The sequence below is a fragment of the Tamandua tetradactyla genome, chromosome 14 (genome assembly GCF_023851605.1).
Source record: "Tamandua tetradactyla isolate mTamTet1 chromosome 14, mTamTet1.pri, whole genome shotgun sequence".
In the NCBI taxonomy this organism is placed as follows: Eukaryota; Metazoa; Chordata; class Mammalia; order Pilosa; family Myrmecophagidae; genus Tamandua; species Tamandua tetradactyla.
The window spans coordinates 52,505,902-52,650,080 of NC_135340.1; the positions used below are offsets into that span (position 1 = coordinate 52,505,902).

General features: G+C 40.5%; 1 pseudogene; it reads right to left on the minus strand.

The window, feature by feature from the left end:
- Window positions 1-32,905: 32,905 nt before the first annotated feature.
- Window positions 32,906-36,212, minus strand: LOC143655110 (uncharacterized protein NKAPD1-like; annotated as a pseudogene).
- Window positions 36,213-144,179: the final 107,967 nt, after the last annotated feature.

The following is a 144,179-nucleotide window of genomic DNA, read 5'->3' on the forward strand; positions in this document are numbered from 1 at the left end:
GGCTAGAGGTTCAAAACTAAGGTTTTGCAAAGCTAGCCTCCTTCAGAAGCCTCTAGGGTAAGATTTTTCTTCACTTCTGCCAGCTTTTGGCAGTCCCAGGCATTCCTTGACTTGTGACAGCATAACCCACAAGCATCACAACCTCTACCTCTGTTATCACATGGGGTCTTCACTCTATGTCTGGATGTCTTGTGTCTGTGCCCAAATTTCCAAGTTATAGAGGAAAGATACCAGTTATAGAGGATTAGAGCCCATCCAAATCCAATATGGCTTCATCTGAAGACTCTCTTTTTTTTCACATTCACAGATACCAAGGATCAGGAATTTAACATATCTTTTGGGGGACACAATTCAACCCACAACAGCAACCAACTCAAGATACCAATGTTGATGCACTGATATAAAAGTATCTTTTCAGATTTGTAGAAATTTCAACTCTTTGAGGATAGACCCAGTAAAAGCTTTGCAACATTATCCAACATTGTATGGCAGCCAGAATTCTCAGTAAAATAGTATTTTGCATACTAAATGAAAGTAATCTTTAATAGCTTCATTAAAATATTATTAATAAAGCAGCCCTGAGACAGATGAAAATGAAAGTCTTGGTGTCTGGCATGTGAGGACAATTTCAGAATAATGGACTCACATCTCTGTATTAACCCATCAGAGATACCAGATGAAATCTTAACACTGCTAACCAGTGAGGCAAAGGGCTCCAGCAATAACCTACCAAAGACCCCACAACAGGGCTTCTCTCCTCACAGCTCTGAACATACAAGGGTGGCGTGACCAGCTCTCCACAGTGGGTATATAGACCTTCCTGGGAAGGCGTGGATTTGACCCTTGGGGTACTCCATTTAAATCCTGTCCTGTTTACTTGGCACCTAATCACAATCTGTCTTATCTCCATGCTGCAATCTTTATGGTTTTCCTCTAGTGCCTTCCTGAAGGGATGGACTGCATACCACAAACCTTATGACCTTCAAACACCAGTCACACTGTGTGTACGTGGATGGAAGATGGAAAGTTACCAAGAATCTTTTCTTTATAAGAATTGCAATGCTAAAAACTGCCTTGGGGAAACAAACCAATGCTTTTCTTTCTATAGATGCAAGGATGAGAGGTACCTGTCTGTTTCAGGCTTCCTGTTTTATTGTTTATCATTTCTGTTGAGCAGGGAATTTATTTCATCTTATCATCAATATAAAGGACGATCTCATTTGTTCAATTTATTATTTTCAAATCAAATCCTCTTAATAAAAAAATGCATCTAGATTATCAGAAACCAACCAATGTGCAATTCACAAATGCTATAGCCATGGAACAACACAAAAATATTGCAAGGAGAGAAGGCCACACGCTCTTCCCTCTGCAGTACAGAGCTAACCATAATGGTAAAGACAGCCTGGCAGTAATGACAGTGGCAGTGCATGGGCACCCTTCTGAGCTACAGACAATTACTACACACACCTTAATGGACTCAAAGCCAAAGGATACCTGATACCCTGTGAGCACTTGTCTGAGAATTAATTCTTATAGTTTCTCATGTATGGGTGATGGTAGCTGGGGAAGGTATTCTGCATATAGGATAGTGATTAAAAGGATGGGCTCCAGATCCAAATCGCCCAGGTTTAAAGTCTCTCCTCACTACGTAATCAAGCCCAAAGTACTTGATCCATGTGTGCCTCAGTTTCTCCATCTTTACAGGAGGTTATTGTGAGAACTAAATACATGTTTAAATGATTAAAATGCTTGAAACAGGACTTGGGATATATTATGTTTTTAATAAACTGCAACAGTGAAATGATGATAATAGTGAATGTGACAGTGAAGGTGCCTGTCACCCAGTTCCTCCATGTAGTTAGTTTTCCCCAAACACAACACACAGAATCATGACAGATTGAGTAACTAGTTACCAAAGAAGCATTCTATTACACTAAGGTGTGCATTTTATTTTTCTGAAAATCTTGATCTTATATAAGCAAAGGTTACTCTCCCTGTGAACATGACTTTGATTTGCTGCCCATGAGCACTGGCTCAGGATGGTCTCCTAGGCCTATCACATGTTTATTTGAGGGGTAGGGGTGGAAAGAGAGGAGGATCAGTTCACTCTACCATACTCCTGATCCTCACAAAAGCCTTGTATCCCAGAGCAGGAGACAGAGGCTTAGAGAAGCAATTATGCCAACCCAAGATCTCACAGCCTATTTAACCCAGGTATGCCTGATGATAAACCCTCTGTTCTCTTCACCTTAACATGTTTCTTCCCTGCCTTTCATTTGACAGGACCCATAAACAGCTGGTAGAAAGTTTTAATATCTGCTGCTATAAAGCCCAATTGCCCAAAAGAGTTGGCTTCCCTTTATAGGCTCAGGTTTTACTCCCTGAATTGCTAGCAGATAAAACATGAAGAAGGGTCGAAGCTTTGGAAGCTCTCCCATAGCTTTGGTTCCTGAGCCCAAAAGATTTGCATTGATCTTTTCCAAAATCATAGCACCTTAAAAGTTAAAGTTAAGACTTGAAAGTTAAAAATACTCGTTCCCTTCTTGGTGCCTGCCCATGCAAAAAACAAAAGCAAACAAAAAACCTTGTTCCTAACTTCATTCTGAAAAGACCAATTTGTCCGCTTCAATTCAACTGCCCTTTGCCAGGATTTATCCCTATTCCAGTCTCTTGAGTCAACCCTTAGGACTGCTGCACCTTGAAAATGGTCATGTACTTCTCACTGCCTGTCAATACCAAAGGTTTAGAGAAAACCAGTGGAGCATGCAATAGCCAGTGTTAAGTTCCCTTGTGACCTCAAGTCCCTTCTCGGCTCTCAAATTAGCTTTGCTCCAGCCCGAAGCTAGTTCTTGTTTATCTTCTTTTTATTTCTTTTCCTTCTTCATTTTTAAAAAGTAAATTTTAAATATATGTACAGTAAAATTAACACTTTTTGGTGTATATTTCTGTGAGTTTTGTCAAATGCATTGAGTTGCTTAGCTACCAGCACAATCAAGATACAGAATAGACCTTCTACTCTTAGAAATCTCTTTCGTGATGCCCATTTGTAGTCAAACCCTCCCCTCACCCTTAACCCCTGGCAACCACTGATTATTCTCTGCCCCTAGAATGCCTTTTCCAGAATGCCATATTAAGAATGTCATACTGTATGATGTAGCCTGTTGAGACTGGCTTCTTTCACTTAACACAAAGTAGTACAGATTTATCTACAGATGTGTGCATAGCAATAGTTCATTGTTTTATTGAATAGTATTCCACTGTATGAATGTACCAAAGTTTATTTATCCATTCACAAGCTGAAGAACATATGGGGGGGCTTGCATTTTCAGATTATGAATAAAACTGCTATAAACATTTGTTTACAGGTTTTATATGAATCTGTTTTCATTTTTCCTTGTGTAGATATAAGAGTAGGACTGTTGGGTCATATGGTTAATGTATATTACTTTTATAAGAAACTGCCAAACTGTTTTTCAAAGTAACTGCACCATTTTGCATTTTCATCAGCACTGTATGAGAGGTCCAGCTGCTCTACATACTCACCACCACTTGGTATTGGCAGTTTTTCTCTCTCTCTTTTCTCTTCCAGCCCTTCTCAGAGACAGCCCCAATTAGAATTTACTTATCTAAAGGTAGTCCTGTGAAAAAGGGGTGGAGCCTCAATGAGCCCATAGGTTTGACAAGCTCATGGGCAGTTCACAGCATCAGGAACATCAGAACATTCTGTCTGGCATCAGCCACAAAAAAAACAGGAATAATGATACTCAACAAATGTCTAGGTTTGCAGCTCTCTCAATACATGAAGTTAGGGATATTCCTTGATGCATCCTTATGTATCCTTACACCTAATAACATGCCTTGTACTCAATATATACCTAAATGAATGCCTTCGCTTGGTCCTCTGAGGTTTTATATATTTCTCAGAGCATGTAGGCAGACACACCCAGAGAAGTTGCATACATGGACAATTTCAGACAAAGGCATAGTTGGTAGTCCTACAATACACTCTATGTCCAGCTGGAGCCAAGGTAGAAAGATCTGGGATTACAGGACAAATCCAAAAACGGTGGTTCCAAATGTTGTGAAACTCATGAGCCCTTTTGAGAATCTTGTGGAAGTTCTGGTCCCTCTTGCTAGGAAAAGGTAGATATAATACACAGAAAACCTCAAAACACATCATAGACACTAAATTAAGAAGCTACTACCCCAAAAGATGCCTGGTTCTAAAAGGTATGTCATTTCTACCAGTATTCTGCTCTGCTGGGCAGAGGAAAGGGGTCTAAAGACTGCTTACTAATCAAACAGTGGAAAGAAAACTTTCTAATCATTCTATCAATCCATGCAGTCTCTTAGATTCTAATAAACAACTATATAGCACTGAATATGTGCAGGTGTTCTTCCAGGTACTTTGCAACAATCAACCCATTAAATCCTCATTTAAAACCTGAGTTAGGTACTGCTATTTTTTTTACTGCTTTCAGATGACATAGATTCTAAGTAATGGGGCTAGGATTTAGACCCAGGCTACCTGGCCCCAGGCCTTATGCTGATATCCAGTATTCTAACTACCTGTCCCTAAGCTCTACCACCTCCCACTATTCTACACTGCCTTTCTTGACAAAGGAATCTTTGTCAAGGAGAACTGCATAAGCATCAATCTATCTGTTCAATGTGGCTTAAAAAACCATCACTAGGAGAGGTTCCAAGATAGTGACTTAGTGAGACATGGAATTTAGTTCATCCTCCAGAGCACCTAGTAAATAGCCAGGAACAGAACAGTACAACTGCTGGGGCCACATCAGTGACCGGACACACAGCGTGCACCAGTCTGGACAAGCTGGACCAGCTGTGATCCCACCAAGAACCGTGAGTCCCCCAAGCCATGGAGACCGGCACCCTTCCCCACAGGCTGGTTCCCAAAGGGTAAAGGAAAGAGACTGTACTAACGGCAAGGGGCACACAGGATCTGGAGATACATTGAGCAACATACCAACTTAAGCTCTTGATTACAAACCTGAGGAACAGGGGTCCTGCTCTGAACAGGTCCCCCCCCCCCGTCCCCCCCCCCCCCCATTTCTACTGCTTAACTGCTCTTCAGATACAACTGCAAGGCTTTTCAGGCTCCAACTGCCCCAGGCAAGGGGAATGGAATTAAGCTTGTCTGAGAGACAAAGAGGCTGGTCAGGCGAAAGGAGGTAATTTCCTGAAGGCAGTGCCTTCCACAGGAGAGGGGTGGGACCCAGCTCAGGTGGAATCCCTACCTCAAGGAATTCAGACCCCAGGGACTGGAAAATTGAAGTGATTAAAGCCAGCCTACAATTTCTCCTCTGTCTCAACCATGCGCCCAGCAGGAAGAGTGCTGAAGTTAAAGGTACTGCATCACTTTATTCTGATGGGACCCACAGGCAGAGAAGTGCCACACACTGGGCAGGATAAGAAAAATACAGAGTCTAGAGGCTTCATAGGAAAGTCTGTCAACCTGCTGGGTCTCATCCTCAGGGAAAACTGATGAAGGTGACTCTTTCCTCCTGAGAGGAGGTCAGTCTGGTCGTCTGGTCTGGGGAAATCTGACTGGGATCTATAATACCTAAGTAGACCCGCCTAAGGGAAAAAAAAAAAAAAAAAAAAAAAAAGACACCATACAGGCAGGGCAAGACACAAGCAAACAAGAACTGAAACTTCGGATCCATTAAACAAAACCTATGCTAAAGGTCTAGAATAACCTGAACTGAATATCAAAGAACAGATAGAGAACAAAACCATACAGAAAAAAAAATCCTAGGTAAAGGAGTGAAAACAATCTCCACAATAAACTAATTAAGGAAATTAATGCCTAAATGCCAGCCAAAAAATAATGAGTCATACTAGGAAAATTAAAGATATGGCCCAGCCCAGTCATAGAAACAAAACAAAAATTCAAATGAGATACAGGAGTTGAAACAATTAATTCAGGATGTTCAAACAGATATGGAAAATCTCATCAAAAATCAAATCATTGAATTGAGGGACGATATAAAGAAGGCAATAGGTGAACAAAAAGTAGAACTAGAAAGTCTTGAAAAACAAATCACAAAACTTATGGGAACAAAAGGCACAATAGAAGAGAAGAAAAAAATGACATAAACCTACAATGTTAGAGTTCAAGAGGCAGAAGACAGGATTAGTGAACTGGAGGGTGGGACATCTGAAATCTGACAAGCAAAAGCAAATATAGGGAAAAGAATGGAAAAATATGAGCAGAGACCCAAGGAATTAAATGACAACATGAAGTGCAAGAATATACATGTTGTGGGTATCCCAGAAGGAGAAGAGATGGGAAAAGAAGGATGAAGACTAATGGAGGAAATTATCACTGAAAACTTTCCAACTCTTATGAAAGACTTAAAATTACAGATCACAGAAGTGCAGCATATCCCAAACAGAATAGATCCAAATAGACATATTCCAAGATAGTTACTGATTAGAATGGCAGCTGTCAAAGAGAAAGAGAATTTTGAAGCAGCAAGAAAAAAGCAACCCATCACATAAAAGGGAAGCCCAATAAGGCTATGCTTAGATTTCTCAGCAGAAACACTGGAGGAGGCAAGAAGATAGTGATGTGATATATTTAAGATTCTAAAACAGAAAAACTGCCAACCAAGAATTCTATATCTAGCAAAATTGTCCATCTAAAATGAGGGGGAAATTAAAACATTTTTAGATGAAAAAAATCACAGAGAATTTGTGACCAAGAGACTGGCTCTGCAAGAAATACTAAAGGGAGCACTAGAGACAGACAGGAAAAGACAGGTGAGGAAATGTGGAGAAGAGTATAGAAATGAAGACTATCAGTAAAGGTAAAAAGAGGAAAAATTAGATATGACATATAAAATCCAAAACACAAAATGGTAGAAGAAAGTACTGCCTTTACAGTAATAACACTAAATGGTAATGGATTAAACTCCCCAGTCAAAAGACACAGACTGGCAGAATGGATTTAAAAACAGGACCTATCTATATGCTGCCTACAGGAGATGCATTCTAGACCTAAGGACAAAAATAGGTGAAAGTGAAAGGTTGGGAAAAGAAATTTCATACAAACAACAATCAGAAAAGTGCAGGAGTAGCTATACTAATGTCCAATAAATTAGACTTCAAACATAAAACAATTAAAAGAAACAAAGAAGGACATTACATATTAGTAAAAGGAACAATTCAACAAGAAGACATAACAATCATAAATATTTATGCACCAAGCCACAGTGCTCCAAAATACATGAGGCAAACACTGAAAAGAGAAATAGACATATCTACAATAATAGTTGGAGACTTCAATTCCCCACTCTCATCAATGGACGGAACATCTAGACATAAGATCAATAAAGAAACAGAGAATTTGAATAATACAATAAACAAACTAGACTTAACAGACATTTATAGAACATGACACCCCACAACAGCAGGATACACCTTTTTCTCAAGTGCTCATGGATCATTCTCAAGGACAGACCACATGCTGGGTCACAAAGCAAGTCTCAATAAATTTTAAAATAATGAAATCATATAAGACATTTTCTTGGATCATAAAGGAATGAAGTTGGAAATCAATAACAGGAAGAGGGGAAGAAAATTCACAAATATATGGAGGCTCAGTGACACACTTTTAAACAACCAGTGGGTCAAGGAAGAAATTACAAGAGAAATGAGTAAACATCATAAGACAAATAAAAATGAAAACACAACATATCAAAATTTATGGGATGCATCAAAGGCAGTGCTAAGAGGGAAATTTATTGCCCTCAATGCCTACATCAAAAAAGAAGAAAGAGCAAAAATCGAGAAATTAACTGTTTACTTGGAAGAATTAGAGAAAGAACAGCAAACTAACCCCAAAGCAAGCAAAAGGAAAGAAATAATGAAGATCAGAGAAGAAATAAATGAAATTGAGAACATGAAAACAAATGAGAAAATAAAAAAAACAGAAGTTGGTTCTATGAGAAAATCAATAAAATTGATGGACCCTTAGCAAGGTTGATAAAAAGAAGAGAGAGGATGCAAATAAATCAGAAATGAAAGAGAAGACATAACCACTGACCCTGCAGAAATAAATGAGGTACTGAAAGGATACTATGAAGAACTTTATGCTAATAAACTAGACAATGTAGATTAAATGGACAAATTCCTAGAAAGGCATGAACAAACAACACTGACTCAAGAAGAAATAGATGACCTTAACAAAGCAATCACAAGTAAAGAAATTGAATCAGTCACTAAGAAGCTCCCCAAAATGAAAAGTCCAAGACCAGATGGCTTCACATGTGAATTCTACCAACATTCAAGAATTAGTACTAATCCTTCTCAAACTCTCCAAAAAAAATTGAAGAGGAGGGAAGGCTACCTAATTCACTCTATGAAGCCAACATCACCCTCATAACAAACCCAGACAAAGATACTACAAGAAAAGAAAATTACAGCACAATCTCTCTAATGAATATAGATGCAAAAATCTTCCATAAAATTCTTGCAAATTGAATCCAGCACCACATTAAAAGAATTATACACCATGATCAAGTACGATTCATCCCAGCTATGCGAGAATGGTTCAACATAAGAAAATCAATTAATGTAATACACCATATCAACAAATCAAAGCAGAAAACCCACATGATCATCTTGATTGATGCAGAGAAGTCATTTGACAAAATTCAACATCCTTTCTTGTTGAAAACACTTCAAAGAACAGTAATAGATGGGAACTTCCTCTATATGATAAAGGGAATATGTGAAAAGCACACAACTAACATCATCCTCAATGGGGAACCTTGAATAGTGTATGAGATTTTGTGGATTTGTCCAGGGTGATGCCCCGATAAATCCCAAAGTGATTTGAACAGTGAATAAAGAAGTATTTGCTAAGTCCCCTTAGGGGAATGGCAAGACAGGTGAAAAATTCAACTGCCCCATTTGAAAAGAATTCCTGATATTCTCACAAGCAATAAGGACAATCAAATCAATAGGCCAAGCCCTCAATTTTGGGGTTTGTTCATATGAAACTTAACCCTATTAAGGATAAGCTAGGCCTACTTAAAATTAGGCCTAAGAGTCAGCCCCAGAGAGCCTCTTTTGTTGTTCAGATGTGACCGATCTCTCTCTCTCAGCTAACACCACAAGCAAACTCACTGCCCTCCCCCTCTCTATGTGGGACATGACTCCCAGGGACATGGGACAGAAACATGGGACAGAAATCCTAGAATGAGCTGGAACTCAGCACCAAGGGATTGAGAAAACCATCTCGACCGAAAGGGGGAAGAGAGAAATGAGAGCAAGTGTCAGTGACTGAGAGATTTCAAACAGAGTTGAGAGGTTATTCTTACGTATTATATAGGTATCCCCTTTTTAGTTTAAGATGTATGAGAGGCTAGAGGGAAGTGCCTAAAACTGTAGAGCTGTATTCCAGTAGCCATGTTTCTTTATTGTATAATGATATAACTTTTGCAAGTGACTGTGATTGTGAAAACCTTGTTCTGATGCTCCTTTTATATACAGTATGGACAGATGAGTAAAATATATGGATTAAAAATAAATAATAGGGGGGACAAGTGTTAAAATAAAATTAAAAAAAGCATCACTAGGAGATTCAAACACAGATCCTCAGTGCAATTTTCCCCTTTCTAATTATTTTGTTGTAACTTTGCTACCTGCTTAACCTTTCTGCAATGTCTTACTTAAAAATTTCAGTATCTACCTACAATATCAAATCTAAACACTGCATGTTGGCTTTCATGCCTTTTTAGGACCTAGTTTCCCTTTAGGCATCTGTGTTAGATATCTATAATTGTGTAGCAAATTACCTCCAAACTTAGCAGCTTAAAACAACAAGTATTTCATTTCTCATACAGTTTTTCTAAGGGTCAGGAATCTGGGAGCAGCTTAGCTGGGTGGTTCAGCCTCAGACTTTCTCCTGAGATTGCAGTCAGGATGCCAAGTAGAGGCTATGGTCATTTGAAGTCTTGACCGGACCTGGAGGATCTACTTCCAAGATAATTCACTCACATGGTTGTTAGCAGGAGGCCTCAGTCCTTTTCCACATGGAGCCTTCCGTAGGTTGATTGAGTGTCCTCAAAGCATGGCAGGTAGCCTCAACTTGGAGCAAGTGACCCAAAAGAGAGCAACCAAGGCTGAAGACATAATACCTTTTTACCAACTAGCCTCTGAATCATATATGAAAGCTTCTGCTCTATTCTATTCACTTGAAGCAAGTCATTATGTTCAACCTATATTCAAGGAAAGGAGAAGAAATCTCTACCTCTCAAAGGGATGAGTGTCAAATAAATTCTGAACATATATTCTAAACCACTATACCATATAACCTTATTTCTCACAGCTGTCCCAATCTATGCAAAGGCAAAAATAAGGTATCAGATAAGCAAGCACTGAAGTCAGGAAATCTGATTCTACCATATGTGGACTTTGGAACCTCAGTTTCCTTATTTGGGATTTAGTCTTCTCCCACAAGATGAAGAGTTTGGATTTGGAAGCCTCAGGGATTGTTTCCTCACCTCCCACCCCCCAGGCCCACTCCTCCCCCACCCCAGCTCCTGCAATTTGTAGCTCTGTCTGAGCACGTCTGGGGAGTGGTTTCTTTGGGCCTCCATGCACTGGGCTGCACTGATTATCTCCTGCCAGGTATGGCTTTGAGAGCCTACCACAACTGCTTCTGCCACCATACACTGCTCTCATCAAAACCCTCATCAACTCAGGTCATATGAACCTTGAGCAAACAAATGTTTAAGTGCCTTGTCCTCCTTTCCCAACTGGTAAATTTGTGTACATCCAGTCTCACCATCTACCACATAAAGACTCCAAGGGATGGAACCTTTTTATACTTGCCCATGTTTTTAGTGAGCAGGGTTCAGGAAAGTTCTTCTCTAAATAACATAAGACACATCTACTGCATGGAATCATATAATGCCCTTGGGATTCCTCTCAACTTCTTGGAAGAGCCTCAACCCTCAGACAACATTTCTCAAGGGAAGAGAGCATCTTCCATTAATTGCCAATGGTAAAAGGTTTGTTTTTCATTTTTAATCATTTCCAAATATCTTTTCTAATTAAACCATGAACTGAGGACATGGCTCCCTGGATTAGGAAACCAAATGGCAAGTATAAATGCATGAAACTATCAAAAACATTAAAGACGCATAGGCACACAGCAACCCAATGGATGGGACTACCCTATGTATATCAAGCCTGAGGGTCACCAGACCCCACACATTCCTGCCACTTTATTTTGGCAGCCCTGACCTTAGGCTGTTACACTCTGATGACTTCACAACTGGATATCCCAGTACCGCTCAGGCCTCCATCCCCAGGGATCCACTCAGGTAACAACTGGAGGTGTCAGGCCTTATCATGCTCTGACTAGGCTGTGTCTCTACAGCCTCAGCTTGCGGAGACACCTCCACGCCCCATACCATCTTGGGCCCACGGCTCCTCATTCTCTCTGCCCCAAAATCAGTCTTTAAAGCATAAAATTCTCCATTCAAACTGTGGTTTTCTTAGGGGAGCAGCAGAAATGAGCTTCAGTGAAAGAAAAAAACAGAACCTCTATTGAGAGAAAAATTGGGTTCATTCATTTTTTGGGGATGAAACTAGAAAATTACCCTAGGAATATTAAGGACAGTGGGCTTATTTAAAAGCCTTTTTTTTTTTCCATAGTTAAAGGACATATTCCTTGGGCAAAATCTAAATTCAGCTGCTTTTCCTCTTCTTTCTGAGCTTCTCTCATCTGTTTTTCTAGGACCTGTTCCTCTCGGTGTCCCAGGACCTTGTTTTCCATTTACTCTTTCCATCCTCCTAGGGAAGGGTTAATGTGCTGGTCAACTGAGACACACAAAAGTTCACATAGTGATCTTTTAAAAGCTGAAAATCCTTCAAAACCTAAAGGAATGAATGGGGAAAGGTAGCATTTCCAGCACCCTAACAGGTACCAGTACAACCATTTGAACAAGGAAGCCCTCTTTACTCCTAACTCCATCTTCCTGCCCCCACACCCAGTGCCTCTCTGCATCACCCCCTTCCAGTAGTGACACAGTATACAGCACAAGCCATGGGGTCAACTGGCCTTCCCTATCAATGAACACATAAGAGACTAAAACTAGGGCAGGGTTTTCTGACTTAGGGCTCTAGAGATCACAAGGGACAAATGGATAGAATTAAGTAGGTCTACAAACTGGATGAAAAAAAGATTGCGCATTTTTGTTCCTACTAAAGTCAACCAAAATTTAGTTTTTTTCATTATGAAAGTAAGTGGTTAACTTTAGAAGTACTAGCAATACCTGTGACTTTATCACCTTATTTTCATATTACATTAAAGTTGTTACAGAAATCTCAGGTTATCAAGCATCACTATTTTGGAATTACAATACTTATGAGATCTACTGCTAGATTTATTTAATGCATTACTGAAGAGGTGCTGTCTTGGTTTGCCAGGCTGCCATGACAACTACCACACACTGGGTTGGCTTAAATAATGTGAACTTACTGACTCACAGTCATTAGCTTGGAGAATCCTTTCTCCCCAAAGTCGGTAACATTCTGGTCCTGGCTTCTGATGATTCTCGGGGTACCTTGGCAGGTATCCCTGCTTGCATCACATGGTGATGTCCTTTCCTCTACTTCAGGGTTCTGTTGACTTCCGGTTTCTGGATCCTCCCCATGGTTTTCTCTAACCACGTATGAATTTCTTCTGTTTATGAAGGACTCCAGTAATGAGGCACTCCCTCTTTAATTTGGGTTACACCTTAACCAAAATAACATCTTCAAGAGATGCTATTTAGGATGGATTCACACCCATAGGAATGTGTATTAAGATTAAGAACATGTCTAAATTGGGGTACATAATTCAATCTACCCCAGGTACATATACTACCATGTTACAACTTTTTTTTATTTTAGCAACTGTATTTCAATAAAATTAATCTCCTTTGCACTCTTTTTCTATTTTATTAAGTATTTTCTAAGAAGGGTATATAGCCTTCTCCAACCACTGAAGAGATCCATGGCACAAAGATTAAGAACTCTTCAATGACAGCAGCACTTAGATTTCTTTATCTTCTGATCCTTGTCACTGGGTCACTTAATCACCACAATTAGGGTCAAACCTGCCCCAGACTTTCAGTTCAAACACATTTTAAAGGAAAGATGAGAAGTTCAATAGTTCATCAGTTCAGCACAAGTTGATCTTGCCGTAAATTCCATTTTTGCCTTGAATTATGGATTTCCTGTAGCTAGATTGCCCCACAGTTCCTCGGTGACTCAGACCTTGCCTGCCTCCCAGCCAGTGGAGCCCTAATCTTGACTGACAGACTGGGGAGAGTGTGAGCAGTTAACTGTGGGAGTAAGGATCCAATTTTAAAGATATTGGCATGAAGAATAGTAGAAGATCTCCTATAAACTCTTACAGCCAGTATTTCAAGCTTAATGCTGTAAGAGAGTTTTGTTTTGATCCTGTTGTCTTCTACAGAAAGTCCTAATGTTGAATGGTTGCTAGGAGACTGTTCTTGCTTGCAAACTGCCAAAATGTGATATACCAGAAATGGAATAGCTTTTAAAAGGGGGAATTTATTAAATTGTAAGCTTAAGTTCTAAGGCCGTGAAAATATCCCAATTAGAGCAAGTCTATAAAAAAGTCCAAATTAAGGCATCCACATGAGGTTACCTTCACTCAAGAAAGGCTGATGAAGTTCAGGTTTTCTCTCTCACCTGGAAAGGCACATGGTGAACATGGCAACATCTGCCAGCTTTCTCTCCAGGCTTCTTGTTTCATGAAGAAGTGTCCCCTCACACCAAGGACACTTTCCTCCTTCATCTCCAAAGGTCTCTGGTGTGAGGGTTCTCTCCAACATGGTTCCCTCTTTTAAAGATTCCAGTAAACTAATCAAGATCCACCTGGAATGGGTAGATGGGTAGATCCATCTCCCTCTAACCAAAGGTTAATATCCACAATTGCGCATGTCACATCTCCATGGAGATAATCTAATCAAGTTTCCAGCCCACAGTGCTGAATAGGGATTAAAAGAAACAGCTTCTTCCACAAGACAGATCAGGATTAAAACATGGCTTTTCTATGGCATATAATCCTTTCAAGCCAGTACAGAGACAGTCCATGATACATGATACAAGAACAGACTCTTCCTGTGTAAAATCCCAATCTTCTTTCAATCAGAAAGAGTTTTCCAGTTGACCACATTCACCAGGAGCACTGGCCCTTACCACATTCAGTCCCAAAGGAACAGAAATTGTATGAAGTAGTGGCTCTTATGAACTGCCATGTTTTCCTTCCCAAAGAGTATTTTAGGGATGAATTAATGTAATTCCTAGAGGGCAAAATTGAAATGAGCTAGTACTCATTATGAAACTAGTTCAAGTCACAAACAAGGCTCCTCATATCTTTAGTTCTGTCTGATACCATCTCCAGAAATCATACTGTCACTGCATTCAGCCTCTTTGAGTATTGAGAATTAAGTAAGAAGATGTGTTTTTGGTTTTATTTATTTTACCTAAAAAATTTATATTTGGTTCCAATGGAAATGGTTACTATGTTCTTTTCTGTAAAGGTCATACAGATTTTAATACTTGAAGCCATGATAACAAATAAAACCTGAGGTACTACAGAATTACTTGGCTCATTTCTCTGTGCATGCTGGAAGTACACAGTATAGAGTAGAACACACAGTTCTGCATATTTAAGGTTCAACTAGGTCCTGCTTTAGTTCCCAGTTCCTCAGTAATTTTGATCCTGTAAAGAAATATTTCTAAATTTCTAAATATACCTTGAAAGAATGTTAGCAAGTACTATTAAATGACATTCAGACTCATCAGAGTAGTACATGTCCTTGCTTTCCATCTTCTCCACAGGACCCACTTCTATGGAAACAAAGTCATTTCCCCTAGAGATAATGCTTTTCTTTTGTCTAAGTGACAGAAGATATAACACATAGGTGAATATGCCTGCAGCCTGGGCCACTGAATGTAGTGTGCGATTGTAATATACTAACCCTTCATTAGGAAGGGTTTCAAGAAAGTACACATGAATGCATCCTTGCAAAACACATTTATAGGAGTCTATTATATTACAATGGCTTGCCAATAATAAAATATATTTTTAAGAATTCATTGGTTATCCAGGTCCTCTAGCCCCTTGTGTGCTCCAGCCCAGCCATTTTCTCAAAATCTACAATGATCGAGAGCAGTGATTCTTAAATTCGATTACACATTAGAATCATCTAGGGAGACTTTATTTTTAATCTCAATATCCAGAACATACCTATACCAATTAAGTCAGATTTTGTAGGACCTGGTATCAGTCAGTATGTTCTTTCAACTTCCTAGGTGATACTAATGTGCAGCCAAGTTTGATAACCAGATCCAGAGGCCAGCAGATTTGGGAAGGTTACAAAGTCACCTTGAGAGTACGATCAAGCCATGGCTGCCCCCTCAGAGAAAACGACCAGAAATAATATTCTCCCCTAGTTACAAATACCCAGGGCAGCGATGTTCCCAGGTCTGGGCAATCCAGTGTACACCTCCGGGTCCCACATTTTAAGGGATGCCCAAGCTACCCGTGGTGGGGATGACGAGAAGGAGGTAGATCAGTAGCTGGTAATAGAAAGACACCTGAGGGGCTTGGCATATACCTTCCACAGCTACCCCGGGGCACAGACACCTCAGAGACCACTCCATGATGCCTTTTGCTCTATTCGGAATTGCCTTTAATAGTCATCCTGGCCAAACTTCACTCATATAAACATATTTATAGTGGGGGGTGGGAGAAATTTATTTGTCCCAGTGCCAGTCTCCCTTAGGAGAGTCTTATCCTAAGATACATGCCCACTTAGAGCCATGCCAACCCAATTAAAGGAAACAGCCTCAAGGAAGATAAGACTTGTATATGCCATCTTTCAAATTGATTGAGCAATTAAAAAGTAAGCAAAACAAACCAAGACTCCCTTCCCTTAATGAGCTGAAAATAGCTCTTGAAGCATTTTTCAGACAACTTTTTATCATGATAAAGCATTAACTTGCACAAAGTGCTGACTAGTGTCTACGGCTGGTTTTCACAGCACTAGACGAATGAGAGTCAGGCTCTAATCTCATTTTGTCCTGCTTTGAGGCTACCGGCTGTGCCCTAACCCCTGGCTATTCATTCAGCAAAGGCACTTGTGGCTTAAAAGGCACAAATCTGATTGCCTAAAGGGCAGAAAACACAAGATACTTAGGTGCAGTGCAAAGTGAACACATAGATGCCAAGCCCACAGAACTTAAATGTTGTCATTTAAGATACAGATGATGGCCTAAAATACATGGAGAAATTCTTAGATTAGAGAAATCCTTATATTTTATTTGAATATGAGGTTAAAGCTGAGGGCAAGGGGCCATGAGCATAACAGATTTGGGAGAGGAGATAGAGACAGGGAAAATTAAACTTTCAGCCACCCAAACCACCAACTTGCACACATTCTTCTTTCTCTCTTTTACAATAGAAAATGTCCCCCTTTGATGGGGCTATTCCTCCACCTGTGCTCTGGAACCCCTCTCATGCCCAGGGGACCCCATCTATCAGTCTCTCATTCATAGTTTAACCTCTCCCTAACAACTTCTCAGTAACATCAACAGACCCTCAAGACTTTCCTATCTTTAAAAAATAAATAGAAAAAATGAATGAAAAAGAAAAGGAAAAAACTCTAATTCTGCTCTCCCCACCCTCACCATGTCCCTTTTTAGCGGCTGCCCTATCTCTCCTATCTCACTCACATGCTTATCTATTTGTTTACTTCTGACTCTTCATCAGCTCACTGAAATCTGGTTTCCATCACTAATACACCACTGAAACAACTATTGCCAAGATATAAAATAATATAAAATAATACTCCCCTTGTAAAGTTCAAAGAAAACCTTCCAAACTTTATCTTACTTGACTTCCAACTTGTATGGACATATTGCCCATTACCTCTTTGGACCTCTTTCTGATGGTTTGAAGCTGTTATACACCCCAGGAAATCCTGTTCTTAAATGTAATCCATTCCTGTGGGCATGGACCCTTTGTAAGCAGGATCTTTGGGTGAGCAGAATCTTAAAATGTAGCCCATCATCTCATTCAGGGAGGGTCTTAATTCTCTTACTGAAGTCCTTTATAAAAGGGTGAAATTCAGAGAAAGAAACAGAGATAACAACCCAGAAGACACAGTAAGTCTCTGAATCAAAGAGAGAAAGATACAGAAGCCCAGAAAGCCATGGAAGCAAGAAGCTGGAAGAGAAGGGAGTGACCAGCACATGCAACCAGGTATCTTGCCATCTGACAGGTGATGCCAGGATTTGGACATTTTCATGACCTCAGAACTATAAACTTATAAACTAATAAACCCATCATAAAAAACAACCCATTTTCTGATATCTGCATTTCAGCAGGTTTAGCAGACTAGAACACTTTCTCTTCTCCATTCTATACCCCACTTCCCCCTTCTCTTCCTATTTCTCTGGTTGTTCCTTCTGGTCTCCTTTGGGGATCTCTCCCTTACCCCTTTTTTTACACAATGCAATCCTTAGAGATATGACTGAGGTACTCTTCTCTCTACACATGGTCATGGTGGGTGAATCCCCCTGGTTTAAGTTAACACCTATATACTGATAACTTCCAAATCTCTATTTATACGTTCAGTATTCTGCAGTTTCATATCTGAAGATCCAACCGTGTACTCGATTTCACAGACATCTAAAACTCCACATGTCCAAATTATCTTTCCCCTTAACCTGTTCTTCCTAAACTTCCTGTCTCAATAAATATCAACACCATGCAACTGGTTCATCAAGTTAGAAAAACTGGCACCATCCTTGTCTTCTCTCTTCTTCAGTATGTCTCCCCAATAAATTACCAAGTCTTATTGATTCCAGCTGCTAAATAATATTTTCAATCTATCATTCCTTTCTATTCCAACTGCCATAGTTGACGGCTACCATTATCTGTTGCATTGATCATTACAGCGGCCCCAAACATCCTCCTGGCATCCTGACTTCAATCTTTCCAACTCAATCTCTACACCGACACCAAAGTGATCATTCTAAAATGAAATTCTAGCCCTCTCCCAACACACACATACACACACACACACCCTTAAAATCATTTGTAGATTCCCCCCGTGACCTAAGAAGGCATCTAAATTCTAGCACGCCTTGAGTCCTGCAAATTCTGGTTACCTAGCCCATCCTTCCTCTCCATCCCACCCATAGCCGCTTCTTCCCTTACACTCAGGACCTAATCACACCAAATCAATCCCTGGAACTGATTTGTTCTTGGCTTTCTCTCTCTGCAAAGTCTAGGTTCCTTGTCCTTTCTCTATGCCCCGACAGTGCCTTGTTTCTTCCTCCTCCTAGCACTTCATCCCCCAGCACTTCTCAACTCATGCTCGAAAATCTCCATGAAGGACCAACGATCTCTTTGTTATATTCATCAGAGTATTCCCAACACTTCAACAGTACCTAGAATGTAGAGGGTTATCAATAAATATTTGTTTAATTGATCAGTTGGCTGAGTAATTAATGAAAACAAACTGAACACATCGATAGTTTTTTTAAAAAGTGACAAGGCAAATTTGCAAGGTTTGTCCTAGTTAGGAGTTACCATTATTGTTTTTGTTTTTCCCCCAGTATATTGTTTGGAAAACCATTTTATAATTAAGAGACATCAAGCATTTTATTAAATTTGCTAAAAATCTGGTGACAAATACTTTGCTATTGGCATGTCTTAAGGGATAGGACTGTGCTTTTCTTACTGTGCCAAAGAATGTCTGCCATAAACCCTATTTGAAAACAACATGAATGTTTCAGTGACAGAGAATTATTCCAAGCATGGGAGAAAAACATCTATTTCCAAGACCTCTCAAACTCGGATTCAGAATGATTTATACCTTCAGATCTTAGACATTAGTGAGAATTAGAAGCAGCTGGTCATCTCGATTGTACCTGCTACCAGCTGATGGATAGAGAGGAAAAGCACTAGGACTCCCTCTGTGGCTATCAGCACAGAACCCAGTTCAGACCTTCCCAAACAGCATTCAAGCATAGAGGATTGAGGAATAATTCACAGACATGTAGTCTTGAATTTATTTATTTATTTGAATTTACATATCTAAAGTAATGTCAAGGTTTCCAAGGGATATGTGCATGTGTGTGAGATTGATTGGGGCTAAGAAGAGAGCTGAGATTCTTTCTGGATGTAATCACCTGGTAACCACCCCCACCTCTAATAGCACAAGGACTATCACTGCATGCACACACCACATGCATATATATATGTATATGAAACTTACTAAGTCCATTTATTTACCTAAAACTTACCTTACCTCGTGACTAATCCTCGCACCAGCCCTGCAGGATTGATGCTATTTTCTCCATTTTACAGAAGATTAAACTGAGCCCTTGAGGGTCTAAGTTCCTTCAACATTGAAAAGGGGAAGCCAGGATTTGAACCCTGGTCTGTCCAATTCCAAAGTGACTTTCCTTTCACTACACCTTTCTCCATCCTAGGTCATCACTCTCCTAAAACCACTTACAAGACATGTTGGTGAAAGTGGTTCTACTTTACAATAAACCATTCTGATGAAGATGCGTTAGTGATTATTTTTGAAACATCAGAGTTGAAAATGTACAAATTTCACAAAACAAAGGACCTGCCAAGCTGTGATTGCACAATCAAAGCACTGTGAGGAACCAAGGAGGCTAAATGTGTGTTTGAAAAACTACAGATGTCATCTGGGAACGCTCAGAGCTTTGGGTTTTCAAGCTGAGACAGTCCTGCTTCCACCGGAATCACAGCCTTATAAGGTTAAACGGGGGCCATGACTTCCTCAGATGAATCAATCCTGACACCGCTTGTTCCCTTAGCACGCTGGGATTCCACTGTCTGAACGTCAGCTCCGTCATGGAAAAAAATACCATCACCGAAGAGGACTGGGTTATTGCCCATCCTAAACTGGACCCGAAACACCCACCTTGTCATAAAGTTACCATGAGTCTTCTGTTGGGGGAGGCAACTTAATCAGGGTTAAAAGTGGAGATATTTAGGCTCCCCAGAGAAATTAGTCACAAGTCTTATTCCATTGTCTCCATTTACAGCTATTTATTTGGGAGCAACAAGCATTAAAAGGGGAAAAAAAAAAAAAAAAGCCCCTCTTCCAGCATGAACTCAAAGTTCACAGGAAGACTTCTCCTTATTTGTTTTAGGGCACCCAGGCTGCCTCCTATTGGTGTATTCTCCCACTGATAAAGCAGACAATAAATGTGCCATAGGAGGAGGGCACTCCAGAGAAAGAAATAAGCCACTTATTTCACTCTCTTCATTAGGCCGAGTCCATTATACCAAACCTCTAGGAAAATAAAGAAATTTAGCAGAAATTAGCTAATAAATCTGGCCCAGAAGGATCCTTGGTTCGAGAATTCACATCAACCAGTGGTTGAGAAGCAATGAAAAGGTATGAGACCACAGAGTCAAGCATACAAGAATGTTTCAGAAAATGGAATGTTCACTCTGTCGCCAAGTAACTTTCTTTCCAAGTATTGATTGTTCTCTACAGATTATGGAACATATTTCTCTGAGCTGTATTTCAACTTTTCTCATTCTCAGCTAGCGAGGAGAGTAGAGCTATTGTGGACATGTATTTATAAGTTTCCCCCAGTGGTAAATTATTGATGTTTGAATGTTAAGGTGCAAGAGAGAGGATGAGGAAATATTCACAAGGACCCCAGTGGCCTTCTGAGAGAAAAGAGACTGCCAACCAAAATCCCGGAGATCCCCCTTAGTGGAAACTAGTCAGGGTGGACGTGGGTGACCCTGACCTAGCCCCAGGACAGGAAGGAGCTATGGGCCCCTTGAAGAGAAAGCATCATAGGCAGAAAAAGTTTGGACTGGTGGGCTGGCCTGTACACTGTATTGGACCACTAAGAGAAAATAGTGGTTCTGATTCTTTGTAGCTGTAACTATCAGGACTGGTTACAAGGCACAAGCTTATATCCCAGGGAAGAGGGATATAAGGGGAACCAAAGAGACATTATATTGGGGAACACAGCTAACTTTTGAGTGGTACATTCTTGAGTCCGTGGGTATCCAAGAACCACTATGGCTGGGGCTGTCACTGTAAGAAGAGGTTTTAGCCCTGCAGCATTGTGTCAGTGCTAAATCATTTCATTTTTGGCTTCTGAGGCGAGGGGACTGACACCAGCTTTCCTACTTGGCAGCCTGGTACTGCATTCCAAAACAATTAGCTTTAGGGGATGGTTATGGCATCTTCCAATTTCAAGTAGTTGGGGGCCCATGAGAATATGCCTCCCAGACCTCCCATTACATGGAGTAGAATTGACTCAATGTCCTAATTGCTGCACTTTTAAATCCATTACTATGTTTGCAGCATAACCACACCTTCCAAGAACTGATCCCTGCAATGACAGACTGTGTTGGGGAAACATCATCTTGAGAGGTAGAAGACTCTAAATCTTAACCAACTCTGAAACAGGACTTGAAGTGGCTTTATTGAAACTTCCTTAGACTATCATGCTTCCATCAAATCTTCTCTCTCTCTCTCCTCCACTTGGAGTTAGGTACACATCATCACCTGACTGCTATTCCAGCCTTCTCGGACTTCCTCTCTATTGACTTTTAGAACTCATTTCTCTTAACAAAATCCTTGCACATTTAATACCACTTGCCCTTCAGTGTCTGTTTCTTAGAGAACCCTAACTAGCACAAGGAAGCACAGTTTAATTAGATCTGCAAGGGGGAAAGTGGAAGAATTTAGGACTGTCCCCTGGATAAATTAGTGTCCTGAAGATTTCTTGAGATTATCATGTGTGTGGATGCCAAGAAACAATATAGAGGGGTATGAGTTGGTTAATTGGGCCTGGGACCTTATTTTGTATGGAAACCTGTTAAAAATTAATAAATATCCATCATACAATTTTAGGCCAGGAAGGCAGATTCAGGTAAAAAACCATTCCCCACCCCCACAATAGAAGGTAATGTGGGAGCAAATCATGTGTATCTGGGAGCAGGCCAATGTTTCCTTGACCGTGGTGACCTCCCAAATGCAATGGGCATCCAGAGTATCCCATTGCTACCTACAAACACCGCTTGGTTTCCATCTGTGGAGAGAGTTGAAGAATTTGTTCCAGGTCCTCTTGTCTGGACCCTAGGCACCCAGACGCCTCATAAGCTCCTCTAGATGGGCTGCATGGACCAATAGCCCTCAGGTCCTCCCCATTCTGTCCGGCCCAATCAGGAGGGGAATGGAGACAGTTCCCCCCAAAGGGATAGGAATAATCTCAGCTATGAGTTTCTACCCTGTCCACATATAACTGATCATAAAAATTTCCAACTATCAAAAACGTGTTACATGCCAGTCACTTTGCAAAGCATTTTACATTCATTCATCCAACCTTATTCAATACATTCATTGATCAATACATTTATTGATCAACTACTATGTGTCAGGCACTCTTCAAGGAGTTAAGGGTACAACAGAGAACAAAGCTGAAGAGTCCCTGCCCTCAAAAAGCTTAAAGATTAGCAAGGAAGAGAGAAACAATAAAAAACCTATTTTGAGTGATGATAAACACTATAAAGAAAGCTAAAGTAGAGAAAGGTAATAGAGAAGTATGGGACAGAAGAGTTGGACCTATTTTACACAGGGTTGGCAGGGAAAGCCCTACTGAGATCTAAAAGAATTGAGGGAGTTAACTGTATAAAATTCTGGTCCAATGACAGTCCATTTAATCTCCTTTAATCCTCCTAGAAACCCATGCAGTGTAAGACATTATTCCCCTATAATGATAGAAGAACCTGAGTATCATAAAGGACAGACATTCAGTTGGATCTCTCTCCAAAGCTCATGCCTTAACCATTATTTCTTTGCCATCAAGGTGGATTCCAGAATCTTCCCTTTTACATCCAAAAATCAAAGAGAAAGACTAGGTTTCAGTCTAACCTACTCTTGCTGACACACCTTGTGAGTTTCTTATCTAATTGTCAGGGTGTAGAGGAGTCATCTAAGAGGCCGTGAAGATGTAACTGTACTTGCCCCAGCCTGGCCCCTCCAAACCCACTCACATCCCAAGTCCAACAGTCTCCAGCAATGCCTTAGGGCATCCTTTGAAGCAAAGTGAAGTCACTTTGCCACTTCAGAACAAGAGATTGGCACTGCCTGGGTACCTTAATTCCTGAACAGTATATGCTGGTGATAAGACATTGAGGAAATTGATCATGTCCTGTTTCTTCACAATGGTGTTTACTACATAAATGGGCAAGGAAATGTTCAGGCAGAGAAAATCATGGAATTTTGCTTGAGCTTAAACATAGAAACTTACGAAAATGTCAGCACTGAGTATTAAAATAACAATCTGATTAAAACTTGTAATAGAAAGTAAGTTGAGCCACAAATAGCTACCATGATCATCAGCAGGAAACAAGAAATGACTGCTACAGGCTCTTAGTTTTACAAACTGTTATTCCTTAAACAGTCCTTGACACATAGTAAACTCTCAAAATGAAAGATATTACTACCATCATCAATCAACATCATTCTCACCAAAGTCATCATCATTATAACTCATTTTCCTATCCTAAAGTACTGGTGGCCAGACAAAGAGGCCAGTTACAGAGGCCCACATGAAGCTGTTTCCCTGTAATGGTTAAGCAGCCCCAGGAGAGTTCCCAGTGGACAGGCTCTAAATCCAGCCTTCAGCAAGAAAAACTGTGACTCACTAAAACCACAGATATTTATGTTGCTCCTGCTGCAAAGAACATCATAGCCTCCTCGGTAATAATGGAACCCCATAAATAGATCCTAAACATCTACCCATTCCGCAAAACTGAACTGGTAGAACTAGTAGTACTTTCACAATATCACAATAAGACACACCACTAGCTCTCTTGGGCATTTGATTTTTTGCCTTCTACCCATCATCTACTTTATTAGACTCCAATCTAATTAAGAGGCCCATATGCATGGGCCCAGGGCTCAGGAAACCACAGGAGATCTGTTCCCTATAACCAACGTCCTCTTACTCTGGTACCAATAAAGTTTTGAGGGGTTTATGGTCTGTTTATTTCTTCATTTTTGTCCTGAGCAGACACCTTGCATCCACTAACTTTATTTCTTGCATGTGATTTGAATATCAGTTTCACTGTCTTTATGACAACTTCTAAACACTTTGTATATATTAAAACATTTTCCTTACTTCTCAAGTCCAATACAATAATCAAGCTCATGTGTACACCAAAGAATGTCAACTCAAAATATTCTTACTCCTTCTTTTAATATTAAAAAATAATCTTGTTTTTCTTATCATATAAACTGTACATTTATTGTTAAGATACAGATGAACAAAAAAGAAAAAATGAAAGCATTCCATAAAACCTCCTAGTTAATAATAAGATTTTGCTGTCTAGTATGCCAGAATTTTGTCTGTTTATAATATGTATACATACATTTTAAAAATTAGACTATAATTCAACAATGTTTTGTGGTCTGCTTTTTCACTTAATAATATCATGAATATTTCCCATTTAAATTAGTTTTCTATGAAAAATCCAAAAAAAATCTGGATTTTTTCCCCTTTTCTCTTGGTCTAAGGAGTAAGTATCTATAAGGAATAATCTGAGTATAATTTTGTGAATGTGTGTGGAAAATACAAGCCAGGGATTCAGCCTTAACAAAGGTAACCTTTTTGAAGGCTAGTTAATCCCCCTTTGTACCCTTATCCTATATCTGCACTCTTATTTTAAGATATTATACCATTCACTGCATTATAAAAAAATTAAATTATATTTTAAATTTTAAAAAAAGGTCAATAGACCTCTTCAAGAAAAAAATGTATAGACAGTATCATAAACCACTTATCTTATAAAGACGTAAAACTCTCTTTCCCCTAATATGTTGATAATACCTGTGTCATGAAACCCTGCTGAAACTCTGTTCTCAAACCCTATTGAATGTTCTTGCCCTGAACCCTTATAAGCTCTCTTGTACCTCCCCACCCCCACCCCCACATTGCAGAGTGCTGACTTCCATTTTCTGGATGGCTATCACCAGTAAATATCTTCTCCTATTCATAAATCCAAATAAAACTCATGTCTAACTCTGTGCCAGATGTGTTCTTTCATTTTGGTGCTGTACCAACCTGAACCCTTCAAGAGCTGGATTGGAACAATTGGCAAGCCAGCCAGGAGATCAAAGATCCACCTGCTGTAGTGAGCATGAGTGGGGAAAATTCCAAATTGGCCTTAATATCATATATGTTGGCAGTGGTGGCTGCCCCCCATACAACTGGGGATCACCATGAGAGTATGAGGACACCCTGAAGGCTCCAGCAGGATTACTAACCATTTTACAACAGATAGCTGGAAAACCAAATTTTAGCAAACTGAATGCTAAGTAACAGCAGCCATAGCCTGCTCCTAAAAGGAGCCTTATGTATGGCCACAGAGGCAGAACACTTGGCAAAAGCAGCAGCCTGCCACCTAAAAGAGGAATTAAAACTAGAAATTTTATGCCTTGCCCAGGCAGAAATGCAGAACTGACTGACTGATCGCCTGCACTGAGTGGATGGTTAGTTAGAGACTCCAGCATGCAGATATGCCCAAGTCAGAGACCATAAGTTGCCTTGGGCTCGAGTCTGGAAGATTTTAATTACATTGGAATGCATTTCCAAAGTGTGGGAATCCATAGGCTCCTCCTCAGAAGAGGAGGGGAGAAGGAATGGGAGGTAGAGGAGGATGAAGAGCCCCAACAGGTGCACCCCATAATACAGCAGAAATAACAGGCATCACAAGACCAATCTCCTGGGATTCAGCAATTCCAACCTCCTGAACAGAAATTATGGATTACTATGAAAGATTATACTGCTGCCAAATTGGGCAATATAGCAGTAAAGATAAAAAAACTAGGGAATTCCTACCCAATTGGCTTCTGAGGTTATGGGACACTGGAGATGAGTAAATTGGCATCTGTTATCACCCACTCTTTGATATGACAGTGCTTGTATACTACCTCAGCTGATGCAAAAACCACCTCCTTAATGATATGGTTGATTGATGGGTATAAGGCTTCATGGCCTAATGAAGGGGATATACCACACAATACCCCCATTGGCAAAATATGGAGGAGCAACAAGATATTTTAAGGAGGCTGGGAATTAAACATGCCATTTATGCTATGGCTTTTATAGATACTGACACTGCAGCTTTCACCACAGGAATGAAAGGCATGATATTGCATACTTCCCCCAACCACTACTATGGGCCTCTCTTGTCTATCCTAAGCCTGCTATTAGGACATCCATTTCCCTTGCTGCTCAGGCTATAGCTGACCTTGGAGAGTCAGAGAGGCTTCAGAAAAAGGGGACAGGAGTAAGGGCATTGGGAAAGGCTCCCCATGAGCATGAAGGCCCTAATCAGGTATCCTGTAAGCAGGTCCCAGCAAAACTATGGAGCAAATTACTTAAGGGTCAAAGATTTACTAAAGTGAGCTCCCAAGCTCCCTAGGGAGAAAGGAAGACAGGAAAGAAACCACCATTCAGAGCCCAAGCCTGGGAGCCTTCCACTCCTCCAGAATAGGCTTGGCAAGCCCCTTTCCCTCTTACACAGGAGGAAGGTTGAGATCCCTGGGTGTGGATAGCTGGGGATCCCAGGGATTGTAGGCCACATGTAGCATTAACCATCTACTGGTCCCCTACCAGCAAGCAGCAAGTGTTAGCATTAGCAGATACAGGGGCCAAATATACCTTAATCTATGGGAATGTAGCCCAATTCCATGGACCAGCACTGGTTATAGAGAGCTATAGGTTGGGGTGGGGTGGGGAATGATCCAGACAAAGCAGCACAGCCTAGCTTTACAAATTGGGAGATGATCTCCCTCAAGTATATACAGTATATATTTCCCCTATACCAGAATACATTTTAGGAATTGATCTTCTACAGAATGCCATGTTGCAGGCAACTATAGGGGAATTCTGCTTGTAGAGTGATTAAAGCAGTATTGAGAAGACAAGATAAATGGTCCCCTGTAAAACTACCCCCATCTCAGACGGTTATGGCTACAAAACAATATAAACTTCATGGACGGCACCAAAAACTCTCAGCCACTATCAAAGAGTTAGAATGGGTGGGGATAATAATACCAACCCAAATGCCCTCTAAATAGTCCTGTATGGCCAGTATGAAAGCCTAAATGAACATGGCATATGACAGTATATTATCATGAGCTGAACAAAGTAACACCACCGTTGTATGTTGCAGTCCTGAACATCATCAGTTTATTACAAAAAAATTAGAACCCAATTCTGTCAATATCATTTTTATATTGGTTCCTGCTAATGTACTCTTTAGAACCTCCCTAAAAAAAAAAAAAAAAAAATCAAGCCAGCCTGCATTCATCTACAGTTGCGGAGGCCAGCAATGGACTTTTACTATGCTTTCCCAAGGCTATATACATTGCCTGACCATCTGCCAAGGTTTCCTGACAAAGGATTTGTCTAAGTGGGAAAATTCCACAAGTGTAATGCTATTCCACTATACTGATAATGTCATGTAAACCAGTAACTGTCTTTCAGAGTTAAAAGAAGCCTCAGGTTCAATGCTATCTCACCTTGAAAGTCAGTGATGGTCAGTCAATTGCGACAAGCTACAATGGCCTGGGTGCTCTGTCAAATTCTTGGATGTTGTATTGTTGGGTAAGGCAATAACTATACCTTCTGCTGTAATTGATAAGGTACAATGTTTCCCCACACTGCAAATGCCAAAACAACTAATGGCTTTCTTGGGATTGTCGGGTTATTGGAGACCTTTTGTTCCTCACTTAGACTAAATGTTAAAGCCTTCATATGTATTTATTAGGAAAGGCCATCCCTAGGAATGGGATACCTCCTAACAGGCTGCTTTTGAAAAGGCAAAAAGGGCAGTAGCAACAGGCATAAGTACTGGGAGCATAGATCCAAATCCACCCTGTAAATTGGCTTTGGGTGGGATCTGTAGCAAAGACAACATCCTAAACAAATATCTCTTTGCTTTTGGTCACAATTATGGGAAGAGGTAAAACTGAAATACAGCCCCCTGGAAAAGCAATTGTGTGCTGCATATTGCTGCTTATTGCAAGTGAAGGGACTGACACAAGATGCCCAGTCACCTTGAAAACAGCCATCCTTATTTAGGGGTGGATAGCTGACATGGCTTCTAAGCCATATCTGGCAGTGCCCAACTAAGCACACTGACCAAACAGAAAGCCTATGTGCTACAGCATAGCTTTTTCAATACCAGCTCTCTGAGTGCAAAAATGCACAAGATCCTTGAACCAGTACCCAATACAGAAGATTCAATAGCTAAAGTTGCTGTACCTGAAACAGCTATTGAAATGCCCACTATAGAAAGCACAAGTACTATTCCTGAGTCTGCTTTGTATACTAATGGACCCACTAGCAGGCAGCCTCCCACATGGACAGCTGTGGCATTGCAACATGATATGGTAGAAGACTGGCGCTATGCAAAGCAGTCAATGGTCTGAGTTATGAGAAGTGTGGGTGGTAAGTGCATAAGCCAGGAAACATGCTATCTGTACCAACAGCTGGACTGTTTTAAAAGGTCTTATGACTTGGATAATAACCTGGAAGGAGGAGCAGTGGACAGTCATAGGTCACCCCCTCTGGAAACAAAAATTGTAGAAAGACATCTGGAATACCTGCCAATGATGAAAGGTAACTATCTTGTCCCTGCCCACACTCATTACCTGGGAATGTGAAAGCAGATGCACTTCCATGGGTTTGGAGTAGCACAACTGAAATCAGGAAAGTGGTAGAATGGCTTTATCAGAAAAGTGGACATCAAAGTTATCAAACCCTGTGGAATCTGGGCCAGCAGTTCCAGCTGCCAGTAATGCACCAACAGCTAGTGAACAACACCAGAGAGCATCCTTCATGCTCCCTGTATCAACCATGTGGGCTACCACATCTTCCATCTAAAACCAGTGGTCAATTCTGCTAAATTATGTGCCATTTTAAAACAGGGATTTCCTTCCTTCCAGTTTGCAATAACACATGCATTATTTCTGTCTAAGGCCTTGTTGGAAGTATCTTTAAGGTCAATATTTCTACCAACAGTCTCTTCAAAGCATTCTAGGCCTTCTCTATCAAGTTCCTCATAGGTCTTCCAGCATCTTTTCCCCTTATCCATTTAAAAGGCCATCCCAACATGCCTGGCATCAGCAGCACCCCACTTCTCCAGTACCAAAATCTGTGTAAGTTTGCAAGCTGCCAGAATGTGATATACCAGAAACAGTTTCAGAAAGGGGAATTTATTAAGCTGCAAGTCTACAGTTCTAAGGTCATGAAAATGTCCATACTAAGGCATCCAGGGAAAGACAGCTTGATTCAGGAAAGGCCAGTGGGTGCAGAACATCTCTTTGTCAGCTGGAAAGGCACATAATGATATCAGCTAGCTTTCTCTCCCAGCTTCTTGTTTCATGAAGCTCTCCTGGGGGCATTTTCCTTCTGGATCTCCAAAGATCTCTGGCTGTTTGGACTCTGTTGGGTCTGGTGGTTCCAAAGCTTTTTCCAAAATGTTTTCCTCTTGAGGAACTCCAGTAAGTAACCCCACCTTGAATGGGTGGAGACACATCTCCATGGAAATTATCTAATCAAAAATTACCACCCACGATTGGTTGGGTCACAACTCCATGGAAACAATCAAAAAGATCCCACCCAGCAATACTGAGTGAGGATTAAAGGACATAACTTTTCTGGGGTACAGTAAAAGCCTCAAACTGGCACTGGTGACTCCCCCCCTAAATTGTGTAATTTTACGTTAAGCTATAAAACAATAGTCTTTTTCCACTGGAAAAATATCTCCAACCAACATGGGCATATTTTTCCCTTCAGGGATGGCTGTGGACCTGTGGACAATATGGTTCAGCAGGGTCTCATGACACAGGGGATAGGAGATTTGTTATCAACATTTCAGGGTTGATAATTGATCAATATTATGTATGTGATCCTGCATATAATTTAAAACTTGTGAAACATTGTGTGAATGATCAGGAATATATATGCAGTACTGCACATTAATTAGAGCATAGGTGCCATATTGTACTGCAGTGAGGATACTTCAGGCCATTCTATTTTGTGAAACTTCCCTTCTAAGCTGCAGTTATAGGGTAAATAGGGGGCCCTATTTACCCTATAACTGAGCAGGGCATTATATATGGACAAACTCAATGTCCCTGCTACCTTGAATGACTCTTTACCCCAAACTGTTAGTAATTAAGAAATAGTTAAAGCTAAATATGGAATAAAACGCACTTCATGGTAGTATTATCCTTTAGCCATTCTTGTACCAGGTGGAGCTACAATAGTTACTGAAAAATATATGGCAACTTAAGCCCATCACACTGCCCAAGTACTTAATAATTCTAAACTAGCTATATCCTTGCCAATTGAAACTACACAGCTTAGAAGGGAAGTTTCACAAAATAGAATGGCCTGAAGTATCCTCACTGCAGTACAATATGGCACCTATGCTCTAATTAATGTGCAGTACTGCATATATATTCCTGATCATTCACACAATGTTTCACAAGTTTTAAATTATATGCAGGATCACATACATAATATTGATCAATTATCAGTAGACTTCTTGCCTAAATGGTTTAGTTCTCTTTCTTGGCCATGGTGCCATCTCTTTGCAAGGTTGATATTTCTGTGTGGGAAACTCCTGGTGTCCTGCTATCTCTTATACCATTGTTGCAAAATATGGATGCAATGCCTGTCTTATGATCAAGTTAGTCTGCTGTGTGGGTGTGGATTCTAGAGACTTAGGGCCCAGGCTCCCTCTCCATGGAGAGTAAGTTTCTGCATGTAGCCACCTACTTAACCTAGACAGATATTAAAGGTTAATAGACCTCTTCAGGAAAAAAAAAAGTACAAATTATATCATAAGCCACTCATCTTGTAAAACATGCAGACTCCTTTCCCCTGAAATGTTGATAACAAATCTCCTATCCCCTGTGTCATGAGACCCTGCTGAAACTTTTCTCATACCTTATGGAACATCCTTGACTTAAACCCTCATAAGCTGTCCTTTGCAGAAAACCCTCTGTGGAGTGCTGTCTTCCATCTTCCAGAACACTGACTTCCATTTTCCTGACAGCCTCCACTGCAAATGTCTTCTCCTATTCATAAGACTTAATAAAACTCATGTCTACCTCTTTGTCAGATGTGTTCTTTGGTCTTGAGGCTGCACCAACCCAAGCCCTTCAAGAGCTGGGATGGAACACCATCAGTCCCAAGGATTAAAATGTTCACCACAGAGCATTGACTATTTAATACCAAAGTATCATTTCAAGAATCCCAGGGACAGCACCTGCTTGTAATCAAAGGATATGGAACCTCTAACCAACTGTATATTTTAAGGATAAGCACTTTATCCAGAAAAGTGTTTTATAAAGTGAACAAATTTAGTAGTTAGTGAAAATGACAAAATATTACCACCTGCTGGAGTATCATCCAAGTTAAACTCTGCTGCTGCTGTCTTATGCTGTTGTGTCATCATGAAGTATTTCTGTTTTGCACATAGGGAAAGTAAGGCCAAGGATTGTTAATTTACCTGCTCTGGACCTCATAACCAATCAGTGGAAGAACCAAGACCAATTCAAAAGTGTGAGTTTTCAGCTTTTTACTTAACCCATGAAGTGACAACAAGGAAAAAAAACAGTAACAGTACAGTACTTGCTCTTTTCTTCCACAATGAAAAAATTCACTGGGTTCTGCTTACCTTTTATCGTGATATTTTAGTTCCTTAAGAATGAACATATTAGGGATTACAGTATTTCAAAGGGAAATGATGTGGTCTCTTCTTGGTGCTTTAATCTGGGAGCAGGCTGGGAAGAAGTATGTATGTCTCTGACTTTTTATATTCATTTTGAAACTGATTCATCTTAGTTTCAGGGAAAATCTGAAGTTCATAGAAATGAACATAGAACACACATTTAAATGGCAGTCACTTGAATTTTGTTTAGAGCACTATTAGACTAACTCCTACTTCATCCCCATTTTGGGTGAGGATTATCAAAGACAACTGAAAAAATAATTACGAAGTCCATTTAGGTAATACCCAGCAATGGAACTAGAAAACCCTTTATTTACTATCCAGTTACCACGTTTAGGCATATACTGAATATAGCTTTATAGACCCTGTCCTGCAAGGAAAGTTTGAAACAGAAGACCCTATTTGCTAATTATAGCTGTCTATGGATGTTAGCCTGAAGAAAAAGGTTTGTTTTTATTCCCACTTCTCCATTAAGTAAACTAAACCACACCTGTGGGGTCAAAATAGAGATGGACCAAAGCACCAAGGCTGGAAACAAAAGTTAAGCCACTTGCTATACAAAGTAAGACAGAGAGCAAGACAATGTTTCCTTGTCATACCAATCTATACAGCACTGGTTCCAACCAACCCCTTGATCCCACCCCTTCCTTTCTCCAAAGTGAACATTCCAATAGTGTGAATACTGACCATTCCAATGGTCACTCTTGAATTTTGCTTTCTGAGTCCCTAGTATGAATACATACTATACACTAAATGTGATTAATTTCAAAAAATAATCTCTTCAAGAAACTTCCATAACAAAATACCAGATTTCCTATTAACAATAAAAAGGGAATCAAGTTGAACAGGCCAAAATAGAAAAAGTTGGTCAGAATGTTTACAAATGGCAAAAGATAGCCCTGATCTCACCCCTGGCTGAACAGGAGTCATTGGCAACATCCTAAGGTGAAAGGGCTATAAATATATAGTCACGTGGAAAGCTGAAGAATGGACCTTTCTTCACATTTAGTCATCCTCTGAACGCTCAGCAGACCTTTCATCTGTAGCCAATTTCCAATTTGTATACTACTTTGTCCTCTCCTGTATTTCATTGTTTAACTACAGGAGTATGAACTTTTTTCTCTCTCTTTTTCCTTTGGTTTTCTTAGTGTCTCTTTCCTCACTTTCTTCAGAACTGATGGATGCTGAATCACCTGATAAGAAATGTCACTTTCTGAAGAAAGAATGAAGCAGATTTTCTGAGAGATTTTTCCTGGATTTTTTCTTGTGTTTTGTGTTGTTTCCTTATCCTGGTATTAGAAACTCCAGTTTCTTCTGAGAACTCACTTGAAGAATCTGCTTACTGGAGGAATGGCTTCCATTTTGCTTTTTCCTGTATTCTTTGTGGAATTTCTTCGACTTCCTGTGTTTTCAGGTTTCATGGGTAGATGATTTTATCTGGAGAGATGTTTTTCTTTCATTCATAATATCTTGCTGGTCACTACTATCTATTTCAAATTCTTCGGGATATAATTCTTTTTTTTTTTTTTTTTAATTTTTTTTATTAATCAAAAAAAAGAAAAGAAATTAATGCAACATTTAGAAATCATTCCATTCTACAAATGCACTCAGTAATTCTTAGTATCATCACATAGATGTATAATCATCATTTCTTAGTACATTTGCATCGCTTTAGGAAAAGAACTAGCAAAACAGCAGAAAAAGATATAGAATGTTAATATAGAGAAGAGAATTAAAATAATAATACTAATAAAATACATATATATATATATAAAGGAAAAAGAAAAAAACAAAAACAAAAGATACCAACACACAAACAAACAAAAAACCATATTTCAGGTGCAGCTTCATTCAGTGTTCCAACCTAGTTACATTACACCTAGGTATTATTGTGCTGTCCATTTTTGAGTTTTTGTATCTAGTCCTGTTGCACAGTCTGTATCCCTTCAGCTCCAATTACCCATTATCTTACCCTGTTTCTAACTCCTGCTGGTCTCTGTTACCAATGATATATTCCAAGCTGATTCTCGAATGTCGGTTCACATCAGTGGGACCTTACAGTATTTGTCCTTTAGTTTTGGGCTAGACTCACTCAGCATAATGTTCTCTAGGTCCATCCATGTTACTACATGCTTCATAGGTTTAGTCTGCCTTAAAGCTGCATAATATTCCATTGTAGGTATACGCCACAGTTTGTTTAGCCACTCGTCTGTTGATGAACATTTTGGCTGTTTCCATCTCTTTGCAATTGTAGATAATGCTGCTATAAACACTGGTGTGCAAATGTCCGTCTGTGTCTTTGCCCTTAAGTCCTTTGAGTAGATACCTAGCAGTGGTATTGCTGGGTTGTAATCCATTCTGCCATTCTACGTCTTTTGATTGGGAAATTCAGTCCATTAACTTTTAGTATTATTACTGTTTGGATAATATTTTCCTCTACCATTTTGGCTTTTGTATTATATATATCATATCTGATTTTCCTTCTTTCTACACTTTACTCCACACCTCTCTTTTCTGTCTTTTCGTATCTGACTTTAGTGCTCCCTTTAGTATTTCTTGCAGAGCTGGTCTCTTGGTCACAAATTCTCTCAGTGACTTTTTGTCTATAAATGTTTTAATTTCTCCTTCATTTTTGAAGGACAATTTTGCTGGATATAGGAGTCTTGGTTGGCAGTTTTTCTCTTTTAGTAATTTAAATATATCATCCCACTGTCTTCTAGCTTCCATGGTTTCTGCTGAGAAATCTACACATAGTCTTATTGGGTTTCCCTTGTATGTGACAGATTGTTTTTCTCTTGCTGCTTTCAAGATCCTCTCTTTCTCTTTGACCTCTGACATTCTAACTAGTAAATGTCTTGGAGAACGCCTATTTGGGTCTATTCTCTTTGGGGTGCGCTGCACTTCTTGGATCTGTATATTTAGGTCTTTCATAAGAGTTGGGAAATTTTCAGTGATAATTTCTTCCATTAGTTTTTCTCCTCCTTTTCCCTTCTCTTCTCCTTCTGGGACACCCACAACACGTATATTTGTGCGCTTCATATTGTCATTCAGTTCCCTGATCCCCTGCTCAAGTTTTTCCATTCTTTTCCCTATAGTTTCTGTTTCTTTTTGGAATTCAGATGTTCCATCCTCCAGTTCACTAATTGTAGCTTCTGTCTCTTTAGATCTACCATTGTAGGTATCCATTGTTTTTTCCATTTTTTCTTCTTTGTCCTTCACTCCCATAAGTTCTGTGATTTGTTTTTTCAGATTTTCTATTCCTTCTTTTTGTTCAGCCCATGTCTTCTTCATGTCCTCCCTCAATTTATTGATTTGGTTTTTGAAGACTTCTTCCATTTCTGTTCGTATATTCAGCATTAGTTGTCTCAGCTCCTGTATCTCATTTGAACTATTGGTTTGTTCCTTTGACTGGGCCATATCTTCAATTTTCCGAGCGTCATCCATTATTTTCTGCTGGTGTCTGGGCATTTGATCAGATTTCCCTGGGTGTGGGACCCAGCTGGTTGAAAGGTTTTTCTGTGAAATCTCTGGGCTCTGTTTTTCTTTTCCTGCCCAGTAGGTGGCGCTCGTGGCGCTCGTCTGTCTGCACGGCAGTCGGCCCGGGAAACCGCGCGTGAAGGCGGGGGTCGCTGGCCGCCACGGCTTGGGAGAGTGCCGGTCCTAATTGCCCAGCTGGCCCGAAACGCCAAGCGTGACGGGAGGGCCCCGCTATCCAACGTTCCCAGTCAGACTGGGGAGCCACGTGTGTGGAGGGGACCCCTGTCGCCAGCCGCCCCGGCCGGGAAAACACGCGCCCCTCGAGTATCTCACCGCAGCGGATTCTCCCTGCCTGTTCAGCTGTTCCAGAGTGGGGTACGCTGTCTTTTTGGTCTCTGTCGTGACTCCGGGAGCTGTTTCGTATTGTTTCTGTTTCTTTAGTTGCTTTTCTGGAGGAGAAACTAAGACCCGCGTGTCTTACTAAGCCGCCATCTTCTCCGGAAGTCCAGAATGCGGGATATAATTCTTTATAACCATTGTGACCCCATCTATCAGGCATGTTAGTTTCATAACCATATAACTTCATGTTCCAGGATTTAGTCTTAAGAAAATCATCTTCCAATGTCACAGGAATGTTATGCTTTGGCTTCCAATAATCTTTTACTTTCTTCATCAAAACTGCCACTATGTATCCAACTTGAACTACTGGGTAGAATTTTCCTTTTGCTCCCTTAGTAAGCATCTTCTATCAGTTTCTCCAGTTCTCATATTTTCCACATTTCTGATTCCTCTGCTGAATCTTATTATAAGCATCTGTGTACAGGATGACGTTCTTCAGAATGGTGTTAGCCAAAGGAACCTAGGATGGTCCTCAATCATGCACCACAACCACACATGGTAGCACCATTATGGGGCTAATTCTACATTGTTGGAGATTTGGGATACTCTTCTAGAGACTATTCTTGTGTTGGTTGATGTGCCTATTTGCTTGCCTCAGCAAAGGGGAATCAGGCAGGTATGTACATTATGATAATAGATGCTCATGTAAGAACTGGAATGATCACCTAATTCAACAATCTCTTTTTATCCAGATGAAACAGTGGGTCAATGAGGCCAAGGGATTAGACCCAAACCTGCACCTCGTATGTGGAAGCACCAGACTAGAATCTCAAGCATATTTGTCATATCAGGTAATTTCCCCACTACTTCTTACATAAATTTAGTCTTAAATTTTATCCATTTCTATTTTAATCTAAATTCTCTGAAGTTACTTAGTGATTTCCAAACTCACAAGTCAGAGCAGACATTTAGAATCTTAATTTCTTTATTAAATCATTTATTTCCTTGAGTTCCTGACAACCATACTCCTTCCTGCTCTGTTAACAGGAAGACTTTGGGGGAACCACCTGTTTCCCTTCATATCTTTATGTCTTGTTGTGGGGGGCATGGATACACAGGTGTGTATAATTGTGAAAAGGCATTGAACTCATCACTTAAAAAAAATCTTCATTTTATTGTATGTAAATTTACCTCAATTTAAAAATTGTTTAAAAATGAAATTTAAAAGGATGGAAAAGACATGCTTGGCAATTAACAGCCATATAAAAGTTGTAATGGCTATACCAATATCAAATAGTAACAAAAACTGTTACTAGAAATAAAGAGGCAAATTTTATCATATTAAAGTGCTATTCCGTCAGGAAGATATAACAATAATAATTATATGCAAACCTAACACCAGTATCCCAAAATACATGGAGCAAAAACTGACAGCATTAAAGGGAGAAATAGACAATTCAACAATATTATTGGGGAATTGAACATTCCTTTCAATACCGAATAAAGAATGGGGAAACTAGGCAGAAAATTAACAGAGCTATTAAAGCTTGAACAACACTATAAAGTAGCTAAGACCTGACACACATCTACAGAACATTCCACCCAACAACAACAAATTCACACTCTTCTGAAACTAGAGCATCCTAAAAGAATAGATGATATGCTAGGCCATAAAATAAGCTTCAATAGGTTTATTGGACCTATTTCAATAGGTTTATTGGACCTATTTCAATAGTTGAAATCACATGAATATGTTTTCCAAGAAATCAATAACAAAATTAAATTTGGTAAATATGAAAATATGTGGAAATTCAGAAAAACAACTAAAACCAATGGATCAAAGAAGAAATCAACAAGGGAAATTAAAAAGTACTAAATATAAGTGAAAATTAAAATAAAACATACCATAGAGTGATGTTATCAAAATGGTGACATAAGACATCTCCTGGAAAAGTCTCCCTTCAAAAACACAATAAAAAGACAAACCCCACTTGTTTGGAACTCTAGAGGACAATAGAGACTAGAGAAAGACTCCACAAACACTGAATCAAAGAAAAGGAAGCACACACACACTGATAAAAAGGTAGGAGACCATGACCCAGACCTGCCCATCCGGATCTCTCCTCATCACTCAGTCCCATGCAGCTTAAGAGTCACACAAAGGCAGCATGGGCCTGGGAAACTCTTACAGTGGATGCAGACCACAGAGCTACTTGAAGCAGCAAGTTAGGAACCCACACATATCCAGATACAGGGACCCAAGGCCACCAAAACCCAGGATAGAACCCAAGTGGCTGGCAAGCATGTGCATACAAATGGGCTTGCTGGGGAAAAAAAAGAAGAAGAAGAAAAAGAGAGAAAGAAAAAGAGACCACGACAGAACTGTTGGCAAAATGTTCAAACACCTACCTAGTCTGATTGCTGGATCACATAAATGAAAAAATGGGCTTTTTCAAACATTGACCCCATGTGGCTCCCCAGGATAGGATACCCTATTGAGGAACTTACCAGAGGTAGAAAAGCATCATGGAAAAATAGGGGAAACTGAACTGCTGTAAGGAAGTTAAGGTTCTTAGGACTGAAAAGTGTAATGAAAAGTGGGCACTGAGTGAGGGAGAACAGTTAAAGAAATCATAGGAGCTACAGAGAAAATTCTTCACAAAAACAAATAGAGTAGATCAGGGTTCCCATAGAAGGAGCAGAGGAAAGGAAGTTTTCTCCTGGAGGTTAAAAAAAAAAAAATTTGCACATAAAAAGGTAATCATAAAAGTTGTACCATGTGTTGAAGGCAAGAAACAGGTGTAGAAGACCTGAGAAAATCTGAACAGTCAAACACAGGCTACACTAAAGTTTCAGTAAAATCTGGATCAAGCATTGAGGAAGAGACTTAATATAAAGCCAAACTACCATAACACCCTAGGCAAGAGGGAGAAACTGACCTTAAGAACTACCACATCAAAATAATCAGATGCCCACATATCTGGCCATATATAAGAAACAGGAAAATATGGCTCTGTCAAGGGAACAAATTAAAACTACAGAGGAGACATGGATTTCAAAAAACTAATCAAAGAACTTCAAAAAAAACTCCAAATCAATTCAAGGAGGTAGAGGAAAATATGGATAGAAATAAACTAATGGTGGATATAGTGCTAAAGGATATTAAGAAAGCAATCTGTAAGAAAAAAGAAGAATTAGAAAGTATAAAAAGAAAAATAACAGAAATTATAGGGATAAAAAGTAAAATAACGGAAATTGAAACTACACTAGAGACATACAAGAACAGATTTGAACAGACAGAAGAATCAGTGAACTAGAAGACAAGAAAATCAAAATTATACAGTCAGAAGGACAGATAGAGAAATGAATAGAAAAAAACCGAACTGTATCTAAGGGACCTGAGTGATAGCATGAAGCATACAAGCATACACATTATGGGAGACCCAGAGGAGAAGAGAAGAGAAAGGGGTCAGAAAGAATATTTGAGGAAATAAGGGCCACAAATCTCCCAATTCTTATTAAAGACATATATATATATATATATATATATATATATATATATATATATATGAAGTACAATGCCCTCCAAACAGGATACACCCTAATAAACCTATTCTGAAACACATACTAATCAGAATGTCAAATGCCAAAGATAAAGAAAGAATTCTGAAAGCAGCGAGAAGCAATTCTTCACAAGGGATCATCAATAAAACTAATTGACAATTTCTCATTAGCAACTATGGATTTAAAAAAAAAAAAAGCAGTGGTATGATACATGTAAGGCACATAAAGAGAAAAACTTCCAGCCAAAAATTCTTTATCCATTGAAACTGTCCTTCAAAAATGAGGAAGAGTTTAAAAATTCACAAACAGAAACTGAGAGAGTTTGTCACCAACAGGTCTACCCTACAACAACTGCAAAAGGATGTTCTTTGGGTTGAAAGGAGAAGACAGGAGAGAGTGGCTTGGAGTAGTGTGGAGAAGTGAAGACCTTCAATAAAGGTAACTAAATGGATAAATGCAAAAGCCAATAATATTGTATCCTCAACATATAACTCTACTTTTCAATTCCTATAAGAGTTAGAGTATAATTGAATAAGAAACAGACATATATCCTGATAGTGGGCATGAAAAATATAAAGAGGTACTGTGGGACAAGGACAAAAGCAAGATGGGAAATGGAAGGCTATGGGAGCATGAATAAAAATGACCACACAACATATCAAAACTAATGGTATACAGCAAAAGGAATGCTCAGAGGGAAATTTAATAGTCCTATCTGCTTCCATTAAAAAAGAAGAAAGAGCTCAAACTACTTAATCAAATCAAATCATACCTGGAGGAAATAGAAAAAGAACAGCAACTAAATCCAAAGCAAGTAGAAGGGGAGAAATAACAAGGATTAGAGAAGAAATAAATGAAATAGAGAACAAAAATAACAAAGTTTAACAAAACCAAAAGTTGATTCTTTGAAAAGATCAATCAAATTAACAAACCTTTATATATACTGATGAAGTAAAAAAAAAGAGAACACAAAAAAAATCAGAAATGAAAGAAGGGATGTGACTACTGAACCCCACAGAGCTAAAATAGCATCATAGGAGGATGCCATGAACAGCTGTTTCCCAACAAATTATACAAACTAGATGAAATGGACAGATTCCTAGAAACACACAAACTTACATTGATTCTAGAATAAATAGAAAATCTCTACAGACTAATTATGAGTAAAGAGATTGACTCAATAATCAAAAACATCCAACAAAGAAAATCTCAGGGCCAGATGGCTTCACAGGGGAATTCTATCAAGCATTTCAAGAAGAATTAACTCCAATCCTGTTCAAATTCTTCCAAAAAATTTGAAGATGTGGGATCACTACTTAATTCATTTTATGAGGTCAATATCACGGTAACACTAAAGCCAGAAAAATATGCAAGAAAATTACAGAACAATATCTCTTGTGAATAAAGATGCAAAAATCCTCAAAAAAAAAAAAAAAAATACTGTCAAACTGAATCCAACAGCAACTAATAGAATTATATACCATGATTAAGTGGGCTATATCCCAGGTATTCAAGGGTGGTTCAACATAAGGTCAATTGATGTAAGACACCACAGTTACAGACTGAAAGACCAAAAATCTACATGATTATCTCAACTAACACAGAAAAGGTATTTGACAAAATCCAGTACCCCTTCTTGATAAAAACAATTCAAACACTAAGAATAGAAGGAAACTTCCTCAATATGATAAAAAGCATATATGAAAAACCCATAGCTAACATTATACTTAATGGTGAAAGACTGAAAGCTTTCCCTCTAAGATCAGGAATAAGACAAATATGTCCACTTAACCTCTGTTATCCAACATTGTCCTGAAAGTTCTAGCCAGTGCAATTAGGCAAGAAAAAAGAAACAAAAGGCAATTAAAATGGAAAGGAAGAAGTAAAACTTTCACTATTTGCAGACAACATGATGCTATATATAAAAAGTCCCCCCAAAATCTACAACAAAGCTACTGGAGCTAATAAATGCATTCATGAAAATGGCAGGGTATAAATCACCATGCAACAAACAGTACTGTTTCTAAATATTTGTAATGAACACTCTGAAGAGGAAATCAAGGAAAAAATTCCATTTACAATTACAACTAAAAAAATTAAATATCTAGGAACAAATTTCACCAAGGATGTAAAGGATTTATATACAAAAAACTAAAAAAAACATTGCTGAAAGAAGTTAAAGACCTAAGTAAATGGAAAGATATTCCATCCATGGACTGGAAGACTAAATATTGTCAAGATATAAAGTCTACCCAAAAAGATTCAATGCAATCCCAGTCAAAATTCCAAACAGCCTTCTTGCAGAATGGAAAGCCAATTTTCAAATTTATTTGCAAGTGTAAAGGGCCCTGAATAGCCAAGACCACCTTGAAAAAGGAAGAACAATTTGGAAGATTCACACTTCCTGACTTAATGATTTATAAAACTACAGCAGTCAAAAAAGCATGTTAATGGCATTAGGATAGTTATATCACTCAATGGAATCAATTTAAGAGTTCAGAAATAGACCCTCACGTCTATAGCCAGCTGCTTTTTTTTTTATTAATTAAAAAAAAAAGAAATTAACACAACATTTAGAAATCATTCCATTCTACATATACAATCAGTAATTCTTAATATCATCACATAGATGTATGATCATCATTTCTAGTACATTTGCATCGATTTAGGAAAAGAACTAGCAAAACAACAGAAAAAGATATAGAATGTTAATATAGAGAAAAAAATAAAAATAATAATAATAAAAATTAAAATATATATATATAAAAAAGGAAAAAGAAAGAACAAGACACAAAAACAAAAAAAAAAACTATAGCTCAGATGCAGCTTCATTCAGTGTTTTAACATAATTACATTACAATTAGGTATTATTGTGCTGTCCATTTTTGAGTTTTTGTATCTAGTCCTGTTGCACAGTCTGTATCCCTTCAGCTCCAATTACCCATTATCTTACCCTATCTCTAACTCCTGCTGGTCTCTGTTACCAATGACATATTCCAAGTTTATTCTCGAATGTCGGTTCACATCAGTGGGACCATACAGTATTTGTCCTTTAGTTTTTGGCTAGACTCACTCAGCATAATATTCTCTAGGTTCATCCATGTTATTACATGCTTCATAAGTTTATTCTGGCTAGATATCTACTCAAAGAACTTAAGGGCAAAGACACAAACGGACATTTGCACACCAATGTTTATAGCAGCATTATTTACAATTGCAAAGAGATGGAAACAGCCAAAATGTCCATCAACAGATGAGTGGCTAAACAATCTGTGGTATATACATACGATGGAATATTATGCAGCTTTAAGCCAGCTGCTTTTTGACAAGGCTACCAAGTCTACTCAATTGAGAAAGAACAGTCTCTTTAACAAATGGTGCTGAGAGAACTGGATATCCATATGAAAAAGCATGAAGGGGAGCCCTATCTCACACCATATACAAAAAATTAACTCAAAATGGACCAAAGACCTAAGTAAAAAAACAGGAATATAAAAGTCTTAGAGGAAAAGTAGGGAGGTGTCTACAGGAACTTGTGTTGGGCAATGGTTTCTTAGATTTTACATCTAAAGCACAAGTAACAAAAGGAAAAAAATAGATAAATGGGACCTCATCAAAATTAAAAGTGGAAGAAACCAGATAAAAAGTACTACATATTGTAATATTCCATTTGTATAAAATGTAAATATGAATAAATCTATAGAGACAGAAATAGATTAGTGCCTAAGTAGGGCTGGGGAAGGATAGAGAGATTGAGAGGTTACTGCTAAGAGGTATGGGGTTTTTCCTTTTTGGAGTAATGAAAATATTCTAAAATTAATTGTGGTGATGAATACTGAACTCTGGGATTATACTTAAAGACATAAACTGTATACTTTGGATGGATTATATGGGATGTGAATGTATCTCAATAAAACTGCTTTTAAAAAACACACTGAGATACTGTGATGGTTTGATTCCAAGACCCAGTTGCCTGGTCAGGTAAGCAGTGGCCTTACTATTGCAGCAAGGATAGTTCATCATTGGTTACTAAACTGGAAGGATGGTGAATTAAATCATCAGTCAGTTGATTGCATCTGTGGCTAATTTCATCTGCAATAAACTAAGGCATGTCTCCCACAATGAGATAATCTAATCAGTTGAAGTCTTTTAAGGAAGAAGAGAGATTCTCTCATTGCTTCTTCAGCCAGCAAGCCTCTCTGTGGAGTTCATCCAGACCCTTCATCAGAGCCATATATATATAGCAAACCCTAAGGATTTTTGGATTTTTTCATTCCTGAGGTTGCATGAGACTCCGTTATAAATTTCATATTTACAGATCTCTCCTGTTGGTTCTGTTTCTCTAGAGAACCCTGGCTAACATAGGATGGTACTCGGAGTGATTCTTGAGAAACAAAATCTTAAAAATAAGGTTTTACAATTGGTCTTCTACTCTGACGAGACTCAAATGCACTAATGACTCTATTTCCAATAATCAAGATGGCACTGACAGTCCATGGGGTGAGCTGGCAGAAGAGATATTCAAAATATCACCATTAGATTCTGCTAATTGTTCACTTATACAAGGCAAGGCTCTGGGTGAAAGTGTTTTTGACACCTTTATGGAGTTTTGTGGAATTAAGAGGTATAATGATGTTGGCTCGTTGTTGTTAGATATGCTGGATACAGCAATGAGGGAAAGGGATGAGCTAAAGGCTTCAAATTTGCACCTTAAGTGCTGTAGAAAAATGTAAAAGTTTCTATGTCTGCCCTGAAAGAAAATCTTATTTCCTCTGGTCGCAGACTTGAGATCTCTGAAAACCAGACACAAACCCTCATTGTGTGAGTAGCAAGTTTACAACATAAATTAAAATCTCAACCTTGCAGGGTCTCTGCTGCTAAAGTAAGGGCTTTGATTGGAAAAGAATGGGATCCCGAAATGTGAGATGGTGATATATGGCTTGATTATGATGGTGATGGGGAGACAGGATCCCTGGAATCTATTGAGCCTTTGCTAGATAGATCTATAATGGACAGCCCTGAGGAATGAGTTTCCTGACCTCCAGCTTGCCTTGATGAAACAGCTTCCCAGGCTCCAGTGTCCCCAGAGAAGTCTGCCATCCAACATTCACCTAGTGAGATTAACCCTTTCGTGCCAGTTAACTCTGGGGAAACATCCCTGGGGAAAACCTGGGGAAAGAGCCCTCACTCCTGCTGGAGCAACTAATCCTGTTTTGCCAGATGAAACTGCGACAGAATGCCCTGAGGTAATTGGCTGGAAAGACACTTCTTTTTTTTCATGAGACCCCCACACCACTCTTTTCTTTAAGACATAACTAGATTAAAGTTCCAACAGGCATTTAAAGGTGAAGTACAAAGTGTGACACATGAGGAGGTATGCTATATTCCAAAAGAACTACATGGGTTTTCCAATCTATATAGATAGAAATCAGGGGAATGTATGTGTGGAATGGAGATTTAGGGTGTGGGATAATGGTGGAAGGAATATCAAGTTGAATCAAGCTGAACTTATTGATATGGGCCCACTAAGCAGACATTCTGCATTCAATGCTGTAGCTTGAAGGGTTAGGTAGGGCATTAACTTTGTATGATTGGCCAAAACATGGATCAAAAGGTGGCCAACATTACCTGAGGTCAAAATGCCAGAACTTTCCTGATATAATGTAGATGAGGGGATCAAGCTTAGAGATTGGAATGTTAGAGTGAATTTATCATGGAAGAGCTGCTCACACACACCCCAGGAATGTCCAGAGGACACATCTTTAACCAAAATCTTGAGAAATAAATTTGTGAGACTAGTTCCATTATTACTGAAGAGCTCTGTAGTCTCCCTTCTCTGTGGGTTATATATTCCTGTGGAAACTGCTGTCATTATGCTGGGATCCTTTAATACAATGGGGATGGTTGAATCCTGAATTGGCAGAAGCAATGTGGCCACGGTTAACCACCATAAACAAGGTGGGCATAGGCCCCATAATGGACAGCAGACTCAAAGCAGAAGTCAAAATAATCTGACTTACCAAGACTTGTGGCATTGGCTAGTAGATCATGGGGTACCTAGAACTAAAATAGATGGGAAGTCTACTAAATTCTTGTTTGCGCTGTATAAGCAGAAGAATTCTAGGTCAAGTGAACAGAAGTCTAACATGAATTACAAAAACAGAGTTACAGCCCCTTAATCAATTCCCAGACTTAAGACAATTTATAGACCCAGAGCCCCTCAGATGAGGGGAAGGCCAGTACTCTTGGGGAAGAATCCTTTTACACTGTCCAAAATTTACACTGTTAACGTTTCTCCCAGCATTCCCCCAGGAGACTTATAGCCTTTTACCAGGGTGACTGTGCATTGGGGGAAAGGAAATGATCAGATATTTGGGGGATTATTAGACACTGGCTCAGAAGTGACACTAATTCCAGGAAACCCAAAATATCACTCTGGTCCAGCATCAAAGTAGGGTTTTATGGCAGTCAAGTAACAGATGGAGTTTTAGTTCAGGCCGGTGGTACAGAGTGTCCAGTGGGTCCCTGGACCAATTTTATCACCGTTTCCTCAGTTCCAGAATACATAATTAGAATTGACACACTCAGCAACTGGATGAATCCCCACACTGGTTCTCTGACTCATGGAGTGAGGGCTATTATGGTAGAAAAAGCCAAGTAGAAGCCACTAGAACTGCCTCTACCTAGAAAAATAGTGAATCAGAAGCAATACCAGATTCCTGGAAGGATTGAGGAGATTAGTGCCACACTTGAAGACTTGAAGGATTCAGGGGTGGTGATTTCTACCACATCCCCATTCAACTTTCCTATTTGGCCTGTGCAGAAAACAGATGGGTCTTAGAGGATGACAGTGTATTATTGTAAACCTAACCAGGTGGTTATTCCAATTGCAGCTGCTGTTTCAGATGTGGGATCATTGTTTGAGAAAACCAACACATTGCCTGGTACCTTGTACGTAGCTATTGATCTGGTAAATGCTATTATCTCAATAACTGTAAGTAAGGACCACCAGAAACAGTTTGCATTTAGCTGACAAAGACAGTATATCTTCACTGTCCTGCATCAGGAGTATATCAACTCTCAAGCTCTATGTCACAATCTTGTCCACAGGAACCTTGATCATTTCTCTCTCCCAAAGATATTACACTGGTCCATTATATTGATGATACCAGGCTGATTGGACCTAATAAGCAAGAAGTAGCAACAACTCTAGACTTATTGGTGAGGCATTTGGGGTCAGGGTATCATAGATAAACCCAATAAAAATACAGAGGCCTTCCACCTCAGTGAAATTTCTAGGTATCTAGTGGTGTGGGGCATTTTAAGATATCCCTTCTAAGGTAAAGGATAAGCTGTTGCATCTGGCCCCTCCTATGACCAAAAAAAGAGGCACAATGCCTGGTTGCCTCTTTGGATTTTGGAGACAACTTATCCCTCATTTGGGTATGCTACTCTGGCCCATTTACCAAATGACCTGAAAAGCTGCTAGTTTTTGAGTGAGAACCAGAGCAAGAGGAGGCTCTGTGACATGTCCTGGCTACTGCGTAAGCTGCTCTGCCACTTGGGCCATATGATCCAGCAGATCCAATGCTGCTGGGAATGTCAGTGGCAAGTGGCAAATAAGCTAATTGGAGCCTTTGGCAGACCCCTATAGGAGACTCACAACAATGACCCTCAGGATTTACAAGCAAAGCATTACCATCTGCTGCTGCTAACTACTCTCCTTTTGAAAAACAGCTTTGAGCCCACTGCTGGGCCTTAGTGAATGCTTAACCATGGACCACCTAGTTACCATGAGACCTGAGGTGCCTATCATGAGCTGGGTGTTGTCTGACCCACCAAACCATGAAGTTGGGTGTGCACAGCAGCACCCCATTATAAAATGGAAATGGAATATAAGAGATAGGGCTTGAGCAAGTCCTAAAGACACAAACAAGTTACATGAGGCAGTTGTCCAAATGCCCATGGCCCCCACCCCTGCCACATTACCTTCTCTTTCCTGACCAGAGCTATAGACTTATGGGGAGTTCCTTACAGTCAGTTGACTGAGGAACAGAAAACTTGGACTTGATTTACAGATGGTTCTAGATGATATGCAGGGACCACTCAGAAATGGACAACTGCAGCACTACCAGCCCATTCTGTGATGTCCTTAAAGATCATCCTTTAAAGTGAGGGGAAACCCCTCCCAGTGTGCAGAACTTCAAGCACTGCACCTGGTTGTTCAGTTTGCTTGGAAGGAGAACTGGCCTCAGGTGCGTCTGTATACTGACTCATGGACTGTTGCTAATGGTTTTGCTTGATGATCAGGGACTTGGAAGGAGTATGATTGGAAAATTGGTGACAAAGATGTCTGGGGAAGAAGTATGTGGATAGACCTGAGTGGTCAAAGAACATGAAGATATCTGTGTCTCATGTGAATGCTCACCAGAGGGTGCTTCAGCAGAGGAAGGTTTTAATAATCAAGTGGATAAGATGACCCATCCTGTGCATATAAGTCATCCTCTTTCCTCAGCCATTCCTACCATGGCCCAACAGATCATGAACAAAGTGGGCATGGTGGTAGGGATGGAGGTTATGCATGGGCTCAGCAGCATGGATTTCCACTCACCAAGGCTGACCTGCCTATGGCCACAGTTGAGTGCCCAATCTGCCAGCAGCAGAAACCCACACTCAGTGCCCAGTATGGTACCATTCACTGAGGTGATCAGCCTGTTGCTTGGTGGCAGGTTGATTACATTGGACCACTTCTATCATGGAAGGTGCTGCAACTTGTTCTAACTGGAATAAACACATACTTTGGATATGGGTTTGCATTCCCTGCATGCAATGCTTCCACAAAAACTACCACACATGCACTTATGTAATGCCTTATCTACCATCATGGTATTCCACACAGCATTGCTTCTTGTACTGGTTTGAAATGATGTATGTAACCTAGAAAAGCCATGTTTTAATCCTAATCCCATTTTGTTAAGGCAGCCATTTCTTCTAATCCCTATTCAGTGTTGTATGTTTGAAACTGTAATTAGATCATCACCCCTGGAAATGTGATTTAATCAAGAGTGGTTGTTAAGCTGGATTAGGTGGAGACCTGTCTCCACCCATTTGGGTGGTCTTGATTAGTTTACTGGAATCCTATAAAAGAGGAAACATTTTAGAGAGAGATTCAGAGAGAGCAGAGCAGAACACATAGCCACGAGAAGCAGAGAGTCTACCAGCCAGCAGTCCTTGGAGATGAAGAAGGAAAATGCCTCCCAGGGAGCTTCATGAAACAGGAAATGAGGAAAGGAAGTGAGCAGATGATGATGTGTCTGCCACATGCCCTTCCAGATGAGCAAGAAACCCTGACCACGTTCACCATGTGCCTTTCTAGATGCGAGAGAAACTCTGTGTTTGCCATGTGCCCTTCCACTTGAGAGAGAAACCCTGAATTTCATTGGCCTTCTTGAACCAATATGTCTTTCCCTGGATGCCTTTGATTGGACATTTCTATAGACATGTGTGAATTGGGACATTTTCTCAGTCTTAGAACTGTAAACTAGCAACTTATTAAATTCCCCTTTATAAAAGCTGTTCTATTTCTGGTATACTGCATTTTGGCAGCTAGCAAACTAGAACACTTCTGAACAAGGAGTCCTCTTCACAGCAAATGAAGTGCAGGAATGGACACATGCTCATGGAATTCTCCAGTCTTACCACGTTCTCCATCATCCAGATGCAGCTGGGTTGACAGCAGAGTGGAATGGCCTTTTGAAGACCCAATTATGTGCCAACTAAGCGGCAATACCTTGCAGGGCTGGGGCAATGTTCTCCAGGAGATTGTGTACGCTCTCAATCAGTGTCCACTCTATGGTGCTGTTTCTCCTATAGTCAGGATTCACTGGTCCAGGAATCAAGCAGTGGAAATGGGAGTGGCACCACTCATCATTCCCCTTAGTGATCCACTAGGAAAATTTTTGCTTCCTGTCCCTGAAACCTTAAGAGCTGCTGGTCCACAAGTCTTAGTTTCAAAAGGAGGAATGTTCCCACCAGGAGACACAACAATGATTCCATTGAACTGGAAGTTAAAACTGCCACCTGACCACTTTGGACTTTTCATGCCACTGATTCAATATGCACAAAAGGGGATTACTGTTCTGTTTGCGGTGATTGATCCTGATTATCAAGGAGAAATAGGATTGCTCCTATTTCTAGGTAAAGAAGCATTTTCCTGGAATGTAGGAGATCCCCTAGGTCATCTCTTAGTACTAGCATACCCTGTGATTAAAATCAGTGGAAAACTGCAACAACCCAGTCCAGGCAGGACTACCAATGGCCCAGAAACTACAGGAATGAAGTTTTGGGTCACCCCACTTGACAAAGAACCACAGCCAGCTGGTGTTTACTGACAGCAAAGGGAATGTGGAATGGGTAGAAGGTCATAATAAATATGAACTACAACCCTGTGAACAGTCACAGAAATGAGGACTGTGGTTATATGAATATTTCCTCTGTTTCATTATGTTTGCATTTTTACATTAACGAATATCTTGATTTCCTCTTATAACTTATAATATGACATAAGTTATATTGCTCATGTTATAGTATTTAAGTCACAGGATACGACATTTAAGAGTGAATGTTACCAGAGTGAATGTTACCTAAGGACTTGCACCCTATTGTGGAGAGATGTAGTGCATTTCTAGTTGTATGCAGGACAATTGAGTATTGTTACCTGAAACATATGTGTCTTATTGTTCTCATGGAAATTAAGCATGTTTCAAGATGATGCATAAGCTACCAAGTTGACAAAGAGGAGACTATTTTGGTTAGATTCTGATGTCACTTGACCAAGTGATAAGGCCCAGTTGTCTGATCAGGTAAGCACTGACCTGACCATTGCTGTAAGTCAGCCAAGTGCATCTGTGGCTGATTACATCTGAGATCAAGTGAGGCATGTCGCCCACAATGGGATAATCCAATCAGATGAAGGTTTTTAAGGAAGTGAGACTCTTTAACTGTTTCTTCAGCCAACAAGTTTCTCCTGCAGAGTTCATCCAGACAATTTATCAGCCATCAGCTTCACAGCCTACCCTAAGGATATTGGATTCTCCCATTCCCAAGGTTGTGTGAGACACATTTACAAATCTCATATTTACAGATCATGCCTATTGGTTCTGTTTCTCTAGAGAACCCTGACCAACACAGATACCATTTCACAAACACCAGAATGGCTACTACTATTAAAATAATGGAAAATTAAAAGTGTTGGTGAAGATGTGAAGAAATAATAACACTCATTCACTGTTGGTGGGATTGGAAAATGGTATAGCCTCTGTGGAAGATAGTTTGGTGATTCCTCAGAAAGTTAGGAATAGAATTATCATCTGACTCAGCAATTCCAGTTCTGGGTATTTACTGAAAAGATTTGAAAACAGGGATTTGAACAGATATATACAAACCAATATTCACAGTGGTATTATTCACAATTGTCAAAAGAGGGAAACAACAGAAGTGTCCATCAATAGATGAATGGATAAGCAAAATGTGGTGTATACATAAGATAGAATATTACTTGGCCTTAGAAAGGATTAAAGTTGTGATACATGTGACAACATGGTTGATCCTTGAAGACATGGAATTGAATGAAATAAATCAGACATGAAAGGACAAATTGTATGATCTTTACTGATATTAAATAATTAAAATAAGCAAACTCATAGTGTAAAAATCTAGAACATAGTTTAACAGCGACAGGGATTGGACTAGAGAATGGGGAGTTGTAGAGTTTCTATTTGGGTTGGTTGTAAAGTTTGGTAATGGGTGATGGTGATGGTAGCACAACACTGTGAACATAATTAAAAGCAGTGAATTATACATATTTGAATTGATAAAAAAGGGAAATTTTAGATTGTATATGTTACTAGAATAAAAATTTTTTTAAATAAACAAACATTGGACTGCACAATACAAACAGTGAAGCCTATTGTAAACAATGAAATATAGCTAATATTAAAAATATAAAAATTCTCTTTCATGAATTTTAACAAATATACCACACTAATGCAAGGTGTTAATAATAGGGTGGTATATGGGAATTCTGTATTTTATGCATGGTTTCTCTGTAATCCTACAACATCTCTAATTAAAAAAAAAAAAATACAACATGCCAAAACTAATGGGTTACTGTTAAAACAGTGCTTGGAAGGAAATATATAGCTATAAATATCTTTATTTAAGAGAAGAGAGATCTCAAAATCAATAATCTAATCTTCTAATTCAGTAAACTGAAAAAAGAGCAAACTAAAGTCAAAGCAAGCAGAAAGAAGAAAATAAAGATTCAAGTAGAAAGAAATGAAATTGAGAATAGAAAAATAGAGAAAATTAACAAAACCAAAAGTTTCTACCTAAATTGACACACCTTAACTAGACAGATCAAGAAAAAAGAAGATTCAAATTATTAAAATCAGGGATTAAGGTGGGGATATTATGACCAACCTTACAGAAATAAAAAAGGTTACATGAGAATATTATGAAAACTATATGCTTAACTAATAAGATAACAGACAAAATGGACAAATTCCTAAATGGCTATGAATTTCCAAAAGTAACACAAGACACAGAAAATCTGAACAGACTTATCATAAGTAGAAGTATTGAATTAATAAATAGAAAACTTTCCACAAAGAGAGGGGGAAGTTTTCACTGGTAAATTTTATAAAACATCGAGAGAAAAATTAACAGTCATATTTCATAAAATCTTCTAGAAAACACTTCCCAACTCATTCTATGAGGAAAGTATTACCCTAATACCAAAGTCAAAAAGGCATCACAAGTGAAAAAAAATTACATACCACTATACCTTACAAATTTAGATGCAGACTTTCTTGAGAAAATGCTAACAAGCCAAATTCAGCAACATAAAAAAGGACTATATGTCATAACCAAGTGATATTTATCCCAGCAATGCAAGTTTAACTATAAAACTTTCTACTGGGCACACAACATTCTTAGTTTGTGCCAGTTCTTGCAATTCAAAGACACTAGGTCAATGTCAGAATACAATGTATAGCCATGAAACAGGCAACCACCTACTTATGGACTGACTCACTGGAGGGGCCATGTATGTGGAGTGGAAGAAAAGCACCCAACTAAAATATGCCAGACATATACGGATCTCTTTACATATCTCATCACACTGTATCTCTTGACAACACAGGAACCTACCGGTTGCTAGGTAAGGCCACTTCACAGATCAAGAACAATGATCATTTCCTTTAGTTTTGTATAGAATTATATTATTTCTTTATCAATTATCTCTGATTGACCTTGTGGTCATTACTCTTTTTATTCTCTGGGCTCCATAGATCGACAGCTGTGTGCAACAAATGTAACAAGAGTGGCTTCCAGCCAAGTCAACTAAGGTTTTACCTGAGAATAGATGCCCCATGGAGTCTAACGGAAAAAAAGCACATAAATGATAGCTAACATTCAAACTGTGACAGAAGAAAAACCCTATGACTTCAAAGAGGTTTCAAACACTTAGAAAGGTGACTGGGCCCTTACAATAGAGCCCTTTGACACCTTGTACCAGAGAACACCAGGAGCCTCTCTCTAGCCTGTTCTCTTTGGACTCCAGGAGGCTGAGACTTCTCAATTATTGTGGAACAGCCAGCTAACCAGCCAGCTGTCACTTATTCTCTAGAGCAATCTTCTACCGTCCATCCACACATGCTTGCTGGACCTGAGTTTTAGCAGAAGTATCAGTGGTGCTTTACTGAAATCAACATGAGGATTGGTTGGAAAGGATGCATATCCCCTAGAAAAGCCATGTTTTAATCAAAATCCCATTTCATAAAGGCAGAATAATCCCTTTTCCATACGGTATATTTGAAACTGTAATCAGAGCATCTCCCTGGAGATGTGATTTAATCAAGAGTGGTTGTTAAGATGGATTAGGTGGCAACATGTCTCCACCCATTTGGGTGGGTCTTGATAAGTTTCTGGGGTCCTATAAAAGAGAAAACATTTTGGAGAATGAAAGATTTGGAGAGAGCAGAGGATTCTGCAGCACCACAAAGCAGAGAGTCCATGAGCCAGTGACCTTCGGAGATGAAGAAAGAAAATGCCTCCCAGGGAGCTTCATGAAACCAGAAGCCAGGAGAGAAAGCTAGCAGATGACACCATGTTCGCCATGTGCCCTTCCAGCCGAGAGAGAAGCCCTGACTGTGTTCGCCATGTGCCTTCTCACTTGAGAGAGAGATCCTGAACTTCATCAGCCTTCTTGAACCAAGGTATCTTTCCCTGGATACCTTTGATTGGACATTTCTACAGACTTGCTTTAACTGCGACATAGTCTTGGCCTTAGAACTGTAAACTAGCAACTTAATAAATTCCCCTTTTTAAAAGCCATTCTGTTTCTGGTATTTTGCATTCTGGCAGCTAGCAAACTAGAACAAACCATAATGCCATCTTCCATATGTCTCATCTTTCACCTGTTCTAGAAAAAGCCACAGGTCTACCTCCGTCCAGGCCCATTCCTTCAAATTCATCTCAGTGTGGCTGCTGGGAGAATAGAAAATACAAGTCTTATCACTCTGACCCATCTGATAAAAAACCAAGGTTAGAGGACCTCAGGCTGCAGACTGAAGTCCAAACTTCTTGCAAGGCATTTATGGGCCTTCACAACCAGTCACTAACACACATTTTGAGCAATATCCTCAATGGTTTCTCCCTGGCCTCTCCAGATATCTCACTCTCCTCTCAAGCTGCTGCACATTTTCATTATATATGATTTTTCTTTTTCAATTCAATTTACCTAAAATCCATCTCCACCTTACCTCATCTGCCTGACAGACTCCCAATTATTCCTTGAGAATAAAAACAAATGTAAATCAATCTTCTGAAGGCTTTTACAACTATCCTTAGTCAAATTAATCACCCCTTCCTCAGTACCCCCTACATATCGCACCTATACTTATTCATTTGCTTAAGGATTTCTTTTGGGATGCTGAGAGGCCTCAATTTAGTAGGGACCTTAGGGCCCCTATATATTGCACCTATAACTGGTTTTCCCAAGTCAGAATATGGCAAAGCCAAGACTCAAGCCCAGATGTTCTGACTCCAAATCCTAAATTCTTTCTATCAGGCCAAAATGCCCATGAAAGCATGGCTTAATTCTGAATCCCTAATGCCAAGCCAGTTGTGGTCACTCAGTAAACATGCATTGAATGAATGAATTACAACATACAGGTACCTTCTTTTATCCTCTCCATACCCCCTTCTCCAAACTAGACTTTAAAAAGGAAGCACTGCTTCTTAGATGCATCCAACTCATGGGATATTAGGTATTTTCTGATCATACCCCCTAATCATACCCCAGTTTAGAGATACCCCAGCTATGCATCTTGTAATCATGTGAGTATCTTAGAAGGTATTTGTTTGGAAGAAGAAAATAAAAGCAATGCATTATGTCCAGGAAAAAGCCTGGCCCAAATAAGCATTTCCCTTTCAACTCCATAGCATACCTCTTAATATAGCCTCTAGGAATTTGAGACTTCTGGGGGTCAGTAGCCCAGTCTGAGCTGAAAGCATCACATGTTGTTTGGGAGAAAGAAGTCAGGGTGTCCATGGCAATATAAATACAAAGACAGGACAAGCAGGCCATAAGGAGGGATGCCAAACCCAAGGAAGTCAAAGGGCTCTGGGGTAGGAATCTATCATCAAAGAGAAAAAAAAAAAAGAAGAAGTAGATGATGAAAAAAACAAACTTCTTGATTTTTTCCTTTTCACAAAGAAACTCTCTTCAAGAAGCAGCAAATAAAATCCTCCCCACTACATCCCCCAACCCAAAGTGCTGAGTAGAACATTGAGATATCAGCCCTCAAAGTAAAAATAAATAAGCAATTCAAGATGGACTTTTTTACGCTAGGCTGAAGGGATGAAAATCATCCAATTTTCCAGCAATATTCCATCAGCCAACCTACCTGCAGAGAAAGGCACAATTTAAGATGGCTGTTATACAAAACACACACAGTCTCACTCAAAGCCTGGTAAGGAAGCAGGAAGGGGGAAAAGCAAAGGAAATATTCTGGCATAGGATTTTTGGACTTTAGGAATTCCACAACAAAGACCTTGCCAATATCTGCTTGACAGGATATAGAGAGTTAATAAAGTGAGTGTTTGCAGAAATCAATGTGGGAATAAGAATGGTCTGTTTGAGATGTGGTATTATAGGCTTTGGCTATTCTCATACCTTCACACATAGAACTGCCATTCCTAAGGACCAAAAACTAGAAGGTTGATTTTTTAAAGCAATACTGTTACTCCGTGATAGAAGAAAAATGCCAGCCAATGAGGAGACAGAATGATGCAGCCTGAGGAAGAGGGTCAGATTGGGCTTTTATAGAACCTTCTTTCACCTTGATTATAAACCTTCCAGAACAGAACTGAATCGTTCTTTAGGATCCACCCAACACTTTTGTTTCAGAAAAAATGAATGCTGGTAATTCACTTGATCTTATATACCGAGAACACACTGTAAATCTTAGATATGCTAACATCTTATTCTTTATTTAAAAAAAGTGGCATACAGATAAGAAAAGGTCAAGTGGGTCTTAAATGCAGCTAAAAAGGAAAATTGTGTTCTCCTGCTCTAATAGCATCACATTCTCCAGCGAGGACCTGTTCTCATGAATGCAATAGATCCATTACAATGCAGGCAGGAAGTGCATTCTCTAAACAAATACGACTCGAGTAACCCTACTACGAGCTAGTCATGGTACATCATGCTGGGGATACAAGGATGAATAGGAAATGGCCCCTAATCCCAAAGGTTCACAATTAGGTGAATTTCATCTAGGTTGACCAACTGCTGCCCTCATTTTGGCCCCAGCACTCCTGCCTCTTGCTCATCTCTATCTTTACATGATATGATCTGTCACTGCCATCTGAGACCCTGACCTCTCACCTCTCTCAGCTTGTATAAATCCAACCATCTACAGATGGATGCCCTACAGTTGCTTCAAACATGATGAGACAAGCACTTTCTTACCCAAATTCTCTACCCATCCAACTCGTCCGCCTTACTAATTATCCCTTTTCTTTCAATACTAATTCATTCTCTCAGTTTCCCAGACTTTATTTCCTATTTCACCAGGTCCTAGCATCTGTCCTTTAGATATCTCCTTTAGGTCTGTTTCACCTTTCACTACATCTAAGTCTCATTAACACACACATAAAGTAACTTGCTTATCTGCCCCCTTCCCATTCTTTTTTGCATAACCATACAAGATACTTTTTTTTCTTTTTAGATACTTTTTTCTAAAGGCATTCATCGTTATTTTTCTACTCAAGAAATTCAGAGACTCATTTGTCAACCATCCACTCTTTTGAAACCCTCTACAGCCTGACCCTTCTCTGCCTACACATTGCCATGCCAACTATTCCCCAATCCTGATCTGTTTCAACCAGACCAGTTCCCAACTTGATGCCCTTATTCAAACTGTCACCAAAGCACAGCCATTGTCCAAGGATATAAATTCATTTAATCAAGCCTGTACTATGTAATATGCACTATCCTGACCACTGGGGAACAGCAGGGAACATTAAAGGCACATTCTGGCCCTCACGGGTCTTATCATCTAGCATTGTGACACTTGGCTAACCTCTCAGAAAAAGTTTGATCCTTTTCTCATACTTTATACCTAGAAAAAGATTAGATTTAAAAAAACCTAAATGGAGATTAGAGTTCAGCATTAAAAAATAAATTTAAAAAATGAATGTATTATACATCTAATGAATATTTTTCTACTCTGGTTGGAAATAGACTTTAAAAATATATAACATAAAAGAAACGATGGAATGTAAAACTTCTTCCTAGCCTCATCACCCCCATGAAGCTTTCTCAAACAAATCTATTTCAAAGATTCATCCATTACAAAATTTTCCTTCTCTAAATGTATGGCCCTTAGTATCAGGTAGTCCAGTGCTTAATGATGCTCTTTTATCTTGTGTATAATGATTTTGCCCTCTGGATACTTATACTCTAAATAGGAAGACACAGTTTTGCTTTGTTTCCTTTCTGGCCCTCGTAAAAGTAGGCAGCGAGTAAGCATCACAAATACACCAGAGTGAATGAAACAACATCCAGATTCAAATAGTCACACCTAAAGACTGACCTGAATAATTAAAAAGCTCGGGTGATCCAAAAAGTCATTATAAAATCTTTCTCTTCACTATCCATTCACATTTTCAAATAGAAGAGATTCAGAATTTTTTTGAAATTGACCTCATTTCCAAGACTTTCCTGACTATAGTCAAAAGGGGACAGTGAGAAAGAAAAGGGCAGAAAAGCAAAGGGTAATCTGTGAACTAGGTTATATAGAGTAATTTATTTCTCAAATTCCCTCTAAATGACATTTTTATTATATGGGCCTCAAGTAAACTTGCCACCAGACATCATTTGGACTTCTGGAGTCAAAGACTTCACAAGTTTGACATGACTCTTAGTTTCTGACACAACTACTTTTAGTAAAGTAACATTGCCTTTGCTCTTGTGACATTTCCCAGAACGACAGGATATCTGAGATCAGACAGGAGGCATATTTTTTTTAATTTAAATCTTTGCTCAATGAGAGAGTCAAAAGGCAGCCATATTATGCATAGGCAGGTCTCAAGGAAAGAGCTGGAGAGATTGGAAAGGAGTCAGGTCACTGTTGTATTCTTCCTTGGGGCAGCATTTTAGACAGACTAGAAAATTAAGAAAAAAAGATAGACTGGCGTGATTCTTAAATGCCCAACTTGATCTCTAAGAACTGGAAACCACCGTTTCATTCTAAATGTAACAGAACATTATAAAAATCATAGCCCACCTTAATATTGCCATTATGTTTCCGATCTTTTCTCATAACTACAATGTGCATTCTAGAGAGAACATTTAAAGCCCCAAAGCTAAATTCAAAAAGGAAGTGAAAATTCTGGGAACCCTGACTATACAAAACCATTGTGCTACTCAAAGTTTTCTTGTACTTTTTCATTATTTACTGCTATTTAGTCATTTGCATATATCTCGTTTCACAAACCTGAAGTGTTTGCCTTCAACTGAATAAGCCATAATGAGATGTTCAAACATCTCATCAGTAGTCCAATATTGTAACCATGAAGTTTTTCAACAATTATCTCCAACCTGGAGCCACATTTCTATTTTACTTTGTTAATGCTGCCAGAATGCAATATACCAGAGATGGAATGACTTTTTAAAAGGCAATTTAATAAGTTACAAGTTTTCAGTTCTAAGGCCATGAACATGTCCAAATTAAGGCACCAACAAGAGGTTACCTTCACTGGAAAAAGGCTGATGCCATCTGGAACACCTCTGTCAGCTGGAAGGGCATATGGCTAGCATCGGCTGGTCCCTTACTCTCAGCCTCCATTGCTTTCAGCCTCTGTTTCCTGTGGAGTCTCCTCACTTGACTTCTGTGAGGCTGGGTTTCATCTCTTGGCTTCCCTTGGCTCTTTCCAGGTTCTGGCTTGCTTAGCATCTCATAAGAAGGCACATGGCGACGTCTGCTGGGCTCTGCCCATTTCTAGGCATCTGCTCTCTCTATCAGCACTCCAAGCATCTCCAAACATCTGTATCACTGTCAGCTCTGAAGCAACTGTTCTCCAAGCATCTGCACCTGAAGTTTCTCCAAAATATTTCTCTTTTAAAGGACTCCAATAAACTAATCAAGATAAACCTGGAATGGGTAGGGTCACATCTTCATCTAATCAAAAGGCCACACCCATATTGGGTTTGTCATGCCTCCATGAAAACAATCTAATCAAAGTTCCCCACCTAAACAACAGGTCTGGTCCTACAAGATTGGATCAGGGTTAAAACATGGCTTTTCTGGGGTACATGGGGTACATAATAATCTCAGACTGGCACAATTTCCAATATCAAAGCCATCAAATAATAAAATTACTGCCCTCTGCCCTTTCCCAGTCACATCTACAGTGTTATTTTCAAGAGCACTCATAGGCTGCCTTAACTATGTACTTAGTGACTGGACCAGAGCTTTGATTTGGACTTATCAGAGACCTTTAGAAATATTGACTTGGGAGGCTGAAACACTGAGTTGGTGGGCTCTGAGAAAGAAGCTGAAGGTCATGAGGTGCTCAGATGGCTATTATGGGCCAGTACAAATCTAAAGTCATAGGAGAGCCAGCCAGTAAAAGGAGGAAATGAGTTAGATGTACAGAGAAAAGAAGGAACATCATAAATAAAAGACCATAGAGCCTCAGTTCCAAAAGTCTTGATGTATTTTAGTGCATGCTCCTAGATGCCCTATGTCCTTATAATAAATTCCCCTTAACATGGCATGCCAGTTTGAATCTATTGTGTATCCCCAGAAAAGCCAAGTTCTTTAATCCTCATTCAATATTGCTGGGTGGGAGCTTTTTTATTGTTTCCATGGAGATGTTACCCACCCAACTGTGGATGGCAACCTCTGATTAGATGATTTCCATGAAGATGTGTCTCCATTCATTCAAGATGGGTTGCTTACTAGAGCCCTTTAAGAGGGAACCATTTTGGAAAAAGCTTGAGAGCCACCAGAACCAACAGAGCCCAAGCAGTCAGAGACATTTGGAGATGAAGAAGGAAAACTCCCCTGCTGAAGCTGCATGAAACAAGAAGCCTGGAAAGAAAGCTAGAGGATGTCACCATGTGCCCTCCCTGTTGAGAGAGAGACCCAGAACTTCTCAACCTTTCTTGAATGAAGATAACCTCTTCTTGATGCCTTGATTTGGACATTTTCATGGCCATAGAACTGTAAACTTGCAACTTAATTAATTCCCCTTTTTAAAAGCCATTCCATTTCTGCTATATTGCATTCCAGCATCATTCAAACTAGAACGCATGGGATAAAATGAATGGGTCTCTGTTTCTTAAAACCAAAGAGCTGAAACCCAAAATTATCAGTAATGCTGTGGAAGAAACTTCTCCATTCTGTGGGGTACATGATGATAAAAATCACTTGGAATACTTGTTAAAAGCACAGATTGTCAGGCACTATCCTTGCAGATTCTGATTCCAAAGTTCTCACTTAGGGACCAAGAATATACAGATAATTCTTATGGTCAGACAAGTTTGGTTAGCATTAGATTAGGTTATGTTCTGAGATACTTTCAATTCCAAGGTCAACACACATGAAATGATCATTTCTGCACACGCAACAATATTTTAAGTACAAAGATATGGAATTAAAGACTTATTTCATGTCTTCAAGAAAAAAATCATTTTCTGTGCTCCTCAGACTAAGTCAATGAATAAAGAAAAGTTTTAGAGACTGATGAACAGGGCCAGAATACATGTGTGCATTTGTGTGTGCTGCACTTTGATCTAAGAGATTAGAACAAACTCTCAAAAAAAAAATCTGAACTATGCCTGCATTATATAATTAAATCCATACAACTTGATAACTATATTGGTTCTACCTCCCCAATACATAAAGCTGAACATTACACAGTTATATGTTGCAGGCAGAAAAATAGCCTACTTGAAAAAGACCAAGAAAACAGCTATTTACAAATATGGTCAAGTAAATGATTTTGAAAGTCAAGATTGTAGAAGAATAGTATAGACCTAAATTAATTAATGTAAACTCTGCAAAGTTGTTGTGGTAGTGTTAAGCTCAAATTCCACAGTGCAATCCAAACCCACAAAATATACCAGGGGCTTTGGAAGAATAGACATAGGCTTCAGGCTGATTTGGATCTTTGCTTTGTTTTGGCTTCTAGTTCTAATAGGAGCTATAAATAATTGCATGACTTCTACTTAGAAAGTTCTCTCTCTCCTGAAAGCAGTCTTCAGCGATAACCTTCAACCCTCAAAGGCCCTGAGGTAAGGCAATGTTCCAATGAGTTTAGAATCTTAATATTTGAATCAGATAGGTTTGGATAAAATCTTACTAGTTGTATGACCTTGGAGAGCAAGTTCTTTAACCTCTGAGTGTCTACTTCCTAACCTAAAAGCACTCAAAACAGCTACCTCTTAGAAGTGCTATGAGAATTAAATCAGAGAATATATAGACAGCACTTAACATAGTGTCTGGTGCATCATCAAACCTCCATAAAGGGAGTTATATACCTGTTTAGGGGATCTTTCTGGAAGGACCCATGGCAATCAATCAGTTGTACAGGTGAAGAAATTTAGGTTCTAGAACAATAAGCTGCTTGTTAGTGAGTGGAAGAATCTAAGAACAGAACCCAACCCTAGGCTATCCATTCAGCATTCTAAGAACACCATTAAATTGAGTGATTCTGTTCAAATGGAATTACATTCTTAAGCCATTCCCTGGAAATTGATTGGAGTTTTTCACATTTTTTGCAGAATTATTTTTAAACCATATTCTCAGCTTTGTGTGTTATGGATAGCAGACTGCCAATAGGCCCTCTTTAAAAAGTCTTTGCTTTTTGTAAATGAAATCTGTTTAGGCAAAAAATGGGCTAAAAATATGTTTAAACACAACTAATTATCTCAAAATGTCCCTACCACTTTATTTAAAGATACATTGGAAATTATGGATTTTTCCTTCTAAGCTTTTATAGTAAAGTCAGTTTCACAATTTCTGCTCCATTTAAGTGTTTAAATTAATTACTCAAAATAACATGAACTTTGGAGCAAAGCAAACCTTAATTCCAATTCTTGCTCTGCCTCTCAATTCCTAGGGTACCTTAGGCAAGTGATTAGTAGTTTTAAGTTGCTCTAATTAAGCTTATTTATTCACTTAATTTATTGAGTGCATGATATATAACAGGCACTGTTCTTGACACTGGGGAAACAGTAGCAGATAAGAAAATGTCCCTGCCCTAAAGGACTACCTCTAATCGGAAGGATATGATAAGCACATAAACAAATAATAAAACCTCAGAGCAATGAGCTCTGGGAAGAAATTAAAACATGTTGGCTAGATAGAGAATAACTTGACGTAGGGGGTGGCCAGTTACTTGGGCTGATGTGGTAAGAAAAGACCTCACTGAAAAAGTGGCCCTGGAGCTGTGTTCTACCTAGTGTGAAGGAGGCAGCTGTGCAAACACACAGGCAGATGGAACAGCAAGTGCAAAGGCACTGAAGTGGGAAAAGCATGGTATATTTCAAGAATTCACTCAGTATGGCCAGAGCACACTGCAAAAAGGAGGAAAGTGGTTGAGAGCACGGCCCAAGATCACTGTAAGGCATGTAAAGGCCTTGGAGTTTAATAAAGGAAAAATATAAGTATTCTTTTGAACCTCAAAGCTGATGCTTCTACATCTTAAGAAACAGCAGATAGTAGATCCTCAATAATTGGTGGTAGATGCTAATACATAATAAAACTAATCAATGTAAAAGTTTTAATACAGTAATTGGCCCATAGTAAGCATTCAAAACTTTATACTTTAAAAAGCCAAAATGTCATCATTAATATGATCATGTAAAATATTAACATAGTGAATATTTAAAAGACATATTTGTCAAATGAATGAGCAATCTAGCAACATAGCAACCAGTAGACTGAGCATTGGAAAACCTGGGCACATTTTGCTTATCCCTAACATTTAATTACGGAGTGTTTCTACAGTGGCAAAAAAGAGGTTTGGGGGAGAAATAATAGCTACTCTTTAGTGAGAATCAATGAGAAATACAGCCATAACACGAACCTAAAGCTGAACAACAAAAGTTTGTGATCTTTGCCTCACGCTGCTGGTGAAATCCAATACTTCCCTTCTTTTTTTTTAATGACATAAAGTCATCCACATTTTTTACTTTCTTAATTGGGAAACACTGCTGACAAAGCTGACATGGAGCCCCATCCTTGAAGAAAACCTCAGACAAAGAGAGGCTCCAGCTAAGGGAACTGAGCTGGTTGAACCCTCACATCGTGCCACCCTTTGATCTCTGTCATCTCAATGCCTAAGACAACTTTCAAGGGCAAGTACGATTCTCCTCCCTTGTTACATATGACAAAGCCGACAACCAAAGGCAGGAAATAATCTGCCTGGAATAACACAATCAGCAGGTGAAAGGGCAGAAACCTGAAGCGGAGCCTCTCTTCTCCATGTCAACACCCTGAGAGCCGGCCCACAGCACACTCACAGCCTCCCAACCCCAGCCTCACGTTCTACTCATGGGTTGGCAGGATTCTTGTCCAGAAGCCTGGCTGCCAGAGACCACACAATGAGAGGCAAAAGCGGGCCCCTCCGGGTGAGACCAAAAGACAGACACAGCATATTTCTGAATTCCACATTACATGGAAAAAAGTATTTTAATGACTTTAGTCCCACAATATTTCAATGCTCCCCTTTCTTCTCCAGGAAAGCATAGATGTTGAGCTTCCAGATGCCTCCCTGCAGAGAAACTAAAACTCTCTCATTCTCATTCCTTCCAGAAGAGGCTCAATTTCTTTTTTTTTTTTTTTTTTTTTTTTTAAAGGAAAGACAGAGAGAAGGAAGGAAGGATAGAAGGAAGGAAGGAAGGAAGAAAGGGAAACATCTTTAAACATTTTCTGGTTTTATTGTATTCTGTTTCTCCGTTTTTGTTACATGGGCTGGGGCCGGGAATCGAACCGAGGTCCTCCGGCATGGCAGGCAAGCACTTTGCCCGCTGAGCCACCGCGGCCCGCCCTCAATTTCTTTTTGAAAAAAAAAAAAAAAAAATCAATCTCTTTTATTAAAACCATGGATTTAACTAATATCCTTCCCAGTTCTTCTTTTACTGCAAAAGGCAGGGGACATGCCCTCCCCCTAAGCACACCCATGATCCCAAAAACGACCCCTTCTCCAAATGGTCTCTATGTAGCTCTGTTCCAGCTCCACTGGGGTGGAGGTGAACCAGGCATTTCTCCCCATACATAGACAGACAAATCAGCAGGTCCAATAACCTCACCAGAGGCTGGCTGAAAAGATGGGAGGTGCAAGAACTCTAAAATAATAGCATGTAGCTTTTACTCAAGAGTCCTTCTCAGGTGCTCATATTTCACCATAGGAGACTCATTAAGAGTGGGAAAAGCAAAGAGAGACCCATAAACCAAGCAAGGTCTACTATCTCAGGCTAGAATGTTTGATTTTCACGAAGGCTCATTAACAGTTCATAAATGCCACTTGTCACTCTTAAAACTCTTCCCCTCCAAGATTTCTCAAAAGTTCTTAGAGTTACCTGATGACAATGTCATGCTCATTTTATAAATAAGGAAACAGGCTGAGAAGAGCATTGTTGAGAAAGGATCAGCTAGATGAAATGTAGTCTCTGACTCCAACTTTCCCACCAGAGAGTCCCTTACAATCATTGTAGATAACACAGGAAGACAGACAAGTAAAGGCAGACAAGTAAAGGCACCATCACTCCTGAATACAAAATAAAAGGATATTGACTCACCTTGCAACTGAGGAGATTTGGATTAGACATAAAGAAAAAGTTCCGAATTGCGTGAGGATCATACTAGGTTTGATAACATCTTGGAAAACTTGTAGACTTTTTTTAAAAAAATAAGGTGTATTCTGATGGCTACAGTGTCATCCAGTTTGAAAGGAGAGTTGGCAGGGATAGTCTCTCAAGCTACTTTCCTGCCCCCAGCTCCTACAGGGAGATGATGGTATGTGCCATAACTTGCAGTAAAACTGAAAGTGGGATTGTGGAGAAAAGGCCTTGAGGGTCTCCTATTTCCACTCCTGATGTGTGCCAAGGATAGGCCTGAGGGAGGCAGCAGCACTGGGGTTCCTTAGCAGGAGGCCATTTCAAGCCACAGGGAAAGAGCAAAACCCACCATTTTTAGATAAACAGTTTCGAGGACCAAAATAACTGGGAAATGATGGCATTCTGAAATAGACTGGCAGGTCTCATGTCCATGAATTTCACTTTGAGGGAAAAAAAGCCTATTTGGCTGTGTGATTGGTAGAGAAGGAAGATCATATTTCAGCTCAGTATGTACAGCTGGGCACTGAGCTGGGCTAGGCTGCAACAGTTTCCCATCTACATTTTTGGGTGCCCTCAATTTCTTCGGAATGAACATTTCCCAAATATCCTGCCTGAAAACTATTCCTCATCAGCTCAGGACTTGCCTTCCTTCATCAGGGTGCTGCCACCAGGGCTGCCAAGACCTGTGGTACCCAGCTAACCTGGAAGAACCCATCTTAAAGCTTCATTAAAGTTTTTCAGAATCTGGAGCAAGGTGAGATAGATCTTCCATAGCCTGTACCTTGCACTTACAAATGTACCTATCTAATCCAGCCAGTTTATTTTCCAAAAAAGACGTCCAAGACTCAGCATGGTACCAGGACCTGTCTGAGGGAATGCACTGTGTGATAACAGTAAGAAAAGGATCTGCTATCACCCTCTCCCTCACTTCAGGCCCAAGCTCTTTCCCCACACTGCACTGAAGATAACTTTTAAAAGTTCCATCAAGGCTTAAAATGTACAGAATTTCTTTTTGGAAGATGGAAGGGTTTGGTAAGGAATGGCGGTGATGGTATCACAACATTGTAAACCATGGACTCTAGTTAAAAGTACAATTATAAAAATGTGCTTTCATCAGTTATACAAATGTACCACACCAATGCAAGGTGTTAATAATAGGATCATGCCATGACATAATCTGGGATCTGTCCTATAACTACTTGTTGATGGTACTTTGAAAACTATTGCTTTTTTATTTCTTTGCTTTGTATATGTGTTATATTATACAATTAAAAAGTTAAAAAAATAATAGGATCACATATGGGAATCTTGTATTTTATGCATGATTGTTCTATAAACCCACAACTTCTCTCACATAAAAGATATATATATATATATATATATATATATATATATATATATATATATAATCCAAACACTAGTACCTAGATAATCTTGGTTTTCTTTGTCTGGTCTCAAGTTAACCAGTTTTGAAGAATTACTTCAATTTGGGTAGGGCAAGAATGGGGTAGTGTTTAGGGTTATGGCTGGTCTTAGGTCAAGGGCTAAGGTTTGGACTGGGATTGCATCTCCATTTTCTTTTTTGTGGCCTTTCTTCTCACAGTCTCTCTCTTTGGCAGCATAGCCTGGACTTCTTTACATGGTGGTTGGGTTTGAAGAGGAAAAATGAAAGCTGTAAGGCCTCTTTAAGGCTTGAGCTTGAATGCCTCAGAATATCATTGCCATCACACTTGCTTGGTGTTCTAGTTTACTAGCTCAGAATGCAATATACCAGAAATGGGGTGGCTTTTTAAAAGGGGAATTTAATAAGATGCAAGTTTACTTCTAAGGCTGAGAAAATATCCCAATTACAGCCAGTCTATAAAAATATCCAAAGGTACATTAAGGCACCAAAAAGAGGTTACCCTCACTCAAGAAAAGCCGATGAAGTTGAGGGTTTCTCTCTCAGCTGGAAAGGCACATGGTGAATATGGAGACATCTTCTAGCTTATTCTCCAGGCCTCTTGCTTCATGAAGATCCCCCAGGGGCATTCTTCTCCATCTCCAAAGGTCGCTGGCTGGTGGACTCTATAATTCTCAAGTCTCTGCTGCTCTCATCATTTTGTTGTCATCTCTGCTCTCTCAGAATCTCAAGCCTTTTCCAAAATGTTTTCTTTTTTAAAGGATTCCAGCAGACTAATCAAGACCCACCTGGAATGGTCACATCTCTCTATTCAAAAGTTCATACACCACAATTGGGTGAGTCACATCTCTATGGAGATCATCTAATCAAGTCTCCAACCTACATTATTGAATAGGGATTAAGAGAAACAAGATTGACTAGGATTAAAATACGGTTTCTCTAGGGTACATAAATCCTTTCAAACTGTCACACTTGGTCAAAGCAAGTCACAAGGCCAGCTGGAATCAGTGGGTGAGGAGAGAGACTCCACCTCTTGCTGGAAGAGCTAGAAAGTCATGTCACAAAGGGTTGGACCTAGGGAGGAGAGGTTCATCAGGGACCATTGTTTACCATCTTCTCCATAGTTCTTGTCACATAGAAGCACAGTCTGATAATGGAAAGAGTATGGATCTGAGAGTTGGAGGTGAGGTCTGAGTCTACTTTCTGCCTCTTATTGTTAGTGTGGCCTCAGGCAAGTCACTTCCTGAGCTTCACATACCTCTCCTGTATTATAGGGGTACCCTAACCTAGCTAGAAAGAACAAATGAGATACATGAAATAAAAGTATGCCAAAAAACCATGAGGGGTATACGGGTGGTTCAGTGGTAGAATGCTCGCCTTCCACGCGAGAGACCCGGTTTTGATTCTCGGACCATACACCAAAAAAAAAAAACTATGAGGTATAATGTAATTCCAGAAAGTATGTATCTATGCATTAATGTTATATCATTTTATTTATACCCTTCTTCCTTCTATGAAGCATTCAAAAGGTCAAATGGAAAAAGACCTGAAATAGCTTTCATGTCTAACAGTCTTAGGTTTAAAACACAGCGTTCTGACATGGTGAATCTGACTTCCAATGTTTTCAGAGATAAAATGGCATTTTAGTATGGATTAGGATGTTTGAGTTCTTACTTGATTTTTCTGAGTATCTTAAACTAGCACAATCAGCACCAAAAAAGTTTTTCATCACCATTTTATAGTATCGGCCAAACATTCAGATCACAGCAAGAAAATCTGAAACTCATTACTTGAGCAGTCAACATGCCTAGAAAAGTACCAGTTTAGTCTGTCTGAGAAGGTCTTTTTAGATGTAGGTTCTAGTTCTGAAACAAAATCAAACTTTATTTTTTTTAAGCTGGAATCATTTCTTCGTTAAAGAAACAAACGCCCTATTACCTAAATTGGTTTCTGTGGTTGGAAACCTGGGTTGCCAGTAAGAAATCACATCTCACCAAGCCCAGTGGAGAAGTCTCCACTCTGCCTGGTTTGCAGGGTAGCTTTGCTCTTGCCTCTGAGTCTCCTCTCTGGCCCAATGGGCTGGGCGGGAACACAGGCCATACTTGAAATAGCTTATCTCATCCCAAGAGCTGTTCTTTCTAGCCAACCTGCTCCAACCAGTGCCCAACACTATTCATAGTTGCCAGACAGCCATAGCTAAATATCTAAGCCCAGGACTCCTACAGCATGGTCTGACAGTCATCTGGAAAGACACAGGGGGTTGTTCTGCTGCTCCCCAATCACTTGATCTAGGCAAAGCTATTCCACTGTGCTTTGGTGCAACTTGTTGGTATTTAGACAGGCTGAAGCAGTTTTCCCAGTTCACTACTCCTCCTCCAGCCCATTTCAATTTTGTCCCTGCTTGGATCCAGCTTTAGGGCTCATAACCAGAATTGAAGTCAGCTGGGTTTGGCTGCTCATACAAAGTGATATGTATGGCCCTGAGGTCTAGGGTCCTGGGAAAGGGAAAGGGGTTGAGGAATGACTAATGAAAAAGGAGTGATCCTAACAGATTTTGCTCCCTCTGGCCAAGAACCTAATCCTAAAAGGAACTGAGGGGCTGGGTCCCTGAATAAAACATGCTCCAGATGTAGGCGGTTCTAGTCTGATCTCTGCACTTGAATGTACTTTGGGAATGGAGCCACGTGGAGACAGAGGGTTGGATGCCAGCTTCCCAAAGAAGGGGACTGGTAGAAAGGACACAGATAAGAGTCATAAGAATTGGATTTAAATTCTGGCTCGGACACTTATTGGCCATGTGAATTTGAATGAATCAATTCCTGTCAGTTTTTAATCTGTAAAAGCATCAGACAGATCAGAGGTCCTTAATCTGGTACATTTGAGTCAACAATGTGGAGCCATGAACCCCTGAAATGGCATGTAAACATTGTGGCCGATATAGTTTTCTGGACTCTAATCGGCTCTGAGCCCAAAAATAGGAAAGCATCATTAGGTTATATTATCAGTAAAATCATTCTATAATTTCAATGTCCTCTGTGAGATAAAGATTGTTTTGTGAATATTAATCTATGCACACAAACACATACCCAAAATGGCTCTCCATTCAAGCAGGTGCTCATTGCCTCAGAAGAGATATCAGAAATGCAGATGGAGCAGATGTAAACCACATGGACTCTAGATGCTGACCAACTGGGATCACAAACCTGAGCTGACCACTAAGGAGCCGTGTGAGCGGGTTATATTACCCAAACTCAGGTATAGGACAGCAGTGATGAATATTTCCTATGGGTTAGTCATGTGGACACAGGAGGTGTGTGTAAAGCACACTCAGCATAGCGCTGATGTACACTGGTTCCCTTTCCTGATCCCAACCTTCTTCTGTGGAGGTGAATGGAGAATTCAGGTTGATAGAGCAGACCATGTGTGTTGGGGACAAGGTGCGTGACAAGGAAGGGTAAGGCCGTATTTAATAGACCTAGATATCTAAGTTTAGACTTGAGCAGTAAAAAGCCAGAAGCCATGAAGAGTTCTGAAGAGAGTAATGGGAACATCTAATTATTTTTTAAAAGGGGTATTTCATCAAGGCCATGCATGATGGATTGCTAGTGGTTATCAGCCATGGCTGTAGAATCACCTAGGGAATTTTCTTAAACATTCCATGCCTGGATTTAATTGGTCTGGAATGTTAGGTTCTACCAGATGTGTCTAACAGGCAGTCAAGATTGAAAGCCTCTGGGTTAGAGGGAGAGAGCCTGGAGCCCTGGTTCTCAAAGCTCATAGAGTCATGCAGAGGGCTAATTAAAACAGATGTAGGACTCACCCCTAAGGTTTCTGATTCAGGAATTTCTAACAGGTTCCCAGGAGATGCTGATGATACTGATGTCTCTGATTGGGGACCACAGTAGAACCAGGAAGCACCCCAATGTCACCAAGTGGGGGCTTTGGGTCATGAACTGCAGCTATAGTAATGACTATGAGGGAAAGGATACATGTGAGGCATTTTAAAGGAAGGACATGGTTCTACATGCATTAGTTTGAAGCATTAGTAAGCAAAGGCTGGTGATGTGAGAAGAGGCCTGGTTATGCAGCTTTTAGCATCATCAGCATAAAGGAAAGGGTCCTGTGTTCTTCAGAGATTGAGTTCTTGATTTCATATAGCTAAGAGTCAAATAGCTATAGCTTGGGATCCAAACTACTGTTGATTAACATTCTCATTATAAATAAATGCTGTCCAAATGGTCTAAATGAACTCAATGTATAGCTCTTTGGGGTCACTTGCCATCCTCTTCAAAAAACACATACTGGGTTTTTCCAAATCTGCCTAATGCTTTCTGCCTATCTGCCCTCTTAGAAACTTTCATCCAAATTTTCAGCCAGCTTGAGTTTCTCTTGCCAGCACTCAAACTCAAAAAAAAAAAAAAAAAGACTATAAGCCATCAATATTGAAAGAAACATAAGGTCAGCATTAAGTTACTGCAGGAATTGTGGAAATTCCAATAAAATTACATAGTATAAGAATCTGGCTCATGTCACAAATATATGGATCTTGCTGAGATAAACTGTGACGGTGAAATTCCTCTTTGGGAGACAGAATGTTCCTTTCAGACAATTTGGCCATTCATTCTTCAGAGAAAGCCTCAACTAAATAACTACCCATGAGAAGGTAACAGAAATAAGATAGTAACATTATTAGCTTAATCCAGTGTGGGGCCCATCCAAGCCCAAGCCAGTTAGCACTTGCTTAAGGCAAGCAAAGTTTTTTGAGAAAAAAAATGAGTCATGATGATGTAACAGGATAGAATGCAATCCAGCCAGCCATGTGGGTCACGTAGTGACACCAGATAAGCAGGAAAGGAAAAAACAGCCCTAGAGCCCACCTGGCAAAGAATCTACACTAGGGGTGAGAGGTCAACGGGACACGGTCCCCAGGCTGACCCACTGCACTTCTTTCATAACTGACTGGGAACGACCTGAGAAAGCTCTGAGATTGGGGTTTACTGATTTCTCTTACTGTCAAAATTTTTTGTTTTGGGAGGGAAACCAAATACGAAGCAAGCACAGAACCTGTCTCTACTCCAGGCCAGAGCAGCCTGTGCCCCTCAGGAAAACCATGTCTGTGAAGAGCTAAATGTTGATTGATTCCTTCCTTCCTTCATTCATTCCACAAACATTCACGAATTACCTACCACCTGCCGGGCACTGCCCAAGCAAGGGGGGGTTGCAAACAGGCTAAAGGTCATCCTTACCCTCAGGAAACTCAGAAGCCAGGGACCAGAAGAGATGACTGTCCCCTTGGTGGGCCATCAGTAGGAAATGCAGATCATCTACTTTAAAAGCTGAAAGACAGCATAAAGGACACTTTAAAAAATAAATAAAACTTTGGCACTAGCTCTGCCTGGCCATCACTAAGCCCTGTCGTCAGCTGCAAGAATGAGAAAAGCAAGCTAATTTTGCTTTTGTGTTTTTCGCCAAAGTTAAACACAAAGGGGAAAGAAAAATCCACCACAAAAGCATCCAGAAACCCTGCATTCATAAAACAAAGGGTTTATGATTAACCAGGCCACAGCTTCCCTGAAAATTGACTGTATTAAATAACGGAAAGTTTCTCTCATGCTCTGACCCAAGAAAAATAAGCCTGGTGCAGTAGGAGAGTGGGACCTCAGAAGAACTGGGCAGACAGCTTCAGGTAATAAATAAAAGCTAAATATAAATTGATAGATGATAGATAGATAGATAAAAAACTAGAAACTTACTTTGTACCTGGTACTATTTTATGCAGTTTACATATATTAACCCATTTAATCCTCACAACAACCCGATTATCAGCTTCATTTTACAAAGGAGGAAACAGGAACAGAAGAGTTAGGTAACATGCCCAAGGTCACACAGCTAGTCGGTTGCACAGTCATGATTCAAACTGAGCCTGTGCAGCGGGCCCTGGTGGTCTAGCTTTCCCTGGTGCTCCCAAGCAGGGTGTTTGTGCTCCTTGGCAGCAGAACTTAATGATAGAGTAGGATCTCTGGGCCTGAAAGCCTGAGCTTGAATCCCAATTCTGCCACTCAACAGTGTATGCTTTTTGTGATGTTATTTAAGTCACAGCGTCCTCATCTGTTAACAGGCACTGACAACCTCTTTTAGTATTGTTGCAATTAAATGAGATGAAAGTAGAAAGAAATCCATGCCTGAGAGAGACCAGTTTCGCCTCACTCCAGTATATGTTCTACAACCACGAATTTCAGTGGCATTCATCCGAGAGGTTGCACTCTCTTCAGTGATGTGTCAAGGCCGTGGAGAGTCATTCACACACTAGCAAGTCTGTACTCATCTATACATTTTGGTAAAAGCAAAGCTGTTTTTCGGTGTTTTGTTTTTTTTTTTAGAGCTTCTGATAAACTCAGAAAAATGTGCTTTGAATTTTTAAAAAGAGCCATCACTAAGTTTAACCAAGGAAATTAACAGCTGTATCATACAATTGTGTGGCGATTTGAGAGCTGAGGGTTGTAGGAAATGACCGAGCCCTCCTATTAAGAAGTCTCATCTTAGCCCAAATGGTGACCAGCAGCACAGAGCTGAATAAGGGCTCACATTTGATGTACAAAAATTTACTACAATACTTATCATTTTCACAGAATTTTAGAATGAGGAACAATTCTAGATGTCCTAAAGCTCGCCCATCCAACCGCATTCCCAATGTCTGAAATGGTTAGATCAAATGAGACCTGAGGATCCTTTAAGTTTAATGTCCTATGATTCTTTAATAGCATGTATTATTTTCTCACAGACATTTTCAGCACTCAATCATATGCCCTAATTAGGCTTGATGTTCACATCAATGAATTCAGAAGCTTTCTGAACAGACAAGACTCATTTAATTGGTGCCCTTCAAGTTCAGAGTATTAAAGCTCTGAAATAATACGAAAAACCAGGGTGTGCTTTTTACTAAAGAGCAGGCACATGATTTTTATTAGTTCCTAAGGGGGTTATGACAAAAAGGGCATATTCTAAGAATCATGTCAGCTATGGGTTCAGTGACCATAATATACTGGCTTGCATAGTCCCTCTTTTGGAGTCTATAGTATAGACCCTCTTTTTCAGCAAATAATACTCATATGGGAGATGACATAAGCGCTGAGAAATTTGCAAATAATTAGCTTTACCTTCCTAGTGCAGAAAGAGGTGGCATTCACCACTGCATGGGGGCTTGAACATAGATGTGCAACATGCACACACCAACGTGAAAGAGCTGTGTCTTCCTGGATCCTTCCTGGGTTTTGTATTTCTAACATGAGTACTAATAGCTCTGTCTTTGATTGCTGTTCTACCAATTCAGAGCATGTTTCATGACTCAGTTTAAACATGTTAAATGCCAGAAATATGGTTCAATTAAAAAACATCAGATAGGACTAAGACCAATTCAAATTCACAATTTAAGAGCTGGATGGCATGGACAAGTCAATTAACTTCTCTGAGTTCCAGCTTCCTTGCCTATAGAGTTCAGATATTAATGCCAGCCACACAGAATCACTCCGAGGACCAATGAAATAAGGTACAGAATATTCCTAAAATGTTGCCAAGGATAGAGCACACATGCAATAAATGTTGTGTTGAAATGAAGTCCTAGAGAATTTTCTTATCTTATTGGAACCCACGGAGAGATAACTGAAACCAAGATTATTTAGCAATAACTACAATGGACATTTTTCTCTGTAAGAATGAGGTGAAGGATTTCAATAAGTAACACATTCTACTGGATGATACAGACATCCATTCATTCATCCAATACTTATTTGTTCAGCTCCACTATATGCCAGGAATACAGTAACAAGTACACAGACATTAATAACTATATAAGTAAATGTAAGAATGAAACTGTGAGAGTACTCATAGGAAAGATTTCTGTTGCCAGGAAGAGGGTGGAAATGGGTGTCAGGCAAGGAAGAAGGGACAGTTGGCCTGGAATTTAAAGGATGGTGAGTGGGCTCCAATTAAAGGAGGCGGGAGGGAGAGAGTTACAAACAGATGATTCCAGCTGTGAAGGAGAGGAGAGCGAGCATAGGGCAGTAACTAGAATTGAGGAATCAAGTTAGGGTATTATTAGTGTAAGTTTTGACTGAACTACTGAAGAAAGCATAGAACATTCCAAACATGATGCAAATGTTCAAAGGAAGTATTCCAAAACCAGTTGCATTACCCTTTTTTAACCCTTCCCCATTCTGAGAGTATAAACAGGTTGGGCTATTGGAGTAGAGGTTTGGGAGAGGAGGATTGGTGTGCTCTGCGCCCCACTCCACCCCGTGAGAAAAATGGAGAATCTTGCCCTCTTCTCAAACCTAGAGAAAGAAGCTTCCTAAGGGAGCTTAATCTGAGTCCCGTTGAGGTTTGGGGAATGCCGAGGACTGGTGTCTGACCAATTGAGTGGGCGGCCAGCTGTTCTGATGAAACGGCAAAGGCAGATTGGCTACTGCAGAGGGGTCAGTCTGCACTTATGAGAAGACCCTGAGAGGCAGAGCCCACATCAGTCTAGGACTCCGAGACTGAGCCATGTTGCTCCAGGAGGAAGGTGACGTCACTAATGGGGCCCCTGAGCATAAAATCCTGTACTCACAGGGCAGCAGACATGCCTCCACGAAGCCTTGCTAGATGCTCCAGCCTGCACTAAGCATCCCATTCTCCCAACTTTCAGCACCTCCCACCAGAACCAGGAAAGCACAGAAAGGCTCTCCTCAGTGCCATCTAAAGCCACCTTGTGTCAACCCTGCTATCTGAGCATTCAAAAGGTTAAAACTGCAGCAAAACAGATGCATTACCACAATGGTATGGATAGAGATAGTTAAAGGATTTTTTAAAATGTTTTCAGTTTTTGCTTTTTTTTTTTTTAACAGCTATCAACAAAGGAGTCTTGTTGGTTACAGCTTGTTTCCCCATAACAGCAGTCAAAGGGAATTATAATGGCAGATGACAGAGAACCCCACACAGCAGAGAAGACCCCAACAATTACTCTTGCTTTTATAAACGCATCCTTCATGACGGTGTATGCCACCTATGCCCCTCGGAAAGGACATCCACAACTCAAGAGCAGCTGGAAGATGATTTCTTGGGTATTATTACCCTAATATAGCGTTCACTTAGCATCTTCTATGTGCCAGGAGTTATGTTAAGCCTTGGAACGTAGTTCCCTAGAAGTTGTTGTTGGGGAGCTATGTGGCAGAACCAGGATTCAAACCCAGATCTGATGTGATGGTCCGTGCACTTGAACTCCAGATCATTCAGCTTCTGGAGTCATATTCCTGAACAATTTACACAGTTGTTTGCAGTTTATGAGCAAAAGTTTCCTCCCTCTCATTCCTCACAACCTCCCCACCCACACACACACACACCCCAGCACTCAATGCTCTCCTTATGTGGCTCAGAGCTGAGAATCGCTCTAATGGTGAAGGGCAGTAACTTCTGCCCTCTGACCGTTTCCGGTCTCGCTCACATACTATTCTCCCTTAGCTCGGTCCTTATGCATGCTTGTTTCTCAATTCAATCTTTGGCCCAATCTTCTTCCCACCCTACATGTTTTCCTCCTTTTCCACAGCTGCTGCTCACATCTCTTTGCTCACGCTTCCCTGATCCAAGGCTCCAGGCAGGTTTCCCTCCTGAGCATCAAGTTCTGTATCTTCAGCTGCTTGGTTTCCGGTGGTTGCCTCTGTTTGTCCCCTGGAGTGTGAGATCCTCAGAGATCAGAACCATGTCCCATTTGCTAGGTGTGCCTCTCATGGCTTGCCATTAGAGGAAGCATTTCATAAATTAATATAATGTATGAATAACTGAATGGATGGATTCAATTAATGAATAACAAATTAAGAAAAAAGAGGCATAGGTCTTTGAAAGGAGAAACCACATGTGGCTCTGCGTTCTCATCTAAAATAGCATACACTAGAAAACAGCTCAAAGAAACTTTGTCCCATAAATTAGAATTGTTGTGCCAGAAAGTGTCAGCACTGATAAATGCACTTGACGAATACTAGGTTAAAAAAAATTAATCAGGCATTTTTGACCCTTTAATATGTTAATGTGCAGTTCAAGTGTCCAAAAGAATAAAATTTTCAGCATTTGTTACATATATTGAGAACCTTTTTCTTTGTTTTGGTTGTTTAATGCACACCACTTGTTCTATAGAATGAGATTATCTGGGTGAACAACTGGGAGAAGGGATTTCCTAGGACATCAGATCCTTGAACTGTCACTATTTATAAAAAAAAAAAAAAAAAATTAAAGAAAATCCAAACCTAATCCAGTGGTGGTATTCAGGAGATCTTGACCTTTTCTTAGAAAAACTTCCTAGATTTATGTAGACAATTTGGACACCAAATGAGACTTCCAGGCTGGCCTGGTGTGGCCCACACCCCGGAAAGCAGGGAGAGGAGCTGTGGATATGCTTTGGGATCCCTGGCACCCATAGGCTCTCTATTAATCGAGCCACAGGTAACTGTTAATTCAACACTCACTTGCCATGCTGAGTTCTGCTTTTCTTCCATGGCCCTGGGCAGAGTGGCATTTTGGTCATCAAGCCCACAGGCACCGGCCCTCAGCTGCAGCTTCTGAGGAGTGGAGGGCGACTCCTCAGGCTGCAGCAGCTGCAGGAAGTGCTGAGTGACATCACCTCCCCAGAGCCACGAGGTCTCCACAAGATCAGGCAGGGAACAGCCATCTTTGGACACAAAAATACACAAATCTACTCTCTGCCCTCGGAGATGAGCTTACAACTCCAGGGAACCGGCATTGTCTATATGCCAGCTGAAGTCAGGATTAGTGTCCCTGCATTTCTGACACTCTACAGGTTCTCCATTCATGGGCCACCACCCACTCTGCCCCAGATGACGGCCTGGGAAACAGGCGTCTCACGTTAAGTTATAAGGCCTTTGGGGGACAGACTCGCCTATTTTCTTGGACTGCTTTGTATGGGTGTTGGGCCAACCATAATGGGATAGATATTAGCGGAGGGTGGAAATGGAGAAGAGCTTCTCTGGAGACTTCAATACCAGTAAAAATTCCTGGCAATAGCCTCTTGCTTCCAGCATCAACTGCTATTCTTTGAATCATAGAAAATCCTGCATTCTTGTTCATATATGGGGATGGGAGTGGACGAATTCAAGGAAAGCTGAGAAGTGAGAGGTGAGCAAAACTACTGAATAAGAGAGAAGCCCACACAACAAGCCGGACAATCTGACACCTAACCTGGGCTCCTCTAGGCTCTCTACCCTGCTTTTTCCAAAGCCTAGAGGCAAAGAGAGGTCAAAATCAGCCTATTATTTTACTTGCATTAAAAATAAGCTGTTTTTGTTGCTATCATCATTCCATTGCTGTGTCTTAATTTTCCAGGACTGCTATGACAAATACCACAAACTGGTCGGCTTAAACAATGGAGATTTATTGTCCCACAGCTCTGGAGACTGGAAGTCTAAAATCAAGGCATCCCTAGGCCGTTCTTTCTCCTAGAGTCCATAGCATTGTGGTACTGCTGGCTTACTGGCAAGCCTTGGGGATCCTTCAATTGTAGATGCACCTTCCCTCTGTCAAATGGCGAGCTCTTTCTCCTTCTCTGGCTCCTACTGCCTTGACCAATTTCCTTTGTTAAAAGGACTTTGGCCACATTGGACTGATGCCTACCCTTATCCAGTTTGGCCATACCTCAACAAATGACATATCTTTGGGTCCATACCCACAGCAGGTAGAACTTGGACATGTCTTTTGTGGGGGACATGGTTCAATTTCCATCATGCTGATATGGTGGTCTGACTGTACACTAATATGTCAGCACAGGTAGGAAATGGACATGAATAAAAATCAAAGTTGCTTTGTACCTCTCAGAAGAAAAGTTTCTAGTTTTATACCCATGTTTCAATTGCCTGTTATCTCCTCATTCAAATCTTTTGGGGGCAAGCCCTGTCTATATCAGGGAGGTTATTTAGTTGTTTATCTGCCTGATGACAAATGATGCATCAGGGCCACCCACATTGTACCATGGAAAGATGTACCCTTAAATGGAAGAAATCCCTTTAAACTTTAAATTCCAGCAGCTAATCTAATAACTGAAGCTGACTGAGGCAGCTCTTTAAGGAAAGGAAGGAGACGAGGCAAACAAGAAATGAGAGAAAGGAGGAGAAATGGAGAGAGGGAGGGAGAGACAAAGGGAGAAAGGGGAGGAAGGAAAGAGTGAAGGAAGAAGGGAGGGAAGGAAAAAAAAATTTAGGCTAGTCAGGAGTCCATTGGATTTTATAAATAAGCCACAGAAATAATGAAACCTGGTTCTTCTGAAAATAAGGCAGAATGCCTTTCCCCTGACTTGTATTCTAGTTCAGACTGCCTCTAAATTTGACGAGAATCAGGCAGCAGCCTCCATCCCAATGGTCTCTGAGTCACAACTGAACTACAAACAAGGCTGCTCTGATGCACCCCTGGAGGGTTTGCTGTGGGCGGTCAAACTAATTCTGCCATTGGACAGTAATGTTCCTTCAGGAAGTGGGTTCACTCCTAGAACATTCTCTTCAGGATTTGATGAACAACCCTCGGAAGTATGGCGGGGGTGCCAGGTTTGGGTACTAACTCAAAAAATAATAAGCCAAGTTTCTTTTGTCTCAAGGTTTAACCTGTCCTTCAGGAAAGTTCAGAGGAGAGGCACATCCTAGTGAAGGTTCTTGCACATGAAGGATACAGTTTTTTCATGGCACACAAAAGCCTTTGTCAAAGCAGAGGAAATTGCCTGGACCTGAACAAAAGTGCTATCTCTACCACTGGAACAGCCGGCTCATTGCAAAACTAGAAGGTCAGTGGTAAGAATCTCCTAACCTCGTCCTCAGCCTATATTGTCTTCATCTGTCACTATCCATAAAATTCAGTGCAGTTTAGCCCTCTGCCGGCTCATCCCCAAACAAGTTCATTTCTGGGCTGTTCACCTGTAAAGGTTCCAAGCTTTCCCTGTACTTTTCTTATCACAGGGCAGCAGTGTCCTCTACCTGGACACCATCCAAATGAGACTTGAGAGGTCATTTGAGAAACCTTGGTTGCAGTGGAGTAAAGAGGGCATGGGCTTTGGAGTCAGGCAATCAGGGTTCAAATATCAGCTCTGCCCTCACTTTCTGATGACCTTGGAAATGTAATTTCCATTTGTGAAGTAGTGATAACGATAACAGTGTTATGAGGATTAAATGGTGTCAGCTCCATGAGAGCAGAGATTATGCCTGTTATATCTACCAATGCTTAGCCCACAGTAAGCACTGGACAAATATTTTTTGAGTAAATATAACACATTTAGTGTCTAGACATAAAAAGCTGCTATAAATAGTATCATCTTCCTTATCAGTATTTTCTACCATTCTCAATGCCTCACATAGAGGAGTTTATTTTGGCCATGGTACTAGTCAGGGAGGAAACAGCGCATTCAAATTCAGGAAAGCTAATGAAGGAACCATTTGCAGGGGTGTGAGCAGGATTAAAGGAACCAACAAGGGGTGGATAAGGACCCCAGAACTAGCAACAGCAGAAAGATGTTACGCCCTTGGACCTGAGGTATCTAGGAGTCAAGCACTGCTACCAGAATCCTGGGCAAGAGAGCCACAGCTCCACAGCAGCTAATCCTTCAATGGAAGCACACAGTAGGGAGGGCACTGGGGGAATCAACACCCCACCCCTCCTTCTACCCCTGATCTGCTGGTGCCTTCCAGTGACCAAACCCAGTGTCCACAGATGTGATCCATACAGGTCAGTCTCATTGCAAAAGGGTGGAGAAAGGAAACACTGGAGCTGGTAGAACAAAAAGAGAAAATCCAGGCCAGCATTAAATCTCTAAAGGATTTGTGTTAATAGCCATCTGTGCTGTTTGAAATGATGTGTATACCCTAGAAAAGCCATGTTTTAATCCTAATCCCATTTTGTAAAGGCAGCCATTTCTCCTAATCCCTCTTCAGCATTGTATGTTTGAAACTATAATTAGATCATCTCTCTGGAGATGTGATTTAATCAAGAGTGGTTGTTATGCTGGATTACATAGAGGTGTGTCTCCACCCATTTGGGTATGTCTTGATTAATTTCTGGAGTTCTATAAAAGAAGAAACATTTTGGAGAATGAGACAGATTCTGAGAGAGCAGAACGATATAGCCACAAGAAGCAGAGAGTCTATTAGCCAGTGACCTTTGGAGATGAAGAAGGAAAATGCCTCCTGGGGAGCTTCATGAAACAGAAATCCTGGAGAGAAAGTTAGCAGATGACATTGTGTTCACCACGTGCCCTTCCAGCTGAGAGATGAACCCTGAACTCTGTTTGCCATGTGCCTTCTCACTTGAGAGAGAGACCCTGAACTTCATCGGCCTTCTTGAACCAAGGTGTCTTTCTCTGGATGCCTTAGGTTGGACATTTCTGTAGACTTGTTTTAGTTGGGACATCTCGGCCTCAGAACTGTAAACTAGCAACAAATTAAATTCCCCTTTTAAAAAGCTATTCCATTCCTGGTATATTGCATTCTGGCAGTTAGCAAACTAGAACAGATTTTGGTACCAGAGAATGCAGTGCTGCTGCAGCTTGCAAATACCAAACATGTTGGAATGGCTTTTTAAATGGATAAAGGGAAGATTCTGGAAGAGTTCTGAGAAGCTTGATGGAGAAGGGCTAGAATGCTTTGAAGAGACTGTTGATAGAAATGTGGATTCTAAAGACACTTCTGATAAGGCCTTAGACAGAAATGAGGTACGTGTTATTATAGACTGGAAGTAAGATGAGCCTTGTTTTAAAATGGCAAATAATCTGGCAAATTTGATGAGTGGCTTTGGCTGGAAGGCTGATTTTAAGAGCCATGAACTTGAATATTTAGCAGAAGAGATCTCCAAATTAAATGTCGAAAGTATAGCCAGGTTTCTTCTCACAGCTTACAGTGAAATGCAACAGGAAAGAGATAAGCTGAAAACTGAACTCTTGGGTACAAAGAAACCAGAAATTGATGTTCTAGAAAATTCTGGGCTTCCAGGAAGGGAGACCCCAGAGAATAGTGCCCCACATGAAGATTTGGCCAAATGTGGAAACATCCAGCCATTTCAGAGAAAGTCAGGATCAGACATGAAGTTATCCAGGAAGGATTTGTGGAAACTCCTTATGTCTGATGGGCATGATCCAAGGCTACTGCGTAGAAAGCCAACGAGAGTGCTGTGGGACCTGTATAAACAGAGCCGCTGCCTGTCTGGACTAGGGGGTTCAGAGAAGGCACACATTTGGAGGAAAAATAACTTCAGAGGCAAAGCCATGGAGGCTGAGGTTTGAAGTCAAAAACCTCAGGCCAGGAGAGTGGACCCACCCAAGCCCTTGGAGAGGGTGAGTTTGCCCCAAAGGCAGAGGATGGGCCTTCCACCTCCTTGCAGTGAAAGAGTCATGCTGCCTCAGGCCTTGGAGAGGGTGAAGTACATTCCTTGGGGTTTGGTGAGAACCTGGCTGCCACCACATGGAGGGGTTGAGTGTGAGCCCTGGAGATGGCAGAGAGTCCAGGTGTGGCCCCAATGCTTGGAGAGGGTGGAGCCAAGAAAAAAGTGGTCTACCTAATGTCCACCAAGGTTTTATTTGGAGAGAGGCAGGCCTCTGCGTAGGCCCTTGGAAAGAGTGGGCCTTTCTGCTGCTTTCTAAAGCCCTGAAGATAAATGATTCTCAGACTTTGAAATCTAATGGACTTTGTCCTGAAGGTTTTTGAAACTGTATGGGTCCAGTGATGCCTGTGTTCTTTCCTCCCTATGGAAACATGCATATGTATCTCGTGACTGTTCTTCCTTTGTATGTTGGCAGCAAATAACTTGTTATGAGTTTTCAAAGGTCCAGAGACAGGATAATTTGCCTGAGCACAGACCACACTTGTACCTAACTTTGATGAGACTTTGTACTGGTTTTAATCTTGTATTGCATTTGATTGTTATTGATATGCTTTAAAGTTTTCTGATATTGTGATAGAATTAGTGTATTTTGTATATGGAAAAACATGTCTTTTTTAGGGTCCAGAGGGTAAAATGTGCTGGTTTGAAATGATACATGTACCCTAGAAAAGCCATGTTTTAATCCTAATCCCATTTTGTAAAGGCAGCCATTTCTCCTAATCCCTCTTCAGCATTGCATGTTTGAAACTGTAATTAGATCATCTCCCTGGAAATGTGGTTTAATCAAGAGTGGTTGTTATGCTGGATTAGGTAGAGGTGTGTCTCCACCCATTTGGGTATGTCTTGATTAGTTTCTGGAGTCCTATAAAAGAAGAAACATTTTGGAGAATGAGACAGATTCTGAGAGAGCAGAACGACATAGCCACAAGAAGCAGAGAGTCTATTAGCCAGTGACCTTTGGAAATGAAGAAGGAAAATGCCTCCTGGGGAGCTTCATGAAACAGGAATCCTGGAGAGAAAGTTAGCAGATGACATCGTGTTCACCACGTGCCCTTCCAGCTGAGAGATGAACCCTGAACTTTGTTTGCCATGTGCCTTCTCACTTGAGAGAGAGACCCTGAACTTCATCGGCCTTCTTGAACCAAGGTGTCTTTCTCTGGATGCCTTAGGTTGGACATTTCTGTAGACTTGTTTTAGTTGGGACATCTTGGCCTCAGAACTGTAAACTAGCAACATATTAAATTCCCCTTTTAAAAAGCTATCCCATTCCTGGTATATTGCATTCTGGCAGCTAGCAAACTAGAACACCATCTTTCATCTTTCCTAATCTACATATGTTCTTCAGCAGACCTACATCATAGAAAACAGGCTCTTCTCAAAAAAAGCAGAAACCAATAGCAGAGTGAAACTTCATCCTGTATTTTCCTCCTGCTTGAGGAGTCCATTCTAAACTTCTGAGCCCTTGATGTACCACAGAACTGATTTCATAGCTGATTCAACTGCTGTCCTTCTCCATACTATAAATCTCTCCATATAAAGTCTAGCTATGGACATATATGCACTTGCCGTATTTTGAAAAAAAAAAAAGTTAAAGGTGCATACAGGCATGAATAGCCAACGTATGGGTAATTACTTTAATGTTGGCTGTATTTGAGTAATTTTTTAATAAAAATTATCTATATTAATACATATATTTAAAATCTATCCACATATACATATCATTTTTTATTGTATATTTTATTTGTAGTAAGACTTAAAGAAATCTTCAGCTGGAAAACATAAAGTAGTTCACTTTTGAAGTCATGGTATATCTATGGCAGGGGATAAGCTTTATGGGCAATCAAAATCAAGCCTGCATAAACCACTTGGTCTTTGAAAGCTGGCATCCACTTTCCTAAGACTGCCAAGTCAGGGTTGAGTGGTCATCCTGCTAAGTGACATCGCACCCCACTACCCTACAGCTTCCTAGAGGCTCAAGGCCTTCCCTGCATGGGGAATACCATGCAGATGCCTAAACGCAGGCTAGCCCTCCCCAGAGTTGGCTTCATCTGATGAGTATACACAAAGATGCATAGAGTAAGGTCATCATCATTCTACAATGGAAGAATCCCCACGGGAGGCTTGGTTAGGTCTTTGAAGACCCTGTTTTAGTTTTGTTGCCAGTCACGATGTGTGCTAGTTCGAAAGGGTGTGTGTCCCCGAGAAAAGCCATGTTTTAATCTAAATCCCATTTCGTAAAGGCAGACTAATCCCTATTCAATACTGTATGTTTGAAACTATAATCAGATCATCTCCCTGGAGATGAATTTGATCAAGTGTGGTTGTTAAACTGGATTAGGTGACTATATGTCTCTACCCGTTTGGGTGGGTCTTGATAAGTTTCCAGAGTCCTATAAAAAAAGAAATGTTTTGGAGAAAGAAAGAGATTCAAAGAGAACAGAGCAGAAAGACATAGCCATGAGAAGCAGAGTTCACCAGCCACTGACCTTTGGAGATGAAGAAAAATGCCTCCAGGGGAGCTTCATGAAACAGGGAACTGGGAGAAGAAGCTAGCAGATGACGCCGTGTTTGCCATGTGCCCTTTCAGATGAGAGAGGAACCCTGACTGTGTTCACCATGTGCTTTTCCAGATGAGAGAGAAACTCTGACTGTGTTCACCATGTGCTTTCTCGCTTGAGAGAGAAACCCTGAACTTCATCGGCCTTCTTGAACCAAGGTATCTTTCCATGGATGGATGCCTTAGAATGGACATTTCTATAGACTTGCTGTAATTGGGACATTTTCTCAGACTTAGAACTGTAAACTAGCAACTTATTAAATTCCCCTTTTTAAAAGCCATTCGGATTCTGGTATATTGATTCCAGCAACTAGCAAACTAGAACACTATGTAAATAGCAGTATTTAAAAATGGATAGTGTTTGTGAAGGTAATGGTGGTGATTACCAAGACTCATGCAGCATTTACCTATGCTTTACATAAGCTGTTTCAAAAAATATATATGATATGGATTTTATTTTACAGGCAGGGAACAAAACCAAGTGATATAAATTATTTACCCAAAATAACAAAGCTGGTAAGTGGAAGAGCAGGAATTGGAACTCAAGCAATTTTAACTCCAGATAGTGCTTTTGACCACTGAGCAATACTGCCCTTGTTTATGTCCCTTAAATGTTCACAGATGGAAGAAAAGTTGGAATATTCATTTTTCAAGTTAACAGAGATCTTCTTCAGTGAACAGGATAACAATAAATTTTTCCTTCTATTTTCTACCTTTCACGCTTTTCATAACTTTATTTAGAAGTCATATTTTAATTTTATAACAGATATGTAAACTTTATGTCAAAAAATCATTTTGAGTCCTACTATGAAAATATGAGTCCCCTACAACCTATCCATCCCACAGATAACGGAAGTCAAAAATGCACTCACACATGCATTTGGTCGATTGCTTTTTCAACCACCGTGCTACGACAATTCAATGAAGAAAGAATAGCCTTTTCAACAAATGGTGCTGGATCCACTGGACAGTCACAGCAGGAAAAAAGAAAAGAACACTGACACTTACCTCTCACAATAAACAAAAAATAACTCTAAATGGATCATAGCTTTACATGTAAAACCGAAAATTATAAAACTTTTAAAAGAAAATAAAGGACATAATCTTTATGACCCGAGAATGAACAAAGATTTTGTAGAATCTTTGTTCTAGAAAAAGAATGAACCATTTAAAAAAATTTTCAATGAAACCTCATTAAAATTGAAAACTTTTGTTCTTTGAAAGACACCATTAAGAAAACACAGGGTGGGCCACGGCAGCTCAGCAGGCAAGAATGCTTGCCTGCCATGCCAGAGGACCCGGGTTCGATTCCCGTGCCTGCCCATGTTAAAAAAAAAAACAAAAAAACACAAAACCAAATTACTGGCTGGGAGAAAATATTCACAACACATATATCAGGAAAAGAATATGTACCTAGTATGTATAAAGAACCCTTAGAACTCAAGATACAAAATATCATTAGTCATCAAGGAAATGTACATTAAAACCACAAGAAGCTGAGACGACAGCAGAGCAGCAAGCTCCAGAAATCAGGCCTGCTACCAGGACAATTATGAAACAGGCAGGCAGGAACTATCTCTATCAACTATTTCAAAACTCCATAGACGAGTGTCCAGGATTGAGCAGAAGGAAGAGGCTGGTAAATTACAGTAAACTACTAGCAAATTACTCTCTTCACACAGTGGTTGTACCATTGCCCCTCCCCCACTCTGCAGTGGGCAGCACTGGATTCCAGCCCCTGGCATAGCTTGCTGGTGCCAGAGAAGGACATAAAAATCTATTTCCACAAGATCCAGGGAGAGTGGGATCAGCCAATCACTGATCACTGCTTTGAATAGCTACTTTGGACTGCTGGGGTCCCAGCTCTGAGGGTGGTCCCTGTTCCAACTCAACCCAAATAAAAGCAGCAGAGGAGACTTAAAGAGCTATGTTTCATCAGAGCTGCAGAGGGCAGTTAAAGGGTTGCATTGGCTGGACAGGGGGCATGGCAAGAACGCACAGCTTCAGGGAACTGTTGAAGAAGCTCCTGGCACCCTCTCTCATCCCCTCCCCAGGGCAGTTTGGAAGCAGCCAGCACCCGCCTGTGGGTCCCTGGCCTTGTTCTGACTGGGTAGGACTGACTTGGGAAACTCTTCAGCATTTTGCCTTGCAGGCAAATACAGTTTGAAACAATGAAACAGTGTAAGAAACAATTGGGGTGGATGGCCTGGAACGATGACTTACCCACTTTAAGTCCTGCAATAGGAGACCCAAGAAAGAAAAAGAATCTGTTTTCTGGGAAGTAGGGGACATAGAGGGGAATTCCTAAGGCTACTAGCAAGCACAAGCCTAGGACAAAACCCAGACCCAGAAACAACAGAGAGGACCCTGTACTTTGCATTCACCTTGGGCTGACCTTCCTGATGGAGGGTTGAACTCCAGAGTTCAAGCCAACACAAAGCAATTTGCAAAGATGGCAAAAGGTATTTTTTGCTTAGATTTCTTAGGTCTTGTTAGCTCCTCATACTCAAGAAAATCTCTATCATATCACCAGCTGGTTACAAACTCAATAGACAGACAACCCAGGGAATAAATCCCCAGGTGAACATTTTAAAATATAATCATCTGCTGCACATTGTACAATTTGATAAGAAACACAAAGACACAGTGGAGGGGAGGAGAGGGGAAAGGGAGGGAGGGAGGGAGAGAGGAAGAAGATGGAATATTCAAATAAATAATGTCAGGGAACTTCCCAAACTTAGCAAAAGACGTGAATGTGCACGTCCAAGAAGCCTAGAGAATACCAAACAGGATGAGCTTAAAGTGAAATATGTTCCTTCACATACTGATCAGGTTGTCAAATGCAAGGGAGAAGGACAGAGTTCTGAAAGCTGTAAGAGGAAAGCAACATGCTATTTACAAGGGAGACTCAATTAGGTAAGTACCAATTTCTCATCAGAAACCATGGAGGCAAGAAGGCAATGGGTTGAAATACTTAAAAAGCACTGAAAGAAAATAATTGCCAACCAACAATTTTATACCTGGCAAGATTTGCTTTCAAAAATAGTGGAAAAATTAAGTTGTTTCCCAGATAAACAAAACCTGAAATTGTTCATCACCACTAGACCTGCAGTAAAAGTGATGCTAAAGGGAGTTTTTCAAACAAAAAAGAAAAAGAAAAGACACTAGAGTGGTTCAAAGTAGCATAAAGAAAAAAGACCTGCAGTAAAAGTAGCCATTGGGTAATTATAAATGCCAGTGCTATTGTATTGTACTTTTTGGTATGTAACTCCACTTCTTACACCCTACAGATGTTAAAATATAAATGCATTAAAAAGTAATGAGGGCAGGCCACGGTGGCTCAGCAGGCAAGAATGGTTGCCTGCCATGCCAGAGGACCCGGGTTCGATCCCCGGTGCCCGCCCATGTAAAAAAAAAGTAATGATAAATCTACAGTATTGGCAATACAATGCACAAAGCTATAATTTGTAACAAGTATAAAAACAGGTTGGGGAAGGAGGGGTGTAGGAAGATGGTATATGTAAGCTAATTGAAGTAAAGTTGGTATTAAATCAAATATGATTACTGTATATTTAGGATGTTGTGCCAGTTTGAAACTGTTATGTACCCCAGCAAAGCCATGTTTCTTTATCCTGATTCAATATTGTAGGGTGTGGCTTTTTTATTAGATTTACTACCATGGAGATGTGGCACTCAATTGTGGTTGTGACCTTTTGCTTAGAGGGAGATGTGACTCCATCCATTCAAGGTGGGTCTTAATTAGTTTACTGGAGTCTTCAAGAGAGCTCATAGAAAGGAAAAGAGCTCAGAGCCAACAGACACAGACATTTGGAAGTGCTTGGAATGCCAACAGAGAAAGCACACCCCTAGACATGGGTGTTTGGCGATGCAGAATCCAGTAGACATGGCCATGTGCCTTCCCGTACAATGCCAAGCAAGTCAGAACCCAGAGGTTTGCCCCTGAGGAGCCAAGTGAAGGCCCACAGGCATGTAGAGAGGTAACCACTGCAATCAGAAGCTGGAAATAACAGAACCAAGAACAAGGACCAGTAGATGCCAGCCACATGCCTTCCCATGTGACAGACATCAGTCTTTCTTGAGTCAAGGTATCTTTCTCTAGATGCCTTAGGTTGGACATTTTTCTGACCTTAAAACTGTAAAACTTGTAACTTAATAAAGTTCTTTTTTAAAAGCCACTCCATTTCTGGTGTATTCCATTTAGCAAACTATAACAGATGGTAAACTTTAACCCCATGGTGACCACAAGAAAAGTGCATGAAAAATATGTCCATACAGAAATTGAAAAGGGACTCTATATGGTACAATACAAAAAAAATCAAATAATATGAAAGTAGGCATTAACAGAAAAGTTTAGGGATCAAAACGGTATAAGAGTTACAAAGACTGCAATTAATGTAGGTGGCTAAAGGATGCATTGACTGAGAAGTAGACTGGCAAACAATGGTATATACATATAATCGAATATTGTGCTGCTACAAAAAGGAATGAAGTCCTGAGACATGCATAATTGTGAATGAAACTTGAGGCAAAATAAGCCAAAAACAAAAGAGCAAATATTTTATGGTCTCATTTAGAAAATACTTATAAGAAAACAGGGGCCTAGATTGCAAGCTCTTTTAGTAGTCACATTTAGTCAGAAGTGGTAATTGTTTTTTCTGGATTTTGAGAGGCTGTTTTGTTATGTATAAATTGGTATTTAGAGATAAGAATGAAGCTGCTCAGGTAGGGATTAAGAAAATTTAGAATACAAGGGTAAGGAAGACATTGTCGATATTTTAGAACCTCATCTACTCTTTGAGGCCAAAGGAGCAAAGGTTTATTTTGTCCAGAACCTAAATCTTCTGTAGCACATATCTAACTCAACCTCTCTGGATAGCTCATTTAAACAATCTAAACACAGGGAACCCAGAATAAGAATGAGGGTCTTTAATCCTATATGGTTTAATGTAATACCTGGATAAATCCCAAAGTATATTAAACAGATAATCAAAAAGTATTGGCAAAGCCTCTTGAGGGACTGGAGAAAAAAACGTGGAACTATAAAATTTTACCACCAGAGAAACCACTGATACTGTGTCAAACATTAGGGACACCCAAATCAATAGCCCAAGCCCTTGGTCTTCAGGCTTGCTACAGATGTAGTGGAAGAAATTTAGCCTACCTAACTATAGGTATCTCTAAGAGTTACTTCCAGAGGACCTCTTTTGCTGTTCAGATATGCCTCTCTCTAAGTACAACTCTGCAAGTGAAATCATAAGCCTCCTTTCTACGTGGATCATAACATCCAGGAGTGAAAGTGTTCCTGGTGACGTGGGATAAGACTCCCAGGGATGAGCCTGGCCCTGGCACCATAGGATCAACAATGCCTTCCTGACCAAAAGAGGGAAAAGAATTGTGACAAATCAAGGTGCCAGTGGCTGAGAGTTCAAATAGGGTCAAGAGGCTACTCTTACACAAGCTTCAGTCAGACATTACTACCTATCATAACTTGCCAAACCCCAACCAAAACAATTCCAGCCAATTATAAAGAATACCTAGGGTAATAGATAAGATTCTACAGAAGTTCCATGTCGTAGGGTAACTTTCCAGAAACCTACAACCTCCAGATAAGTCCTGAGACCTAGAGGGCCCAGCATCTCCAGAAAATCAGCTAGTTCCATCTCCCTACCCTCTATTATTGACAGCCCCTTCCAACATAAAAAGTTACAATGGCCATAGCCCAGATACCCCTAAAGAGAGGGATAGAAAGATCAAAGGTGATGGTAGAGATATACAGAGAAGGTAGGTTTTAACAAATGACTATGATTGCTGAATCATTAAATTGATTTTTCTTTTAGTCTCTAGTATCTTAGAGCAGCTAGAAGTAAAACCTAAAATTGTAGAATTGTAACCAATACCAAACACTGAAATCTGTTCTACAACTAATTGTTGTGCTGTGATTTGAAATTTGCTTTTTTGTATATATGTTATTTTTCATAAAAAAGAAAAAAAATCGATAGTGATGATAAAAAAAATATTTATTCCTTCTAGCCTCCCATATTCTGGAGCAGCAAGAAGGAAAAATCTGGGAGAATGGTATGGTAGCCTATGACAAACTCTAAGATCTGTCCTGTAACTACTTGTTGAAGAGTGCTTTGAAAACTATTGCTTTTTATTTTCTTTGCTTTGTATATATGTTATGTTATACAATTAAAAAAAAACAAATGGGTGGTGCAATGGTGGCTCAGTGGCAGAACTCTCTCCTGCCATGCTAGAGACATTCCTGATGCCTGCCCAGGACCCAAAAAAAGAATAATGGGGGAGCCAGCAAATAGAGGAACAAGGGTCCTGCTCTAAAAAGTTTTTTTTTTTCCTTTTTGTTCTGTTTCTACTACTTAACAGCTCATTAGATAGAACTGCAAAGCTTCTCAGGCTCCAACTGCCCCAGGCAAGGGTGGAATTAAGCCTGTCTGAGAGACAAAGAGGCTGGTCAGGTGAAAGGAGTTACCTCCCTGGAGGTTGTGCCTTCCCAGGAGATAAATGAAGCCCAGCTCAGGTGGGATCCCTCCCTCAAGGGAATTCAGGCCCCAGGGACTGAAAAACTGATGCAGTTAATGCCAACCTCCAACTTCAACTCTGTCTCCACCATGCTCCCAACAGGTAGAGTCTGATGAAGTTAAAGGCACTTCATCATTTTATGCTAGTAGGAAGCCACAGGCAGACAAGCACCACATACTGGGCAGGATAAGAAAAACTCAGAGTCCAGAGGCTTCATAGGAAAGTCTGACAACCTGCTGGGTCTCAGGGAAAACTGATGCGGATGACTCTTTCCTCCTGAGAGTTGGCCAGTCCAGTCTGAGAAAATCTGACTGGGGCCTATAGTATCTGAGTAGATCCTCCTCAAAAAAAAAAGAAAGCTCCATATAGGCAGGGCAAAATACAGATAAAAAAAAAACTGAAAAATTCTCATCAGTACAACAGAACCTATGCTAGAGATCTGGAATAAGCTAAAGAACAGATAGAGAACAATGCCATCCAGCAAGAAAATCCTAAGTAAAAGAGTGATACAATCTTCAGAATAAACTAATTAAGGAAATGAAATGCCTAGACAGTAACAAAACATAAGTCAAACTAGGAAAATCAAAAATATGATCCAGTCAAAGGAACAAACCAACACTTCAAATGAGATACAGGATGTTCAAACACACATAGACAATCTCATCAAAAATCAAATCAACAAGTTGAGGGAGAATATAAAGAAGGCAACGGGCAAACAAAAAGAAGAAATTGACCCAGGTTTGATTCCCAGTACCTGCCAATGCAAAAAAAAAAAGGAAGAAATCAAAAGTTTGCAAAAACAAATCACAGAATTTATGGGAATTAAAGGCACAAAGAAAAGATGAAAAAAATAATGGAAACCTATAACAATAGATATGAAGAGGGAGAAGATAGGATTAGTGAATTAGATGACTGGACATCTGGGCTCCAACACTCAAGAGAAAATAGAGAGAAAAGAATGGAGAAATATGAGCAGGGTCTTAGGGAATTGAATGACAACATGAAGCATGCAAATATATGTATTGTGGGTGTCCCAGAGGGGAAAGACTAATAGAAGAAATAATCACTGAAAATTTCCCATGTCTTATGAAAGACATAAAATTACAGATCCAAGAAGTATAGCATACCCCAACAGAATTGAGCCAAAAAGACATATTCCAAGACACTTACTAATCAGATTGTCAGATGTTGAAGACAAAAAGAGAATTTTGAAAGCAGAAAGAGGAAAGCAATCTATCACATACAAGGGAAGCCCAGTAAGACTATATGTGGCTTTCTCAACAGAAAACATGGAGGTGAGAAGGCAGTGGTATAACATATTTAAGATTTTAAAAGAGAAAAACTACCAACAAAGAATTCTATACCCTACAAAACTGTCCTTCAAAAATGAGGGGGGAATTAAAGCACTTTCAAACAATCACTGAGAGAATTTGTGACCAGGAGACTGGTTCTGCAAGAGATACTAAAGGGAGCACCAGGCAGATAGGAAAAAGGCAGGAGAGAGGTCTGGAGAAAGAGTTTAGAAATGAGGACTATCAGTAAAGCTAAAAAGAGGAAAAAAAGAATAGATATGACATATAAAATCCAAAAGACAAAATGGTAGAAGTACTGCCTTTACAGTAATAACACTAAATGCTAATGGATTAAGCTCCCCTATCAAAAGACAAAAACTGGCAAAATGGATTTAAAAACAGGACCTATCTATATGCTGTCTACAGGACATGCATTTTAGACCCAAGGACAAAAATAACTTGAAAGTGAAAGGCTGGGAAAAGATATTTCATGCAAACATCAGAAAAGAGCAGCAGTAACTGTACTAATATCTGATAAATTAGACATCAAATGTAAAACAATTAAAAGAGACAAAGAAGGACATTATGTAGTAATAAAAGGAACAATTCAACAAGACGACGTAACAATCTTAAATATTTATGCACTGAGTGAGTGTGCTCCAAAACATGAGGAAAATATTGAAGGGAGGAATAAGTAGACACCTCTACCATAATAGTTGGAGACTTCAATTCCCTGCTCTCATCAATTGATAGAACATCTAGACAGAGGATCAGTAAAGAAACTGAGAACTTGAACAATGCAATAAACAAACTAGACTTAACAGACACTTACAGAACACTAAACCCCACAATGGCAGGACACACTCTTTTCTCAAGTGCTCATGGATCATTCTCAAGGACAGACCATATACTGAGTCACAAAGCAAGCCTCAATAAATTTAAGAAGATTGAAATCATACAAAACACTCTCTCAGGTGCAATGGTGACTCAGTGGCAGAATTCTTGCCTGCCATGCTGGAGACCTGAGTTCAATTCCCAGAGCCTACCCATGCAAAAACAACAACAACACTTTCTTGATCATAAAGGAATGAAGTTGGAAATCAGTAACAGGCAGAGGGCCAGAAAAATCACAAATATATGGAGGCTAAACAACACAGTCTTAAACAACCAGTGGATCAAGGACGAAATTACAAGATAAATCAGCAAACATCTCAAGGCAAAAGCAAATGAAAACATAACATATCAAAATTTATGAGATGCAGCAAAGGAGTGCTAAGAGGGAAATTCACTGCCTTAAATGCCTATTCCAAAAAAGAAGAAAGAGCGAAAATCAAGGAATTAATTGTTCACTTGGAAGAACCAGAGAAAGAACAGCAAACTAACCCCAAAGTGAGCAAAAGGAAAGAAATAACAAAGATTACAGCAGAAGTAAATGAAATTGAGAACATGAAAATGATAAAGAAAATCAACAAAACCAGATGTTGGTTCTTTGAGAAAAATCAATAAAATTGACGTATCCTTGGCAAGGTTGACAAGAAGAAAAAGAGGATGCAAATATAATCAGAAATGGAAGAGGAGACATAACCACTGACTTCACAGAAATAAAAGCGATAATGAGAGGATACTATCAGCAACTATATGTTAATAAACTAAACAAAGTAGATGAAGTGGACAACTTCCTAGAAAGGCATGAACCACCAACATTGACTTGAGAAGAAATAGATGACCACAGCAAACCAATCATAAGTAAAGAGGTTGAATCAGTCATTAAGAGGTTCCAAAATAAGAAAAGTCCAGGACCAGATGGCTTCACATGTGAATTCTACCAAGCATTCAAGAAAGAATTAGTACCAATTCTGCTCAAACTCTTCAACAAAATTGAAGCAGCAGGAAGACTACCTAACTCATTCATTCTTTGAAGTCAACATCACCCTCATACCAAAGCCAGACAAAGATACTACAAGAAAAGAAAATTACAGACCAATATCTCTGATGAATATAGATGCAAAAATCCTCAACAAAACTTTTGCAAATCAAGTCCAGCAGCACATGACCAAGAGGGATTTATCCAGGTATGCCAGGCTGGTTCAACATAAGAAAATCAATTAATATAATACACCATATCAACAATTCAAAGCAGAAAACCGCATGATCATCTCCATGGATGCAGAAGGCATTTGATAAATTCAACATCCTTTCTTGATGGAAAAACTTCAAAGAATAGGAATAGTAGGGAACTTTCTCAATATGATAAAGAGAATATATGAAAAACACACAGCTAACATTATCCTCAATGGGGAAAGACTGAAAGCTCTCTCCTTAAGATCAGGAACAAAACAAGGATGTCCATTGTCACTGTTGTTATTCAACATTGTGTTGAAGTTCTAGCCAGAGCAATTAGACAAGAAAAAGAAATAAAAATTCTAGCCAGATCAATTCAACAAGAAAAATAAGTAAAAGGCATCCAAATTGGAAAGAAAGAAGTAAAAACTCTCACTGTTTGCAGATGATATGATACTATATGTTGAAAATCCTGAAAAATCCACAGCAAAGCTACTAGAGTTAATAAATGAGTAAAGCAAAGTGGCATGGTACAAGATCAACACTCAAAAATCAATGTTTCTATACACTAGTAGTGAGCAATCTGAGGAGGAAATCAAGAAAAAAATTCCATTTACAATTGCAACCAAAAGAATAAAATATTTAGGAATAAATTTAAATAAGGATATAAAAGAGCTATACACAGAGAAAACTACAAGAAATTGCTAAAAGAAATCATGGAAGACCCAAATAAATGGAAGGGCATACTGTGTTCATGGATTGGAAGACTAACTATAGTTAAGGTGTCAATTCTACCTAAATTGATTTATAGATTCAATGAAATACAAATCAAAATCCAAAAACTTACTTTGCAGAAATATAAAAACCACTAACCAAATTCATTTGGAAAAACAGGGTATCCCATATAGCTAAAAAGAGCTTGAGAAAGAAAAATGAAGTAGGAGGGTTCACACTACCTGACTTTAAAGTACACTATGAAGTTACAATGGTCAAAGCAGCATGGTACTGCCATAAAGATAGATATACTGACCAATGGAATTAAATATTGTTCAGATGTGGACCCTCTCATCTATGGACAATTGATCTTTGATAAGGTGGTCAAGCCAACTCACCTGGGACAGAGCAGCCTCTTCAATAAATGGTGCTTGGAGAACTGGATATCCATATGCAAAAGAAGAAAAGAGGATCCATATCTCACATCTTATACAAAGATTAACTCAAAATGAACCAAAGACCTAAACATTAGTGCTAAGACCATTAAACTTTTAGAAGAAAATGTAAAGAAATATCTTATAAAACTTATAATAGGAGGTGGTTTCCTAGATCTTACACCCAAAGCACGAGCATTGAAGAAAGAAATAAATGGGAACTCCTCAAAGTTAAACACTTTTGTACATCAAAGAACTTTGCCAAGAAAGTAAAAAGACAGCCTACACAATGGGAGACAATATTGGACACCACAAATCAGATAAGTGTTTAGTATCCAGAATATATAAAGAGATTCTTCAACTCAACAACAAAAAGTCAAACAACCCAATCACAAAATGGGCAAAAGACATGAATAGGTAATTCTCAGATGAGGAAATACAAATGGCTAAAAGACACATGAAAAGATGCTCAACTTCACTGGCTATTAGGGAAATGCAAATCAAAGCCACAATGAGATAACACCTCACATTCACCAGAATGGCCATTATAAAAAAAAACAGGAAACAACAAGTGCTGGAGAGGATGCGGAGAAAGAGGCACACTTATCCACTGTTCTGTTGGTAGGAATGTAAAATGGTACAACACTGTGGAAAGCAGTTTGATGGTTCCTCAGGAAGCTAAGTATAGAATTGCCATATTATCCAGCAACCCCATTGCTAGGTATCTATTCAGAGGACATGAGGGCAAGGACACAAATGGACATTTGCACACCAATGTTTATAGCAGCATTATTTACACTTGCCAAGAAATGAAAACAGTCCAAATATTCACCAAAAGATGAGTGGCTAAACAAGCTGTGATATAAACACACAATGGAATATTATGTAGCTGTAAGACAGAATAAAGTCATGAAACATGTAACAACATGGATGGATCTTGAAGACATTTTGCTGAGTGAAATTAGCCAGAAACAAGAGGACAAATACTGTATGGTCTCACTAATATGAACTAACATCAATGAGTGAACTCAGAGAATTTCAGTTAAGAACACAGGTTATCAGGACATAGAAATAGGTAGACATTGGGTAATTGGTGTGCAGTAGGACTGACTGTTAAAATTCAGAAATGGATAGCACAATACTACCTGATTGTAGCACAATAATGTAAGGACATTGAATGAAGCTGAATGTGAGTATGAGAGAGGGAGAAGGGCTGGGGGCATGTATGAAACCAGAAGGAAAGTTAGATAATAAAAACCGAGATGGTATATGTTCTAATTTGCTAGCTGCTGGAATGCAATATATCAGAAACAGAGTGGCTTTTAAAAAGGGGAATTTAATAAATTACTAGTTTACAGTTCTAAGGCCAAGAAAATGTCCCAATAAAAATAAGTCTATAGGAATGTCCAATCTAAGGCATCCAGGGAGATACCCTGGTTCAAGAAGACCAATGAAGTTCAGGGTTTCTCTCTCAAGTGGAAGGGCACATGGCAAACACAGTCAGAGTTTCTCTCTCTCATCTGGAAAGGCACATGGTGAATACGGCTAGGGTTTCTCTCTCATCTGGAAGGACACATGGCGAACACAGCATCATCTGCTAGCTTCTTCTCTCTTGGCTTCCAGTTTCATGAAGCTCCCCGGGAGGCATTTTCCTTCATCTCGAAAGGTCACTGGCTCGTGGGCTCTCTGCTTTGTGGGCTCTCTGCTTCGTGGTGTTGCAGCATTCTCTGCTCTCTCCAAATTTCTTATTCTCCAAAATGTTTCCTCTTTTATAGCACTTCAGAAACTAATCAAGACCCACCCAAATGGGTGGAGACATGTCGTCACCCAATCCAGTTTAACAACCACTCTCGATTAAATCACATCTCCAGGGAGATGATGTAATTACAGTTTCAAACATACAATGCTGAATAGGGATTAGAAGAAACGGCTGCCTTTCCAAAATGGGATTAGGGTTAAAACATGGCTTTTCTAGGGAACATACATCCTTTCAAACCAGCACAGTATAATTTGGGAATGCCAGAGTGTACAATGATGATGATTAAATGTACAAATTAACAAATGTTTTTGCATGAGGAAGAACAAAGGAATGTCAGTATTGCAGGGTGTTGAAAATAGATGGTGTATGGGAAAAAGTACAATCAATGCAAGCTAGGATCTATAGTCGGTGGTACATTGTAATATGCTTCCAATGAATGCAGCAAAGGCATTATGCCAAAACTAAATGTCAACAGGTGGAGGCATTGGGAAAGGGGTATGGATTCTTTGTGGAAGAAAAGAAAATATCTTCAGATAGAGTATGGTGGCAAATATATCTATATACTTAGGCTGGATTATATGATGTGTGAATAAAACTGTTTAAAAATAAACAGAAAAGCTAGTGTTAGAGAAAATGTAGAGAAAGAAATGTACCTATTTGCTATTAGTAGGGAAATGAGAGAATTCCAACAACCTTCTTTGTGGAAATAGAAAATCCAATCATTATATATATATATATATATGAAATTATTTCATATATATATGAAAGGATAAAGGGTCCTGAATAGCTAAAGTCATCTTGACAAAGAAAAACAAAGCTGGGAGGACCACATTTCCCAATCTTAAACTTTATTACAAAACCTCAGTAATCAAAGCAGCATGGTACTGGCACAAGAACAGAAGTACAGACCAATGAAGTGGAATGGAGAGCACAGAATCCAACTGTTACATTTATAGCCAACTGATTTTGACAATGGTCCTGGAAAAACTGGATCTCCATTTTCAAAAGAATGAAGATAGACCTCTACCTCTCAATGTAAACAGATGACAACTCAAAAATGGATCAAAATGGAGTGGTACAATGGTGGCTCAGTGACAAGAATTCTCACCTGCCAAGGTAGAGACCCGGGTTCAATTCCTGGAGCCTGCCCATGCTAAAAAAAAAAAAAAAAAGGATCAAAATGGATGAAAAAAAGTAGATAAATTATGATTGAAAAGACAAGATGAGTTTAGTCAGTTATGACCATACCTGGAGCAATCAGGCTGCCACATGCAGGTCAGAGCAGGTGCCACAGGAATGGTGCACTTCTGCCCTCCAACCTCTGCAGCTGGAAAGATCTTCTCTCTCAGCCCCACTGCTAGGAGTATCCATGTGGAACCCGGAAGCCAACAGTTTTGATTTCCCTACACACAGAGACCTTGCTGCCAGTGTACAGTTGCCTATACCCCCTACTCCTGAGGCAGGCCACTGTGGGTGCCTAGTTTTGGTGGAGACTGGGGGGACCTCCCCTTGGGAGGAAGGGGAGAGGCAGAGCAAAGCCAATCTGACAATTGGCCAGCAAAAGAGGCACTCTGTGTCCCACTACGTCAATACTTTCTCCATAGAGGTCCAGAATACCTACAGCGTGCATGGGCAGAGAAGTAGGGGTGACCCTTGCCACACCACCAGGCACTCCCAGGATGGCTGTGAATGACTGTGGTAAATTGCCTCCAGGCCCACAGCTCAAGGTCATTCCATGTGGGAGCTGGAAATCGTCAGACCCATCATGCCCACAAGCAGATTCCTCACCGAGGTGCACAATGCCCACCCCCACCCGCAGAGTTGGTGGCTTTCAGTGCACATGGTGACCTACAGCCTTGACTGGATTTGTACTGGTCTAGATCCTGCTCAGCTGGCTGATACAATCAAGGAGAGGCAGGTCTGAGGAGAAGGGGGCCCAAGCGTACCATCTGCTGGGAAGACAGGGAAAGTATACTCTGGCAAACTGCCCATCTCCCTAGCTTTTGGCAGATCTTCAGTTAGAGTTGCATCTTCTGAATTAGGTCCTGATCTTGGTTTGGAAGGGGGTTACTGACAAAGCAAGTACAAAAGGAGACCTTCATTCAACACATACCCAAGTAACTATAAAATCTCAGCTGAGCAAGGGAATTCAACTTTCAACATAACATTACCGAGATAATCAAATGCTGAAAAATAGACCAAAAAAAATCACTAAGCATATGAAGATGCAAGAAGATATGGTCAAGCCAAATAACCAAACTGGAGAAAAATATGGAACTATTCAACTTCCCCATCTGGGAAATTCCTGATACTCTTTCAAGCATTAAGGACTCCCAAATTAATAGGTCAAGTCCTCAATCTCGAGGCTTGCTCTTAAGAAACTTACTTCTGTAACGGGGAAGCTAAGCCTACCTATAATTATGCCTAATACTTCCAAAGAACCTCTTTTGTTGCTCAGACATGGCCTTTCTCTCTCTCTCTAAGCCCAATGCTGTAAATAAATTCATTACCCTCCTCCCTAAGTGGATCATGACTGCATGGGTATGTCTCCCTGGCAACATGGAACATGACTCCCAGGAATGAGCCTGGTCCGGGCATTGTGGGATTGGCAATGTCCTTCTTGACCCAAAGGGGGAAAGAAATTTCATAAAAGAAAGTTTCAGTGGGTAAGAGATTTCAAATAGAGTTGAGAGACTATTCTGGAGGTTACTCTTATGAAAGTTTCTGAAACTTTCTTATGAAAGTTAGATATTGTAAATTGTCACAGTATGCCAAGCCCTAACCAACAGTATTCCTGAAAACCCTAAAGAATACCCAAGACTGTATCTGAGACGCTATAAAAGTTTCACTCACTAAGTTTATTTTTCAGAAACTTAAAACCTTCAGATTATTCCTATGCCAGATAAGCCCTGAAACCCATAGGTACCAACCTCTCCAAGAACACCAACCAATTGCATCCGCCTACTCTATAATGTTGATACCTCTTTATAACTCTTCATGTTATAAAGAGGTATCAACATTTGCCCACACGTTCCTAAAAATTGGGAGAAAATCAATCCTTCTCCCAATTATAACAGAGAAGGTAGGGTTTTAACAAATGAGTATGACTACTAAATCATTATATTGATATTTCTTTTTAGTCTACAGTGTACTTGAACAGCTATAAGGGAATACTTAAAATTGTAGAACTGTAACCCATACCATACTTTGAAATTTGTTCTATGACTACTTTTTAAAATGTACTTTTACATTTATCACTCTTTTGCATATATGTTATATTTCATAATAAGAAATGTTTAAAAAATGAATCAAAGACCTAAATATATGCACCAGAACTATAAATCTCCTGGAAGAAAATGTAAGGAATCATCTTCAGAACTTTGTAGTAGGCAATTGTTTCTTAGACTTTACATCCATAGTACAAGCAACAAAAGAAGAATAGATAATTGGGACCTCAACAAATTAAAAACTTTTGTGCAAAGGTCTTTATCATGAAAGTAAAATGACAACCTACAATTGGAGATAATAAAAGATATTATCTGATAAGTGTTGAATATGCAGAGTATATAAGCAATTCTTCAATTCAACAGGAAGATGAGCAACCCAAGTACAAATGGGCAAAATACTTGAATAGACATTTCTACAAAGAAAATATGCAAATGACCAAAAAGCATGTAAAGAGACACTCAACATCATTACCCATTAGGGAAATGCAAGTCAAAACCACGAGATACCATTTCAAACCCACTATGATGGTTACAATTTGAAAAACAGAAAATTACACATGTTGGAAAGGAACACTCATTCATTGCTAGTGGGAATGTAAAATGGTGCAGCCACTGTGGAAGACAGTTGGACAGTTCTTCGTTAAGTACAGAATTACCATGTGACCTGGCAATCTCCCTTCTAAGGTTATACCCAAAAGAATCAAAAGCAGGGATTCGAAAAGATATTTGTACAGCAATGTTCATACTCGTATTTTCACAATTGCCAAAAGATGGAAGCAACCCAATGGTCCATCAGCCAATAAATGGATAAATAAAATGTGACATATACCCACATTAGAATATTATTTAACATCAGAAAGAAATGAAGTTCTGTTTCATGCAACATGGATGAACCTTGAAGACATGGTACTAAGTGGAATCAGCCTGACACAAAAGGACAAATATTGTTTGCTCTCACAGATATGAAGTAATTAGAATAAGCAAATTCATAGATTCAGAATTTAGAATATAGATTACCAGAGGGTGAGGGGAGGGGATGGGGAGTTAAGGATTTCAATGTACAGAATTTCTATTTGGGACCATAGAAAAGTTTTGGTAAAGAATGGTGGTACTGGTAACACAACATTGCAAACATAATCAACAGCACTGAATTATATATATGAATGTGGTTAAAGGGGGGGCATTCTAGGTTGTCTATATGATACCAGAATATATATTTTTTTAAATCCACAGAATTGGATAGCTTGGTGAACCCTAAGTTTAACCAGGGACTGCAGTTAATAGTACAATTATAAAACTGTGCTTTCATCAAATGCAAGAAATGTTCCACACCAATGCAAGATGTTAGTAATAGGGTGGTATATGGAACCCTGGATTGTATGCATGATTTTTCTGTAAACCACAACTTCTCTAAAAATAATAAAAAACAGAAACACCATATATCCACTGGAATGGCCTAAATTTTTAAAATTGACCATACCAAGTGTTGATTAGTATTCAGAACACCTGGAACTCCCATAAGCTACTGGTAGAAATACAAAATGATACAACTTTCTTGAAAAGTTTGGCATTCTCTAAATAAGTTCAACATAAACCTACCATATCATGCAGCCATCCCACACCTAGGTACACAAAGAGTTGCACATGAACATTCACAGCAGCTTTTATGTGCAATACCCCCAAACAGGAAACAACCCAACTGTCCATCAACAGGTGAACAGATAAACTGTGATATATCTATGCAGTGGACTAGTGTCAATAATGAAACTAAACAAACTATTGGTAAACACTGTGGATGAACTTGAAAATCATTATGTGGGGGGAAAATAAGACCAACCAAAAATAAATAAAACAGACTACCTGATTCCATTTGTATAAAATCCTAGAAAACACAAACTGATATGTACTAGTAGAAAGCAGATCGGTAGTTGCCTAAGGATGTGGTGAAGGGAGGGATGGTTTGCAGAGGGGCATGGGGAAAATATTGAGAGTGGAAATGTTATTTTGATTTTGGTAATGGTTTCAAGGGTATTCATATTTGTCAAAGCTCATCAAATTATATACTCTACATATGGGTAGTTCATTGTACATCATTATATCTTAGTCAAGTTGTTTTATTTCTGCCAAGTTCCTAGTCCTAGGAATTAGACAGCAACCATAGCCTTGGCACCCAGCACTCCTGCTTGCTCTGCCTCATCCAGCAGCCTCTGGCCTTAACAAGGCCATTCTAACTTACCATTTGGGATAGCCACTTGTATCTTCTTCATTGCCTTACAACCTCCTCTTTCATTTGCACAGCCTTTTGCATTTTTTTTCAAAGTTGTAAATATAGAATGGTCACATACTGTGATGGTCAGGTTCATGTGTCCACTTGCCCAGGTGGTGGTACCCGGTTATCTGGTTGGGCAAGTACTGGCCTTTCAGTTGCTATGAGGACATTTCATGGACTTAAATCAAGACCACGTTGGTGGCATCCATAGCTGCCTGCATTTGCAATCAGCTAAGGGAAATGTCTTCTGCAATGAAGGATGCTTAATCTAATCACCAGAAAGCTTTTAAAGAGGATTCAGAAGAGACAATCATTCCTCCTGCTTCAGCCAGCCAGCCTCTCCCGAGAGTTCCTTAAGGGCTTTCATTGGAGTTGCCAGCTCATGGCCTGCCCTACAGAACTTGGACTCTGCATTCCCATGGTTGTGTGAGATATTTTAATAAATTTTTTTATTTACAGATATCTCCTGCTGATTTTGTGTCTCTAGAGAACCCTAACTAATACACATGCAAACATTTAACTTCCAAGAATTCAATTATACACAGATAGCAGTAAAGAATAACAACTGCAGTTTTTACAAGAAAGAAACAACGCACACAGTACAAGTGGTTTCATATGCCATAGCATTCCACTCATCGGATAGGTGATATGACCGACTTCTTTTTCCAGCCAGTCACAGTGCCTGTACATCTCTTCTTCTAGGACAATCTCATCATTTGAAGTGTAATTTTAGGGCTTAAAGCACTTTTTTTTTTTTTTTAACAACACAAACCCTAGATACAAACAAACTGTTTCTTTTTATACTCACCTGAGAATCAATGACCAGAGTTGGGAAAAAAATCTGGTTTTATAAGACTTATTATTGGTCTCCTAGGTGAAAAATTCCTATTCATATGGATAAAATTTATGATAGCTGATTTTCACCATAGGCGCTGAATTTAAATCCTGTATGTTGGATGAAACTCTGTGGCATCCTTGTGGAGTTTCAGAACAACACTGGGAGGACCAAGGGTAAATCCCATTGTCCACATTTAACAGATGAGGAGACTGAGGCTTAAGGAGATTGTCACTTGCTAAAGCTGCACAGCTCATTCCAAGAACCCAGGTCTTCAGGCTGTAAGTCAGCACTTCTAGAACCATGTCACCTACCTCCACATGTACCTTTTTGTTTATTAGACAAAAGCATTCTTTATTGCCTAGATTTTCCCCAAATCCCAAGGAGAATTCTCAGAAAAGTAATTCTAAGTTATTTTCACAATTGGAGCAGAAGCTCCTGTTGATAACTACTGGCTCTTTCTTAATATTCTCTTTCCTCTTCATTGAAAAGGAAAATATGCAAATCTAAATATGGTAGCCTGGTGACCTTCCAAAACATAATTAAAATTTACTTTAATTGACAAATCAGGCTGTCAGTGATCCGAGTCTTAGGGAGGAGAGGCAGGGATGAAGCCAAATGATAATGATATGATCCCCAAACATCAAAGGAACCAACATCCCAGTGGAGTCTCCTGCCTGTCCAGAGGCAAAGGAAAAGGTCTAACACATATCAAAGTTCCAGTGCCAGGCTCTCTCCAGGCATCCACACACATCATTACCCTCACTCCCCTAGGGCATCTAAATACTTTGTCATCTATATACATTCTAGCTGTGGCCATGGATAAGGGATGGGGGATTTCACCTAGAGCATGCATAGTAAACTTTCCTTTAGGGATCTGAGAAATAGAATGTCTATATGTATGGTGGGGGATGGGGGAGAGGAAGTTTAATAAAATGACTTATAAGAATAAATTTCCCTCTAGAAGTCTAGAGACTGTTCCCAATCCATTAAGCAACACATTGGCTGCCACTAGAAATCATTTTATAAAGAATGGCAAAGATCACAAGTGCTCTGGCCAATGTCCAAATCTCCATTGATGGGAGCTCAGTTTGCAGCCGAATAGGACCTAACAAGTACCACTAACCCAGATGTGGAAGCTAGGGTAGAAACCATTCTATGTCTGACCCAGACAAGACACTAAGAGGTAGGTTGCCCTACAGTTAGGATGCATTCACCTGAGGAGAGAAAATTCCCTGAGAGTTATACTTTCTATAGTGTTATATCAGCTGTCCTTAAAATGCAGTCTATAAGAAATATGGTAGCTTGGAATGGCCAATTCATACATACTGCTTCACAAATCTGATGGCAATTTAATTACCTGGGGCTGAGGCTGGAGTGCCAGCCTTAATTCCAGTGTTTGGGGGCAATACTTACATTCACTGTTTCTCTCAGTCAACTCAACCGCAGTATAGATACTCACCGAAGCAGGGCCATTAGGGGTCCTGAGCTCTCCAAGGTCAATCAGAAATGCCATGCATGACTATTAAGAGTGATGCACAATGATAACAATGGTCATATGTTGTTATGTTTAAAATAATTTAAAAATCTTAAAAATAGAGTGATGCACAGCACAGGATGCTACTTTATTTTGTCTAGTTGACTATGCATCTCAGAGTGAGAAGGGAAGCCTAGTAACATTGCGATCTGGACAATCTGGGTCCTTGTTTATAAAATCTCATCCAACAGGCACCAGGCCTGAGGCTTGGCCTGTGGATTTTGTTTGGTAGCATTGCTGTCTTCTTAAATCAAGGCATCATTCCACCTACACCTCCAATTTCCTCTGGTCTGCCCCAGTAGCAAACCAGAATCATAACAAATAGGCTGCCAATGCTCTACAGAAGAGGGAATGTCAGGAAAATAAACAGGGTTGCTTTCTGCTGCTGGGCGCCTTTCCTTAAGAGAATGAAGTAAGAGACTTAGACTTAAAACTAGACAGAAATTTTCCAACACCACTTATCTTGCCAGCTCCTGCTGAGGATCACTGGCTCTTCAGGAACATTCAGGACTGCTTTTATGCAGTCCCCACTCTTTCCGCTTTTTCAGCTGTTCTCCAGTGATCTGACAGGGGCGTGGAATAAAATGCAAAGCTCCCACTTGCCTTAGCCAGGTGGGAGGAACAGAAAGAAAGAGCAGTATTATTTCTTTCTCAGATTTGTTTTTTAAAATACAATTTAAAAATTTTTTTAAACCTTCACCAGGGCATAGACAGTTTTCTTTTTCACAGATCCTTAGAGGCAGAACCTTTGGGGATGGTTCTCTGAACAGGGGTGATTTGCACCTGGCTTGAACTACCAGAGGCCATGCACAAGGCCTTCGAAAGCGTGGCCCAGGAACAGAGCCATTGCCAAGAACCCCAGCCTCTGAGTGTAGTTCAAGGGCAGCTTTACTACAGCCAACTGCACTGTATTCTCCAGAGCCTAAAGTATTCGTATATAGATGGATAAAGTGAGACAGAAGCACAGTTTAGTGATTGCCCAAGGTGTTCCTATGCCGTCAATACCAGAGCCAAGCCAAGGCCCCATGCCTCCTGCCAGGCTGGAGAAGCTCTTCAGCATTTTTTCCCAGAAGCAAATTGTATTCTATACAGGATTTCTTGGTATTCTTGGCATTTAAGATGGACACTATCAGTGGTCCACTCCCAAGATCCGTGACTTTAGTAATTCATAATTTGCTAAGTTGTGAATGTCAACCCTGCCCCCCGCTCAGAAGATGTACCAGAATAGGACTGCAGCCCAAGAGCGAGTCTCTCCCCCTAGTGATCCCCCCATCGTGGTACACCTTTGTCAGTCCCCATGGATCGTATGTTGGCAGTCAGGGGCCCAGGAATGTAAGGGAGCCACAGGATCCAATACTTTAGTTTTTACTATACCGTAGGTAGGAGCTGACTTCCTCCTCGTGTCTCGGTCTGGACTAGCCTGATTTGCCATTTTAAAAGCCTGACAGGACAGGCGTCCCTCCTGCCAGCCAATCACTCACCCAATTCCTACCCACGGGGCTCTCCTGTCAGGACTGGGCAGGAAGCTGGATAGTTGCCTTTCCTGTGGCCTCACTGTTCTTTGTCTAATTTTTGTCTTATCTTACAACGTTCTTTGAAAATAATCAAATAATTATCAAATGAATGTAGGCCAACTGAACACAGTAACTATGTGTGTATCCAATGTGTGCTTCTTCAATTTAACTTAGATCTCTAATGTTTTAAGAAAAAATAGATTTTCTTTTGGTAATACAAGTTGCATTTGAATTGTGAAAGGACTATTTATCAGTTCATGCAATCAATACATTTACTTCTGAGACCCATAAGCCACACACACCCAGGAAACGCAGTCTACCTTGGAAAATTCACCATAGCATGGCCTGTTTGGTGTTTCTCTCATAAGAAACCTCTTCATTTGGCAAAATGATTTATATATGACTGTTGTCACCATGGTGGGGAAAAAAAAGGAATAATCTACAAACTCTCGCTATGAGAGATACGAGTTTACTTCCTTTGAAGAAACATCTCTTAATAGATTAAAAAATGGGTTTTCAACAAAATAGCAGCTGTTCCAAATTCCTTTAAATATTAATTTCTATGTCTGTTTCTAATGCCTAAATAAAAAAAATAAATATTTGATACACAAGCCAGTGAATGTGAGTTTGTATGCTAAGTCAGGAAGAAATCAACTTTGTTGATTCTTTCTGTTAAAATCAACCAGAGAGGTGGGGTGTCCAATAATTAAAAAAAGAAAAAAAAAGATTAACGTTTTCACATGCCAGAGCAAGAAATGGGTTTGCAAAATATTTAATTTATACTATAAGTTCCCATTTAATATATTATGTAAGAAATTGTGCTAGAAATGGCAATCCTGGCAAAGGCCACACCCAGATCTCATTTCAAATTAAAATGTATCATCCACAGCCCCTGTTAAAGGCATAGCTTTGTGTAATGATGTTTTATGTCCCATTTCTTCCCTAATAACTCCTCCTCCCCCACCTTTCCAAAGGTTACCCGGCACCAAGGTGAGGGTAAAGCCATTGAGGCAAGAGAAGTCAAATCACAGGCTCACCAGCAACCTCTGATGAGACTTGGCATGCTAGAGTAAGTGGGGCTCACGTTCTCTCAATTTGACTTGGGAAACCGAGTCTCAAGCAATTCGCCATGGGAGCAGAAAGTGAAAGGGTATTTTGAAATAATCCAGGAGGTAAAATCTAGGCTACAAAAATGCAAACTAAAGAGGAGTCAGAAATTGTGAGGACGGAAGAGTTAAGAGACATAGTGAAGAAAAGAAGAAAAGGAGCAGAACAGATCCAGAGAAAGAGAATACAATGACTTGAGGGAAAGAAAGAGAGAATACACTGAGAAGGAAAAAAAAAAAGCTGCCTTGGTCCACAACAGATAATCCACTTGCATCTTCCAATGACTCAACCTCCTCTTCCTTAAAATAGTGAGAGTTAAGTCTCTGCTCCTTGCAACAAAATATGTATAATATGACTTTGTGGCAATTGCTCCATCGTGTCCTTGGGGTTTTCTTTTGTTATTGTTCTCTTTTACTAATGGCAATACTCTCATCAGGTATATTTGTATTTGTTAAACCAGCAAATTTCAAGACTTAGACTCCTCCCATTCAGCAATTTCTCCCTCCAAGCAGAAGGAATGTCCCTAGGTAAACACACTCTCTTGAACCAGGTAGGTGCCCTGCCCCTAGCGAACCTGATGAAGATGCAGAAGCAAGGTGGGGGCCAGGGAAGAGGGGGCACACTTGAAAGAGAAGTCAGAAAGAGGCTTCCCTGCCCCACAGGAGGCCCCGCCCGTGCCTGAGCAGGAAAGACGTGAGCAACACAATGCCGTGAGGGCCTGGGCTCGCACAGTCTTTGCCAGCCCGGAGGGATGCTGATAAGGATCTGGAGGTTAAGCAGAGGGGAGTCTGACTGGCCTGGCTCCTGCTGGGTTGGGAGGGAAGCCTAGATCCCAGAATGAAGATCCAGATTTTTGGAAGGAGTTGAGAAAACACAGTTGCCTCCAGGCCAGAAAACAAAGTTAAGAACCTCTTGAAGTGGGGTACGGGTGTGGCCAGAAACAATAAGAATCCATTCATTGGCTTCTGACAACTTGTCTCTGCAAAAGAGTGAAACCCTGCTCTCCTGAGTACCAGGCAAGGTAAGGAAGAAGTCACCAGTAACTTGAGTTGCAGAGTCACAACCACCTGTGCAGACATCTTTTTGAAAGGCCCAATAAACCAAAAGCAAACCCACACTTCTACCTACCTGGGCCCTAACCTAAGAGATTGTCCTACCAGGAATATGGGAATCCCTAGATTCCCAAAAAAAAAGACATCGATCTCTTTTTTTCCACTTTTAAGCTAGTCCAGATCACAAGGACCACTTGCATCTTCCAATAAATCAACCTCCTTTGCCTTAAAATAGTGAGGGTAAGTCTCGGCTCCCCGCAACAAAATATATGTGATATGACTCCCCCAAGTCACATCCCTCCTCAGAGCTGTTGATATTTTAAGTCTGCCTTGGGACTAGGGTATCTTTCTAAAAACTCAATTTCCCTTTACTTTTTCTAAAGACTGTTGCTATGTAAATTTTTTTAAGCAAATGGTATCTCTCTGTTGCTGGATGTATAGACTTAGACAAGTTATTTAGCCTCCATAAGTCTCAGTTACCTTGTCCAAAAAAAAAGGGGGGGGACAATATGGCTACTATATTTTGTTGTACTATTAGTAAATAACAATACGTAATGTTTAATGAGCACCTACACCGGACTAGTTAGTACTTACTCTAAGATCTTTACCAGCATACCTCAGGGATATTGCTCGTTCCGTTCCAGACCACCACAATAAAGTGAGGCACATGAATTTTTTGACTTCCCAATACATATAAAAGTTATGTTCATACTATACTGTAGTCCACTAATATTATATCTTTTTAAAAAAAATGGATATGCCTTAATTTAGGTTAATTCTTTTTAAAAAAAAACAAAAGCCATGGGCAGGCATCAGGAATCGAATCCGGGTCTCTAGCGCCGCAGGTGAGAGTATGCCTTAATTTAAAAAACACTTTCTTGCTAAAAACTGCTAACCCTCATCTGAGCCTTCAGCAAACTATAATCTCCTTGCTGGTGGAGGATCTTGCCTGGATGTTGATGGCTGCTGACTGAGCAGGGTGGTGGTTGCAGAAGGTTGGGGCGGCTGTGGCAATTTCTTAAAAGACAGCAATGACGTGTGCCCCATCGATTGACTCTTCCTTTCAAGAAGGATTTCTCTGTAGCAATCAATACTTTTGATAGCATTTTACCCACAGTAAAACTTCTTTCAGAATTGGAGTCAATTCTTTCAAACCCTGCGGCTGCTTTATCAATTGTTTATGTAACATTCAAATCTTTTGTCCTTTCAATAATGTTCACAGCATCTTCACCAGGAGTAGATTCCATCTCAAGAAACCACTTTCTTTGCTCATCCATAAGAGGCAGCTCCTCATCTGTTAAAGTTCTATCATGAGATTGCAGCAGATCAGTCACATCTTCAGACTCTACTTCTAGTGCTCTTGTTTATTTTCTACCACATCTGTAGTTACTTCTTCCACTGAAGGTCTGAACCCCTGAAAGTCATCCATGAGAGATGGAATCAACTTCTTCCAGACTCCTGTTAACATTTATATTTTGACCTCCTTCTGTGAATCATGAATGCCCCTAGGGGCATCTAGAATGGTGAAAACTTTCTACAAGGTTTTCAATTTACTTTGCCCAGATCTATCAGAGGAATCACTATCTATGGCAGCTATAGCCTAATAAAATGTATTTTTTAAATAATACTTGAAAGTCCAAATTACTTCTTGATCCATAGGACTGCAGAATGAAAGTTGTGTTAGCAGGCATGAAAACAATATTCATCTTCTTATATGTTTCAAACAGACCTCTTGGGTGACCAGCGATTGTCAATGAATAGTCAGATTTTGAAAGGAATCTCTTTTTTTCTGAGCAGTAGGTCTCAACAGTGGGCTCAAAATGTTCAGTAAACCATATTGTAAACAGAGGTGCTGTCACCCAGGCTTTGTTGTTCCATTTATAGAGCACAGACAGAACAGATTTAGCATAATTCTTAAGGGACCCTGGAGTTTCAGAGTGGTAAATGAACATTGGCTTCCATTTAAAGTCATTAGCTACATTAACCCCTAACAAGAGAGTCAGCCTGTGCTTTTGTTACCTTTGAAACCAGGTATCTACTCCTTTCTAGCTATGAAAATCCTAGATGACGTCTTCTTCCAATGTAAGGCAGTTTTATCTACACTGAAAATCTGTTTAGTGTAGCCACCTTTATCAATTATCTTAGCTATATCTTCTGGATAACCTGCAGCTTCTTTTCTTAAACCTCATGAACTAACCTCTGCTAGTTTCAAATTTTTCGCCTGCAGTTTCCTCATCTCTCTTTGCCTTCTAGAGAATTGAGAAGAGTTAGGGCCTTGCTCTGGATTAGGTTTTGGCTTAAGAGATGTGAATGGTTTGATCTATCCAGACCACTAGAACTTTCTTCATATCAGCATGAGGCTGGCTTGTTCTCTTATCACTTGTGTCTTCACTGGAGTAGCATTTTTCATTTCCTTCAAGTACTTTTCCTTTACATTCACAACCGAGCTAACCATTTGGCACAAGAGGCCTGGCTTTTGATCTATCTCAGCTTTTGATGTGCCCTCCTTGTTAAGCTTAATCATTTCTAGCTTTTGATTTCAAGTTAAATATGGGCAACTCTTCCTTTCAGTTGAGCACTTAAGACACCATTGTAGGGTTACTAGCTGGCCTAATTTCAATGCATTTGTATTTTAGGAAATAGGGAGGCCTCAGGAGAGGAGAGATATGAACAGGCAGAACGCACACAGTATTTATCAATTAAGTTTCCATCTTATATGGATGCAGTTCATGGCACCCCCAAAACAATTACAATAGTAACAAAGATCATAGATCACTATAACAGATAAAATAACAAAAACATTTGAAATACTGCAAAGATTACCAAAATGTGACAGAGATACAAAGTGACTACATGCTGATGGAAAACTGGCCTGGATACAATTGTTTGAAGCAGGATTGTCTCAAACCTTCAAGGCAAAAACAAAAGCAATATCTGTGAGGCACAATAAAGTGAAGCGCAATAAAATGAGGTATGCCTATGCATACACAAATTTTACAAGGTAGGTATATATTATTTATCCTGTAGAAAAGGAAACAGCTTACGAAAGGTTACAAAGCCAGTGAGTGGTTTTACCAGGGTTTGAACAGCCTAATTCCAGATCCCACACATACAACCATGAAACCAAGCACTGAGTTGTCACACATTTGGTTGCTCTTTGAAGGTCAGTACCCATTCCTATTTATCCTTAGTCACAATGGAGATGATCACTTAAGAATAACAGTTGTGCTCCTGTATTTGCATTACCTGCCATAAGTCTCAGGATACAGAGGTGAAAAGACAGTCTCAAGGACCTTACTGTCTACAGCATAGCTGTTTAAACAATGAACCTGCAAAGCAAGGCAACCTAAACCCAGGGCCATATGCGAGGAACAAGCAGTGATCCCCAAAGAGGGTTGAGGCTCTCTGGAAGGCTTTCTGGAGGAAGCCTTGTTCCCAGAAAGGAGGGACAGGGACAAAGGAAAGCCTAGGGGTAGAAATTTATGGTTGGGGTAATGGTTTGATGGTTTGAATAAAAACCTTGATTGGAATGTGCACAGTGGATTGTGGAAATAAGTAGACCAGGTAAGCAGGATGAAAGGATTAGTAAAGGACAGATTCTGGAGGTGAAGACGAAGAGACAAGTGAGGGTACAGACTACAGAGAGTCTTTAAAGAAGCCAGATTTATGTTACACCAAGTGTAAACCAGGTAATACTTAAGTAAACTTTCATCAACTTTTTACTCAGCATTCATTCAGGAAATTTGGGTGAAGTGTTTTCCCTTCCTGGTTTTTATTTTTGTTTTTTTTTTTCCACCGAGCTTGGATTTTACCTTCAGGGCTCCGCTGTATGGCAGCTGCTTGGAAAAATAGAAGGGATTAGAGGTTGTACAGCCACAACCGAAGAATAGACATCAAATTCCAAAGCCTTAATCTCATCATAAAGCAACAACACAAGTCCCAGAAAAGGTAAATAAAAGAAACAGACATTGAATACTTTTCTGACTACATGAAGCCCAGATCCAATTCTGACTCTTTTTAAGTTGGTGTTTTTCCAGAATCAATCTGCTTCTTTTAACTGGTGACTTTATTCTGATCCTGAGTGAAACACCTAGTGGATTAGGCAGCTGCCTTTTTGGTCTGAAAACAGCTTACCCCTATTCCCAGAAGTTTTATAACTCACAAAATGCCTAACTATGGGTCCTCTTTGATCAGCACTAGCAGACACCCTCACAGGGACTGTGTCATGATTATTATCCATATTTCCCAGGTGAGGCTGTTAGGCTTCAGACAGATCACGCGACTTGCCCCAGGTCACCTAATTAGGTCAGCCCTCCAAATCTATGGGGACTGTGCAAGCTCTCAGTCATAAATTCGCGCTTTTCTGGCCTAATACACATTAGTTTCTTTATATTTTAAGGGGTTTGTGATCTTCTCCAGATCCCTTTTAGACCATACCTACCCCAAAGAAAAAACCTCTTCACCTTTTTTTCTGCAATCACCAACTGTTCATAGCTAACGTTTACTACTCTAAACATCGATTTTTAATCCTCCACAACAGCCCTAAAATATAGGAAATTATATCCATATTTAGCTATGTAAAATCAAGTTCAGAGAAATAATGTAATTTGACCATGCCCACTTAGTAGTAATTGACAGAGAGGGAATTCCATTATGTTAGCTGAAAGAAAGGCTTAATCTCAGAAAAACTGCATAAAAGGAGGTGGGAAATGATGAAGCAGCAATTCTCAAGGCATGATTTTTGGTTCCCCAGCATCGAAATCACTGGGGATTCCTGTTAAAACATCAAATTCCTAACCCAGAACATTGGAAGCTGAGACTCAGACCAGAAAATCTCCATTTTTGCAAACTCCCCAGAAGATTTTTACCAACACTCAAAACTGGGCAATAGTGATGGGATACATCGTCAAGGGATGGGATAGTTTGGCCCAGAGAACATGGGGCAAATCTCTCAAGTGGTGGGGGCAGGCAGAATAGGCCAAGTGGTAAGGACTCTGAATGCTACATGAGGACTTGAGGGTTGATTCTTTGAACAGAAGGAAACGGAGGATTTATATGATCAATCCCATAGTGAGGGATGCTTTGCAGTGGTGGCTAGTAGGCTGGATTGGAGCGACCAGAAGGGGGAATGGAACAAGGAGACATAGAGGCTGTCCTAGGAGCATGTGTGTCAGGAAAAGAGACTAGCAAATTGCATGACAAGGAAAAAAGATCACCGAGTTGAGAGGATATTAACCTTTCAATTAACAAACTCAGCTAACTGGTCCTACTTCTTCTGTAGTAGGAGGAGCCCACACTTTGGGAAGCAGGACTGAGTTCTGTTCCTAGTTTTGCCTATAACTTACTGTGATTCTGGTCGAATCACATGGCATCTCTGGACCTCAATTCAACATTCAGTAAAATGAAGGCATGGAGCTAGATGTTTCCTAATTTGTCATGTGATGATAATTTATTTTTTTCTGAGTTCCACCCTCTCTTTTATTTCAGCTCAAGAGTCATTGCCAATGGTCTTAGCATTGCCTTCTCCTCCAGCAAAATTCAACAGAAAGATTTCAAAAGGCTCTAAAGCCATGGAAGTACTGTGAAGAGAAGCAGCTTAAACCCAGACCTTGGTAGAAGGAGCTTTACCAACAACAAGAGCCCCTTAGATTGCAAGATGCAACTACACAGTCATCACATCTGAGGATACCAGCATTTAGCAGCCACCTGGGGAAGAGAACTTCCAAGGTTCTGAGATCCAGGCCTATCAGTCCTGCCTTTTGAACAGAGGCCTGAGATTACTGTGGCCAGCCGGAAGTAAAAGCCTGAGCACCTGTTAAGATCGGCAGGCTAGTTTGTGTCACACTGTCCCTTTGGTGGCTACAAAAGGTTGGGGAAGCATCGCTTCAGACATGGGAGCAAGTAGAGGACTGCGTTAGAAATGGGAGAGCCCCGATCTGATGAAAGAAGGTAGGAACTAGACTAGGTAGAAACGCATTCTGAGCCAAGACAATGACAAATGACTTTCATTTCCACTATGAGGCCTGGAGCCATACATCCTCCTTGAAATGGAACGGGAAATTTCCTAACTGGCCACGTCCTAAATGACTGTGGTTAACACATAAGAAAGGTAACAATCTATAGTGAATCCCAAACCTCAAAGCTTCTGGGAGGGAAGCTTTGTTATTCAACATCAACAGTGCCCTGCGCTGACTATTCCATTTTATTGGACCATTTACTCACATAAGATAAAAGAAAAAGGAAAAAAAAGGGGGTGTGTGGAAGGGGATCAGTTCTTCCCTTTTCACAAAGGCCAGCTCAAAAGTTCCAAAGGGAGAAGGAGAATACCAGGATTAATGTGTTTTCACGGACAAAGCACTGGGAAGGGTTTAAATCAGAGAGTGTGGCAGGCTCTGGGAGAAAATCCAGCCAGGGGAGCAGAAGGTCCAGTGCAACCCGCTGAGGGAATGTGAAAGGACTGGGTCCTCAGTAGAGTGAGAGAGAACCTTGCCACCGGAGGTGAACAGCTAGCTCAGTGGACTTCCTCATCGGGCGGCCCTACACACTGGAAGGGGAGGCTGCGGGGAGTTGGAGCTGCGCAAGTCCCAGGGGCCAGAGCAACCTGTCAGAATGGCAAGGCCACAGGGGTCAAGCCAAGTGCATGTGCTGAGGCCCCTCCCCACCCCAAGGGGCCCACGACCACCTTCTTGGAGAGAAGGAAAGGCAGGAGTAGAATTCTGAAAGACGGAGAATTTACCCAAAAGAAATGCTTCACCCAAGATGACTATTTAAGCAAAGAGCCATTTTTAAACCAGAAGAGTCTGAGATGATTTAACTGGCAAGTCCAAGTGTTTATTTTTCTACCCAGCAGGGCGAGGGTGCTAGAGCAAGATTAGATTCATTCCAGAAAAATAGAGTTACATTTTCTTGGCCCATCCAATTCATAACATACCATTTTTAACCCCAATTCCTGCTATGAAGGGAAGAGTGCTTCCAGAGACCAAGTGAGGGAACATTGGGGATCTCATCCCTGAATGGAGGTGGGGGTGAGAACAAGGATGAGATCCACAGCTGGGAGAGGTAGGCAAATGATTGGGGCCTGGACACACCTGCACAAATGTTAGACTGGGTTTCAACGAAGATGCGGAGATAGTGTCACTGTTTCCAAAACCCACCTGAGGTAATGTCTCAACTACGTGGCTCTGCCAGGACAGGCCAATTTCCCCCACCCCCACCCTTTCACATGTGCTCACTTGTGAAACCCCAAGTCCATTGTGGTTTTCCTCCTGCCTCCGGGTTTTAACGTCTCCCATTAATCTATGTATTCACCCTTTTAAAGGCACAGTTCTCATGCACGCAAAACAGCTACACATTAAAAGCATTCTTGAATGATTTCCTTTGGCCTGCCTGTTCCTCCAGTAGGGAATTTTCTCTTAACACAAGAGCTAAGTCCACAAGAGCTTTCCGGGAAGTGATAACATCAGGGTTTGATGGTGGAGCCAAATTTCAGTGGAGAGCCCCAGGACCTGAGGTGGCTGAGTTAGCCTTGGCCCCAGTGTCCTCTAGACACAGCAGTACCATTTATGGGAAGCAAATGGAAGCCAGTGGGTGTTGGCAAATGAGTCAGGAGGCCAAGGGGGTGGAGGGCAGCTGCAGCCCTCTGAAGCCAATGCCAGAGAGCACTCACCTCCAAGACAGGATGAGCTCAGCAAGCTCCATCTTTCTACCTTGTTCCTGCCTGATCTTCTCCCATTCTAACCGAGTGTTGAAAATAACCCTCAATGAGTTTTGTGCCCGTGTTGTTTGTTACAGCTTAGGTGTTTGGTCCTTCCCTGTTTACACATGTGGAACCTCTAGAATCAAGGCTTACCACCCTGCCTCTCATCCTGTCTAGAGCACAGACCACCTCTCCCTTCAGAGGAGGGTCCTGCTGCCAGCTCCAGGTCAGACTAACAGGAGTCCTTCTGGCAATGACATGAGGGACTGCAGCTGCAGAATCCTCAATTCCCTGCCCACACCCACCCGGCCTCTCTGATGAGCAGCCTGGTGGCATGAGGGACAGGGAGGCATCTCTGTGGTCAGTACCTCTACCATTCAGTGTGAATGACTTGTCCCCACCACCATCACCTCCACCGCCGGGTGTTAGATGGGGAAGGAGGGAAGGAGAGAGGGGAGAATAAAAGGGGGGTGGGGGAAGGGAGCAATAGAGAACTGGTGAACCAGAGATTAGGGACCTGAGGAGAAGGAAGCCAAGAAGAAAGGGACTCAATTTTAGTTGATATATGTTACCAGAATAAAAATTAAAAAACAAAACAAAACACCATAGAGCTGTCAACCTAGAGTGAACCCTAATGTAAACCATGTGCCCAGGGACAGTCGTAGCCCCAGGGACCCCATCTCAATGCAGCTGTTGTGTTTTTCTGTCTCTCCACTAGTCCAGGGCACAACTCAAAGGCAGAGAGTTTGAGTTGACCTGGAGTCATCTCCAGGTTTCTGAGGCCACCCACTGTGGTGGTGCATAGTAGGTGGTTAATATGTGTTCCCCAGCACCATAAGCAGCTGAAACAACATTGGACCATTTATAGGAGGGATGGACACACACACACACACACACACGGTGAATGAGTTCCCAGGACCAACCAGCAGGCACAGGTGCTTTACTATATGGCAGACCTGACCCTATTTTCCAGCCCCTCCCCCACCTGCCACAGACTTGCCCCTTGATTGAAAGGGAAAGGGCACTTCTACAAGAAGAGAGAAGTTTTGGAAGTCTTCTCATGCAGAGAGCTCTCTCTGAGCCAGTGACCCACCCCTCTTTTTAAATAGATGTGTGAAGGCAAAAGCCCCTCTTCATTTTCCCGGGGGATCTTACCATTTTGTGTATCTTCTGCTAATCCTCCTGCTGGTCAAAGTGGAATTGAAAGATTGGACAAGCTATTTCATACTTTTAGAGAATAAATAAAGGTCCATGCAGAAATGTGACTCCCCTGAGGAATCCTAGGCCCCAGAAAGGGTCTCACAGCCCCCAAGCCCCTCTCTGCTGTGGGCTGAGGCCCCCAAAGTACAGTCGCACTCCATGGACACAAGTGAGGCCATAGACAGCTGGCCGGACTGTCAGAGGTCCTGAGCCAACAAGATGGGCCCTCTGGCCAGAAGCTCGAAATCTGTGCAGACCCCAGGGTTCTCATCTGCAGTGGATTGAAATTGGTAGTCATTCCAGGGCCTTCCATCGCTGAAATCCTGAATTCTGTTGCCAAAGAAAAATGATTTGCCATCATCAGCCAGCTTTCTTTAGCTTTTCTACTGAGTATGCCATTGTGCTTTATATTCCAGGACCTCAAAGACGCACGCCTGAGCAGGAGCAGGGAAGCCTTCTAACGTACTTCTCTCTCCTACTTATACCGGGTCGACCATGTCTTCTAGGCCCAGCGGAGGGATTGATTCATCCCTGAAGCTCTCCTATCCTCACAGCTCTTTCCACCTCTGCTCTCCTTTGGTACTTGGCAAGCATCTCAGCTCATCGTTAATGATCCTTTAGCACCTTTTATTCAGCTGGTGGTCGCTGGACCAGCAGCCTCAGCATCACCTGGGACGCTGTTAGAACTGCAGGCTGCCCATCAGACCTACTGAAGTTGCAACTCAGCAAGTCTCCCAGATGATTCTCACACACATCAGAATTTGAGAAGCACTACTTTAACACACTTGTTAACCTTGGTGCACAGTGGAGTCACATGGAGAGTTTTGGGAATGAGGAGTTAATGTTTAGCTGGTACAGAGTTTCTCTTTCGGTAATGGAAAGTGGTGATGGTGGCACAACATTGTGAGTGTAATTAGTGCCACTGAATTGGATATCTGAAAGTGGATAAAATGGGAAATTTTAGTCATAAATATTTTTCCAGAACAAAAATTTTAAAAAAAACCACCATAGAGCTGTACAACAGAAAGAATGAACCCTAATGTAAACTATGGGCTATAATTAATAATATAATTATAATAACAGTCAACAATTGTAAGATGCCACATTGATGCAAAGTGCTAATAATATCAGGGAAGGGTGTTACATAGGAACTCTGCACTTTGCGATTTTTCTGAGAACTTACAACTTCTCTAACTTAAAAAAAAGAGAAAGAAAAAATGTAATGCTACCTTCCAAAATTCTGATTTAATTCACATGGGTGTGACCTAGGCCTTGAGGGTTCTAAAATCTCCCCAGGTGATTCTAATGGGAAGTACAGCTTGAGAATCGCTGCTTTAGCTTCTCTCTCCAAAGGAGTATTTTTACTCAATCAATCAATGCCCATTTGTTGAACAAAACAATAATAATCTCGCTTTATAATCAAATAAGTTATAAGTAGATTTTAAATAAGTATTTGATGCTGCTTATTCTAACGAGTCAGAGCTTTAGCTTTATACCTGCCATGGTGGTAGAAGGTCTGGGGAAGGAGGCAGCCAGGAGCACATGGCTTTTCAATCCCAGTCTGCTATCACCTCAGAGAGCAGAGCAAGGGTCCGTCCTCTACTGTATAGAGAAAAAGAGAATTTTAGGGGTGAATAAGGGGGAAGATTAGCCTGAGGGGCACACTGTTGTCACTGGTTAAGAATCTGTAACTTCTCACCAAGGAGACAAGCTCTTTCCCACCCTCTAGACCAGGGCCCAGTAGGTGCTTTGATCACCACCAGCACGCTGGGTCACCAGCCAGAGTGAATCCAATGTGGACACTCTCCAGGACTGACAGCACCACCTGGCAAGAGGCAGGGAAAGCCAGGTACCGTCTAAGCAGAATAAGCCCAGCAAAACCAGCCAAAGGGACTCTCTGATATCACCAAAAAACACCCAAGGAGGAGGAAGGGAAGACCCAGCCCAGGATTTGCAGAGTGTGCGCTCATTACTAGGCCAGAGGATTCCTCTCATTTCTCATTCTTCCTGACTAGGACCTTCCCTGGTGTTTGCACCCGAGTAGGCTTAATCCTCTTTTATGGAAGATGAGCTTACATTGCAATCTGAATAGTTTAATTAATCTATAAAGAGAATTTGGCAGTCCAAAAATGAGTAAAGGAAATAACAGAAATAGGAAACCTGTCACAGTAATCTTTTTTAAAAAGTACAAATCCTCATCTACCAGGAACCCTTGCGTGGACGACAAGAGGCAATGCCTCAAAGCAGCTGTGTGAACTTAGATAAGTCACCTTCCTGATATGGGCCTCAGTTTCACCATATGTAAAATACAGGGTCTAGATTTCAAAGATCTCTAAACTATACCGTCCTACTTAAACATCCAGTGAGCCTACATAAAGGCTGAGACTTTAATTTCACAGCCTTTCAATAATTGCTATAATCCCAGAATTTGATAACATAGCTCTTCCTAATGGGAGCCTGGTCAATATGCCTATTAACTAAGATTGCGTAGAGAATTCCAGAGAGGAACATAAAAGGAAACAATGCAGTAAGGATGGGTTACCATCTGCATTGACCAGAGGCTTTTGAGATTAAGCAGCAAAAATGAATTAAGTCTTTAAACCCACACCAATCAGGCTCTCACCCTCACCACTCGAACAAAAATGCTTTTCCAAGGTCACTGATAACTTTGCACTCTAATCCTCAACTCCCTGCACCACTCAGCAGTATTCCTCCCAGTTGGCCACCCCCTCCTCCTTGAAATACTTTCTTCCTTTGGCTTCCAGTAAACCTTGCATGCCTGGTTTTCCTCTTACCTTCCTGGCTGCTGCTTTCAGGTCCTCTTTCCAGTCTCCATCTTCCAACTACTTAATGTGACATGCCCCTGATCTTTTGACCTCTTCATCTTCTTTCCATACCACTCCCCTGGTGATCTCACCAGTCTCATGGCTTTAAAACCACTAATGCTGCCCAACACTACAGCTCCAGCCCCAACATCTCCCTACTACAGGATGCTGAGTAAAAGCCTGAGCAGCCAGATATGAGATTATGAGATGCTTGAGATGAAGGGACCTGTTTTCTATTGCAATAGGGGGGCAAGACCATCTTGAAGCTAATTAGTTTTTAAAGCTTTCTTTGCAGAGGAAGATGAGTGCTTGCTACTTACTAACCAAGCAATGAGTTTCTGAAAAGCCATGGAAACTTATGAGGAACAATGCAATACTCTATAGATAGCAGGTCTGGTTGTGGACACTGTCATTCATTCACAGGAAGAATGCACCCTTGAATCTGTGAGAATCATCGTTTTGGGAGAAGGCCAGAAGACCTTGTCTCTGGGGCATCTCTGACTCAGTATTATAAGGAGGAATATACCTACTGGCTAATATTTCAAGATGACCAAATAAGTGAACGAATGAAAGAGAAGGCATAGTTCTTTGATGGCTAATGAACCAAAAATCCCATTACAAGGCAATGATAAATATTCAGCAATTGTATTTTGAGCACCAAACATATCCAAGCAGTTATGATAGGCACTGCAAAGCGAAAAGCAACCACAGAGACCTAAATCCTCACCTAAGTGTTCCAGAGTGAACGAGCCAGGCCGTCACACTCTGAGAAGCTGGGGCTTAACCTCGTCTTGCCCCACCTTTCCAGTTTTCAGGGCTCCTTCAACATCGGTGCCTCCCCCCACACACCTGTTTCTCTTCTTGTCTGAACACATATTATTTGTTTTTCTTTTAATTCACAGCCTTTGAAAAACAAGTACCTAAATGAGCACAGAGCAAAGAGTTGAACCTGAGAACTGTTTCTCAGAAGACCCTTCTGAGAAGCATTTCTAACCCTTCCCTGCTTTTTCAGGGCTGGATAAAGACAGGGACAGAGATTTGAGGAAAGGGTCCGCACACTCGAGAACATTAATCTTGGATTTGAAAATCAAATCAAGCTTCAAAACGATCATCTCTGGGTGGGTTTCTCAAACATGGAATTCTGCCAGGATTTCAGACAATCCCCACCTGCCTGCCAAGCCACATTCTACCCAAAGGTAAAGAACAACCAGTGCATTGAGATCAAGTTCCCTGCAGCAGTGAATGAGCAATGTCTGCCCACGCAGGCCACGTTATCATCAGCAGGAACCAAGAGAGAGGTCTGCTCTCCCTTCTCCAGGCAGGCAGCACGAGGGAGCTTCCCACCTCTGACCTGGAGGCTGAGCCAGGCCCGGCAGAGATCCCAGGAGAGGGCCAGGCCTTCCTCACCTCCTGCTTCCCATATTAAGATCTGGCCTAGTGAAAGATTGTAAAGGCCCTTTCATAATGGAACTGGCAAAGCTTGCCCCCCACCTCCCTATTTTTTTTTTATGATCTCCACATTTTATTGTCCTATTAAAATCACAGAAATAGAGGAAGGAAAAGTCAGGAGGAGTTATTTTGTTTGTCTTTTCTCCCTGTTCAACGATGGGCCGCTGCATTTCCAGATCCCCCCACTCATCTGCTTGGAAATGTGCACTAGAAATTTCCCTCGCTGGTGGCTGAAGCAGCAGAAACTTCAACCTGTTTTCAATTACCCTGTCATACATCGCATGGTTAGATCCTTTTTCCAGTGGGAGAAAAACAATGATGAAAGCATTCCAGCTCCAGTGTGGCTCTCAGGCCCTCTGGGAGCAGCTGACACGCATTCCAAGGCAAGGCGGGTCACCCTGAAGGGGGTTGAGGCCACAGAGTGGGACCAGGGATGAGGGAGCAGACAAAAGTGACATCCCCACTGGGTAAGGATCCCTCCTTATAGCTGGGGAGGGGTGTCTGATACACTCTGATGAGGGCGTTCCTAGGCCAGGTCCTGGGTAGCAAAAGAATAGGATGAGCCAGAGGGTCAAAGACATTGAGCCATATACCACACTGACAGGGCTGAACAGATGGTTATTGAAAACATAAGTGTGTATTTAAAAAGATACCTGGAGGTTTGTTTAAAAAAAAGAGAGAGGCCAGGCCACGGTCGCTCAGCAGGCAGAGTTCTCACCTGCCATGCCGGAGACCCAGGTTCGATTCCCAGTGCCTGCCCACGCAAAAAAAAAAAAAGAGAGAGAGAGAGAGAGAGAGATTCTGATTCAGCAGGTCTACAATAGAAATCACATAGGAATCTTCATTTTTCCACAGTTTTGCTGCTGGTTCTGATGTAGATGGTCTCTGGATTGCCACCTGAGGAACAGCAATGAAGAATGAGGTTGGTCAGGCTGGAGACTTTGACCAAAGTAATTTATGTAGAGAGTCTTTGCTTGCTGCAAGTCCTGATAACACGTCTAAGGCCAGAATCTGGAGGAATGGACAGGAATATACTCATAGACCAAGGGTTAGGACTGGAGGCCCAAAGGAAGCAGAGATCCCAAGGTCCAAGGCAATCATTTGGTGAGAACAAATTTCAGAGGAACATTTAGAAGCCAAAAGTATGGCACATGGACACATCAGGTAAGCCCAGAGTATACAGTGTTCACATCACATATAAGAAAATAAAATGGGATGGAGACCTAAGCAAGTGGCCTAGCCCCTCAAAATCCAGAATTGGTATCAGTGGGCAGTCCATAAAAGGATGGGCCCTTTGAGGAATTTTACCTTCCCTCAGCAGAAATGTGTATTAAACATAGGCACTGTAAGGAAGCTGCATTTCAATTGCTCTACATCTATTACTCAGGCATGGATGATGCTAGGTTCTGTGAAAGGCTTTAAGAAGATGGAATAGCTCTATTGTTAAGGGCCTTATAAATTAGACACAAACCTAACACATAAAGCACTTAAGAAAAATTGGCTCCTTAAGTATGAGTCAATGGATAACATTGAAGTAGTTGGCCACAATCTAGAGTATAAAGAGGGTTCAGTGAGGCCAGAAAGCAGCTCATAGAGTAGGCAGAGAGTTAGGACTAAGTGATTTAAAGCCCTCATTATCCTTCCTGCTTGGCCCCTATTTACATCATGCATGACCCTGTCCACACTATATGAAAATAGACCTCAACACCCTGGATCCTCTCCCAGCACCGGTTCTGACCTTTTGAGTACTTATACCTTTTGGGACCCATCTTCTTCTTGCCCTATTCAAGGGGAAACTGCTCTTTAGTTTATGACAACTCATCTTCCCCCTTAAGGTTTTGCCATTCCCTTGAACCCAACACATACCACTCCCGTCTTGAATTTTTCTACCCTCTTTCTCCCCACTTCTAGCAAACAGTGATTTGTAGACTCCCTCCAACACTCCACCTGTGACCACCCTAGGTCTGTAAACATGCTACCTAAACCAACATGTCACAGCCCTTGCATCCCAATACCCTGGCATAGCCACCATGGGAGCAGCCCCATGCAATTTTCTCCAATCCCAAAGGTGGATTCACACACTCAGAAAGGCAACGAGCAAGTGATTTGAGGATGGAGGGGAAGAACAAGGAAAGGAATAATGGTCAAAGAAGAGAGCTCAAATCTTGAGATCAGTGATAATGTCTTCCCTTTCCATCAGTATATTTCCTAGTCTCAACTACCCTGTTGGGAAGGGAGAGACCCCAGTTGTTTCTTGAGTCAAATTAATGTAATATTTGGCAAAAATCGTTAACCAAGAGCAGTAGGTTGAATTATGTACCCTAACAAACACATGTTCTTAATCTTAATCCACATTCCAGTGGGCGTGAATCCACAGGACCTTTTTCACTATCTTATTTTTAGCTAAAGTATGGCCAACTGAAGCAAGGTGGGTCTTAATTCAGATTACTGGAAACCTTATAAAAAGAGCTGGGAAATCACAGGAGCAAGGAAATGAGAAGACATCGCCATATGACCGGAGGCAGAAATCGAGCCAAGGAACCCTGAGGACTGTTGGCAGCAAATACCAGAAGGCTATAGATTTTTAGGAGAAAGCAAACCTTTTCAAAATCTTGAATTTGGACTTCTTCTAGCCTCAAAAATGTGAGCTGAGAAATTCCTATTGCTTAAATCAGTCAACGGTATGGCATTTGTGACAGCAGCTCTGGCAGGTTAAGACACCAAGCATAGTCCTCTACATCTGGATGGAACCACCTGGTAAGATGGAAGTTGAAGCACAATTGAAATGTGAAGGAAAGTCTGATGACATGGACCATTAGTGGAAGAATGTCAGTTCCCTGTCCTCAGCTTGACCAAAGCAGGACTGTTGGAGTCTCATTCTTGCTGAGCTTCACCTATAGCCCCCTTGGAGTCTCAGAACAGATACAAACTCCAAAATTGAGTCTCTAAATGATTTCAAACTGGCCTTGTAATCAAAGAACAAATCACATCTCATACAAGAGCCCCTTTTCTAAACACTCCACTGCAAAACATATCATATGCTCCAGTGAGTTATTATTTGATGTAATTTGTGTCTTCTAAATCTCTCTCTTTCTCCCTTGCTAATGTACCTAAGAGTGCATGTGCCAAAGAGCACACATGTGTTTGCATGCACACATACACACACACATGACTTCAAGCTGCTTAAGGGGCAGGTACTGTTCGTTACTCAATATTCTGTGTGTTCCACAATGTCAGGCAGAATTCTTTGCACACAGTGGACCTGCATAAACTGTGCTAATGAACAGGATTCATTTTATTAAAATGAGGCAATGCTACTGAGAATGTGAGCCATGGGGGAAGCCATGAAGAGTGCCAAATACAAATGTCCCTAGAGTCGCTTCTCACAGGAATGTAGTCCCACAGATGTCCATTTGTACTATAACTCACAGGCTCAAATTAATCAAGCAAAGGGACTACAAGAACCTTGCCAAGTCCTGCATCTCCCTAATTGTGTCTCTTGATAAGTTTCCATGAACAATGAGCATCTATGAATCAATAAGCAGGCACAGCTGAAAATGTAGTGCTCTGTTCCAGTTCTTGAAGATGACTGAATAATGATAAAGCTTTTACAACATGACTGTGTGATTGTGAAAACCTTGTGTCTGATGCTCCTTTTATCTATGATATGGACAGATGAGTAAAACATATGGATTAAAAATAAATAAATAATAGGGGGAACAAATGTTAAAATAAATTTAGTAGATTGAAATTCTAGTGATCAATGAAAGGGAGGGGTAAAGGGTATAGAAAAAAATAGGGGAAACAAAGGCTAAAACATATTTGGGTAGATGGAAATACTAGTAGTCAATGAGAGGGAAGGCTAAGGGGTATGGTATGTATGAGTCTTTTTCTTTTTTCTTTATATTTCTTTTTCTGAATTGATGCAAATGTTCTAAGAAATGAGCATGGTGATGAATATGCAACTATGTGATGATATTGTGAGTTATTGATTATATACCAAGAATAGAATGATCATCCAGTAAGAATGTTCGTGTTTGGATGTTGTTATGTTTTTAAAAAATTAAATAAATAAATAAATAAAATAAACTGGCACAAGCCATAATCTAATGCTTAGAAGCTTGGGGATTTGTGGCCTAGACATAGAGCTTGGTCAGAGAGGTGGCAGCAGTTGGACAAGTAAAGATAGGCAATAATGATCTATTTTACCCACTCCATAACAATGTAGGGCTGTAGAAAAGCCATGCTTCACTCCCCCAAAGCCCCTATTTAAAAATAAAAAGCTGCACAAAGTGTCAGTCTGGGGTCCCCCACTATTTCCTTCTTTTTTCATAATGAGTCAACCACACAGGTTCCTTCCTTCTCCTCATCTCATTATCACTGGATATGAGCGAAGACTTCGGGAAAGGCACGGAGATCATTGGCTCTGAATCCTTTACATGAGGATGGGAGGTCCCAGGAGACTTTTTTTCATTAGAGCCTGTCCAGGGTTTGTGCCAATCCCACTGCATTCCAGATTTCTGAGGCGTAGCTAAAATCCTAAGCAGGAGAAAACCATCATTCTTGCCCTAAAATGTTATTGTCTTTCCCAGTAAATTACTCTTCTCTGATAGGTTGTCTTTTGTATTTAGGGCAACGTGTTACTTCTCCCAGTAGAAACACCGATTGTAAGTATGCTGAAGTAAAAATGAGTTCTGGAATAAAACCATGGTCTTTAGATTACCCAACTTGCTGAATCCCAGATACGAATCACGAAAATCAAGCATCACCTTTTCCCAGAGGAAAAAGTGTTTGCCATTTTGGCAAGCAAACCAGGTGTGGAATGATATCACAGAGAGGAGAAAGTTGTCCTTTCTTTGCAAAAAGGCCAAATTTAAAAAGAAAGAAACAAAGACTCTGCATTGTTGAGCTGAAAAGGGCCACCCAAATTTCCCAGAGAATGAACTTTAACTTTCTCAACAGAAAGGCAACCGCAGAAAGTTTGGCAGCCAATGGAGAAAGTTCCTCCATGAATATATGACCTTTACAGTGCTTCATCTTTTCAAAGAATTAACCCAGGGCCTGAAAGATGTGTGTCTTTTCCTGTTCTGTTTTAATGGCAGCCCCAGAACAGAGGGTGCAGTTTTGCTGCTGTCTTTAGAGCTGCCCTTGCCTTGCCCTCAAAGGCAGTCAGCTGACTGCAGTTCTGGCCAGACACGAATCATCTCCAATCCCAAGAATACCCAGGAATCCACAGACCTAGGTGTTCCTAAGCTTATTTCCTGTGTTCAGATTCTGGAGTGGAATCCCAGTTTGGCCTTACTACAGAGGCTAGAAGGTAGAAAAAGTGAGAAATTCTCTAAAATGTTTCCAATTTTCTATTCACTGGAGAAATGATAAACTCATAGCAACTTGGAGGAGCTAGCTGGCTGGCAGTGATTTTCCAAGAATTACCAAACCATTGTAGCTGGCCTAACAGAGGGAAGTACCAGGAATAATATAAGAAGGGAGTAAAGTAAAAAGTGATTTATTAGTGCCCTAGGCAATTGAAGATTGGCGTAGACAGCACAGTCAAAGGATCTTGCTACTGCAGTAGGAAAATTAGCCAAGGGTGGAGCCTGTCAAATGAAACAACAAAGGATGATAATTTCAGTCAAAAAGAAGTGAAGGCAAAGGACATGGGCATTGAAGAACTGCCCCAGCAACTGCCAGGTTATGTGCTAAATTTGTTTTCACAGAACTGAGTGTGTATGTGTGTGTGTGTGTGTATGTGTGCACACGTGTGTGTGTGAAAGAGAGAGAGAAAGTGGAAGTAGGTTATCCTATTAGAGAACAAGGGTAAAAGAGAGCTGAGGAAAGTATCTCTTCTTTTAGATTTATTGTAGAGGAGAACAGGTGCCTATGCGTAGTAGTCTTTATAGTAGGTGAAATAATATATAAAGAATACAGGAAGTCAAAATTTTGAGAAGGCAAAGGGAATCAAAACCAGAGGCAGAAAAGTGATGAATGAAGAACCTGCCTTAGAAGTGAAAAAAAAAAAAAAAAGAAAAACCTTTGCTTTCCTGAAGATACACAATTGGTCTAAGCCTTCTAAAGAAGTTAAATGCAGTCTTTCTGGAGATGTGTGGGTAACTGCAGAGAAACAGCAGGCATGAATCACCCGCTGCAGTCCCTGGGAGAGGTCTGCGTGTGGAACTTCCCACTGAGGAGTCAGGAGGTGGCTGCATTAACACAGGACTGTCAGCCAGGATCTCCCTTTGGGAGGTAATGAGGAAGTGACCATGATTTAGCAAAATACTCACTATTGTTCACTAATAATGGCTGTGCACAGGGTTCCTCAGCAACGATTTTAATGAAATGAGTATGAACTTTAGGGTCAGACACAACCTTTCTTTGTGTGAATAATAATATTAATAATAGCCTCCTAGTGAGGCTAAAAAGTTTAAGTGAGAATCTTCACATTCTCAGGATTCTCAGGAACAAGAGAAAAATGCTACTCTTTCCAGTTGCAAAAAGCAAAAGGTATGAATGTTTTAAAATGAAACCTGTGTATTTTTGAGGACAAATCTACTCTTTAATCTAGCAAGTCGTTTACAGAATTGTAAAAAAATTGAGACTGCTTTAAATATTGCATTGCAAAATAAATTTGCTCTGCTAACACACACACAAAAGTTTAAGTGAGATAGCAAAGAATGTATTATTGTAGTGCCTGAACTATAGTAGATACTGCATGGATTTAATTTACTCCCTTCCCCTCACCATGAAGAGACAAAAAGTAACCCAGAAGACGCTTGGGACATTTCTAGAGTCTGGAAAGTGAAGGGCATGGGGTGATCAGTGGATTTGTTCATTGATTCTTCCAATAATGGAGAAGAAAGGAAGCTAGGAGAAGCAAAAGATTGTACATACTAATGAAATTCAAACCAAGTTTTGTATTTCCAGGTCTTGATTTCAGACATTAAATGCATGGCCTCTGGCTAAGATGGAGTGCCTGCAGACCCAGTGAACTGATCCAGAGGCTTTAACTAAATATGAGATAGATACCAGATAAAATAATGAAGATAAACTATAAAGAACAAGAGGTTCAGAAAGGAGGACAAAATTGGAAAAGTGATTTGTAAATCACATGAAGAAATAACTTTTAAAAATGAGCAAAGCAATACTGATGAACTCAGATCCCTCTGTCCCAGTGTCAGAGCACAGGCAATAGGATTCAAGAGTCCGATACTGAATGGAAAATCTGATCTCAAAAATTTCACCAGAACTGGTTGGAATAAGACCTCAACATTGAAATATTGGAAACGGGCTGCTGATGGTATTACTTACACATTGTAGGCAGAGATATAAAAAGGTACAATTTTTCTGGAGAGCAATTGAAAATATGTAATAACTGTTATGAAAATATGTAATAACATTCTCTGTTCAGAGCCTTGGGAATTGTTTCCCAGCTGTGGGGAGTATAACCTGCTAAATTGGGTCCTGTGGCTGCTGTAACAAGTTACCACATGCTTATTGGTTTAAAGCAACAGATTTATTCTCTTATAGTGCTAGAGGTCAGAAGTCTGAAAAGGGTCTCACTGAGCTAAGGTCAAGGTGTCAACTGGTTTGCATTCCTTTCTGGAGACTCTAGAGGAGAATCAGTTCTCCTGCCTTTCCCAACTTTTAGCAGCTGCCCACATTCCTTGACTTGTGGTCTCCTTCCAAGCCAGCAATGGCCTGCTGAGCCTTTCTCACATCACACTACCCTGACGCTCTCTCTTTCCTACCTCTCTTCCACTTAACAAAGGACACTTGTGATTACATAGGACTCCCCTAGATAATCTCCCCAAATTAATTGCCTCTGCAACCTTAATTCTTTTTTGCCATGTAAACTAACATAGTCACAATTGCCAGGGGTTAGCATGGAGGCATTCTGGTGGGGCTGTTATTCTGTCTACCATAACTGCTGACAGCTCACAGCTAAGTACCTCCACAGGAACTATCTTTGGCTCTAGGAAAAGCTGCCTCACCAAAGGTTACGCCCTTCCTGGAGAAAACTGGTATCCAATGACAGATTGATTTGAGGGTCAAAGGTCCAGCTTCCTTGTCTCAATATGGGACAACTCTGAAGGGCATCCCAGCTCCAGAGCCCACATGGATCATCACTGCAATGCAACTTCTTCCTCTGCCAAATCCTGTTTTCCTTATTATCTCCAAACTGTTGTTCTTAAGGATCTTCCCTCAGATATTCCCGCTAAACAAATCTCAGTCTCAGAGTGTTCGCTAGAAAACCTGACCTACGGCAGTATCAGGAATAGTCAAGGAAGCTGGCTCAAAATTGGGATTTGGGAGCTGGATGCACCTGCTGGCCATTGGCAGTGAGCGCCCCATCACTAGTGGAAAATATAAAATCTATTAAAAAAGAAAATGTATAGCTTTCACATGTTATACTGGCACAAGTGTTATATATTCACCAGCCGTGAGTCAGGATGGGATATAAGTGGAAGAGAATGCAGGGAAGGCATTTGAGCAATCCAGGTAAAACTAGGTTTCCCATTGCTGAGTACAGTTCAATGTATTGGGAAAGACAATGAAATGCTGGAGGTGACTGATTGTCAATTGAAGTCAAAGTGTGAAAGCCAAAGGACCTTCTTGGCAGCACACAAAGAGGCTTGGGGCCTGTACCGCCAGAAGACAGAAAGGCTGAGGATCAGGCCAGGCTGCAATTATAAGCATAGCAGAGCTAAAAAAAAAAAAAAAAAAAAAAAAAAAAAGGTTAAATTCTCAATCCCAACAAATCTGCTCTGTCAAGATTGGGATCATGTTCAGAAAAAAGCAGGACCCTGAGACCTGAGATAGGGACATTCTGGGTAATGCTCTTAAAAGTCTTTATGCCCCAGACACTGCTAGGATCCTCTGAGTTTGCAGAAGTGTCCCACTTCTCCTGTAAACAGCTAGTGCTCCTCCCCTACTTGAAGGGGAGGCCTCTACCTTGTAAGACAATATGGCTTTCATCAGGATATAGCCCCCAGAGGGTCATGTAGGGTTAAATCGTAACAGAACCTGGCCAGGAAAGTGCTGAGTCTGCTATGAGAGGAAAGAGCCCCCAAAGGGGCTGCAGTTCTTGGCCACACATGCCTGCAGGAGCCAGTAAACTATAAACGGGATTGGCTCTTCAGGGGGCTGAATCAAGGGGTGTGAAGTGTACATTTGAATAAGGGTAATATTTTTGGTATGGAAGCACTCTCTTGTGATACAGGATTTATCAACCCTGGTGTGGTAGTTAGATTCAGTTGTCAACTTGGCCAGGTGAAGGCACCTAGTTCTGTTGCTGTGGACTTGAGCAAATGGTACGTGAACCTCATCTGTTGCTAGTTACATCTGCAGTCGGCTAGTGCCTCTGCAATGAATGACGCTTGACTTAATTGGCTGGTGCTTAAATGAGAGAGCACAACGTAGCACAGCCTAAGCAGCTCGGCATTCCTCATCTCGGCACTCACAGCTCAGCCCAGGCCTTTGGAGATGCAGAAAGAAGTTACCCTGGGGAAAGTTGTTGGAACCCAGGGGCCTGGAGAGAAGGCCAGCAGAGACCATCCTGTGCCTTCCCATGTAAGAAAGAACCTCAGTGGAAAGTTAGCTGCCTTTCCTCTGAAGAATTTAACAAAATAAATCCCCTTTTATTAAAAGCCAATCCGTTTCTGGTGTGTTACATTCTGGCGGCTAGCAGACTAAAACATCTGGCATTAACATTCTGGTCTGATGACTCTTGGGAATTACGAAAAGGCAATGACCCTTGATGGGCAAAACAGAAATGCTATGCTATATTATGCAGAAGGAGCAAAAGGCTCAAAGAAGTGGATTTGAAGTGGAAGCTGAAAAATCTACCACCAGATTTTGTGGTAGATCAGGAAGTCACTGCATTTACCAGAATAAGAAATACTGGGGAGAGCAGCAGCCACTGCCTCCAAAAGCTCAGTGATAACTGTGCCCTGTAGCCTGGCTCACCAGAGCAGTTGCTGTAACAGAATTGGACTCCCTGAGAGCAATGGAGAGGAAGGAAAAAATAAACATAATAGAGGCCAAACGGCAGTACTTAACCGTCAGAAACTAGTTGCACGCACTTGAAGTGCATTGAGCGGCAACACTGACATGGCAGGGGGCACCTGACAGGAAGCTTTGGAATGGTTAATAGAAAACGGACTCCCTAAGAGCAAGGCAGATTGGCAGGCAACAAGATCCTTCTCAGTCTGTACAGTTGAGTCTGGATGACCAGGAGGATAAGGGCAGCTACTCCAACAAAGAATTGTGATTCCTTACCCAATTTCCAGACCTAAACCAGTTTTCAGATCTTCAACTTTTTGATCAAAGGAGAGGCCAGATCCCCAGAAGGAACAGCCTTGCAACTCCACACTAAATATGTAAGGTAACGATGCCCTCAGTCCTTTCCTAAAAGATTATTTGGCCATTTACTAAAACTAAGGAAAGGGGAATTATCTCAACACTCTGAGCGTGATTAGATGTTGGGTCCAAGATGATGACACTCCTGGGAAACTGAAGTATCACCACATCCCTCTTCTTAGAGTGATAATCTATGAGTGCCAGATAATAAATAAATACTTAGCACTTTCCCAACCAAGGTGTGTTGTGACTTAACCCTACATGATCCAGCACCCTCAAGAGCCAATCCAAGTTATAGTTGACTGGCTCCTGAAGGCACGTGTTGGCCAGCCAAACAAGTAGCTATTTCCCTAGGCCCAACACGAACAATTGTAATACACATACTTGGTAGTTGGCAGAACCCCCAACAATGCTTTCTTGGTCCATGGAAAAGAAACCTCTAACCACTTCCCTCCCCAAAGAAAATCAAAACACTATTACAGTTTGAAGTGATGAAAACATAGGGATAATGGATATTGGTAATGGTAGATCAGTATTGTGAATATAATTAGTATTACTCAATTTTATACTTAAAAATGGTTAAAATGGGACATTTTGAGTTGTACATTTGTAACTAAACGTTAAAAAATATATATAAAAAGACAGTTCTGGACTCAAAATAAAAAAAGCACCTGCCAGAGAACACCCACAATGGAAGAGGCAGAATGAATGGCCAGTTATCAGGTAGCGTCTCTCATCAGCTACCCCAGTGCTACCACAATGGGCATATCTGCAGAGAAACCATGGTGGCGGGAGTGGAGGCTATGTGTGAATCCAAAAGCATGGGTTCCCACTCACAGAAGCTGACCTAGCTACTATTTCTGCCTGATGTCCAGACTATCAGAAAAAATACATATATTTTGCTAAGCTCCTGATACAGAGCCATCCTTCAAAAAGATCAACTGGCCACTTTTTGACAGCCTGATTATAGCAACCCCCTTTCTCCATGCATGGGTTAGCAATTCATCTTAAATGTCAGCACATACTCAGCATATTGGTTTGCCTTTCTTGCCCACAGAGCCTCAGCCAGCATCACCTTCTCAGAGTTTGCTTCATGCTTGGTTCACTAACACAGGATTCTATAAAAAACATCACATTGTACCAAGAAACTCACTTTCAACAAAGAAGGTGCAATAGTAATCACATGCCAATAGGATCCACTGGTCCTTTCACATACTCTACCACCCAAAAGCCACTGACTTTATAGAGTAAAGGAATGCCTTTTGCAGGCACTCCTGATTCATGACATTAGAAATAATGCCTTAATCAGAGTGTAGTATACACCTTTAATCAATGACTATTACATGGCACTATGTTCTCTATATATAGACTATGTGGTTCAAGGTGAAAGTTGGGACAGTCCTATTTTCCAGTCCTTTCTGTCCAATGACCTGCCCGGGGAATTTATGCCTCCCATCCCCACAATTCTAGGCTCTTCAGGTCTAGAGATTCTGGTTCCCAGAACAGAAACACTTCTACCAAGAACACTGCAAGAATCCGATTAAACTTTACACTATAGTTGCTGCCTAGGTACTTTGGAATTCTTGTGCCAAGAGAGCAATAGGCAAGCTCCCTTGCCTCATTGAGACAATTCTAAAGGGCCCTCCAACCTCCAGAGAACCCCAGGATTAGCTGAGGTCATTGTTGCAATGCATTGCAGATCAAGCCTTGCCCGCACTCCTTCACAGGTGTTGAGGGTACTCCCTAATAAACCTCCTACACCCAAATATCCATCTCAGAGTCTATTTCCCCAGAGCATGACTTACAATACAATATATATTAATATTTTAAAACATTCAAAACCTTTGACCCAGTGTTCTCATGAGAGTTTAAGGAAATCATGAGAGACTCAATCAAAGTTTTGAGATTGCTGTTGTGACGTTATAATTCAAAGAAAAATGATAAATAACCTAACTGTTCAACAAGAGGGTGGTAATTAAAATAATCGTGTAGAATTATCTGCAATTCATTTTTTGAAGACTATGGAATGATATAGGAAAATGTCCACAATATAATTTAAGTGATAACAGGATACAGAACTATAAAACTATAAATAAATATTACCTGAAGAACTGTCCTGTGAAGGAGAAATTAGATAACCCCAATGGGTAAATGTATGACAATAACCTAAGGAGACACTCAAATTTTGTTCTGTCCTATTTTTAGATGAAATAAAGACAGTGAGTTTCTCAGCACAGTATATGTTCAAGAGAGGCATAAATGACCATTTAGCAAGCCTGATGTAGAGTGGAGTTAAATATTAACTTAAACATTTTAAGGTAACTTTTTTATGCTCAAGAATCCCATTCCACAGTGGATGAGTGTCTTAGAAATGAGTAGTTTTGGTTTGCTTTGCTTTGCTTTTTCTCAGTGTGCTTTGCTTTCATTGGTTTTTTCCTACTTAACTCTCATAGCCTTCTGATTTCTTCGGCTTAATTTGATAATTCAGTGAAAAGTAATATTACTTTATCAGTCCCTTCCTCAAAAGCCTACAATCTCAGACTTTTAACACAAGGATTAGAGAAAAGAATTCAAATAAAAGAAACTCATTAAGATGATACCACCAAGAAGGACTACTAAGAATCTCTAGGCAAAAAGAAGGCGTAACCCAGCCTTAATATGTAAGGGAAAGTTTGGGGATGCTTTTTAAAAATAAGAGCTTATATTTAGATAAACTCACTATGATGATGTTATGTTTCATATTTAAATAATTCCATGTGCATACTCTCTCACTTTTAGCAGAATTCAACCACACTAAAGCAGTTCAAGGAATCTGACCCATTGCCTTGCCAATCCCTTGACATTTTCCTGGTCTAAATAAAAATTAAACATTCTCATTTTCTTATTTTCTTAGCCCCACCTCACTTGGCATGGATAATTTGAAGGTTTTGAGAGGCAAAAATTAAGAAGACAGGCCATCCCCAACCACTCCACACTCAAGTGACTGGTTAGCCTATGCTATAGAAGGCAGAAGCTACATTTAAGCTCCATGGAGGTGAGTCCTGTCTTCAGTGACTTCTTTGCACCCCTCTCCTCCAGTAAGGAGTGCCAGTCCCTGCCCATCCCTGCTCTGTCCCTTCCCACCAAGAATGGGCTGGCCTGGCAATGGTGAGGAGTTTCTCGGCAATTGGTATCCAGAGAATCTGCTGGACCCAGGGTCAGGGTCTGGTGCTCCATGTTAGGCCTCTTGAACCTTCTTCCTGAGCCCTTGCCCCCTGATGGAAATAAGTCCTGACCCTTAGTTCTACCCCTGCCACTAAGACAGGGACAGCAATTGTACAGTTTAAAGTACAGTATGAAGAACTGGCCCCGTGGTCTCATTCTGCCACTCAGTTTAGTCAAAGCCAGTCCCTAATTCCAAGAAATCCCGTGTGGGCTAGGCTAGCCCTCTGATGAGGACTCCATCACCTGCTTCATGCTGAGAACTGCAGCCTCCCCACCAGCCATGGCAATTATCCTCACTCCCAGCACTTGAATAGTGCTCAAGAAATATTTGTAAAATGAATAAAAAGAGATTGTGGACATCAGTTTAGACACAGCTTGAAGGCAAAACAAGGTCATCTTGCCAGTGCTTTTCTCCCCTTTAATGTTAAGCCACAGGAGGATCTCTGCACCCTGAAGCTGCGTGTGGATATTTGGACCCAGTGGTTTTGTGTTCCCAGTAAGTCATCGAAGCGTGCTAATACCCTCTCCCTCCCTTTTCATGCCATTTTTCTCTCTGATGTGATTAAAATCTAAAAATATACCAAGGAAAAAAAAATACATCAAGGGGAGTTGGTTAGAGAACTAAGAGAGACAAAGGGGCTTTGCACGGTAAAAGAGGAAAAATAAAAGTAGTATAATGGATTTGGTTCCTCTCCATTCTGTCTATAGAATGGGGACATCTCTTTGATGTAGAGAAATGGATTGAAAAAGAGCCCACAGAACACTTGTGTTTATTCAACAAATATATTTAAAGTACTTGCTGTATGTCAGATGCCTTTTGAATGCTGGAGATGTATAGACCCAAGCTCTGTCCTCATGGAATGTACATTCCAGCAGCTCATAGATTTATCAGACGATTATCCCACAACCCCTGGTATGCTGACCAACACTATCAGACACAGAGGGCTAGAATAAAAGGATTATCTGTCCCTTAGGTGTCCCCTAAATAAAGATCTTTCTGCCAGCCAGAAAGAGCCTATGAAAAGGATGACCTGGTACAACTCAAGACAATCTGCGAAAGTACACCTGTCTATGTCTTCTCCTCTGCCAAGCAGAAGGACAAATGAAATTGGAGAAAACAGATTTAACATCCAAAGAAGAATCACCACCAAAGAAGTGCTAACATCTCAACTTGAGCAACAGTTCCTTGGGTGCTACCATGGCCCTGGGCAAAACTGCAGAGAGGTAAAGTTGGTCTTGTAACCTTCCCAACATTTGCCTCATTATCAACCTTCTAGATACCCGCCTGTACTTAGGCTGCCCTAAATTGGCTCCAAATCCTCCAATAGGCCTAGACATGCCATCAGACGGGTGTCTGGTTAAAGCTGTAAATGAGGTTTAAAATCTTATGCAGGTTGCTTTAGCATCCCCTGGCAGATCCTCCACTGAAGCAGGCAGGAGGTGGAGTAATGGAAAAAGCACAGGTTTGGAGCAGAAGAGACTTGGTCTTCCACCCAGGTTCCACCACTTACTATTTTGTGACCTCAGGCAAATTACTTAACCACTGTTAAGCCTCAGTGTTCTTGGTCATAACACGTAGATAGTAATGTCTGCCCAAATGCATTTTGAAAACAAAAAAAATTAAATGCAAACCATCTCTTAGTTTCTTATCCATTCTTCCTTATCTTGCAAGGGGTATCTATAAAGCTCAGTAAAAAAAAGTAAAATGAAATAGGCATCGGCTGAAACCACAACTAGGGAACACCCCCACTAATTTGCAGTGGTTGGCTGCCTTGAGGAGGACAGGGTGAAATGGCTCCTGGTGCATCGTACAGAAAGCCAGGTGACCACCTCAGCAGGAGTCAGGCCTCTGTGCAAAATAAGTGGAAGAAACCATCAACTAGAATGCCCCTAAGAAAGAACATAAAAAGCAATGAGTATTTTTAAATTGCTCCAAAAAGTTCTGACTTCTAAATAATCTGTTCTGGAAATAAAAAAGAATAGAAAGATAGGATTTGGCTTAATTTATAGAAGTAGAATTATTGAGATTCACAGCCTATTACCTGGTAATACCTCAGGGCCGGCCTCCGCAACCACTTTCTATTTAGAGGAGAGGCCATCATCAGGCGCTGAGCTGCAATCCCACCCTGACTCCCACCACTCTCTCTCAGGCAGCTGGGCTCAGTTCCAACTCAGTCATGCCTTATGCTGCTCTTCTCTCCACCTAGAAATCTCCTTCCATGTTTGCCCACACAACCTTCCCCAGATATCCAAGCTCCACATGAATGCCCCTTCTCTAAGCAGGGAAGGAATAGAAGGCAGAGCCAATAGGCATCCATGGTCAAGGGCCTGCTCAGGCCAATCGGGGTGGTGCCTGGACATTGCAGACCTGGCTTGCACTCCAGCATGCAGTCCTCAATCAGGGGTTCAACTCACAACAATTCAGGAACTTTTGAAAGCATATAGATGTCCCTCTCCAAACCCAAAACCTACTAAATCAGAATACCTGTGGCAGCCAGGGCATCTGTATTTTTTAAAGGCCCCACAATGGATGCTACTGTGCAGCCCTAGCTAAAAGCCACTGCACTCAAGTAAGAACTTTTCTATATAAAGGAAATCGGAGACTCTGGTATTACTTCAAAGACTACAAATAGAGCTATTGGAAAAGCAACACAAAAAGCAGGAGTTAACATTTGCAAATCAAAGACGCCAGGTAATAAGTAGCTTGGGATGTTCAAAGACCTGGATAAAAACTCAGTGGAAGTTTTCATCATCTCTTAGAATTTATTGCAGAATGGAAGGGAGTAGATACTGGAAATGTCTGGGCATTTGTCCTGAAACTAACCGTACTTATAGATCTGTAATTAACAAAGTAAGGGTAGCTATGAGAAAAAAACATGATTTTTAAATATGTCAGAACAGAGGAATTTCTCAAGCAATAAACAGTAAGTCTCCCTTAAGGTCAAAGAATGCAAAACAACACGCTGTTTTGTTTTGAAAAGGGTAACCATGTGAGAGGAGAAAAGAAACACAACAGATGTTACATTTTTGGACTTGAGTTGCAGCATTTCATACAGCAGCTCATGAAATTTTAATTGCTGACATGGTTCAAATTGGCAGGGAAAGCAAGTCATATGGGTTGAACACAAACAAAAAAACATAAAGGAAAGGTGAGGCTCTGTGGCAACTCTCCAGCAAGAAGAGGTCATTAGCAGAGTACCCCCGGGACCAGAGCTTGCTTACTTTAGATTTAATTTTGCATTCTAATTAGTAATGTGGAAGACAGACCAAAAGACCCATGAAAGAAAAGTGAAAAAGACTTGTCAAGGGGGCTGCGTAGCCAAGGAGGATGCAAAATTAGATGGATGGTTTTACGAGGTTTAACCTATGGGCAAAAACAACAGGAAGCTGAGACTCCGTTTATAAAAAGCAAGCTAGTTCTTTGGAGGGAAATTCTTTAGCACCCCTTAGGCTGCAGAAGCAAAAGTCCCCAGAACACAAATTTGTACCAACTATCAAGAGGAATGAGAATGGACAGCACCTGATTAGTTCAGGTCATGGAGCAGCCAGCAAACCTTCCCCACTTGCATTCTGTCCCGCCCAGCATTCAGATGCATATTAACAACAGCATCCATGAAGACAAAGCAGGTTCAGCATAACAGCTACAAATGCTGTCTTTCTAGAAAAATAAAATGTTATAAGAAATGTCCATTAGCCCAATAACCTACTTGAAGACATTTTTCTACAACAGTATCCATATTTGCAGAGCAGCCTAATATAAAAAGAAAAAAAAAAAGGGAAGGTCGGGTTGGTGCATCAAGGGAAAAAAGGAATCTTCATTACCAGTGTCTGTCCTTGGAATAATAAAAGCCACTGTGTGCTGAGTGCCAACTATGGGTCTAGTCCTAATTCATAAACACAATTCACATTGTTCCATTTAACCATGGCAGAGTTCTGAGGTAATTATACCTATGACTTGGAGAAATTAAGCAACTTGCCTCCAGAATTGGCTGGATTTGAATTTGTGTCCCTTGGGCTCCAAAACCTATGCTCTTCCTTCCTACTGCACAGTCGCCCACTCTTCTGTTTAAGAGGACTCTTTCCACATTTCGCCCATTTTCTTCCTAGCCTGAATTCTGCCTCTCTGCCTCTGGACTTAACAGCCAGCATTTCTACCTTGAGGATGTTTCGCTGTGGCCCAGCTGGTACCCAAACCTCTCTTAAATATAGAAATGTTTGCAGCTGTCTCCACTAATTTCATTGCCCCCTCTGGCTCACCAAAATCAGGGAGGGCAAAGATCTCAGCCTTCTGGGAGTGTTCCTACTCTCAGGAACATGCTTCACGCAGAATTTTGTGGTTTCTAACTTCTCGTGAGTCAGGTAGAAGGAAAAGGAGCCACACCAAAATCGATGACAATTCAAAGGCCCCTGGGTAAGGGCAGGAGGGCAGAGCAGTTAGGAGCGCAGACTCTGGGCCTACAGTGTCTGGGTAAATTCTGGCTCTGTAACTTTCCCTGTGAGCTTGAGCAAACTGTCTAAGGTCACCGTGCCTCGGTTTCCTCCTCAGTAAAACAGGTTCCAGGGAGCAGAGGAAAGGACTTCGTAATGCTCAATGGATGCTAGAAAAACAAAATAAGGATCCGAGGAAAGACTCCCATAAGCCACAAATTCATCCTCAACATCCCTAGATAAAGACTTTTCATTTATTTACATCTGTTGTTTTCTTCTCCATGAACTATTCCTTATTTTCTCTTGTCTTGTTGTAGAAAAATATACCTTTGAAGTTGTTCTTTCAACAACTTTTCCCAGGTGAGATGGGGAATTACAGCAAGCAAGCCTTGGGCTGCAGTTGGGTAGCTTCCAGATATGGGCCTCTTTTAGCAAAAAAAAGGAGGAAGGCATTGTCAGGCTGGGCTGAGAGAAATGATCATGAAATTGGATTCCAAAAGGCCCAATATGAACATTTCCAGCAATAACAAATGCTTCCTGCTGACTTTAGATAAGCTTTTCTGATTTTGAACTTCTGGGCAAACCAAGAAGCTGTTGAGATGTTGAAAAATTAAATCTGAATGCAGGGTGGATGAACTCAAGCAAAAAACCGATTAACAAATCCAAACTAGCCTCCAGGCTCCTCTTCCTACCATATCTCACCATCCCTCAAACACTCACTGCCTGTGAAAACTGCCACTCCTGCCAAGATGCGAAGTGCACACAGCCCTAACGTTGCTGCTGCCACAAAGGAGAGAGGACTGGGTGAAAGTCCTGCCTGCTTAGTGGGGTGGACCCTACAGGAAAGGGTTTCCTACCACACACAGCCTTCAGCATGAAAAACCAAAGGCAGGGAACTCTTAAACAATCACACATACGGTTAGCTAAAGCTACTTACCCCAAAGACAGCTCTGACTGCCATCCTTGGGTTTCTTGAGATTTTTCCAATGTCCAGAAAAGTGACTATAACATAACAGGTTCTCAAAATATATCTGCAGAATGAATAAATGAAAGAATAAATGAGGAGGGGCAGTTGTGTCGCTGTAACCCACCCTCTAGAAGACAGAGGGTAAAAGCATTTTGCTAAGGCATGCAAGGATGAGAACCATTCCAGGATGGTAAAGAGCACCCACCAGACTGGGTGTCTAGTCTCTCAACCAATTTGAGGGAGAATTTCCCAAGGTTCTGTTTAAATTGCAGATCCTAGAACCCCACTCCCCAAGAACTCAAATTCTTGGGGTGGAGGCCATGAATTTTCTTTTTTAACAAGCTCTCCAGGTGATTTCAATCCAGGTGGTCTGTGGCTCATGCTTTAAAGAACAGCTACTCTAGACCCCACACAACTGGGAGCCTTTCCTTGAGCTTCAATGATGATCAGAGTTCCGATCACCTTTCTTCTCTCAGGGGAACTCTTTAGACTCGAAAAAATAAGTGAAAGCCAGCATCATTCAAGACCTAAATACAGGCAGATATATTCTGGAGGAGATGACATCTAAAGCCACTCATCAGCAACTGAGCCCAGCTCAACTAGAAGAGGAATGTCTGATGGGGCAAAAATATTGTCTGAACCACAGCCCTTGCCCCAGTAAAATTCCCATCACATGAATAAGAGCCTTCTGCCTAAAAGCATGCCTCCCTTGAAGATAAAATTCCCAGAAAATGTAGACATTTTTATTGCTTTGTTGTTTTAGAAATAGGACAGTAAATCCCTCCATTATAATGAAATATGGTTAAATTAAGAGCTTAATATACTGTAAAGCATCATAAAAGTTTAATTTTTTGTTATTATTGGCTTGATTCTAATGGTGGGTTTTGGGGAACAAAATAAGAAGGGACATTCCTCTGAAAACCATATCTGAGAAAGAGAGGGGGATCCTAGAGTTTAGGGATGTTCCATCTCAAAGTCAACCAAACCTGGGGGGCATGTGTACTTTGAAGGCTCAAATCTGAGATACACAAAACTCAGAGTTCAGGAAACATTCCCTCCCCAGACCAAGAATGCAATGTTTCACCAGGTGTGTGAGAGTGGGAGAAACCAAACACAGGACTAAGGAGGAACTGGTCACTTAGCCCACATTCTTAAGCTGGTGACCTGAAATACAATCTGCATACTGTATCCAGGCAAAGAGACCAGAAAGATGATGCTACGTCCCTCACCTGCTGTCTGGAATGTGGTCTGACAAGCTCAGGGCTCTCCCCTCTGCAGCAATCTCTTGCCCTACCTTCTTTCAAACTGAAAGTTATCCCAAGACTCTTCTATTCAAACCTGCTGGTGTCTGTTGAGTGCCTTATATTCTCAGAATTGTGCTGAAAGGATCACTCCTACCTAGTGTTATGTCATTCCAGAGCAGGATCAAATCACATATTGGAAACAAGAAGACACCTTAAAGTTTCCTGTGAAATTATAAAAAGCAATAAATGATCAGAAATTAAAATTACAAGCTCCGGAAATGCAAGCTACTTACAAATAGATTGCATCCAAAAAGTTTACTTTTTTACTTCATAGTTTAGAGGTCAAAACACATTTTTTTCCAAAGGTACCATGTTATAAAAACAGTCATCAGATTTGCTATCCAAACTACTGAATTCAAAATATAGCTGAAATGGTATATATGTGTAGTGAAAATATTTCTGCTGCATTATTAATAATTGACTTTAAAATAATGCAAACAAAATACTTAAAATAGTTGTTTTTAATGATAGCATCTCATGAAGTAATGTTTAATTTGAAGTTGATAAAAAGGAGGAGGTTTTTGTAGAGAGTCTAGAGATAGGACTCACAATGGCTTTCGATGCTTATCTTACATTCTTTTGAAAAGTAACATTTTCTTGATGCAAATGTTCTAAAAATGATCATGATGATGAATACACAACTATGTGATGAACACTGTGACCCACTGATTGTACACCACATATGAATTGCATGTATGTGAAGATTTGTCAATAAAGTTATTTTTTAAAAGTAACATTTTCTCAATAAAATAGTAACTGTTGTAGAAAAATTGAAAAATGCATTAAAACTCATGTTATGCATGGTCAACAGAATATAACTACTTTTAGCATTCTGGTATATTTCTGTCTGGACAGTTTATTCTAAATACACACGCATGTACTTTTTTAGTTAGAAACATATTCTATGAACATTTTTGTAACCTATTTTTTCACTTTACTATAGAATTGTCCATTTTATCATGATTTCATCAACGGTCTATTTTAGCTTTCTTCTTAAACCTTACCAAAATGATCAACTAAAAGTGATGTCTCATCTTAACTTTCATTTATTTCATCACTAGTGAAACTGGTCTTTGCTTTTCATCTATTTAATGGCCACTTTTAAAAATATATATATAAAATCTTTTGTGTCTTGTGCCTTCTTGTCTTCTGGAATACCCATAGGTTTCTTTGATTTTAAGTCTGTGAATAGCCTGTGCTGATCAAGACGGCAGAGTACACTTCAGAGCTCTGTTCCCCATATAGAAGCTTTGAATAACAAGCAAGATAAGGCAGAAACATCTTTTTAAAAGCTCCAGAGGAAGGACTGCAGTAGCAGCGTGAGTGCCACATAAAGAAAAAGGCAATTTAAAAGTCTTTTACATTTAATCTCATGGTCCCCTGGCTGGCACCTCCAACACTGTTCCAAGTGCAGGGATCCATGCTCACGGTTCCAAAGGGAGCAGAGTAACACCTGGGCACATACTGGGAGCGTGGACGTCTGCCTCAACTTATCTGGAAGGACACACTGTCCCAGAACTTACCCTGCATGGAGAAGGCAGCACACAGAGCTCCTACAAAAAGCTAAGGAAAAGCAGTCAAGTTTTGCTGCCTGGGGCAAGGGAATGCTAGCTGTCCTATATACAGTGCAATGCCTGGGGCCTTGAGGAAACTGATTCCGAGAGAAGAGGAGACATTTGTAGCCCTGTAATTGGGAGAATTCCCAGGACCACATTCGCATACCCAAGACAGGACACATGGATGAAGGAGGTGTTTTCTTTTTCACCTTTTTTGGTTGTTGTTGTTAGCTCCTGGCATTCAAGGAAAGCTCTGTCATAATACTAGCTGGATAGAAGTTTCAGAAAAAGATGCCGCAGAGTATAAATTTCAGCAATAATGCATCCAAATATCAAAATGTCCAGGTCTCAACAAAGATTACAAAACATCCAAAGAAACAGAAGTGATGGCCCCAGCAAAGGAGAAAATTAAAGAATTAGAAACCACCAGTGAAGAGTACCAGACCTGGGACATACCAGACAAAGTTGCTGTTTTTTTTTTTCAGTTGTCCTAATTGTGCTCAAAGAGCTAAAGGAAAGCATAGACAAAGAACTAAAGAAAACTAGGAAAATGATAGATGAACAGAAACAGATTATCAATAAAGAGATGAAAAGGAGCCAAATAGAGCTGAAAACCGTATAGTAAGGGAAATTTAAAATTCTGTAGAGGGGTTTAATAGTAGTAGCTAGCAGAAAAAACGAATTGATGAATTTGAAGATAATAGCATTGAAATCATTTAGTCTGAAAAGCAGAAAGAAGAAAACATGAAGAAAATTGAACAGAGCCTGAGAAACCTGGAACACCTT